Below are 144,179 nucleotides of genomic sequence, written 5' to 3'. Positions count from 1 at the left end.
AATGAACATGCTAGGAACATAGAATTATATATAGTTATGTGAATGTTAAATGTAAATAGAACTTATGTTAATGCATAGGTAAAGGTTAATCTTGGTTTATGAGTGATGCTCATAATAGTTGAAAGTTGGCTAAGGGTAGTAGGAACATTTGGACTTGGTGTGTAAAATGAACCTAAAGTAAAAGGGAAAATAATTATGCATGAAAAGGCAGAATCTCATATTGAATGAATTATTAAGTAGGTTGCATATCATGAATGATAGGAGTTAATAAGTTGCACGTATGCTTGATTAATGATTAAGGTTATTAGGTGTTGTTCTGAAGAAGGGTATAATGTTATTGCTTATGTAGGTAGAGTAAGTAATGGCGTTGAGATACCCTAGGGAGGTAGTTGTAATGATTTATTATATTCCGCTTGTGCAATTGACTAATAGTTTAATTGAAATATTTTATTTTCATAATGCTTAAATGTTGATGTATGCTCATTGCATTGCTTAAGTGATGTTATGTGTTGTATTGATAGATAAACAAAAAAAAATTAGTATGTAGTTAGCTATATTTCTCTAGAGTATTTTGACGGACATTACACTAACTAGTAAGTAGATAGAAATACATATTTAAAATGGTAGAGATTAACTTTACCTTAAGAATTAAGTATATTATTTATACATCAGTTAAAATTAATCAAATTAGTTTGATTAAGTTTAATCAAATGCTAGATGGGAGTATCACCTTGAATTATTTTAATGGTTGGTTCAACGCATTAAAGAAATCTTAGTGTAATAAGACATGTTAGTTACATTTTAAACTTCCTTAGACTAAGAAGATCAGCTAGGATGGCATTAAGCTTGTAATTCCAACCCTTTTGGTAAATCAAAGTTAAGTGGATTAATTGAAGGTGGTTTAGTTGTCCTTGATAAGGTGGTTTAGTTGGATTAATTCCAAACCTTTTGGTAAATCAAAGTTAAGTGGATTAATTGAAGGTGGTTTAGTTTGAGAAGTTTGAGACGCCCAAAAAGTCAATAGAACAAACAAATTAAGTTATACCATATGTTCGCTTTGAAGAAATGGAGACTTCAAAACTACCAAAGCTTGATTATCTCAAATTGTCTAAACTATCAATTGCAGAAGCAAGATGACAATGACAAATGTAGTTCTAAAGTGTCACAAAATGGTTGAGAGAGTGCATTGGAGAAAGAGAAGAAGAAAACGAGTGGTGCAGAAGGGGTTAAGCTAGACGTCGGACCATGTGATGCTCATCTCACCAGCATCATCATCGTCAACTCCTAAGGCTTTCAATACACCCGGAGAAGCATCCACCGCATTGTTGGGGCAAGGGGGTTGGTAGTCGTGATCCCCATCACACCCTGCGAAAGAGTCACACTCATCCACCACCATCGCCTGCACACTTCGTCCATTCTCTGGATTACTGATTTCTATGTGCTTGTGGCACCGGCTACCACCGGCATACCAGCCGGTGGAAAGAGCGACCACCAGGTCACTGTCTTTGTGGTACTCTCCATCGCACTCAGAAGGTCCTCCTCCATCTTCATTGTTGTCAAACCCATTCAAAGTGAGAGTGGCTTTAGTATTCTCTGTCACACGGGGGGAGCATTTGTACTGCGGGTATTTTTCCCCTGACTTGCAGCACTCCGAACCGTGTTCCTGGTTACACTTTGTGGGAGTTGCCCTTCAAGTATCCGGTGGGAATACATGATGCAAGGATTCTTTCAATATCAGGCCTACCGCATTCCGTTATAGTCATGCTCAGTAGCAATACAAACGCTATTATTAGCATCATCTTCATCTTCATCTTCTCTGCAAAAGCCCACAGAAAAATATCAGCTGACAAATACAATGCATTTATTAGATTGAAGAGGAGAGGAGAATACTGAGTAAAAGCCTTCTGTTATACTCAAATCAACAAATTAGACCCATGTATATATTAATCTACACCATATTATTACCACTAGCGAATTCAGCTACAGATGTCGAAGCGTAATGTATTATGTGAGAAACAGATTTAGTGGTAAGTCTACTTATAGCCAAGACACCACATCTTAACAGGTAATCTACATCGTGTGCACCGCGTGATTTAATTTGTTTATTGTTATTATTGGTTTTATATTGCTGTCGGCATTGGACATTTATTGCTAGGAGCATTTTGACATTTATTGCTAGGAGTATCCGATAAATATTAATTCTTTTGGAGTACTTTTGGTTATATTAGTATGACTGCAGTGATTCCAAATAATATGAAATGATTTGAAATCCTGCCGAAACGACCAAATAGAGATCATACATGAGAAAAATAATGGACGCTCGCCTCAAGTTCGTTTTTAGTTTTCACGTCTTTTATTAGAAAGAATATGTACATAGGTTAGTAAATCTTTTAGAGTACCTAGATATGTTAGGATGACTGCAGGGATTCCAAATAATATGAAATGATTAAGCGAAAGCGACCATTATAAATCATAGGCGAGAAAGTGAGCTGTTCTTTGAATAGTTCTTAACTTGGCTCAGTCGCTTAGTGTTCCTCCAATATTTTTTTATTGGTTAAGATGTCATTAAAAAAATTATAAAATAGTATCTATAGAAATGGCTTGGATGTAGAGTTCATTGAACTCTAAAATGTAGATTATGGATTTGTGCCTTCGTCAAAATGCACTATCAAAAATTTACTGACACTAATGAATTTAAAATAATATCTTATCTACATCCTCAATTTTATGATGACTAGAACATAAATCATATATCTTATTAGCATCCTCAATTTTATGATGACTAGAACATAAATCATATGCAATAAAATAAAGAGGACTATTAAGCTCATCTAATAAATCATAAATTATTTGAATGGGAAACATTTCTTTATGACATATTTTCTTAGAATCTTGTAAACAAAAATTATTCTTAAAGTAACACCTTTTTGTGTAGCATTACTATGAATCAGTGGAAGCGCTCTAGGTGTCATTAATAATCTTAACTTTATCATTTATTGAGTTGTCTTATTTATTCCACCTTTTTTATCTATACATTCCTATAGGATCTAATGGAAATATCTACATGGGACTATAAAATGAGGGTTCAACATTATCTAAAATTTTGTAATAAGATTAAATTTTACCTTATGTTTACACGTGAAGTTACCTAGTTATATTTGTTAAACAAACCACTTACATGCAATGTATCTACATATATATCAAGCATATCAAATCATATAAAGATGGTGATGGTCATCTAGATAATGAAATACTATTGTGTTTGAACAAAATTGCACAGCACAACATAATATAGGCTAGTTATTTAGCCCATAAAGTTACCATCAGAAATACTTATTTATGTACAATAACACTATCAAACATAGGCACAAGGTCTTGTACAATGAATAATGGACTCTAATATTTCTTAGGATGTCCTAAGAACATCATAGAGGATATCACACTTTTAGAATATTTTTACGATATCTATAGAGAAATTATTAACACCAATAATTGTTAATGGGGAGTTAAAGACAACAAAGGTTGGATTATAATTAAGTGGAGTTTATCATGGAATGACAAAATATAAGAATACATCAATTCTATAGGTCAATGTTTCCATAAGATAACAGTCATGCTAGGTTATTATCATAATAAGACTAGATGTTCAATTAACTTCTTGTGTATTAAATAACTGTGCCATTATAGAGAACAATAATAGAACAAAAATAATCTCTTGAAAATTCATGAAAGCCATAAAAAAAACTAGGATAGTCATGGATATGAAGGCTACTACAAATATTATAAGATGGTCATATGAGTAGATACAATGGATTCAATATATTTGTTATCTTGAACAACATATGTGTGAATCAATAAATAACATTTATAAACATCTACTACCCTAACCAAGGATAGTCCATGCCACAGACATATAGAAGAGATAGTCCCAAAATGCATCTAGTATCATTAAGATAACATTGACATTAAATCAATATATTGTCATAAATAACAAATCCAATTGTCCTTCTATGATTTTATTGAATGCAAAGTTACAAATTAACTTAAGAATTTTTTCTTCAATTATAAGGTCCTCATCTTAACTTAATGAAGGATGTCAAGACATAGTTATATTCATGATCGTTATAGCTCATTTTATTATTGATTGATATAAAACCACCCTAATGAATATTACAACAATGGAATTAAGTTGGATTAATCACAAATATTATTATACTACTATGGTTAGTCCTATCCTTCTATGTAATTCCTTGGGTCACATGGTATCATTGATATATTTGAGGAAATCATAATAAAGTTTTGTAGACATATAAATAAAGAAAATCACATGAATGATGAAAATTGTGTGGTACTATAAAGGCAATTCAGGGACTCCATTCAACAAGTCTTAATTCCTTAGGTTGTTGTAAGCTACACTATATATTATCCCAAGTCTATTGTATAGTCATAATCATAATAAAGAGTTGTCATATAATCATACCAATCGTGATTGTCCATAATCTTAGAAAAATTATTATTGTATGTTGTGTTATATGGATCTTCTCAAATTAAAATCATCATTGTAACCAACAATATTCAAGAAATAGGATTTGAAATGAGGGAGCGCGCAGGAGGAGGAAGCGGGTGAACCTGGGTTTTGGAAGACGGAGACTCTCGTAAGGGGGTTGAAGATGGCGATGTCGATGATGGGGGAGAGGCCTTTTCCCCCCTGGCCTTTGCTTGGTGCTCTATTCTACATGTTGGGTCGTGGGATTTGCAGGGGGTTGTTGAAGTCGGGATGGAGGAGATCCCGATTAAAGATTTGGTCTGTTTTTACCCGGTGTTGGGGATCGATGATGGATGTGTTTGTGTGGAGCTGTTTGTGGTTCTCTCTATTGAGATTTCTTTGGTTCTCTTCCTGGCTCGCGGGATTTCGTGTTCTATACGTCCTGTGACGAGGGATTTATAGGGAGAAGCAGATACGGGGGAGAATGTCAATCGAGGTGTTGATGTTGCATGGTGCCTCTATGCGGTGGCGAGATTTGTTTTCAGTGGTGGCCTCTTGCTCGAGGAGACCTTTGATATCCAGGTTGTGGAGATTTTGAGGATTTTTTTCCCGATTTGTTGGTTATGGCAGACTCTTCCCTCCGTGAGAGGGGTTTGTTTGGCTTTTTTGTTCTTTGAGGGGCATTGTGATGGCCTTGTTCCTTGTTTTTGCCTTTGCTTTGATGGATGTCACAGCGTGGATCTCTGGTGACCCTGTTCTTTCATGGAAGACTGTTTTCTTGGGCCTTTTGCCTATGGATCTTTGTTAGCTAATATGGGGGTTTGGCCATTGTTTTCTTTGTGGTACATGTGCGCCTCTGGTTCCATTCTTGTCATGTGGGGTCCTGGTGATTATGGCTCTCTTTCCCTCTTTTTTACCTCCTTGCTTTTTCTATTGAGTTGAAAAGCGTTTCTATGGAGGGAAGGATTGGTTGGATGTTCGTTGCTAGCTAGAGTTTTCTAAGGGTGCTTGTTGCCCTATTTTTTGAGGCTGATTATTGCTCTTTTATCATCACCAAATTAACAGGTCCTCACCACTTTTATCCTATGGAGGTGGATAATATGGTTGTGTCTATTTGTTTGGTGCATGGATTCAGTGGGTCTCTGTTTCTTTGGAAGGTTCTGGTAGCCTTTTTAAAACCCAGTTTTCTAGTCTTTGAGCATGGCTTAGATCTTTTGTTGTTGGCTCTTGTGGGTTTGAATGGTGCTTGGAAAGTTCAACTGATGATTTGCTTCCCTTCAAACCTTATTGAGGTGGGTCCTTTTCCTATGGAGGTGGAAAAGTGATTTGTTGGTTTGGAGCTGATTTTTCAGCTATTTTTTATGTACTAGTTTCAACTTGTGGGTTTTGGGAGCCCTTTCAAAACCCAAAATGTTGCTAGTTTTGGGAGCTAGTTCAAAGCCCAATTCGGGTTGTGGGAGCCTAGTAAAACCCACTCTGAAGGTTGAGAGAGCCTGGAAAAACCTTATGTTTGTTGTTGAAGGTTGTGGAAGCCTTGTAAAACCCACTTTCAAAATTGAGGGAGCTTGGAAAAATCCTATGTTTTTAGTTTTTTTTCTGGACTAAATGGTTGCTAGCAGTTTTCAAGGGACCAGTCTAGCCATTATTTGTTTTGGGTTAGGTATTGGTTGTGTGGTCTTTTGTGGCCAGGAGCTTCTGTTATCAGGTTGTGGGAGCCTTGTAAAACCCATTAATCAAGTCATAGGTGAAAAAAAACCCATGGTATTTGTTGAAGGTTAAGGGAGCCTTGATAAAACCCTTATGCTAGTGAAAGGCTTTGGCCTTCTACCTTTCGAGCTAGGTTTCATTGATATCGCTTTGTTGCTAGGTTGGTTTTAGGCTACTAATTATCTTTGATGTATCTTTTGTAGCTATTTGTTTTGGGTTTCAGATCCTGGTAAAATCTTAGGGTTTTAGGTCCCTTCAAAACCTGTTGTAAGGGGTTTCAGGTTCCCTCAAAACCTGTTTATCCTAATCAAAAACAATATTCAAGAAATATATATTTATTATGAAATCATTAAAATCAAGCTAGCTTATTAATGGGAAATTCTCATCATCAATATCAATGTTAATGATGACACTAGGTACCTTGCTATGATTAATCTCTAATATTGACTTCTAAATATATTCATAATCAATTATTACCTCAATGAACAGACCATAAATGAGAGAAGTATTATCATGATGAATTTCATGCACCTAATCCTCCATAGGACAATAACAAGGTCTCAAGATTTTATTCATAAAGATTTCCATATAAAGATGGGAGAGTATATTAAAATACAAAATCTTGTTAAACATATAAATTAAGTATCATTAAAAGAAAAGGAGATAGTCATAGCAACACATATAAATTAGTTGATGAATTTTTTTTATTGATGATAGATACAATAATCTCTATTTCAATTTTTAATAGCTTCCTAAAAGGATAGATACAATTTAATACCAACCCAATCTTTTTCCTCCTTTGCTAATGACTTTTCTTTCCTAGTTGAGCATTTATTAAATGTTGTCCTTTCTAATCAAATTTCCTCATAAAATTTTGCATTAAATGGAAGTTTACTAATTCAAATCAACACAAAAAAAAGTAAATAGCTCTTTACCAAGTAATCAACCTACCCTTCCTTGAATCCAACATCTTCTGAATTTGAAACCATGTCCCTATCATCAGATTAGATGTAATGAGTAGTGAAATGGTAATAATAAACAATCATTCTTTATTCTTCACATAACTTGTGTAATCTATTTGGCACATTTTATTATCATGATTATGAATATATAGATATAGATATAGATACATATATACACACATACACACATACACACACACACACACACACACACACACACACACACACACACACACACACACACACACACACACACACACACATATATATATATATATATAAGTTACACATTGTTTAAACATGGAACTATTGAACATACCTTAGGACTGAGACGAGGGGCAGTGAATCAATCCGAACATAAACTTTTAGCCTCCAAAATGAAATAATCGTATCTTTAACTTTATCATCAACAATGAAGCATAAAACCACAAAACACAATGCACAAGTGAACACCAGATCTATGTGGAAAACCCTAAATAGGGAAAAACCACAGTAAGAGTCAACTCACAATATATATGAAAACATTACAAATCTATTTTAGGCATCCACTACCAAGAAAGGGTATCCCATCAAAACAACCCAGCCAAAATAACCCACGATAAAATAACCCAGTCACAATAACCCAATGAAAAACATCCCAGGGTAATAATATCCCATCTTCACAATATCCCTATGTTAAATTACCCCGGATCCAAAACAACCCATGGTGGAAAGGAGAGTCAAAACATGATAATCGTTTATATTTAGTAAGTACATTCTATTAATCAATGTCAATGAAGTATTTAATCAGTGAGTGCATGCTATTTTTTATTGAAATATTAGTGATGATGCTTTTTCAATTTTTAATAAGCCAAAAACACAAGAAATTACTTGTTTTAAATGGTTACACAATTTTTCTTCATCAATGAAGCACAAGTAAAATTATCTAGCTTTGTATGGATTATTTTACAAACAAATGTTTAAGTCGGTGCCATACTATGACAAAAGAGAATCTGATGATGCGATAAGTAGTACAAAACATAATCCTGCTCCAAAACCTGAGATGATCACTATCCAATGCAAATTGAATGAAATGAAAGACATGACATGCTCAACTCAAGATTCTACAAGAAATATCATTGTTGCTTCATGTTCTAATATTTCATTACCTACAGTTGGAGCATTACCACCAACTAGTGCATTGCCCAGATTGATTCAAAGAAAAATATTAAGGTCTGAAGCATTGCCACTAGATCCTCAAACATCAATAGATCTTACCTTTCTAGTTGAATATATAATTGCTAATAGAGGGGAAAAGTTTAATTTTCATGATAGTAATGATGAGAATCATTTTTTAATATTCACCACCACATAGAATTTTCCATTATTGAAAGAATCTAAAAATTGGTTCAGTGATGGTACATTCAAAACGGTGCCAAGTGTTTTTTAACAGTTGTACATGATCCATGGCTTGAAAACTGATGCAATATTTCCACTCATTTATATTCTTGTGACTAACAAAACAAGAACTGCTTATATACAAGTACTTACAAAATTAAAATAGCTTCAACATGATCTAAATCTGAATAGTACACTTATTGATTTTCAATTAGGTTTCATGGGAGCTATGTCTGAAATTTTTCTAAATATCGATATTCGGGGATGTTTTTTCCATTTCTCTCAATGCTTGTGGAGGAAAGTTCAAGAAGAATATCTACAAACACATTATAGATTCGTTGAATTCTTTACATTTGAGATCAAGAAACTTGAACATTGCATTAGCTTTCTTACTTCTGATAGACATAATTGATGCGTTTGAAACACTTCTACAATCTCCTTATTATATAGGACATGAGAAGAATTTGCAATGCATGCTTGATTATTTTGAAGATACCTGGATTAGCAGACTAACCAGAAGAGGCAACATATGATCACACAAGTTTTCAATCATGATGTGGAATTGTTATTCGACTATTCTAGATGATCTTCCCATAAACAATAATTCTATTGATGGATGGCACTAAGGATTTAGTGAATTGCTTCAAGCATCTCATAGCTCAGTCTATAAATTCATCAAAGCAGTGGAAAAAGAACAAGGTCTCCAAGAGAATAAAATAGAAAAATATATGGCCGAATGTACTAGGCAGCCGAGCAAGAAAAAAAATTGTGATCTCAAAGAAAGACTAAAAAGACTAACTAATGATTATGACAAAGTTGTAACACTTTAGGTAATTTATGAGGTATCGCTCATAATTTGGCATTGTATTTAAAAATTTGAATAATAAATTTTTTTCAGCAACGTACATGTAATTTATAAATTTTGTTTTCCTTCCTCTAAAATATTACTGGGATGTCTTGTCAATGGGTTATTTTTACTGGGCATTATTTTCACCTTGGGTTGTAATAACATGGGGTTGTTTTTACATGGGTTATTTAAAATGGGTTATTGTGTTGCGAAATATTTGGAGTAGATTATTTTGTCACGCGATCCCAAGGAAGCACACTACCACATAAAAGACTTCCAAGCTGAGATGCACTATCCCACCTGTAAAAATACAAATGACTTGCAAGCTAAAGCTCACTGCTTCATGGAAAGATACATAAACATAAAATCTCTAAATTAGAAAAACAAAGTCTTTCTCCAACTATGAATCTATTGTTGAACCCCTGTTACAAGCAACAATCTCCAACAATAATCACCGCCACATTCATTGTCTTTGCATCACAACACTCTGCAAATGATATGATCATGAAGGCACTTCTACATGAAAACACTTTGCATATTACTTCATCATCTTTGTTACTTCAAAACACCTTTGAAGAAACACTATCACATTGATTTGATCTTCTATATATACCATCTTCATCATTAAAAACATCAACTAGGTCAGTGAGAACAAGGGACAAGCATAGTTCCTATCAAGTCAGCCACCAAACACAATTGTGGTGAATGCAATCTAATCCATGAGATAGAGAGGACCAAAATACATCATATTACACTTTTCTAAGATGGTGAACTCACAAAGCTGGTTCCCACTTTTTGGTACATCCTGATTTTTGCTGAAATCATACATTTTTTGGAAAATATAATTATTTAAGCTTTAAGAGGTCCCATTTGAAGTAATTAATTGAAGAGAGTTAGATCAAAGGCTCTTAGATCAAATTTTTTTGGATAGAACCTCTCTACTTCTAAATCATACTTGCAATGGAGTCTCCTTTGCATATATCAAATGCTGATAAAAAACCAATTTTACATTAGCTTTTGAGGGGTCAAACGAATTCATTTAGAAGTTTTGTTTTTTTGAGGATTTAGTCCTTATTATAAGCTTTCCAAATAGTATAATTTTTAATATATTTAAGTTTATTAATATATTTTTATTTTATTTATTATGAATGTAGGTTTTTCACCGAACATGAACTTCTTTGTTCAATGCATTGGGAAAAATAGCAAACTAATTCAAAATAATTTTGAAAAATATCTATGCCCTAGGTATTGATGTCTTCTTTCTAACAAAAAAATTAAAACTTAATTTTGATAAATATAGAGCAAGTTATGTGTTCAAACATACACCTATATCTAAATTATAATTAGTCGGACTTCAAAACTTAATAAAATAAAAAATATTCAACATATCACTATCAAACCAACTGCATGCCCTGGGTATTGATGTTACAAACCAAAATTTAAAAGAGATAAGTTTTTATCATTTATAGAAAAAAATTTATACGTTTCGGAATCCACATCACTCTTAAAAAATGTTGTTTCCTGTAAAAAACTACTTTTGAGGGAGATGGAAAAATCAATAAAATTTTATTCAAAAATATTTGAAAAAAATATATTTAGAATCTACAAAAAGGATGTTACAAATCACTAGTTTACATCATCTTCAAATTCTTAACGATTTAAAAGTTATAGGTGTCAGAAAGTGAAGGTTTTTTGCAAAATGTTCATCTAAGTGTCAAAGTTGGTCAAAAAGTGGGAACTAGTATTGTGAGTTCACCCAAAGAAACTCCAAACCATATACATGATAGTGCATAAAATCTAAGGTTGGTAACAAGGTAATGTGTAGATAAGCAATGTAGCACACGACTAGTCAGCCCAAAACACATCATCCAAATAAAATAACTCAATATGGATCCCCACACGTGATAGTTCAAACCCAAAAACAAATAAACACACTCTTCAATGTTGTCACATATCATTAATACTTAAGCACAAGCTAGAATACAAACTTTTGTTAGCCAAATAACCACAATTATCTAGAAACACAACATCAAACACAATGCAAAACCAAATTAAACATCCAACATCATGCAAAGAACATAAGGATATTCATATAACATCTAACAACACTTCCAAAGACTTATTTCTCGCTATCATATTGATGCATGCTAGCACAATACAAATAGATACAAAACACTTCATCGCCATACTAACAGGAAACATAATCCTAAACATAACATCAATAAACCTTCTTGCTGAACTTTCAACACTTGAAACTATAACTGAGATAACATACAAATTTTAGAAGTTCATGTACTTCAAGTTGTAGAACCTAAAACATCACTGCAAAGCATTTCTTGAACTAGTCAAACTATCTCTAACTAATAGCCAAATTGTTAGCAAACAACCATCACAAGCCATTTTAACTGCAACACTAGGAACCCGAAAAGATAGTAGTGTAATTTCCACATAACTCAAACATTAAGTCCAAATCTACTAGACCAAATTCATAGCTACGGATAAATGCAAAGCATTCTTCTAGCTAGACATTAAATACTCTTTCTTACATATTACATCTCATCATATTGCAATCATTCAATAAACATTCTTTACTAAACCAAGATCATTAGAACCATTAAAAAACATCTTGCATCAATCAATATCATCATCATCAAGCATCATACCATCAACCATATCATCACATCAACATATCATACTGATCATAGTCAATAGACACTAGGATGATGGACATTCACAATATAGAATCATTGCAACCACATTTTAACAAACCTCGACTATTAGGTCAACAATCTCTCCATCATTGATAACACACAATCCATATGAATTAATTATTTTGATGTTCTATCAATCAAGAATATTTTATTACACATCATCATCATCAACATACCTAAGTGTAGACATCAAAGACCAAGAAAGTGGACATCCACAACACATAGCAACTCCAATCATTCCTTACTAATCTTAAACATACTATACCACCACACTCATACATGATACCATAGTACACTAGAAATAGACATCAACCCCAAAGAGGGTGGACGTCCATAACAAGTAACATCTCTACACTACTGCACATATAATATTTGAATCCCCTATAGCCTTTTGCACATGAATCACTTTGTCAACACCTGAACCATGAATTGATAAATATCACATGGACTTCAATAACATCATCAACACAAGCTAGTAACATGTACTTCCATCAACACATCATTAATTATAAAAATTCCAATACTATTCATCATAGTAGTATCGACTACACCATGTGACATTAATGACAAAACTACACTGAGGGCTAACACCAATGGACATCACAATAACTATACTTACAACAATATCCAATATCTTCCTTAATAAATAGTCAGCAATCTCTCCAAAATCTAATAATAATAATACTAGGCATAACATTAATGGTGACACCAATTCATCAATCACAAAAAAATTCCTTCTGCAACATACTCCATTATCAATTATATACAACATATCATACATAGGGTTGACATCAATGACAACAATTTCCAACAAGGAAATTATTCTAAAGAAACTACAATTGTATTTACATGGTCGAATCATGCTTTTTAACTTCCCTTTTAATAATTTATAGCCACCCTTCTAAGATTGTAAGAGGATCTCATCCATTCAATCTGGAGGTTTCACAACCTTCGATGCCCTTCCTAAATGTCAATAATATGTTTTTTAGTCATTTGCAAGTGCTAGGTCCTAAGTTCTTGTGACTAGTGTGAGTGTAATATGAATATGGTAAATAGATCATAACATTTTAAGTAATTAAAAGTTCATTTTAGTGATAGCTAAATTCTTGTATTACATATGAATTTTTACAAGTTTGACGACTGATTATTAACTAGACTTGATTTTAATAGTTATCATATATTTTTTATTATTATTTATGTATTTTTCTTATGGTCCAAATGTTATTATGCCATGTGTAATTAAAAATATTAGTCTGTGTAATAATTAAAAATATTGGTTTGTGTTCAATATAATTTGAGAAATGTATGAAACTTTCCCTTATTACTCTAAATGCATGACACACTTAAAATAATTATCTATCCATTGTTATGTGTATGTAAACATGTGTTTCTATCTTATGTTAAATGGCTTTAAGTTATTTATTGCATGTACTAGAGAAATTCATGTTTTCACTTAGTTGTTATTTAAATTGAAATGTCTGGCAAGATTCTAAATTAAATTAAAAACATCATTTCTCCAAGTTCAGTACCTACATTATGGCAAATGCATCAATGCTTGAAAAGCTTTTTTCATGTATTAATATTGATATTAATAAATTGAGAGCTTCTATAGCTAACACAATTACATGTCCATATTATCTATCCTAGAGTGAATTAGAGATCATAACAGTCATGACACACATGCCTATTCACCTAGCATCATAGATGTTATTCTTGCCCAAATGCAGCAAGAAGTTTTTGGTGATGTTTCCCTTTCCTAAGTTCAGAGCATGGTGCTAAAAAACCCATAAAATCCTAATATTTTCCATATTATGCTAGGTTAAACCTAAGGTGAGGGCATAACAAGTTACTAAATGTGTGGACGATGTTATGGCCTATTTGATCTACCCTCATTTTCTCGATGCTAATGGTTGTTATCCATATAACAACCAAATTCCCTTATATTTTGCACAACAGTTGTATGTGTTAGGACCCGAAGGCAACTAAGAGAGGGGGGGGGGGGGGGGGGGTGAATCAATTGTCTATTAATTTCAACCCAACTGTAACTTAACCAAACTTAATGCATAATACTGGTAAACCAAACTTAATGTTGGTAGACAGTTTAACAGTTAATAACAGTACCAGTAAATTTTAATGCATGAAACAGAAGACAAATAACATCCACAACACATAACACAAACATTTGTACGTGGAAACCCTGTAAGGGGAAAAACCATGGTGGGAAACCTTACCCACAATCAAATGATACTACTGCAGATAGTATGTATGTACAAATGGGGTGTGTACATGCAGAAAGGCCAATTGCCTAGAGCTCACTGCTCAATCAAAAAAATGGGAGTCACACTGACTACAATTGGATGGTTAAATCCAATGATAATGTACTGCTCAAAATAGCATCTTCATATGCTAGATTCAGTACCAGTTAAGCTCTGATTGTCTTCTTCATACCTTCCTTGAATCTTCAAATGATCTCTGTGTGTATAGCTCTTCTTATATTCACATATACCTTATTACAATCCTTTTCACACCTTCTACTTAATCTCACAAATGAGATCTTACATATATACCAAAACCTAAGACCAAATGTGTAGGTCGGCTCACTAAGAATATTACAATTAAATCAATTACAAATGAATCAATATGTGATGCATCATCGCGGCTTAATGCATTTACAATAATAAGTTCCTATTGATAAAACATCTCCATAACGTGTCGTGCTGATCTGGAATAGATAACGCTTGTCGGTCCATAACCTAGACCTATTTGTCTGTAACAGCAAATATGCAAACTCGATTAGAACAATAGCCAAATCACCAAAACCAAGTGTCCAAACAATGTCTTTGACATAACCAAGTAATCTCCAGATGATAACAGATCATCCTCAGTGTCGGTGAACAATATAACATATCGGTGAACCAGATACCGTTGACTGTGCATAAGTCACTGATCATGCTGGTGAACATAACCAAAGATCTTCAGTGCTGATAAGTGTTGACAAGTGTTGACATAAATGACAAAAACAATGCAACATATCCATAATACCAACAATCTCCCCCTTTGGCATTGATAGCAACACAAGATGGAAAAACCATCTAAGTGCCAAAGCAGAAATGCCAAAAACCAAAAACCAACAATCTCCCAAAGAGATCATTAACCAGAAATCAAAATACAAATATAGAGAGTAACAATCTCTCCCCCAATGAATAATCTCTCCCCAAAAGATAATGTTTTTTTCCATAGATATCTCTCCCCCTTTGACATCAAATGCCAAAGCAATACAAAACAAAATACAACCAGTTCATAGAACTTATTACAAATACCAATTGTTATCTAATTTATCCAATCTACTCCCCCTGAGAAGTAGCTCTCCTTCATCAAAGCCATAAAAATATTTCTCTATTATTTTTGTCGGTCTGATGCCATGCTCCAACTGTCTAAGTTTCTACCAGTGAGGGTATAACTCCAAGTTGCTCTCTTAGATATTCAAAAGTTTCCTTAGGCAAAAGCTTAGTAAAGATATATGCAATATGTTCTTTAGTATTCACATAAACCAATTTCACTTCTTTTGCTTCAACATTCTCTTTTAGAAAATTGAATTTGATAGAAACATGTTTAGTTTTAGAGTGAAATATCGGATTCTTTGATATATCAATTGCTGCCATATTATCACAATAAATGATTATAGGTTCTTTGCATTTTACCTTTATGTCCTTCAAAATTTTCTTAATCCATAATACTTGTGTACAATTAGTTGTTGCTGCAACATATTTTGATTTTGTTGTTGATAGTGATGTACAACTTTGTTTCTTGCTCAACCCTGAAATTAGTCCGCTACCAAGAAAAAATGCTCCGCCGGTGGTGCTTTTTTTGTCATCTACATCTCCTACCCAATTTGCATCTGTGTATGCACATAAATCAAAATTTTCATCTTTAGGATACCATAAACCAAGATTTGTTGTGCCTTATAGGTACCGGAAAATCCTTTTCACTGTCGATTCATGATTTTCCTTAGGATTACTCTGAAATCTTGAAACAATACATACTGCATTCATAATATCAGGTCTTGTTTGTGTCAAATACAATAAACCTCCAATCATAGATTTATATCTTGTCGGATTAACAGGTGTTGATTCATCCTTCAATGATAGTTTATCAGTTGTAGTCAGAGGAGTACTTACCAGTTTAGAGTTTTCCATACCAAATTTCTTAAGTAATTCCTTCAAGTACTTTGATTGATTTATGAATATGTATTTATCAGTCTGCGAAATCTGCAATCCTAAAAAGAATTTTATCTCCCCAATCATAGACATTTCAAATTCTTCCTGCATCTTATTAGAAAAGTCTTTACACAATCCTTCTTCTCCTCCAAAAATGATATCATCAACAAAAACTTCAATAACCAAGATGTCATTATTAGTCACTTTGTAATATAAGTTGATGTCAGCATTACCTTTAGTGTAACCAAGCTTTAAAAGACATATGTCCAATCTAGCATACCAAGCTCTAGGAACTTGCTTCAATCCATATAAAGCTTTCCTTAACCTGCAAACCATATCTTTGTCATCTTTCAAAGAAAATCCATCAGGTTGTTCAATGTAAACTTCCTCTTCAAGATCACCATTCAGAAATGCACATTTAACATCCATTTGATATATTTTATAGTTCTTGTGTGTTGCAAAAGCTAAGAATAATCTGACTACCTCAATTCTAGCTACCGGTGCAAAGGTTTCATTGTAATCAATTCTTTCTTTCTGTGAATATCCCTTACACACTAATCTTTCTTTGTTTCTAATTACCTTACCATCTTCATTAAGTTTATTTCTGAATACCCATTTAGTTCCAATTACATTCTTGTTTTTAGGCCAGGGAACCAATGTCCATGTGTTATTCTTTTCAGTTTGTTCCAATTCATCTTCCATAGCCTTAATCCAATGTTTATCTTCACATGCCTCATTAATAGTTGCTAGTTCAATTTGAGCAATTAGACATACCTCTTTATTTGCCATTCTTCCTCTAGTCATAACACCTTGATACTTATTCCCAATTATCTGATTTTCAGAGTGATTAAATCTTACATACCTGGGTGTACTCACTTCTTGTTGTTCTTGTTCAATCACTGTGGAATTCTCAGATGATGTCAGTGTGACTGGATCAACATTTTGTACCGGTGTACTCATTGTAGGTTCATTTGTGATTATCTCAACTGCCAGTTCAAAGTCCATAGACCTTGAATTACCTCTAAACTATTCATCAATCTTCACATTTGCACTCTCAATGATTTTCTGCAATCTCTTGTTAAAACATCTATATGCCTTGCTCTTAGATGAATAACCAAGAAATATTCCTTCATCACTTCTAGGATCAAATTCGTCAATATAATCACGTCTCCTAATATAACATTTGCTTCCAAACATTCTGAAATATTTAAGAGTAGGAGTATTACCAAACCATAGTTCATGAGGGGTCTTACTGGTTTCAGAGTGATTCAATCTTATACCTGGGTGTTCTCACTTGTTGTTGTTCTTCAGTCACTGTGGAATTCTCAGATGATGTCGGTGTGACTGGATCAATATTCTATACCAGTGTACTCATTGTAGGTTCATTTGTGATTATCTCAACTGTCGGTTCAGAGTCCATAGACCTTGAATTACCTCTAAACTGTTCATCAATCTTCACATTAGCACTCTCAATGATTTTCTGCAATCTCTTGTTAAAACATCTATATGTCTTGCTCTTAGATGAATAACCAAGAAATATTCCTTCATCACTTCTAGGATCAAATTTGTCAATATAATCATCTCTCCTAATATAACATTTGCTTCCAAATATTCTAAAATATTTAAAAGTAGGAGTATTACCAAACCATAGTTCATGAGGGGTCTTACCGGTTTCACCTTTGATGTGAACTCTGTTGAATGTATAAACAGTTGTATTGACTGCTTCTCTCCAATACACATGAGGTAGGTTTTCTTCTGATATCATGCTTCTAGCTGCATCCAAAATAGTTATGTTCTTCCTTTCCACAACTCCATTTTACTGGGGTGTCTGAGGTGCTGATAATTATCTTCTGATTCCATTTACTTCATAGAATTTATTAAATTCCTTAGATGTGAATTCACCTCCTTGATCTAATCTCAAACATTTGATTTTCTTACCAGTTTCATTCTCTACCATGACCTTGAATAGTTTGAATTTCCCAAAAGCTTCTAATTTCTCCCTGAGAAAAGTAACCCAACACATTCTAGAATAATCATCAATGATTAGCATAAAATATCTATCTCCTTGTAAACTTCTAGTTTTTGCTGGACCACATAAATCAGTATGAATTAAGTCAAGAATATTATTGGATTTTTCTGGAATACTCTTAAAAGTTGCTCTAACTTGCTTTCCAAATTGACATTCCTTACATACCGGATTGTGAGGTTTAACAATCTCAGGTAAATCCCTTACTGCTTTAGTTGTACTGATTTTCACAATGCAATCAAAATTTACACGACAAAGTCTTTTATGCAATAACCAACTTTCATCAATATATGCAATCAAGCATGTCTTCTTATTGTTATTCAAATGAAATATATTACCTCTAGTCTGATTACCGGTTGCAATTTTCAAACCAGTTCTATTCATGATTTTGCATTTACCATTCTTGAATTGTAACTGAAATCCCTTTTCAACTAATTGACCAACACTCAAAAGATTATGCTTCAAACCTTCAACATAATAAACGTTGTCAGTATTGTGCTTACCATCAAAAGATATAGTGCCTTTTCCTCTGATCAAACAAGCTTTATCATCCCCAAATCTTACTAGACCTCCATTGTATTCCTAAAAAGTTAAGAATTTGCTTTTTTCACCAGTTATATGATGTGAACATCCAGAATCAATGATCCATTCATCCTTTTCTTTAATTTTAGCTGCCAGGGCCTGCTCTACCGGTTGAATAGAAGGTGTCGGTTGATCTTCTGTTATTACAACAAAAGCCCATCCATTGTCTGTCGGTTCCTCATCAGAATCATCAGTAACTCCTTCATTATCATAGTAACATGATTTGTCTCTATTCCTCTTAAATCTGTATCTCTAATATTCAGGGTTAGGCTTATATGTTATTTTAGCTTCTTCTTTCAATCTTGTGTGTCTATCAGGACACCTAGATGTCATATGACCAATTTTATTGCAGTTAAAATATTTAAATGGTGCTTTACATTCATACTTACTTCCAACTGGACCTTTAGGCATTTTCCTTGCAAATAGTGCTTCAATCTCTTCAAGTTCTTCATTCTCTCTTCTGATTTCTTCAAGTTCTCTAGCATAGAGTGCTTTCCAATCAGATTTTTCAGATGATGATGATGATGATGTAGATGATGAAGCTTTGAAAGCCAGATCTGTCTTAATTGTAGCAATAGGGCCAAATTCCTCAAGTTCAAAAGCTAAAAGTTTTCCAACCAAAGTATCTCTAGATACTAATGTATTAGGCATTGTTCTCAATTCATTAATAGCAGATACTTTCATTTTGTATGTCGGTGGTAATGCTCTTAAAACTTTAGAAACAATTTCATCTTCACTTAAGGATCCTCCACAATATTGTATACCCAAAACAATTTCATTAACTCTTTCCATAAAAGAAAAAATCCTTTCATCTTCTTCCATTTTTAGATTTTCATACCTGGCCCTGAAGCATTCCAGTTTTGCAATTTTGACAGTGGTATCACCTTCATTCAATGTCTCCAATTTATCCCAAATAGCTTTAGTAGTAGATCGGTCTGATAATGCCATGATTTGCTGATCTGACAATGCGCTCAAAAGTGCTTCTCTTGCTTTGCAATCATTCTCCTGATCTTTAGCCAAGGTTGGTGGATTAGGATGACTCTGTGTAGGACCAACATAGCCATTCTTTGTAACATCCCATATGTCTCTTCCAATGCAATTCAGATGTGTCTCCATTCTGATCTTCCATATACCATAGTTAGTTCCATCAAGCTTTGGACTATCCTTCCTAAAATAGTTAGTTGCCATAGAATCTCCTCAAGCTGTTAAACTTCTGCAAAAAGAGGACTTAGCTCTGATACCAATTGTTAGGACCCAGAGGCAACTGAGAGGGGGGGTGAATCAGTTATCTATTAATTTCAATCCAAATGTAACTTAACCAAACTTAATGCATAATACCGGTAAACCAAACTTAATGTCGATAGACAATTTAACAGTTAATAACAGTATCGGTAAATTTTAATGCATGAAACAGAAAGACAAATAACATCCACAACACATAACACAGATACTTGTACGTGGAAACCTTGTAAGGGGAAAAACCACGGTGGGAAACCTTACCCACAATTAGATGATACTACTGCAGATAGTATGTGTGTACAAATGGGGTCTGCACATGTAGAAAGACCAACTGCCTAGAGCTCACTGCTCAATCACAAAATGGGAGTCACACTGACTACAATTGGATGGTTAAATCCAATGATAATGTACTGCTCAAAATAGCATCTTCATATGCTAGATTTAGTACCAGTTAAGCTCTGATTGTCTTCTTCATACCTTCCTTGAATCTTCAAATGATGTTTGCGTGTATAGCTCTGCTTATATTCGCATATACCTTATTACAATCCTTTTCATACCATCTACTTAATCTCACAAATGAGATCTTACATATATACCAAAACCTAAGACCAAATGTGTAGGTCGGCTCACTAAGAATATTACAATTAAATCAATTACAAATGAATCAATATGCGATGCATCATGTCGGCTCAATGCATTTACAATAATAACCAATTGATAAAATATCTCCATAACGTGTCGTGCTGATCTGGAATAGATAATGCTTGTCAGTCCATAACCTAGACCTATTTGCTAGTAACAGCAAATATGCAAACTCGATTACACTGATAACCAAATCATCAAAATCAAGTGTCCAAACAATGTCTTTGACATAACCAAGTAATCTCCAGATGAGAACAGATCATCCTCAGTGTCGGTGAACAATATAACCTGTCAGTGAACCAGATACTGGTGACTGTGCATAAGTCACTGATCAAACCGGTGAACATAACCAAAGATCTTTAGTGCCGATAAGTTTTCACAACTGTTGACAAGTGTTGACATCAATGACAAAACCAATACAACACATCCATAATACCAACAATATGTTGAGGTTCATTTGAACCTCAAATTCAACTACTATGATCTATTAGGATATTTTGGTCAAAGGCATAGTAGAGTTACCGACAAGGAGCCTTATCTTCAAGCAGATTGAGTGGATCCATCCTATAGGGCCTTAATTGGTGAGAGGTTGCATACTATCTTTCCAACCTTGGGCCTCACTGCATGCTAGGTTGTCACTACTTCCCAAACAGAAGCAATTGGCAATGTCATTGATATTACTGTTGTAGCCACTAGGATATCTTCTGATTGTGTGGATCGATATTTGATGAGACATCCACGATATTGATCATTTACAACACCCAAATATATTGATGATCCGTACATGTTATGGTATATGTCCCTACACTAATAGACATGGAGTATCATACAATAGATGTGCTACGGATAATCACAACTTGTTTTTTTGAGAACCTATTGGAGGAAAATTCTTTCATTTCAATAGAGCTTCAAATCTCTTTACACCTATCTATATTGAATTTGAACCCTATTGCAAAACCTATAGTTCCAACCACAAAAGTCTAGATCTACAATAAAATTCAACACAACATCAATAGAGATCTACCATGCATTTAAATAACAATTAAATAACAAAGGTTATACTATTCACATACAAAGTAGGCTTGTCTCCATTTCTCTCTTATCCTCCATGATCTTGCATTTCATGTTGTTTGTCTCATATTTGTGTTGCACTTGCACAAGAGCTCAAGGAAGAATGGATGTTGTCGTTATGATGTAAAGCTATGATGCAAAGATGATGTGATGATGTATACTAGAATTATTTTGATATAATGTAAGTATGCTATATGAAAAATGAGAGGAGGAAGGGCCTCTTTTATAGATAACATCCTAAAAAAAGAGGGTTAGGATTAAGAGGTTAAATGATGAATGGCTAGAATTAAGGAGTACATATTGACGAAGATGTGTTGTCGTGTGGATAAGAAGAAAAAGGCTAAATGAATTAATTAAATAAATAAAAGTATTTATTTAATTAATAGTGGAAGGACCACATATCCAAGGGGTTGAGCTTAACTGGTTAAAACACTGGGTTCTCACTGTGGAGACCCAAGTTCAATTCCCAATAGGGACATTTGAAGTGGAATTCTAAGTTGTGACTCTTGGCCTTCCATAGGATGGGGAAGGTCTTGGGGTCAATCTAATCAAACATAATAATAATAATAATTCAAAGATATGTAATGGGGATGGGGCCCCCTATTGTGTCTCCACTGGTTCATAGCTCCAGTCAAAAGCTATTCAGGCTTCGGCCAATTACCGATCAAAAAAAAAATAGAGGAAGGACCACATAAATTAAATAAATAAAATATTTATTTAAACTGAGAAATAGAAAATGGGATTAAATAAATATTAAGTATTTATTTAAAATAGATGAATTAATTTAATAAATAAATAAAATTATTTAATTAATAGTAGAAAACGCTAATGAATTAATTAAATATTTATTAATTAATAGAAGACATCGAGATAAAATGATCAAATAAACAATAAATATTTATTTAATCATAAAGACAATTTTAAGTGAATTGAGATTTTCATCGATACTCAGGATCCCAGCATTCTCATCACCTTGGCCCAGAACTATTGCAGGGTATGATCCACCCACAAATCATTTGGTTGCTGCACAGATAGATACACAAGATACTGATCCTTCACCGAGTGTTGAGAATCATATATCTTATGGCCTGGATTCAGTTGACTTGGATAGGATATAGATATCAAGTTGCGGTATGGATACGATGTTACATTAAGATTCAACGTCGATGCCAACTCAGCTACATAGTCCCCTACACTTATAATTATTGTTGCGTTTCATTGGGGAGATGGATATGGATTAGGTCGAGACATATTTGGATGATTCGGTGGACACAATCATTGCAGAGGATCCTATGCCACCTGATATGCAGGTATGTATGTTTGTACATGTGATTTAAAAAATTGAATTATTTAATATATAATTTTTAACTAAATGATATATATTTTGTAGAGTGAGATACCTCATGTTACTCCTAGCCTGAGGATAGATCGTGTATGCAGGCATAATTTAGTTAGTGTATGCCCACATCTGTAGTTACTTTTGCTTCTGGTAATACTTATCGTTTCTTCAATATTGTGTAGATTAATAGATGGGTTTATTTGTTGATTTGAATAGAACAGAAGGCCTGGCCTTAGCATTATCTTCTACTCTTCAATAAAATATATTTGTTTTATTTGTCAACTGACATTTTTCGATGGGCTTTTGTTGGGAAGATGAAGATGAAGATGATTTTAATAATAGTATTTGTATTACTCCTGAGCAGGAGCATAGCAAAATGTGGTAGGCGTGATGGTGAAAGAATGCTTGCATCATGTAAACCTAGCGAATATTTGAAGGGCAACTGCCACGAATGTAATCACCAACATAACTCAAAGTGCTGCAAGTCCGGGGGGAAATACCCGCAGTACAAATCCTCACCCAGCGTGACAGAGAATAATAAAGCCACTCTCACCTTGAATATAAGTTTCATGATTTTTCAAGGAAATTATTGCATGTTGCACATGCATGATAACTCTAATAGAAAATGATCTTGAGATTTCTTTTTTGGATGAAAAGATAAAAGAGAATTTATAACATATTAATTTTTAAATAATTATATTAATCAATGAATATAGAAAATAAATTTTTAAATCTAAAGTAGTTTCATAAAATATTAATCTTATTTAGTATAGAAATCTTTGACTTAAATAATATTTACACTTGCAATAGATTTTGAGATGTAGAATTTAAGTGTGATTTTGATGAATAACCTCAAGAAAAATTTTGGATTTAGACAAATCAAAAGACCTACAATCAAGGACATTCTAGTTGCTCCATTTGTCCAAAAAAAATCAACAACTATATTTAGCTCACTAATAATATGAAAAAATGAAAGAATAAAATTTTAGAATAGAACACATAATCTATTCAAATAGACAAACTAACTTTCATGAAGATCCATTGGTACTAAATATATAAGGGCTGATAGGAGGGAGACCATCTACCAATCTATATCATCTTCTAGTAGTATGTAACATACCATCCTTCTAAATATGAGTAGGGATGAAAATCCATAGAAAATATGAAATATGAGCCAGAATGGGACACATCTTTTAGGTATCATTTTTCTTAAATAGTTCCACTAACAAAAATATTTTTTATTTTACTAATCTCGAATTGTTGATTCCTCTCCAAATGGATCTTCTAAAGAATACAAATAAGATTAAGATCTTAAGAAAGAACCATAGGCAAAATTGATATAGGAGGAGAATCGATGCTTGATTGAAACTCAAATAAAGAAGAAATGTGAATAATAGTACTATTTTGCACATTCCATCATAATATCTACATTTCTAAGGAAAAATGATATTGAAATAGAGCTTCTGTAAAAAAATTGTATATGATGTCACATAACACACATTTTAAGGGATTAAGAAATTTCTTCTTTATGACATTATTTCAAGTGAAGCATTTGTTATGATTTAATAACAGAATAGAAAGATTACATTCAGATTAACTAAATGTATTCTTAATTTTTTCCATTTGAAAAAATTTCTTTGTACACCTTTCTTCTCTTCAAGATACTAATAGACAAGAGTCATGACATAAGTAACTTAAGAGCCATTACCCAAATAAATTAAATTAATTTCTTATAAAAAACTAAGGCCTATTTGCAATTATAAAAGCAGAGGATGCTTAGCTACTAATAAGCCTCCTCCAAGCCAAATATTAGGATCACTTTAATGATATATAAGATCCTCCCAAATGAGTAGGAATCCTAAAATCTTTAACTATAGCCACCCCACTATTTAGAAAATTGTATTTAAGGTTGGAGATGGAGGAGAGTTGATAAATGTGGAGGGTAAAGATTTTGTGAATCTTAAAATATAGATTTATTTATCATATTGATAATCCAAAAAAACATTGTTAAAATTTGATGCTCCCTTCTTTATAGTGTTCTAGATCATAAAGTTTTTCCCAATCAAATTCATAATTGAAATATCCTCATTATCAAATCATCTTAAATCATCTTAAATACTTTGAATTAAGAATAGAGCCTTTCCCAATCAAATTCATAATTGAAATATCCTCATTATCAAATCATCTTAAGTAATCTTAAGTAAGTACTTTGAATTATGAATTATCATCCATAAGTGCTCTCAGCGCTTATATCACCTCCTACATAAATTAGAAATTAGAGCCTAAAGATTAATGCGGCTATTCATTTCTAGCATATCTTTTAGTGTCCATGTTACTTTTACAAGGGCAATCTACCCTCATATTTCATTTAAGCGATAATGGTCTTCTACTTCTGCGTGGTAATCCCTATGTAATGGGAGATTGGTCCTTTTGTTTTTTTATGCGTGTATGGTCTGCTACTTCTATGTGAAGGGTGCATTAGGGAACACTATCTCTACATTTGTGGAAGTATCCCCTAAACTGAAAGATAATGTCTGGAGTCTGCTGAAGAAGTTTTATCTTCCAGTAGGTGTAAAATCCTTGTGATTGGCAACAGTTCACAAGAGGTTTCTTCTCAGGTATATGACATCAGTATGAATACAAGGAACTCTGCAATCAAAGTGAGAAGGCCAGTTGAAGGAAACATACACAGTCCTATTGAGGTCTGTAAAGTGTAAGCAAGGAAAAGGATAGATAAAGTCACAGAGATTGCAGAGGGTTTCATAAGAGACTTGTAGATAGTGGAAGGAATAAGCAATCAAGGGGCTTATTTGCCAGGGCTGCTTTATTGACAAAAGTAGTGAGTTATTTTTCCTTCTCAAATCTGTTCATAGTACTCTTTGGTGCAGCAATGATGGGAATGATCCAATCTACATTTGTAGAAATTCATTGGCTTAGGCAAATTTGCAAGGGTATTTTGGATGGTGCTCTTGTCAGGTGATGTGCTTCATTTGGTTTCTTTACTTTCTGTAGAGGTTTTTGTGTGCATTCTTTAGATGTGCAGAGAACTGCAATGGACAACAATCCTTTTGGAAATCACTCTATATGGTGGAGAGTTGTTGTGGAAGCTCAACATCTAGTGGTGATGGCATAACATTAGAAGCTTTAAGTTTTGCTATAGGAGAAATGCAAGATTATCATGGTCAAGGAGATGAAATCCCAGCAAACATTGGTATTCCTACTGTTCCTCTTGCAATTACAGGTGGCCAGGATTCTCTAAAGGGAGGATGATGAAAGGAATATAAATCAGTGCATCAAAATGGACAGAGGGTAGAGATCAAGATCTTTTGGAGGTTGAGGTTGAAGACTTGATGAGTATTCCTACTATCATGATACTCACATGAGTACAGAACACATAAATATAAACCCAGCTATGACAGTCCCTTTAAAGTAATATGGATATGATATGACAATCATGAAGGGGAAAGTACGATTCCCAGGCCAGGTAAAGCACACATCATAAATGTGAAACGTCAGTGACAATATGTGTTTACAGTGCATAAAGGGATGACAGTTTGCAAAGCATATGAAAATTGTGATGCTGTTGAACGAATGTTATAAGGAAGTGATTGATTATTTTGAACTTTTGAAAGAGCAAAGGATGTTTGAGGTAGAGAATAGTAGCAAGAAGAGCGTCACAAGTATCATGCAAATCCTATGGTAAGAGAGGTGCATAGAAGTAAAAAACTATTGTGTAAAAGACAATCCTTACAAAAGAGTACATGCAAGAGATGACAGTGATGTGTGAGACCTACAAACCTAAGGTTGATTAAGATAATATATTATACAATATCAAGGTGTACAAGGTCTGTTAACAGAAGTGTCATGAAATAAGGAGAGATTAATGTTTAAGTTTCTATTTAAACTACACCATCATATCGTTATATAGAGGGCCTTGCTTTGAAGATTGAAATGCTAATGAAGACAATTTGAAGAAAATCATGAAATGAAAGAGAGTTAGTTATTGGCAGAAGATGATTATGATTGAGCAGTATTTCCAAAGAATGCAGCAACACTATGACAATCTTGTACAAAACGAGATGCCAGTGCAATCAAGGTACAAAAAGACATCACATGGGACCTATGAGAAACAAATGACAATATTTTTGAAGCTAAAGATTCACAAATACTATTAGGATAGTCATATGAAAGTAACAAACACCACTCTCCCAGAAGCCATAGAATTAGCAAAAGGACGTACAGTTTGAAGATTGTGAGAATAGCATTAGGAGGGTAACCTTGCTCATGTAATACTCACCATAAAGAAGGTTTAAATGAGAAATCTAGGATGATTTTTGACAATGGATAAAAGGGAAAATAAGTGCACAATTTTGTAGTGAAAGAAGATGGTCCTAGGAGACTTCACAAAGAATATGTGAGGACAGCGAGGTTCTATCTGGTGTAATGGATATTCAAGGCAATACCTTCAGCTAATACAAGGCTATGTGTCATAATACCTATGCTACAAGCCAGTTTAGTCTTGTTAATGCATAGAGTCTATACCAGTGGTTCAAGAAAAGGAGACCATCATACCACCCCACTATTTAGAAAGTTGCACTCCAAGGTTGGAGATGAAGGAGCGTTGATACGAGCGGAGGGTGAAGATCTTGTGAGTCCTTCCAAAAATAGAAATTATTAAAATCTCTAAGGAAGGTTTTTGGAGTGGATAAAACCATTATCTATAAAGATAGATTTTAAGAGAATAAATCTCTTGAAAAAATATGGTCATCTAAACTTCTAATCTTAATGGGAAGTTCATCCAAAAATATTTTCCACTCATCTCTTTTGAGCATATCCAAAGTTAATGGAATCCTCAAATAATCAAAAAGGATATTCTTTAATTTAAAATAATAATGTTTTCAATTATTATTTTTATTAGATTAGGTGTGATAAGGGTCCCACATAGTCCATTACACTAGCACAACATCACAAAATAAATAAATAAATAGTGAAAAAAAACCACACTAAAGCTAAGAACCAAACATAGATAAGACTAAGTCGAATTCAAATTGTGGAGGGTAATTAGAGCATTCCACTTAGCTACCACAAGGTTTAATCTTTCACACTACTTGTCCAAACCCAAACTCACATTGCTTCTTTTCTTCTCATGATCTTCTTTAGTTCCTTCTTAACTTTATGACACTTCTCTTTGAACCTTATCTTCTTCCTATCAAGGTCCTCCTATATCTATAAGCCATAGAAGCAATAGAAAAATCCATAATATCTTTAGTAATATAAGAAATATAGTAAAAGTTTATATATTTTCCCTCCACATTGTCCTATTTTTCCTTTTGAGAGTCTTCTATACCCTCCTCATCATTGTACCCTATACTCTTGATTCTTTGTGGGGATTCCAAGGGTGTGTAAGAGTAGAAATTATCGGATTTGAGTTTATTTCAAGTGCCTCCTCCTTTGTGGGTTGATAATTGGTCTTGAATATATCTTCAATGGATAGTTCTAAATAGATTTGGTAAATAGGGTTTGAATGTTCATCTTCACTATCTTCTACAAGATATAGAATGACTTGTAGAGTGATTGTTCCTAGGTCCTTATCCTCTTTTTCTTTACTCCACTTTTTATCCTAGCTGGTAGAAGCTATAATTCTCAATGACATATTTTTGCTTTCATTCAAAATTTCCCTTTATACCTCATTGCATTCATCCTCCATGTCCTTCCTCTTTTGGGATTTTCTTTTTTTCTTCCCCCTTTTGTTATTATTTTGGGGTTTCAATTTTATTTTTATCCTTTATTCATTATCTTCTAGAGGAGAGTTTGAGGCCATATGTTTCTTTAAATTGATACCATCTTCTTTTGAGATAATTTTGAGCTTCTCAACAATGCTCTTATCTTTCCTCTCCTCAAAAGGGGGATACTTATTGTGGGTAACCAAGTGGGGTTCATAACCTCTTTTCTTCTAGGGGGATTAGATTTGGAGGATATATCTAGACCAATATAAATTATTAGGTGTTTGTTGGTAGTAGAGGGAGGGCTCTATAAGCCAATAGTGTCTCTTGACACCTTAATAGAAATGTTAGTATGTCCAAGAGTATGAAAGGAGTTCTAAGAAGACTGAATTGATATAGATAGTATATCAAATCTTGATGTAGAGGAAGGATATCCCCATTAACAATAGAGACTTCCAGAGAGGACAACAATGTATAGAAGGGAAAGCTAATTTTCTTATCAAACCTTAAATGCACTACCAAGAGAAAATGATAATTATAGATGACCACGAAACTTACCTCATCACATGGCTTGTGGATATCATCTCTCTTATAGCCATTCTAGAAATGAATCAAATTATCCCCCTTCTTGAGAAAACTCTCTATGAATTCCTTTTCTCTATTAGGAATATTGCATCAAATGATGCATCTAGAAATATGTGAAGGGGATCCTCTATCCCCTTTTCTTGTTATCTTGATGGTAGAAGGGTTGAGAAGATCAATGAGAGTGAGTAATCTCTGAAATATTTGAAAGGATATTTCTATCTATATTGTCCCAAGTTATCCTTTCACTCATTGTCTTTTTGTTGATGATACAATGATCTTTGGTAGAGTAACTTTTGAGGAAGCAACAAGACAAATTTCTTCTAGCCCCTTTCTTTTAACTTAAATCTTCTACCCCTATTAAGAGTATGTGGAGAGCATAAGGAAGTATTTTTGAGCTTTTATATCAAAATAACACTACATGGAGGTATGGGTTAAACTTTTCCACCTCATTCATTTGGTAGTCATCTCATATAAATGAATAATAAACCCCTAACTATATTGCCATTCATCAAAGCTTTCAATTTTTCAAAGAGGTATGTGTTAGTTCAGTGACCTATGGGATTTCAATTCATTCTAGAGGATTGTTTTAGGTATTATTCATGACAAATTCTCGCTTGTTGTCGAATATAAAACTACTTTTGATACTACCAATATCATTATCCCCTCAAGTCAAAATTTAATAAACTCTCAATTCGCTCCTTGTTATTTTTTTAATGATTGACATTGATTCTCTTCTAAGAACTTCTTGTTCCTTGAGACAAAGATTTACCTATAATTATTGCTAAGCATTTCTCTTAGATGGAAATGCACATGTAGTCACTAATTTTTAGGCTAAAATTTATACTCACATATGGATATCTAAGGCTAATGTTAATTTTAAATGTTTGATTGGAAATTTTACTTTAAGAAACTCTAATATATGATAATATCAAATTTCTTCAAATCTAAATATTTCAATGCCCTTTTATCTTTAGCTAGAATATATAAAACATGCATTTTAGAATTATAAGTTTTTTATTAGGGCAAAAATGGGTTTTGAAGGGACCCCAAAACCCTTTAACAAGATATAAAGTTTCGACTTAACAAGGCATTAAGCCGAAACACAAAAAATAGAAAAAAAAGGCCCACATAAACAAATATAACAATACATACTTGGGGCAAAACAAAAAAGGACAAACAGAGAACTAAACAAACAGAACCAATACAAAAACTAGCAGAGAACCAGCACAAGACCAGCAAAAAGACAACATTAATCTAGCAGTTTCATGGACTGCTCCATCTCTTTTTCGATAGCCCTCATGGTACTGGTGATTTTCTTCAGCCTTTGAAAATCAGGAGGAAACACACCCTTTCTCTTTAGTATACTTCTGGTCCAGAAGTAGCATCATGCTCAATAGTATCAACCTCCACACCCTCCTTCAGTTCAAACTGGTCCTCGAGACTATTTATCATGTTTTTGAAGCTATCAACAGTGGCACTTAACACCCCACATTACTTAGAATTATAAGTTGCACATTACTGTTAGAATGTGATTCTCCCTATCTTCTAAACTATTTGAAAAACTACTTTGATAAATATTGATACTCATAAAATTGTTCTCACATAATTTTTATATCAAATTATAATTATTCATATTTAGAAAAAAAAATTAAAAAGTTTTTTTTTCTAAATTAATTTCTCAAATTCAATTACTTTATGTTTGAGAAATATGGGTGTGGCTAAACTGGCTCCAAACCGGGGTTATAAAACTTGTGTTGTTGACTTTTTGAAAAAATTTCAAAAAATCAAAGTCGCGGCTAATTCTACTAATCACAATCAATGATATGTAATTTTTGACAAATTCCATGTTATTGAATTTTCATGCCATTTTGGAGCTAGTTTACCCGCAGCCAAGAAACATACCTTGTTTGTCATAATACCAAAATACACTTGCTACTAACAAAACTTGTCTCCTCGCTCAAACCAAATTAAAGAGCTCTTCCATTTAGAAATCACCCAAAAAGGTATTTTACAAAGAAAGGGACAAGACAATATAAATCACACAAGAAGTAGAATTGTCCCATTAAACAAATAGTGAACTTTGACATGAATTGTTTTTTTTACTTTGTAATAGATAAATGTTGACTTCTTTATTGAAACCTTTTTCTACACACATAAATGTGGAACACCTTTGATTAAATTTTGATAGGGCTACTACTTTAGAAGCTTCCAGTTTAGATTTTGAATGTATTATATTATATTATATTATTATTATTTTATTATATAGGTAAAATTAAACTGGTAAGGAAGTAACCCAAAAATCCTTATAAATAATGTATCTTTGTGGAGGGAATTTGAATGACTCCTTTACTTTATATTATAGGATTATAGAAATAAATAATAAATTAATAGTTTTATAATTATGTTTAAATATTTTTGTTATTAAATTAATTAAATTTTCGAGGGTTTTATCTTAATTTTAAGATTGATTTTATTATTTAATATAAAGATATAAGTTTAGATTTAATGTCAATTGGAGAGTACTCATTCTATCAAATTCATCTTAAGTAGAATTAGAACTTCATCTTAAATAATATGAAGATCTTATATTCAACACTTGAATTTTTAAGTGGATTTGATGTAATGCGAGCTATGTAGACTCTTCATTCTAGACCTGATATTTGATGGTCTAAACGACCATTTTGAAATTTTTGTTATATATTACAACCTTAAAACTTACTAGAACCTATAGATTGGCATGCTATATTTTTATAAAATTGTATATACAACCTTTAAAATTATTAGTAAATGGTAAAAATTTATTATAAGTAAATATAATATAACATTCTAATTTATATTATTAATATATATCATTTAATAATATTGATTATTAAATGTAAATTCATTTAGAATATTTTCAAAAATTGAAGTTTCTAATTTTTAGAATAGTTTTAAATATGAATTTAGAAGATTAGTTAATTTTATTTTTAAAATACTTCTAACAAGAATGTTTAAATATTTTCTAATACAATTTTAATTACTTATAAGAGGTATTGTTGATTACCAAAATTGAACTTCAGGAAAATAGCTTTATAGGAAGTTCAGTGAATGGGGAACTAATTGCACTTCACTAGACAACATTCGGGATTTCAAAAGTTGGCTCTTCATGTTAAAGGAAAAGGGGAGAGAAAAAAATTAAGAAATTAACTAAACTATGGTGATATGTCAGAACTTCGATGTTTAAAACTCAGAGAGAACATAATGTCTTTAAAATCACAACCAAAGGCTCATTAACAGTACATCTATCGCAAAGAACAATTTATTTTTTAGAGTCTCGCTCATTTAACATAATAAAATTTTAATACACAACTACCATAGAAACTAAAGGAGTACCAAACATGATTAAACTTGCAGGAATTATATTAAAAAACACAAAAGCCAGAATTTAGATTATAGAGTCTTAAAATTTACCCCCAATTGACACAGAACATAATTTCTCTACCAAATGAAATAGAACAAACACAAAGGCAAAAAGTTGGCACAATCTAAGTGTCTAATTTGCATAAAATTTTAAAATAATAGTGCTAACACCAAGAATAAACTACTAAAAATCATTCTTTTGAGAGTGAACCCCCAACAATTGGCAACCCTTTCACCTTAAAAATCCTTCACTCATAAATTGGGATGCCTGGGGAAATATAAAAAATCTTTTAAAAAAATCTACATGGCCATCACAATTCAAGGACATTACAACCCTTTTGCCTCATGGACATGTTAGGATAACCGGTGGACAACTGAGAGAGGGGGGGGTGAATCTGTTGTTAACAGATTATGTGAATTAAAGCACTTAAAACCTTTTATCGAAATATAAAAAAATAGATACGGGAATAACTGATAAAGCATTAAAGCATAATTGAAAACCAGAGAATCAATACCATGCAACCATAACACATAACACCATGATTTGTACGTGGAAAACCTAGTAAAGGGAAAAACCACGGTGGGAAACCCTACCCACAATCAGATGATACTTGTGTAGAAAGTATATGATTACACTAGGGGCATGCACATGCAGGAAGGCACACTGGCTAGAGCGCACTGCTCATCACAATGGAGTCTCACTAACTACAAAAGAGGTAAACCACCTCAAAATATTTGGACAACAATCCAGAAAGAAGAACTACCTATGATAGCATCAAACATGCCAGATTACAGTTTCAGTTAAGCTCAATACCAGAGGTCTAAAACCTCTTACATAAACCCAACTCGATCACCTATGATCGACCAAATCCTTTGCATAAATGATTATTACATTATTCGCTCCTTGCCTATGATATACAAAGAGATCTTACAAATATTTATACAAGCCCTGGACCTAAACAATTAGGTGGGTCACCCAAATGATAATTCAATAGATCAATTACATAATCCAGAAATAAAATCATAAAACATGTCGGCCTAAGGCCAAACAAACATCATCCAATCAATAAAACACCCCGAAAGCGCATTAGAAGGATCCACCAACATGTTTCATGAAACCGGTCCATAACCTAGATAGCACCGAACCTAAATTAGATCCACATGCCAAAGCAATGACACCAATCAGTCGAGGCACAAACACAATCACCTTCATCATCTTGAATCCCTTCTAGAAGTTGCACCAACACCACTTATGCATTACAACAAAGATCTTCAATAAATCTCTGCTAGTGAAACCCTTACCAGACCTACAAAGAAGGCTTACTAGAACATAAGATAACATTTGATCATCAAGTCAATACCAACTGAAACATACTTCAGAAGCATATGAACCATTCATACAAACTTATTCCATCATTCAGATCATATCGATGACAATCAACTGATAATCTTCCCAATCCAATCCTTCTACCGGAAGTCGGTAAATAACCATAACAGCTAGTGTTGACATCAATGACAAAACATCAATGCAACACATAATCAATTCCTTAATATTGCCAACAATCTCCCCCTTTGGCATTGATGACAACACTAGATGTGAAAAACATCCAAGTGCCAAGAAAAGCCAAACAAGTCTCCCCCTATGGAAGACAGTCAACAATCACCCATAAAATGATATAGCAATGAAGCTCTGAACCAAATCTGAATCAAAAGACCAAATACCACCAAACTCACTGCCACACTCCCCCTTAGGAGTGCAATCAATCCAAAAAATAAATAGCAATGGTTTTTCACATATATTCCTCACCCTTTGATAGTAATGCCAAAGATATGACATAGATATCAAAAAGAATATGAAAACTCTAAATCTCAAGGCTGACTACTCCTCCTGAGTAGTAGCATTATTTCATCAATCTGGAGCAAAAGATAGCTTTAATAATGCATACCGGACTGATGGACATCTGCATCATTTAAGTCTCTACCAGAGGGGTAGAAACCTCTAATCTCTCTCTCAAATACTCAAACAATTCTCAGGACAAAGGTTTAGTGAAGATGTCTACTATCTGTTCTGTAGTGTTCACATAAACCAATCTGACTTATTTTGCTTCCAACTTTTCCTTAAAAAAGTTATACTTGATTGATATGTGCTTAGTCTTGGAGTGAAATAACAGATTCTTTGATATGTCAATAGTTGCAGAATTATCACAATGAATAACAACCGGATCATTAACACTCACTTGTATATTCTTCAACATTTTCTTCATCCATAGAACTTGAGTGCAATTAATTGTGGTTGAAACATATTCAGCTTCAGCAGTAGATAAAGAAATACATGGTTGCTTCTTGCTGATCCATGAAACCAAATTCTTCCCAAGAAAGAATGCTCCACCAGATGTGCTCTTCTGGTCATCAACATCACCTACCCAATCTGCATTTGTATATGCATATAAATTAAAATAATCATCTTTAGGGTACCATAAACCATATTCAGTTGTTCCTTGCAGATACTAGAATATCCTTTTTATTGCACTTTCATGATTTTCTCTTGGATTACTTTGAAATCTTGATACAATATTGATTGCATTCATTATATCCGATCTAGTCTGAGTTAAATATAGAAAACCACCAATCATGGATTTATATCTTGTAGGATTTACTGGAGGGGATACATCTTTAATTGATAATTTTTTACTTGTAACCATAGGAGTACTAACCGGTTTGGAATTTTCCATACCAAATTTCTTCAATAATTCCCTTAGATACTTAGTTTGATAGATAAAGATGCCTTTGTCAGTCTGAGTAATCTACAAACCTATAAAAAATCTTATTGGTCCAATCATAGACATTTCAAATTCGCTCTTCATATTATCATAGAATTCCATGTACAATTTTTCTTCACCTCCAAAAATGATATCATCAACAAATACTTCAATAATCAAAATATCATCATTAGTGATCTTATAATATAGCTTACTGTCAGCATTACCTTTTATAAAATCAATCTTCAAAAGATACTTATCCAACCTTGCATACCAAGCTCTAGGAGCCTGTTTTAATCCATATAGGGCTTTGCTTAATTTGCAAACCATGTTTTTATCATCTGTTAGTAAAAATCCATTAGGTTGCTCAATAAAGACTTCCTCTTCAAGTTATCCATTCAGAAATGCACACTTAACATCCATTTGATAGACCTCGTAGTTCTTATAGGCCGCATAAGCAAGAAATAGTATAACAGCTTCAATTCTAGCTACCGATGCAAAAGTTTCACCATAATCAATTCCTTTCTTCTGAGAATATCCTTTGCAGACCAATCTAGACTTGTTTCTTATAACTTTTCCATCCTCATTCAATTTGTTTCTAAAAACTCGTTTAGTTCCAATGACATTCTTATTTTCAAGTCGGGGAACCAAAGTCCAAGTAATGGACTTTTCTATTTGATCTAATTCATCTTCCATAGCTTTCATCCGACATTCATCTTTACAAGCTTCAATTACTGATGCCAGTTCAATATGAGAAATGAAACATGCCTCTTGATTTGCCAATCTTTTTCTTGTCATAACTCCCTTGTTTTTGTCTCCAATGATCAGATTTTCAAAATTATTTAGCCTTACATACCTTGGTGTTTTTTGATTTTTTAGGTTCTCTGTATTGTTCTTTAGTTACAGTTGAGGTTTCTGATGATGTCAGGGTAACTGGTTCAGTATTCTGTTTCGGTATAGGCATTACTAGATCAGTTATGATCATTTCCACTACCAGTTCTCTGTCATAAGATTTAGCTTGCTCTTTATGCTGATCATCCACTTTCACATTAGTGCTCTCCACAATTCTCTGCAATCTTTTGTTATAACATCTATATGCTTTGCTCTTAGTTGAATAACGAAGAAATACTCCTTCATCACATCTAGGGTCAAACTTTCCAATGGAATCATCTCTTTTGATATAACACTTACTTCCAAAGATTCTAAAATACTTAAGAGTAGGGGTGTAAAGCGGAAAAATCAAACCCTAGTCGTTCTCCCCTCCCCAACTCCAAGGAGAGAGAAGGGGGAGTCACTAGGGTTGATGGTTTTCACTTAGGGGAGACTTTACATTCAAAAGAGGGGTTGAAACCCACAAGATCCAATCCCACGCAATGCAAGATTGGATTCTAAATGAGTTTCAAGGGTTAAGACATCAAGGATACCCTCTTTTGTAAAGAATGTAGATAGAAAGATTGAACTAGGAATGCATGTAAAGTAGGAAAGATTCGCTTATAAACAGAGATAGGAATATGGGATGAAGCTGCGGACCTGGAATTAGCAGTAAAATGTCGAGACGGTGCTGTTCTGCAAATTTGAGCGAAAGTTGAGACGATGGCGCCCGGCATGCACACGGTCCTCCAAAAAATCCGCGAAACGAAGGGGGATCTGTTCGTCTCTGCACAAGGATTCCAGATCTTCAATTACAGCCGCATACCTGCAACCTACACACAGAAAAGAGAGGACGATTGGGGGGTTCGGGATGAGGGGTTTGCCTTTAGGTCAAACCCCGATTTTGGAATTAACCAAGAAATGAGAATGTTGTAAATGTAAATGTTTGTAATGTAAACAAGTACTGATACCTTGTTGTAAGAATGTTTGTATTCTTACATGCGAAGGTGTAATGTATGTAGTATGTTGTATGTTGTATGTGATCTCCTCTTCAATGGTTGAATCCTTGTCTTGAATGCAACACTTAGCCTTGAATGGAGACTTAGAATGCTCAATTGCTTGAAGGAATGCTTGAATGCTTGAATGTTTGAATGTTTGCCTAGCGCTTTCGCCTCTTGTACACATATGTCCCTCTTTTTTCTACCTCCCTTTCTAGGAGAGAAAAAGTAGTTTATATACTTGTCAATTAGGGCTGATAGACTGATTTTTCCGACCTTGGGCCGACCAGGAAACAATATTTTCCAATTTGTAAACTTAAAGACCCGATGCCCACAAGAGACTGGGCCCAAAATAGGGCCAGGGACCAGGGCGCTGAGCGCCATGGTCCCACCTCCCGGGACAGCAGGGTGCAAGGAGGATCAGGCCAGGGTGTTGAAAAATGCAGTTTTTGATGTCATGAACAAGTTTCGGGGTCTCCATTCAGGTTCCGTGTTGCATCGCCATCGTGAAGACCCAAATGCAGTCGAAATTGCAAGTGTCGCAATTTTAGGACGCTACATTTAGCCCCCACTTTAGCAGGAGTATAAGTGTACGCTCATACTTCCGGTAAAGTACAAGGAAACAACATTGAAAAACTTTCACCACATCAAGGAGGCAAGATACACCAAGCCCCCAGTGGACTAAGGATCTTACAACTTCGATTGACAAAGTAAAAGGGAAGATCACGAGGGAGAACCATGACTGTCAGTAGTAAGGTTCCCTCACTATGAGTCATGCAAGAAAGATATCAAAAATTTTCAAGGCAAAGCTAAATTTGTCAAGAAATTTTCAAGTATCTTGAAAAGATATGGACGGGATGTATGCCCCCCTACGTTAAAGCGATCGCACACGCCTCATCGGGGGTGATTGCTTTAAGGTAGTGATACATATAAGAAATGAGAAAGGAGCACGTTATAACAAGGATTTAACCCCCAAGTGTGAGATAAGCCCAAGGATAATAGACACAAAACACAAAGCACAAGGTGACTTCTCTTTCCTCGGGGTCAGTATGTTGTATGATAATTCATGTATATCATATGTATGTATGCATAATTGTTCTTCATTCCCCAATCAAGGAAGGTCACCTAGATGAAGGGAACACATGTGTCTTTTGAGTCAACATGAGAGAGACCAAAAGAGATCTCAATGTTTTGCATCGTCCTCAAGTAGACAACACTAAGGACAACAAATAGAAGAATGAGAATAACACATAGAAGAAGTAACAAAAGAGAGGAGGAGAGAGTATGCTATGCTAATGAACTAATCTAGCACGTCATCTACCCCCCGATCTTGCTGATCAATATTTCGGGAAGGCAGGAAACACGCTAGAGGAGGAACATCCAACACAGTAGATGGAGCTATCACAAGATCCAAACAAGGGCTATGTTCATACCCCAAGCCACGGTGTTCTTGTCTAGGAGCTAGGATAAGTGCTTTAGAAAATTCGTAGATAGATGGTTATCAACATCAACATATTCATATTCACTATCAGAATGAACAGGAGTAACATTTTCATCATGAATAACATTTTCATCTATATCATCATCAAGATTTATAAAAATAGGATCTTTAACTCGCACAGGATCAAGGCCATCATGCATCTTATGTTTAGGAGATTTCGGCTCAATCGTCAGCTGAGGAGAAAATGGAATAATATTGGCTGAAGGTGTTTTTGGGGATTGCAAAGTTTGAGCTCTAAGACGACGCTTTCGTCGGCGTTCACGTGTAGAATGATTTCGTCTAGTCTTAGTAGGGAGTTGAGAAGATTGAGGAAGAGGAATGTTCTCATCCTTATCACTTGGGTGTTTAGGTTGTGGTCTCTTAGGTTGAACAATAGGAGAAGAGGAAGATCTCTTCTCTCCATAAGAGGAAGGAGGAGGAACTGCTCCATATAAGGGAGGAATATTTGGTTTAGGAAGGAGACCAAGCCCCTCATGATGAGGAGGTATAGGTCTACTTTTAGGAAGTTTATTAGTCATATGCATAGTCACATCCATAGGGATGGGTTGGGAATCTTCTTGAGGAAAGACATTAGTTTTATCTTTCAAAGGAAGAACTTCCTTCTCAAGAACGATAGGAATGTCAAGTTTGGGTGTTCTAGGTTCACTTAGAGATAGGATCATATCTTTCTTCCACTTTTGATAAGATTTGAAAAGATGATCACTTCGCGGAGGAAGAGATTGGAATTGTTTAGGCCAAAAATAATCAATAGGAACGCTAGAAGTTCTTTCAGCTGGTTTAAAGAGACTATGATTGACAGTAACAACTTCACCATTATGGGGAAATTTCAAACACTTGTGAATAGGAGAAGCAATAGCTTTCATGGAAGACAGCCAAGGATAGCCTAGCTTCACACGAAATTGTTCGGACGATGGAATAATAGCAAAGTCCACATCAAGGGATTTGTTATGGACCTCAATAGGCAATGTAATAGAACCAATTGTAGGAGAATAAAATGCATCAAATAGTTTCACAACCACATTTGTTTCATCATAGCTCACTTGATTCAATTGCAAAGTAAAAAGAAATTCTTCAGTAATGATATTAACCATACAAGAAGAATCAATAAGCACTCCATGGCAAGGTGTATTCTTGACTTTTGCAACTATATATAAAGGACCATCAGGTGCCCTGATAGTTTCACTAGAATCAAAGGTGATGGAAGGTTCTTTAGGGATTTTCTGCTGCTCTACAAAGTTAATCACATTCGGAGTCATGGACACAAGATCATCAGGTGAGACAGAGGAATCATTAGTATCAATCGCATTAGAGGTATGAGAAGGCAATGGATCAGTAAAAATCTGAAGATTTTGGTTAGGAGGAGCTACAGATGTGTTACCTTTATCATTCACACCAGAAACAAAAATAGTATTATTATCAATCAAATCTTGAATTTTACCCTTTAAAGCAAAACATTTTTCAGTATCATGCCCAGGTTGACGATGAAATTGACAAAAAGATTTGTTATCAAAATAGGGTGAATTAATCTTTGCAGGATCTATTTTCCTTATAGGAGGAAGAGTAAGCACATTTTGTTTCAATAACTTATTCATAATACTATGCAATGATTCATTCAAAGGAGTAAACTTTCTTTCTTTCTTGAAAAACTTAGAAATAGGAGGCACACCTGATGCGGCATTCACATTGTTGTTGATGATGTTTTCATTGAATTTAATGGACTCTCTATTCGGTTTAAACTTCCCAAATGGTTGTTGACTACTATCACCCTTATCACTCGGAGCCATAGGATTTGCTTGTTCCATTTGACTCACAGTCAGTTGATAATTGTGAAGAGTTGCGCACAACTGTTGGAAAGAAGTAAACTCAGAAAACAGAAGTTTTTCTCTAATATCTTTTTGTAAATTAGAAATAAAGATTCTTTGAATATCATTGTCAGGTACTGGAAAAGAAATTTGAGCATACAAATGCTTATATCTACCAATGAAATCAGTCACTTTTTCTTTAACACCTTGTTTACAATGCATTAAATCAATCAAAGTAACTTTAGGACTTATATTGTTTTGAAATTGTTGAATAAAAGCATTTGCAAGTTGTTCGAAAGAAGAAATAGAATAAGAAGGCAACGAGCAATACCATTGTAGGGCTTTATCTCTTAATGTTCTAGTAAACAGTTTTGCAAGCAACCTTTGGTCATAAGCAAAATCAGTACATATTGTTTGAAAGGTCTTAACATGTGTTAGAGGATCACCCTTACCATTATAAAGCTCCAAATGTGGAATTTCAACATGTTTAGGGGGGATAGCTCGAACAATGTCAAGAGAAAGTGGGCTCGCAACATCAAATGTGGGCACACTAAACTTAGATTGATTCATAGAGGCAATTTGTTGCTGTAAAGAAGAGACATTTTGTGCAAGATTGTTAATGGTCGCTTCAGTCGAAGAGTTCATATTAGACGTGTTAGATTGTGATGGAGGTGTTATGTTATTGAAAGAAGGTAGAGAGTAAGGTGGTGGGACACTATGATAGTTAGTCATAGGAGATGATTGGAAAGGAGGAACACTACAAGGAGGAATGGAAGGGTTAAATGAATTGCCCCCTTGCGTCATGTTTATTTGCGGAGATATAATAGGAACACTTATTGAAGGAATGAATGAAGAAGTTGGATTGAATGAAGGAAGAGGGTTGATTGAAGAAGAGGGATTGCCCCCATGACTGGTGATCATAGGAGGAATGTCTTGTATTGAGGTAGTCATTATGTTTGATGTAAAAGTAGGTATACTAGCAATAGGAGTTGTCAAAGGAATAGAATGATTAACTTGAGTAGGAGGTTGTGTATAACCTAAGGTTTCGGCACAACTTTTCATAGGCATCACATTCGAATCCACAATGTGTGCAATACCACGCAAAATATCAATTCCATTCTTATCACTTTGAACCATACGCTTTAGACCCTCAATTGATGAAAGAGCTTCACTATCAGGGTATTCTTGAGACATCCATTGTCGAAAATCATCAAATTGGTTATCCAATTTTGAAAGTTGTTCTACAGAAACCTCATGGAGAGCTTCTTCATCATTAAGAGGATTAGAGGAATTACCCATGTCCTCATTAAATAGGCCATTCAAATTAGGTTCCATCTCCTCAGTAATTAAACCTTGGAAGGACTTAATTCTAAGGCTTCGTCTAACAGGAATAGTGTAAGTAGTGCTTATTGTTGTAAAACTCATGCACTAAAGAAAGAGAGAAGATTTTGAATTTTAGAGGTAGCAAATTTCAATAAAATCAGCCAATCTCCTAGATTTAAGTTGTTAAATGCAATCAGGACAATCTCCCGAAATTTCAGAAAAAATGTCCGGGACCGTGGCGAACGGAGTGCACACGGTCCTCGCAACTTTTTTCAAAATTTTCAGGGATGGAAGTTATGATGATTTTAAAGCTAATCTGAAAAAATTGAGTGATTTTACGATCTGTAGATAGGCCAAATTAAAGTTGCAATCTCAAAATTGAACCCTACCAAGATTGTTGAAAAATGCAAAATTTGAATTTTGAAAAAAAGAGAGGGAAACTGAAATTTTGAATTTTATGATTTTAGAGGGAATGCTGAAAGCAATGCAAGTTTCGAAATTTAAAAGTTGACTCGATTTCATGCAAAATTCGATTTTGAAAGTGGAAATCAAGGTTGTTGCAATTAAACACTTAATTTCAAAAGTCACAAATTGTAAAAATTTGAATAAAGCACTGAAATTTCGAATGAATGCTAACACACTTTTTAGATTTAGGACTGTGTAGCGTCGTAAATTGTACGCAGTTGCTAGGGTGGTACAATTTCACACCTAGTTTAGCACCCGCCTTGGCGCATTTTGCATTTTGCATTGCATTTCCCCTTTAGCACTTAATTAATTAAATTAATTAGGTCTAGGGTTCTATTTTATCATCTTCCACATCATAAAGTTGGGCCCTTTCATTAAAGTGTGCCCTTTTCATTTTATTCCTCCAATACATCATTTAATCAAAAACCCTAATTAGGTCCTATTTTGAACTTGGGGGCTTGATTTCGGGGGTCAAAACATCTCGAAATCACCTGTAACTTCGGGATTCTCTCTAAAATCATCATATCCGACAGTCCTGAAAATTTGGTGAAAAGTTGTCGGGACCATGGCGCTCGGAGTGCAACATGGTCCCGGACATTTTTCCCAAAATTTTAGGAGCGTGATCCAATCATAAAATAAAGCTTAACCCCAAGAAATTGGCGGGAGATTCAATCTCTAAGTCCACCTAAAGTTGAAATTAAGACCTAGGGTTTCATATATAAGAGCTCTCTTTCTTCATTTGAAAGGATCCGATTTTTGTTTTCAGCAACTTCATATGCAGCGAAAGAGCAGATCTTTGAAGACTTCAACATCTTACAACATCCCTCTATCAAGCATTTATCAATTCCATTCATCCATTTAGGGCTTGGAAGACATTGAAGAACAATAGGAGATTACCGACTGAAGATTGGCTTGTACTCCTCCCTTGAGGGTTGGGTATGATTTCATGTTGTTTTCATGTCTTTGCATAAGCTTCAAATATCCTTTATTCATGCTTTAGATCACTTTGCATCTTGATTTAGAGCATTTACATTATCATTTACAAGCAATTAGGGTTTACTTTCTAGGTTGCTCTAGTTTGCTTTCTTGCATTTTAGGACCTTGCACACACACTAGGTCTGCACACACAATACATTTTACAATACAACTTGGCTATTCGTGGAGGTGGAAAGCACCGAAGCGGGGGTTTGACTAAGGCAAAACCCTATATAGCCGCCCACCACACCTTTTCAGATATAAGTGCAGGTTTCGGGACTCGGACGACGCCGCAAGTTGCAGATCCAGAAGAAGCAGGCTGAGACAGAACTCCATACCAAATTTCAGAGCAAAAGACCAGGACAGGGGCGTGGGGCGCCCTGGTCCTGCCAGGACAGGGGCGCTGGGCGCCCTGGTCCTCCTGACAGACAGCATTTTCAGCATTTTTGACAGCTTTTTCCAAAGTGCAAAATAGCAGTTTTCGGAGCAATTTCAGGGGCAGAATCAGGACAGTGGCGCCCGTGCCCCCGTCCCGAACATTTTCAATCAGATTTTAACTCCGGGTATGCATTTGCATTCTTGTCTTGTCCTTGTGTTTACAGCTTTCCATTGTTTAAGTTCAATTCTGCAATCTTGTTATTAGTTCATACTTGCACTTTGGGGTTAGGGATTGAACTTGCATCATTTCATCTTTCAATTGCAACAAAGGAATAGAAATCCTAATAGGTAGCCCGTGGCTCTCTCTTCCACAAGAAGAAGTAGCCAATTGTGTGATACCTCTAGGCTCTTTCGTATTCCACAAGTGTGTGGTTGAAAGTGAGATTAGGGCATGTTTGCTTAGTGTCACTTTTTCTCCTACACAGACTGTAAGAAACACAATTTTGATATGAATTTTAATTTCAATAGTTTTTGAATGATTAGAAGCCTCAATCCAAGCAATCGCTAGACCAACTTTGACTTTAATTTTGAAAGTGTTAGAATTGATAAAATCAGCCAAAATTCTGGATTTTAGCAGAAAAATACAGTAAGATCTAGCTCCCGAAATTTCGGAAAAAATGTCGAGGACGATGGCGCTCGGGGTGCACACGGTCCTCGCAACTTTTTTCCAAATTTTCAGGGATGAAAGATATTGTGATTTTATTGCGGAATCCAAAGTTACAGCCGATTTGGAGGTGTTTTGATCAGTGAAATTATCAGTCAAAGGTTGAATCAAGAAGGTCTTAAAAATTAGGGTTTTGACATTTAACCACTTAATTTTCAGAATTAAGGCACAAATATGAATTGACAATTTGCAATAGAAGGGTAGATCTGAAACAAGCATTAACAATTAAACATTTCACAAGTTTAATTACTTAAAAATTTTTTTTAGGGTTTTTATGCAATTAGCCTCTAAAATTTGCAAAAGATCAAACATGGAAATGTAATTAAGGAAACAAAATTTTCAGATCTAACCATGAATAATCAGAATGAGAATGTTCACGTCGGGTTCACCAAAATGTAAAGCGGAAAAATCAAACCCTAGTCGTTCTCCCCTCCCCAACTCCAAGGAGAGAGAAGGGGGAGTCACTAGGGTTGATAGTTTTCACTTAGGGGAGACTTTACATTCAAAAGAGGGGTTGAAACCCACAAGATCCAATCCCACGCAATGCAAGATTGGATTCTAAATGAGTTTCAAGGGTTAAGACATCAAGGATACCCTCTTTTGTAAAGAATGTAGATAGAAAGATTGAACTAGGAATGCATGTAAAGTAGGAAAGATTCGCTTATAAACAGAGATAGGGATATGGGATGAAGCTGTGGACCTGGAATTAGCAGTAAAATGTCGAGACGGTGTTGTTCTGCAAATTTGAGCGAAAGTTGACGGGACGATGGCACCCGGCGTGCACACGGTCCTCCAAAAAATCCGCGAAACAAAGGGGGATCTGTTAGTCTCTGCACAAGGATTCCAGATCTTCAATTACAGCAGCGTACCTGCAACCTACACACAGAAAAGAGAGGACGATTGGGGGGTTAGGGATGAGGGGTTTGCCTTTAGGTCAAACCCCAGTTTTGGAATTAACCAAGAAATGAGAATGCTGTAAATGTAAATGTTTGTAATGTAAACAAGTACTGATACCTTGTTGTAAGAATGTTTGTATTCTTACATGCGAAGGTGTAATGTATGTAGTATGTTGTATGTTGTATGTGATCTCCTCTTCAATGGTTGAATCTTTGTCTTGAATGCAACACTTAGCCTTGAATGGAGACTTAGAATGCTCAATTGCTTGAAGGAATGCTTGAATGCTTGAATGTTTGAATGTTTGCCTAGCGCTTTCGCCTCTTGTACACATATGTCCCTCTTTTTTCTACCTCCCTTTCTAGGAGAGAAAAAGTAGTTTATATACTTGTCAATTAGGGCTGATAGATTGATTTTTCCGACCTTGGGCCGACCAGGAAACAATATTTTCCAATTTGTAAACTTAAAGACCCGATGCCCACAAGAGACTGGGCCCAAAATAGGGCCAGGGACCAGGGCGCTGGGCGCCATGGTCCCACCTCCCGAGACAGCAGGGTGCAAGGAGGATCAGGCCAGGGTGCTGAAAAATGCAGTTTTTGATGTCATGAACAAGTTTCGGGGTCTCCATTCAGGTTCCGTGTTGCATCGCCATCGTGAAGACCCAAATGCAATCGAAATTGCAAGTGTCGCAATTTTAGGACGCTACAAGGGGAATGACTAAACCATAATTCATAAGGTGTCTTACCAGTATCTCCTTTGATATGAACTTTGTTGAATGTATAAACCATTGTACTTACTACTTCTCTCCAGTAGATATGAGGCAAATTAGTTTCCATCATCATGGTTTTGGCTACATCCAAAATGGTTTTGTTCTTTCTTTCCGCAATGCCATTCTGTTGAGGTGTTCAGGGTGCAGATAACTGTCTCCTAATGCCATTTTTCTCACAATAGCTATTGAATTCACTGGATGTGAATTCACCACCTTGATCTGATCTTAGACACTTGATTTTCATCCTTGTCTCTGTCTCAACCATAGCTTTAAAGATATTGAAATTCTCAAAGGCTTCATATTTCTCCCTTAGAAAAGCAACCCACATCATTCTAGAATAGTCATCAAGGCTTTAATTTCTATGCAATATTCAATAAAGCGCAATATTTAGAATGTTTGATAACTTTAAGGTTCCTGCCTTCCATTGTTTATATTATATGTTTGAATGGTGACATTAATGATTAAGAATCATGCCCTTTAATCATGTTAAATGCAATGTTTTGATAACTTGTATTTAACTTAAGGGTTACCTCGAAAGGTTATTGTATTATATTTGAGTTAAAGTTTAGTGAAACACTATTTATTTATTTATTTTGATATAAAGTGTTTTGATTTTTATGTCTAAGGGAGAATTTAATGAATGCAACCTGTTATTATATACTTGATCCGGTATTTTGTAATTAAGTATTAGTTAGTAACATTTACTGGATATGTGTAATATTATTAGTTTTTATTTAAAAAGGTTTAATTAGTGTCGAGGAATTTGATTTCGGTAATAGTAATATATTTATTCTCTTAGGAATTGAGTTCTAGGATATAATTATAATCTTTTAACTGAAATCTTATAGATATGTATAAATTGGAAAATGATTAATATTATTTAAATTGTTTCGTATTATTGTTATCTAAACCATATCCTTAAGTCATTAATATTAATGTGTTATTGAAATTATGTCTTTATTATTGTTAATGGAATTCAAACCCTTGATTTATAAAGTTAATATGTATTTCCTAAATACATTAGCACCAACAATTATTCATTGTTTTGGCAAGGGACATCAACTTATAGTTTTAGTATGTGTTATGTTATTAATGGTAAAATATTTCAAAGATTAGCTATATTGTTCTAGTCTCTATGCCATATTTTATAAGCATTAGAAGGTCTTTGAGCCAATTTGCATTTGCTTTAAGTAATGCAGGGCATCTTTAAAATAACGGTTGCTAAAGTGATTTGTATTTTAGTAATACAACATAATTAGTAATAAATAATTATAACAGATGGAACATAAATGCATCCTTTATATGTTTATGGTTAAGTTAAATCTTAATATGCACTTTATTGTATGGAAAAGGAATGTTCGTGCTATGATAAGTCAAGCTATCTCAAAGGGTTAATTAGATACCTTAACCTATATCAGCTAATGGAGTATTGATATATGTTTTGTAGATATTGTAGTTAAATTGGCTAATGAGAAATTTCAATGATTCTTGTTTCCCTTACTCTCACAAATGACAAATCTACTTAGGGGAACTTTATGTTATCTATAAAAATTATTGATGCTTTTGGAGGGCCTAGGTGGTAATATAATCTTAATATCTTCTATTCCATAGACTCTAGTTAGCTCTAATTGAAAGACTTAGGGATTACAGAAGATAAAGATTTGATAAGTAGAAGGAAATTTGTCTAAAACAAAAGATATTCTACATTCTAACTTTCACAAAGACTTTTGGTTAAACATCATTATCTTATAATAGTCCATATTCTGGTCTTGAGATTTCTACCAAGAGATTCCTCTTTGTCCATCACATGCATATAATTAATGTCAACTCATGACATTGTTTAAATGTACATATGTTAGTACAAAAGTGATCAAAGTGTGTATTTTAGTTTTAGTAAGTTCTCAGATATTATGTCGAGGATTATACTCTAAGAGAATCTTTGATGTTTTGAAAGTGGCTCCTACTAATAGTGAAATACCTAGTGTTCAAGATTTATAATTTTTTTTATCATTTAGTGACACTTAAAGGTTACCTTGAGTTTATTTACAATTGGTTTCTTTAGTTGAGCAAGCTAACATATAAATATGTAAAGATTGTGCTTTTGCTTGCTTTTAAGAAATGGTACCAATCCATTATTATTCACCTCATATATTAATGGATGCTTATTTGTCATGATGCCTTTTGTGACTCAACAATTTCTTGATTCAAGAAAAGATTAGTAATTATAATATTGTTTCTTCTTGATTATCTTATGGATGGTATCAAGCATGAAAGTTCTTGCAAGATAAGTAATATTAGCATAATACCCCCTTTATCTTTATGTATATAGATATAGAAGAGAGAGGGAATGCCTATGATTTTATCCTTGTTTCACCTTAGTGGGTGGCAACCGACGAGAGAACTGTTTGGGGTATGAAGCCCTAGAAAGGGTTGTGTACCCGCTTTTATAAATTTATATGATTTTTTTTTTAAGTCGAACTACAAAGTCTCTGCACTTTCACGTAGGCAAGGTCATTTGCGATGAGCCCCAAGACTGTAGGTCTGGCCCTTAGGTTTGGCTCTTCTGGGTTGTTTGGTCTTGGCACTCCTTCGTAATGTTATGTGTTTACCCTTGTGAATTCAATGGTAGACTACTATATGACTGATCTGATTAAGGTAATACTATGATTTATCTTGTCGGACATGAATCTAACATTTGATAGATTTGATATTGTGCATCTAGTGGTGTAGGCTTGTATGTAGGAACGTGCGACAGGACAAGCCAAGTACTATATAAGGAAGAGAAAACTTAGGAATGAAGCGACATGTTTGTTAATTGAGTAATGTTTAAATTAGAAGCATTATTATCCATAGTTTTAGTTGAAGGTTATAGTGAGTATGATCATAATCTTTTTTAATAATTATGTAGTATGTTGTTGTTTTAAAAAAAAATAATTGTTGCTACTTTTTAGTGATGTTCACTTGAATAAGAAGTGGACATTACATGAAGAAATAAACATGACATTACTATTCCATTTAGGCTATAATTTTTTTCTTCTGATCAATCTATTTAAATCTTCATATCCTTTCTTAGATGACATCCAATTAAAAGCCATAAAGATTTTATTGACTACTTAAATTTTGCATAAAAACTTATCTTGAATTGATAAAAATTTCATAATTTGAGCCCTAACAAACTAAATAATCGATTTTTGAAAAATCTAGGTGCCAAAAAATATACTAAATGGCCATAAAGAAAGCGGACCCAGAAATCCGTACGCACTACTCGGAGCACCATATGCCCCTCCAAATACAAGCCAAGTACTATATAAGGAAGAGAAAACTTAGGAATGAAGCGACATGTTTGTTAATTGAGTAATGTTTAAATTAGAAGCATTATTATCCATAGTTTTAGTTGAAGGTTATAGTGAGTATGATCATAATCTTTTTTAATAATTATGTAGTATGTTGTTGTTTTAAAAAAAAAAAATTGTTGCTACTTTTTAGTGATGTTCACTTGAATAAGAAGTGGACATTACATGAAGAAATAAACATGACATTACTATTCCATTTAGACTATAATTTTTTTCTTCTGATCAATCTATTTAAATCTTCATATCCTTTCTTAGATGACATCCAATTAAAAGCCATAAAGATTTTATTGACTACTTAAATTTTGCATAAAAACTTATCTCGAATTGATAAAAATTTCATAATTAGCCCTAACAAACTAAACAATCGATTTTTGAAAAATCTGTGTGCCAAAAAATATACTAAACGGCCATAAAGAAAGCGGACCCAGAAACCCGTACGCACTACTCGGAGCAGCATATGCCCCTCCAAATACGTCAGATAACCTGTGAACGATTAGACCCAACTTTTCCTTCTGCAAAATAGATTTAAATGTTTCTTTATGTGACACAGATAGCTGAGAGTATGGCCTTTTACACCAGGTGTCTTAGATTTAACGACATAAATAGAAGAAATCATTTAGAAAATATTAAATTGAAATCTCCGACAAAAATTCCGAATTAATATCATAATTTTTCCTTTGCCAGGAAACCGCAAGAACAAACAAACATAAATGACTTCTTTCACAACTAAATTTCTGTCCGTAATTTTGTTTTATATTCAGCCTATCAGAGAAACTGCACTTCAGAGGGCCCCATAATTCAGATCAGAGCGCAGAGCGTGTATTCAAAGAATTAATTTCTTACCCAGGTGAATTTCTATACTTACGAATTCCAGTTATTGATGCCTGCATATCTGTCTGCAAAAGTTGGGAGAATCCTTGACAGACTTTTACAGATTATAATTGTGAGAATGCCTCCTGGAGGAGCATTCGTTAGACAGAGGCACAATACTTCTGGATATTCGTCCAGCGGTGGAGAGGAATTAGATGAGGAGGATTCAGCTGGGTCTCCAATGGCTTGGGCACCCTCTTCTTCTTCTTCTTCCTCGAGGATTAATGGGTGGTGCCACCACATTGAAAATCTTCTGTGGGTGGCTTCTGCTGCCTTCATTTTTTACTATGGAGACCTCCATTCCAATTTCTTTTCTCTATTGCTTCGAGACAGCCGAATCAGGCGGTTAGTATTATTCATTTTTGTTCATGTTTTAATATGCCTTGCAGTTTTTGGGTCATCTTTTACTTTGATTTCTTTGCCAGACCGATGCTGCACACTGATCATTCTTTTTCTTGTCATGCTCTTCAATATATGAGTCTTGTTTTGATGTACATTGCTTTTGGGTCTTGCCATTGGATTTACAAATGATTGAAAAATGGGCTAGGCATCAGAACCATTAACCAGTTCAGTGCTTTGCCATAATGGGAATGCATTTTAGAGGAAATTTGTGAGACAAATGGGTTTGATCTTGGTTTATTTTGTTATCACTGTAGGCCGTTTTTTTGTCCTTTTTTCTTGGTAAATCTTGCATGAGGCTATGGACTGTGGGATACGCTTTTTGGAGTATATATAGCAATCAGTTCAATACAACCTCATCAAATGTTTACAGGAGTTATTCCCTTGGATGGTTTGAGACTGGGTCGTACTCTTGCTGGTATACCAGTGATATTATACAGAACCCTCTTAAAACATTTTACCCTTTTTATTAACATTCCATTTGGGAGGGCGTTTTTTGAGCTTTGATTACGAAGAATGGTTTGAGTTGGTATGCGTGCATAGCCATGCTACCAGAAACAAGAAATGGGAAATGAAACAGAAATAGGTTTAAACTGAGAAATTGGGGCATCAGGTTAAGGGTAAGGAACGCATTAGATCTTTTTAAACGTTTGCAAGAATCATTTAATAATGATTGTCACCTCAGAAAATGATAACAATTCAATGAGTGTCGCATACACTAATATCATACCCAGAAACATAGTTCATGGGTAAGTAAATTACAAGCATTATTTGCTTAGGAGCAAAACCTTAATTGTTCCATACGTTCAGTTTCAGTATTATTAGATGACATATTTCTTTTTTCATATAAAATATACAGCAGAAAATTTAAGAAACAAGATGAGATTGATTGACCAGAACAACAGTTCAACGGACAGAATTATCATGGAGAAATGTTGAAATGATTATTGGATAATGTCAGAATCAGATTTTATTTTTTCTAAATGCATTTTTTGGTTCTCATTTGACTGGTCCAACTGTTGCAGGCGAGAAATAGGCCGAGAAACAGCAGTTTCTGGTAAAAATACTTGCCAATTTGTTTCTGGTAATGCAGATTATCGATGCAAATGGAGAAGCAGTTTGGATTATTACAACTAGCTAGATAGATCCTGGTGACCTGAGATGTTCTGCTTAGATTCTGGATGCTCTATGCCACAAGAGACCTTGCAATTTGATTGCCTCTACCCCAGAAGCTGCAGGCAGATACCGGCACAAACCTCATTGGCAACATTTTTTGACCTTGACTAGGAGGAAAATGGATTTTTGTCGAGGTTTTGAGCATTTTCTCTTTGGCTGTGATATCTTTTGTTATCTATCTCAATGCTCTTCCTGGATATCATCTTCCTGTACCCAGTTTTTGCACGCTTTGTTGTTGCTCTTGACTCTTTTGCACGTATGGCCTATCGGGCATGGGTGAACCCTCTCTCCAGGTATGCAGAACTGAGACTAATGTGCTTTTAGCCGTCACAGGGCTTTGTCATTCCTCCTGGATGGAGTGTAATTCCCGGGTCACAAGAATTGTCTGACTTCCAACGAATGATCCAAATCTGCTGCTGGATAGTTTCTCCACAGCTGAGCTTCCAACTTGGGCATCCTAGTAAAGCATGGTTTTGCATTTGGCCTTGAGCTTCACCAGCTCAAAAAGAAAAGGCAAAACAAAAGCATTTCGTGTTCTAGTCTATGTTACTGGATCTGCCAGGACGTGCTGCTGTACTTGGCCCAAATGGGTCTGGGACTGGTTCTATACCCTGGTATGTCCCAGGCATGCCCAAGCCATGTTATGGGCAACCTGTCTACATCTGAGATGTATGTAGGTGTGCTTGTGGCACTCGTGCCTCTCCCTGGCCATACCCACCCATAAAAAGGAATTAAATCTTGACCAAAAAATGCATTAAAAAAATTCAGTCACAACATTTTGATCAATTTTTGCTCCTTGCTAGATTTCTGATATCGCCATATGCTTGGCTAATAGCTAAAGATGCATTCATCAATCCAGTGTGTATTGATAAAAATGATAAAAAAACCATGTGTGGTTAATAGCTTTGCCAAGTGAAGGAGAGGGTTTACATGGCCTTTCTTGTAAGTTGAAGATAGAAGAGCGACAAAATGATCTTTATTTGTTCTGCCCCAACCCTAGAACCTGTTTGATAAAGGTATTATTGGCCAAACTGCAACTGTACTTCCATAATTCTCTAATCCTGAGATAGGAAGAGCAGTATTATTTGTAAACAAGGGAGAGATGAGGCCATGTCTTCCACAAAAGTATGATGACATTATTGTGTTCTGTATTAAAGGACATGAAATACAAATGGTCATCAATACAAATACATATTATTTTAGATAAACCTGTGGAATCTATTGTGTTTGAACTTTAGTATTTCAGATAAATTTCACAATGCAAATGCTCATCAATAATATGCGTGCAATTTTTTAAGGGTTTATAAAATTTATGTATTGTTAATTTGTTATATATAATTTCGTGATTATGATTACTTTCTTATATTTTAAATATAATATATACATATATATAAATGTTACAAGAGATGGACACATCTTGGACTTGGCAAACTGATTTTTAACTTGGACTCGGACTTACCACCCAACTATGGCCAAGACTTGGCAAATTAAAAAAACCATGAAATATAGAGATTTCTAAGGAGTTCAAACTTGTTTTATGCACCCTTTAATAAATAAAATTTGAAGACAATTAACTATCAAATAGAAGCTACTTTGATCACATACACAACTATACATTGATAATATGACTATAAAGCAGATTTTAGTTGAAGGAAGCAAATTTTTTAGATATACAAATATTGTGTGTTGACAGTGTACAATACTCATGGATTATGATATCCATTGCATAAAATGATTTTTTAAAGATATTCAAATAATGTGTGTACTCATGGATTATGATATCCATTGCATAAAAAGCCAAAATCACAATATGGAGTCACGAGCTATGGTAGAAAGGAGCTTTTATCCCTAATACCAACATTATTAGCTATATGTGGAGCCATGCACTTGTAACTTAGACAAGTCTGCAAATGTTGCTACAGCCTTAGGACAGGGTTTGACTTAGGATAGGGTTTGACTTAGCGATCTAGAAGTATACATGTAATTTAGTTGGGAAAAGTCAAAAAAAAAAAATGTTGCTCTTCCATCCAACATGTCCCAAAGAAAGGTTTTTTATTTCTTTGTTTTTTAAAATTAGAACAGTGATTTGGAAGTAGCACCCTTAATGTGGTTAAGGGGTAGTGCTCCTAGTGGGGGCATGTGGGCAACACCTTTGAAGGGTCAAGGAGCAGCCCAAATTAAAACCCTTGAAACCACACAAACTGTCATGGCGCATGCCATTTTTCAAAATTGTATCACTTTTAACCTAAGTTACCGGGTTCGGCTATATAGGCCCCCGTATTGTCCAAATACGGATCTGGTTCGTGGTTCGTATACGGTTCCAGTTTGGTTCGGTGACTCTGTTTGGCGAAATTTATCTAATGTTTTGGCCTCCTGGTGCTGACATGCCACAGCCCTAGGTTATCGGGTTTGCTGAATTTTGGCTATGATATTCAAAATTCGGCGGACTTAAAAGAAGACCTAAAAAATTTGAATGAATTTCACCCAAAAATTCGTACGGAGTAGTGTTTAGGGTTTTTTATTAAAATATATTTTAAAATAACAGTCTCTGAGTCCAACATGGTGCGTGAGGTTGCAAGTTCAGACATTTCGGGAGAGCTCGGGGTTGCATGAAATTTTGAGATCCCGTTTTGGCCTTTTAATGAAATTCGATGAGATTATTTTCCCGACTTTCTACGCCTGGGGCATTCCTCAATCTGGAGCCTGTGCCTTTTGTTCGACGCCTGAGCCTTAAGCATGGGAAGGCAGCTCTTCTAAAACTTAATATATTTGAGGGATAGACGCCGCTATTTTTTTATCTTTCAGGAATCATGATTTATAAGATATTTATTATTTATTGCATGAAACTTAATATAATATAATATAATATATTATATTATATTATATTATATTATATTATGATATATATATTTATATATATATATATATATATGTATATATATATATACTAACAAACCCAAATGAACCCAAACCCCTTTTCAAAATTTTGCCATACCGACGTACTGGTTCTTCGAACCCGAACCGGTGCCCGAACCCGAACTGGCAACTTAGCTTTTAACCATCCTCCAAAGGTCCTCCGAACCCTTTCAAACACTTGACTTTCATGCTTTTACATTTAAGCATTTTCAAATTCTTATGTTTTTTTTCCCTTCATTTTCATAAGCCTGGCCCAGTCTACTTGTTGGGACTTGTTGGGTCTGGCAAGTTTGTCTAGGCTCGCCAAGTACCTGGGTCACAAGTTCTTGGGACCCATTTTGCTTCACCCACCTTGGGACTTGCTGAGTATTGGTGATTTCGGGCGAGTATTGTAACATTGATACATATTTTATTTTGTGATTATGATTATTTTTACATATTTTCAAGATTGTATATATTCCATCGCTGAAAGCAGCTGTACTGAATTTGGGGAAAAGAAAATTGGCAAGCTACCAAACCCAAACTGGTAGCATAGGGGTCTAGTTTGATGGAAAAGCACTTGACACTTCCATTCTGTACTTTGGGCATGTAATTTGGTGCACTTGCTTCACCTATTTTAGTTTCAATTGGGGATCAGTATTTGCTAACAATTACTGACATCTGCCCATTATTTGGAATCTTGGCTAATTGTGATTCAGTTCACATCCTGTGTAGGTTAAAATTTATCTATCTAAATAATGTTGTGTTTAATGAAACTATTTATCAGTAAAGGAAAAGATATTAATCTCTTGCCTAAACATATCTCACTGACTGTACAGCAGCTGATTGAAGTTTAGTGGATATGAAAATGAAACCAATTAGTCCCAAGGATCTGTAACAGTCAGAAGCCAAATGCCACGCTGCAGGTGTAGTGCTAGCCCAATTTAAGATGTTTGATTCTTTAGCTGGTCATTTCTGAGTAACAAAGTGCCTATCCTTCTGGACACAAATTACAAAGGTGATGGCACTGTAATTTCTGGGTTAAATAAGTTTATTGTTTTCAAAATGAAGTATAGAATTGACAATAGAATTTAATGCATGTGGGGCTACAGTTGCAAAATTTTCAAGCATTAAAAAGTGACTTAAAGAGCCATTTTTTTATTATTATAAATCCAGTTGGTCCAGATAAACTGTTGCAGTTTAAGGAAAATAAATCATAGTACCAGGTAGCTTGTTTATGCTCACAGCTAAATAATATTAATGTAGTCTGTATATTTTGCAGCTCAAAATGAAGTTTACTTTTCCTTTCCTTTTGGCTACATTGAAATTTTAGGCTCTGAGATCAAACCTTAGAACCAAAACTCTTCCTTTTTGTGCACTTGTCCGTTTCCTTCTCATAGGATGTAATTACTTAAAATCCTAAAATCACCAAAGCTCCTAAAACTAATAAAAATCCTAAAACCACTAGAATCCTTAAAAATCTTAAAACTAAAACAAATCCAAAAAATCTTAAAACTAAAACAAATCCAAAAAATCTTAAATCTTCTAAAAATCTTTTAAAACCTACATACCATAAAAATCATAAAACCTTAAAATTCCCAAAAACTCTTGAAATCCAAAAACCTCAAAAACACTAAAATCCCACAAGTCCTGAAACCTGTAAAAAACCCAATAAATTCTAAATACGCTTTTAATGAAAAATCTTGAAAACCCCAAGAAAAGTAAAAAAACAATAAAAATCCTAAAAAATCTTAGAACTTCCCAAAACTATAAAACATCTGTTTTTGAACATTGAGAGGAATCTCTGCTAGAAATAATTATCTGAAACTGGCCCTCCTAGACTTATATATAACTGTAACTGTAAGTGTTGAGAAGTCAAAAGTTACATTGAAATCTTTGCCATGGAAGGGGACCACAGTAACGTAGACAGACCATCATTGCTGATTGCAAGAGATGCTTTCCGTTTGCTAGGGTACCTAGTTTTGTTTTTATGCATTTTGGCTGATGTTTAATATCATTTGTTTGAATTTTTGAAATAATGTGCTTTCAGTAAAAACTGGAGTTCACAAGAAGAGTTTAGTGTTTACAGTTCACCTTTTGGAATCTCTAGTTTGTTTTCTGTTTAATTATCAAAGGATTTTTCATATTATATTATTATGCAATGACATTATAGTTTTGATAGTTTTCTTTGTTACTCTTGTACATATCTTTTTCTTTTCTGCCTTCTTTTTCCTGGCATTAGCATAAAAAACTTTTCATTTTTCTTTTTATTATTTTCAATTATTTTTATTTCTTCTATTAGTCCTGTTATGCTATGATTTGCACAATATCCAAAATCTCCACTTTGGTAATGGCATTGATGATATATGGGAATTATACTATCAGCATTAAGGAATGGATGTAGAACGGTGATACACATCTTAACTGACTATTCTACGTATAAGAAAAATTTAGTAAACTTTTCCATTGTAAATAAAATGACAAGTAAAGGGGTACACAGATGCCTATATTCATTGGAGCAAAACAGGTTTCTTGGCTTACTGTTAATGGAATTAAAATTAACTAATTTGGTTTATTTAAAATTAAAGCTTTAATAATGGAGCACATCCATTGTAGATATACTAGAGTTCACCGTCTGAGAGGGTAGTACAAATCCTTAAAGCTTAAATCCCGACAATAGATTAAACATCCAGAGACAACAAATCATCTATCCTACTGTTACAATGTCACAGACCCTTTTCCAATAAGGTCCCATGATGTTAAGTAAGCCCATTTCCCATTTTCCACTGGTTTAGAGAAATGATTTTATAATCTTTAGGTTAGTTATGTTTTTTATGTCTTCATAAATTGACTTCTTAAAGCTAAGTTACTTGTTTCGTTACGGACGCAGGTATGAGTACCAGTACTCGGTATGGTGGTACGACATCATTTTTTTCCCCTTGGGGTTGGGTATGAGATGTGTGTGTGTGTGTATATTTATACAAACATATGTATTTATAAAATTAAAATTATATAATATAAAACCATGATACTTATAATTTATTAATTGCAAATAAAAAAATATTTAAATACCTCATAATTTCGAAAATGAAAATACTCATTAATTTATAATTTAGTGCTTTCTCAAATGTCAGTATGCAATGATAATTACAATCAATAATTAATAATCTTCATATTGTTCATCATCAAAAGCATCAAAGTCAACATTTGGTTCAATTTCACTTGAACCACAATGAGTTGCAATGCCACTTACACTAGCCATGTATTGTACAGGTTGCCTCATCTAAAGATATTTTTTGGCAAGTCATGCAACAATAATGTCTAAGTCAACACAATCAACAGTTAGAATCCCAATTCCTCATTGCGTGCTCATTGTAATCAAGTTTCTTATGCAACATTAAAACAATTAACCAACATTAAAACAAATGAGAAGTAGAGACCATTCAACATCTTGAATCAACATACGAAATTCACCATAACTTCAATGAAAAACAATATGCCCCTTACAACAAGATCTTGGCAACAATCTTTACTTTCTCTCCTAGTCTACTTCTACTCTAATTTCTAATTCCTAATTGCCTTAGCAACTATTCTTCTACTCTTCTAACACTCTTCTATCAACCTTTACAAATGAGAGCACTGAGTCTTATATAGAGGTCTCCATTACAATGAACGGCCCAGATTGATTCAAGATCAATGGCCAAGATTGAAAGATAGAAACCCTAATTAGGGTTTGTTACAATCACCATTACATTGGCCAATGAGAGATGAAGATAGGTAAGATAAATAATATTTGATGCAGAGCCACGTGTCACTTAAGTTATTCCCACCTTGAATGAATGCTGACTTGGAACCCTTTTGATTGGACAAATGGGAAGCCACCTCAGCTTGCATTGTAGACTTAATCAATTTGCCTTGAACACTCTTCATGATGTTTGGAATTCCTTGTGATCATGTCTTGGATTTCTCTTTCCTTCATTTGTTCACCATAATGGTGAAGTTTTCTCACGTTTGAGCCAGTCCTCATCTTTGCTTGTGGAAATCCTTGTCTTGAAATCCTCGTCCAATCCTTGAAATGTTGATCTTCCTCATTTGCACTTGTGATGGTGTCCTTGTAATATGATTTTAGAGTCCTTTCTTCAAATCGTACCTTTATCTTCTTGAATTTGAACATGGCATTGTTTGAGTTTCTTCATTCTTGTATTCCACTTGCTTGTCCCCTTGGAGCTGATCCTTCATCGTTTGTTGCCTTGAAGTGTTGAGCCCTTGATATCCCTGCAAGCTGCATCCTCTTTCACCTCAAGCCTTGATCACCATGCTTCCCTTTCTTGTAGCAGACCTGCAAAACAAACAAATATTGAATCAAACACCTATGGGATAAACCTTGTTTCAACCTTGGTGGGAAATCGATCCTTGTAGGGACTAATTTAGTCCTTAAAATTTATCAGTCTTCATGATCATTTTCTCATGATGGAAATTCGAAGGTCATGGGGACTCCTCATTCCTCATGAATTATACTCTTCCTTTGTAATTCTGCCGTCAAGTGGAAATCTGACCCTCATTGGGACTCATTGTTCTTGAAAATTTTGTTTGATTTGATCGCCATTTGATGGAGTGGAAATTTGAACCCCATCAGGACACTTCAATGTTCCTTACTTTGTCTTCATTCTTGATGGGTAAATTGAATAATTAATTTTCCAGAATGAACTTAGGTTTTGATTTCAAATGATTTTCAGACTTATGAGCTTTCTAAATCAGAAATTTGAACTATGAAACATATTTCTGGAAAATACAAACAATTTGATTAAAATCTGGAAAATTCTCCTCAAGGAAACCTGATTTTCAGACTTAGGAAAGGTCTGATTTTAGCTTGTAAGTCTGAAAATGCCCTCTCAACTCAGAAGATGATGGAAATTGCAATCAAATGTGATGTCTCAGTTCCGATTTCTGAATGTAAATGTCTGAGAACACCTCTGCAAATTGTGTTTCAATGGCTGGAAATGATCACATTCATGGCACAACCCTCATAGCTGAAGTGATCTGCCCTCAATTAGCTAGAAATCATCATGTTTTAAGCACAGGCAATGGCTGGGAACAACGTTTTACCCTTGGGAGGTGGCTGGAAATAACACGTTTCAGATCTGGTAATGGCTTCCTGTTGTGACCATTTCACACATCGCCCCCTCAAAATGGGGACCCCCTCTCTTTTTTTTTGGGTCTTGCTTTCTCTTTGCTTAGCTTTTCTCTACTTGTTAGGTGTTTTGAGTGAGTTAGTGGCAGCCTAGGTTTGGTAAGTTAGGGTTTTCTTCATAGGGCTTGCCTAGGGTTCCTTTTAGGGCCAAGTTTGGCCTAAGCTTGGGGAAGTCATTTTTCTCTGCCTCGAACCCTAATGTAAGTTTAGCCGGATCTTGCCTTAGAAAGTTGGAGAATGTGTGATGAACCCTTGTTGGTTCAACTCTTCAATTGGCTATAATTTGTAGTTCTTCTTTGTAGTTTTTAATTATTAAGATGGTCTTTCAGAAATAGACAGAAGTTGTAGAAGAGGGTTTCTTTAATTTGCAACACATATTGAATAATACATGAATTTAATCAACTGAAACAATGAATTGGAGAATTTAGAAGCATACCCGTAGGTCCTTAGCCAATTTATTGAAAAGAAAGAATAAATCAACAACTTACAAAGTTCTGATTTTTATTCTGGAACAATTCAGATCTGCTCTTATTTAAATACTAAGACACCCAAACAGTGAATAATGGTGCCAATAAATGAGCAAGCTGTGTGTTTGGGAAAAGAAGCCTCCAAACCACAAAAGAATCAACAACAAAACAGTAAATAGGAAAACCCTACAACAAATCTGCCTTGTAAGAAGCCAAATCTGCCCCAATTCAATTCAATTTGACTTCTGAATGAAGCCAACCAATCTGCAACAATTCGATTGATCTTTCACAATCTCAAAGCTATTGAATTCTGAAGAATGCATGCTCTGCAAAACAGGTCCAAACCCTAGCCGCCATAGCCAAGTGCTCAGAAGAAAATGTCAAACGCCCAATATCAAGAATGAGGTTTAATTTCCATCTTGGCTGCCTAAATACCCAAAAGGTGCGATTTTTGGCAATTAGGGATTAAAAAATAATAACTTGCTTTTAGGGTTCCCAACTTAACCCTAAAAGCAATGCCTAGCTTAGGTGATAATAAATTTAAGTGATGGACTTTATGATTTTATATTAATATTTCATTAAAATATTAATTGCCTGTGGAACCACGTAAAAATTCATCTCTCTCATTATTGCTCTGAAACTGAATCTGTCAGAAGCTAGGGCCACAGTTCGCCATGCCAATGAAAATAGGACCATGTCTATTTTTAGTACATTTTCCCTAAAAAATAGGAAATCCTCATAAAGTGTCAGAAACTGATGAAACGAAGACTAGAACTGAACTCAACACTGAATTAGAACAAATAGACAGACCACTCCTCAAGATACTGCATTACTGACCCCTTTATCCATACTCTGTTAGCCTATAAGGGTCCAAAAATAGGCTAACTCCTCAATCCCAAGTCCCTGACTAGGATGGGGACATTACAAAGTGTTTATTTTGCAAGGAAGTCTTGAGGAGTTTGAGTCATGATGAGTCAAGGTTGTGAGTTGTTAGGCTAGAGTCTTGTCTTCTGTAGAGTCTGAGTTGTTATGATGAAGCAAGTGATCGAAGTGTAGGCACGAAAGATGAATGCTAGCACGGGCAAGATTGGAAGGATGTAATCATAAGGAATTGGCTTGAAAATTTGAGAAAAGGTATGTGAGCTCAAAGAAGAATTTCGCTCCTGACCCTTCCAAAGGGTCCAGAGCGAATTTCCTAGTATCTCCCTTCCTGGTCCTAATTTGCATAGAAAACCTTGTCCTTGTGACGTTATGGAGAAAGAATTGATGTCTGCAACAATGAGAAGTGATGAAAGGTCAAGAAATTGAGCATAATTGCAAATTTCGCTCCTGACCCTTCCAAAGGGTCTAGAGCGAAATTTTTCCAAGCTCCTGACCCTTCTAGAGGGTCTAGAGCGAAATTTCCCAAAGGACCTAATTCTTCACCAAAGTCATTGAATGGTTGGGCAAATTTGCAAGATTATGGAAGGAAAAGGATCAAAGATCAAGTTTAAGACAAAGCCAAGTGAAAAGAAGTATGAATTGAGCCTAGAAGAGCAATTTCGCTCCTGACCCTTCCAAAGGGTCTAGAGCGAATTTGTTCATAAGGCATTCTACCTTGCTCAAACCTATGAACTAATCCTTTTCCCATGAATTATTTGAAAACAAAGCACTTGTTGTGATAGGGAAAGGTTGGAAGTGAAGTCAATTTGAGCCTAAAACATCAATTTCGCTCCTGACCCTTCCAAAGGGTCCAGAGCGAAATCCTTAACTAGACTCTCTATTTTGCCTATTTTACTAAAAAGACCTTGTTTTGAGCTTAATAGATGGCGAATTGACTTGAATATGATAAGAGGAGATTTGATAAGTCAAGTTTGAGGTCAGTTGAGAGGAAAAGAAGTGTGAATTGAGCCTAAAGACAAATTTCACTCCCGACCCTTCCAAAGGGTCCAGAGAGAAATTTCTTAAACACCTATTTTCTCCTTGTTTGATGTCAAAATCTTAGTTCCTAAGGCATGGTTGAGAGAGGATGGATATATTCTTGCCTTAAGAAATTGATGGAAGTAAAGGCAATGATGGATTTGAAGGTAAAAGATAAAATTCGCTCCTGACCCTTCTAAAGGGTCCAGAGTGAAATTTAATAAAATCCTCCATTTGTTTCAAATTTGAACTAATTTTGTGCCTTAGAGCCTTAGCTAGGATGTCATCATGCCTTAGAAGCAATTGAGGGGTAAGAAGGTGGAAGATTTAGGCCTAAAATGCAAATTTCGCTCCTGACCCTTCCAAAGGGTCCAGAGCGAAATTCCCAAAACCTCTATTTTGCTCATGTTTGAGATCAAGATCTTGATTCCTAAATCATTGTTGGGAGAGAATTGTTAAGTCTTGCCTTGAGAAGTGATTTGGAGCCAATAAAATGATAGAATTGAGGCTAAATCACAAATTTCGCTCCTGACCCTTTCAAAGGGTCCAGAGCAAAATCCTAAGATAGCCTGATTTCCCACCAAATGCATTGAGTGGACATCACTTTGAAGACATATAGGCTAGTTTGAGATGGAGAAAGGACCCAAAAGCCAAGCCTAGAAGCAAAGTTGAAGGAAATGGTGAAGCTTTGAGTGCAAAAAACTATTTCGCTCTTGACCCTTCCAGAGGGTCCAGAGTGAAATTCCCAATAGGGCCCGTCCTTCCAAGGATACACAAGCGAGTTTGCTCATAGTTGCCTTTGAACATCAAGATTTGTGCAAGGAGATCTCCAAGATGTCTTCCTAGCAAGCCTCAAGGGTAGATCAACATGGATGAAGGTGATGTAAAGTGTTTTAATGCTTGTCCAAGCCTAATACCCCTAGTTCGCTCTTGTCCCTTTCAAAGGTACAAGAGCGAATTTCTTCAAAACACTTTATTCCTCACCCAAATCGCTCATCAAACCTTATTTTGAGCAACTAGGGAAAATTCGCCTAATTCAAGCACTTATTAAATTCAAAATTTACCCTTTGGTGCCAAAGCATATTTTTAAATTTTTTTACAAAGTCGGCCAGCTCAAATAATAAATTTTTCATATATATAACAAAGTCGGCCTTTTGAAAGAAAGGTGAAAGCGCCTATAAAGGAAAGTAAATCTCAAAACCATTAATCATTCAATCACATTCTTCCCTAGCAAATTTAAAGAGCAGACTTGGAGAAGCGAATTCCAGCAGATAGAGGGCAAATTTCAGGTTCGAGAAGGTGAAAGACATATCATATAAAGGTAGGTCAAGGCAGATTTAACCTTCTTAATCTCAGACCTGATCCTCTCAAGGACAATTTAGAAGATCAGCAATCCTTCGAAGGTAAATTTGAGGTGCAGACCTGAAGCTTTTAGCAGAACAAACTTCTTTGAACAACATTTAAGGAGGAGGTAAATTCAATATCAAGGCATTATCTATCCCTCTTTTCAGGTTTATTCCTTTCAAAGCTCAAAAAATCAAGATTGAGGTATGTTCAATGTCGAAATTTGAATGAGGATCTGATTCAGTTCAATAAAGATTATTTTGTAAAGTTAGGTCTTCATGATTTAGCTTGATTCATATGTGATATCAATTTGAAAATTCATAATTTTAAAGGGTTTTTCAAATTGAAATTCAATTGTTCTTTCTAAGGTCTTGAATCGCCTATCTTTGTGACTATACCTAAAACCTAACTTAAACCCTTTTTTATAGGTAACAAATGGCGGCTCCCAAGGCAAGTGGATCTTCTACCCGACAAGCCCTCATTAAAGAAGATCAAAAGAATGACGACTTGGAGACGAGGATTGTATCCAAATGGAACAATATTGGAGACACCAACTTAGGAAACTTCAATGTGAAGAAGTTTCGAGAAGCACCCTACATCGGCAAGCCATCACCCATAGCCAAGAAGATAATTGAGAGTGGGATCATCAAGGCTGCAGGCTTCCCACTCGCAGTCAGATGTCATGAGCTAATGATTGAATGTGCCAGACACTATGATTTGCATTCAAGGACAATTGTAGCCAAAGATGGGACTATCCTCGCCTATCTCTTAGCAGGAGCTATAAGTGAAGCTTTTCATCTTCCAAAATAGAGGGATAGCCTAGAAGGAGCCAAGTCTATCTACGAAGATGATCCTGATACCTGTCTAAATTTCATCAATAAGAATTGGTTACTCAAGAGTAGGCCTCGCCTAAATAAGATACCCAATACACCTCACATAATTGATTTCCAAGAAGAATTCAAAGACTTGATAACCATGCTTAATTGAATTGTAGGTGCCTCCCAAGCCTTCTTTTTCGACAGGTGGATGTTCTTCTTTATACAAGTGATCGTTCAAGGGAAAGGAATGTTCAACTGGGCCAGGATTATCAGTAACAACCTAGATGTGCAGTTGAGGAGGCTAGTCCCTACTAAGTCATTCCACATGAGTTCATATGTTATATATTCTTTAGCCATATGCTTTGAGTATGCAAGACTACCACATAGAGGAGTTGTTGGGAGAGGGCCCGAAGAGATAAGAGTATGTGATTCTTATGCTCAATTGCATCATCCGCCTAAGAATTACTACAAACTAGTCAACGATACTTTCACAATGCATATCACCAGGACACTACAAGGAGGAATTCACCAAAGATTGTCTCCAGAAGCACAAGAGCTCATGAAGAAACATGGTGCATGGTCCATTCAATTTCCTAAATTCACCTACATCAGGATACATGGATGTCCTTCACCTCCTTATATGTTGCCGAGGTATCCTCTGGATAGAATAGTACTACTTGAAGTGACTAGACAGTTGGCAGCTTGTGCTAAGGCATCAAGACATAAACATGGGAATGGTATCCCTATACCTATTTCACTTGGAAATTCGATTGAAGTGTGTCCTAATTCTCAAGCAGTTGAAGATGCAGAAAAGGAACTATCTCTCTACTCATTCACATCTTTTGCCTCGAGAGAAAATTTTGATCCTAATGGTCATATGGAAGAAACAGTTGGGAAGAAGTACAAGCTTGTATTTCAAGTAGAAGACTTCTGGATGAATGTTCAGGATGATGTAGATGTAAAAAGGAAGATGCACTCTCGATTGCCCTTAGATCTTATCAAGAAGTGCAAAGTTAATAGAGTAGCAGATCAAGCACAAGGTAGTGGCAGATATCTTCAATCTTCCTATGAGAAAGAAGACAAAGAAATGAAGATTGATTGGGATGAGCAAGAGGTCGCAGACTTGAGAGCATTGATGGATCCAGTCTTGAGTTGTACTCGCAGATGGGTGGATGTCCAGCATCAAAAGTTGAAGGAACAAAACATAGCTATGACATTCAGCTTAGAAACAAGAACGGAAGGAGGAGAGGGGGGTGCAAGTGAGAACACTTCTCATTCTAAGGGGTCGAAGAGAAAGGAGGGACCTGAAAAGAGAGAATCATCCAAGAAGAAACAAAGAGTAAATCCTGATCATCCCTCGAGTGCTTCTTCTAGACATGAAAAGGAGATAAGTCAAGGAGAGGATCAAAGAGAGAAGGTGTATGAGATAGATGAGTCTATGGAATCCACAGTACAGAATGACAAACAAGACAAAGGAAGGACACCTCAGCACTCATCAAGTCAGTCTCTTCCTCTCCAAGTTGATGTTAATGAGCAACAAAGAGAAAGAAATGATGATGAAGCGACATCTCCTTTTAGAGGCGAGAAGCCATTGCCTGAGGAAGTGCAAGTAAGAGAAGGAAAGTCTTCCATTCCAGATTGGCTTAGAGAAAGACTTACGAGGGTAGTTATGGTTGAAGATGAGGAACAAGTATTTGATTTGGAAAGCCTTCTGGGCAATTCTCAAGAGGAGATTGAAAGGAAGAAAGCTACGAAGATGTCTAAGGTAATCAAAGATGATACAGGATCCAGAAAGATACAGATAGCTACACCAACAGTAGATAAGTACAATGATGAGATCATGGCAGAAGAACATGATTTAGAGACATTTGATCTTGGCCCACTTACCTCCGAGGAAGCCATGGAAGATGTGACTGATTTAGTGAGGGTAGTTAATGATAAACTAAAAAAAGAAATAGAAAAGAATAAAAGGTTGGAAAAGGAGATTAATGCTTCGAGGAATTATTTTCACCACCTTAATTAGCCATTAAGGCGACAAGATCCAGTAGTCTCACCGTTGCAGGCACTCCCTCTTGAGTTAATAAATTAGGTAGAAACGATGAAGAACTTAGCCCGACTCATGGATACATGGATTGATAGATCCTACATGGTAGCCTAGGAATTTGTCGGAAGAATGATGAAAACAGTCCACAGGGCCATCCAAGTCCTTGAGATCATTCATAATCTAGTGGTAACTGTCGATGCATTCACTCACACTAGAGACATTATCATCCCAGTATTGCAAGTGGTAAGAAGGACATCAAGACAGGTTTTAGCACAAGAAAGGATAATTGATGGAGGAACTCATAATCTCCTACAATGGTCAACTTTGCTCCAAATGAAGGAAGTTCTATTCAAGGACATAAGTAGTAGGTGCAGCTGAGTTGAGGACATGTTGTGACCATTTCACACATCGCCCCATTGCAAATGGGGACCCCTGCTTTTTTGCTTTCTAGGGTTTGTTTTTAGGTTTTTTAGGGTTTTGTCAGTTAGCCTTTGCATTTTGAGTGTCGCCAAGGGGATCACCTGGATAGCAGGTTCTGCTTGAGTTAGGTCAAGTTGGTGAGTGATGAAGTCTGAAAGTCCTGATCTTGAAATTTGGCTAAGTCTGAAAGTCCTGATCCTGAAATTTGGCTAAGTCTGAAAGTCTTGACCCTGAAGTTTGGCTAAGTCTGGAAACTGAAAAACCTCCAAAAACTAGATTTTGCAATATAACTCCTGGAGGTCTGAAACCACTCTCAAACATCCTGAAAGTATATATGGAATATAACTTAAAGTTCTCTTATACTTAAATGTTATATTCCATAAAATTATCCTGACAGAGAGTTCAAAAAGTCAAATTTTGCTCCTGACCCTCAGAGAGGGCCCACAGTGAGATTTTGATTTCCTTCATTTTGCAATGGAAAAGGACTAAGTTTTGAGCATGAAAGGGAAATAAATGACTTCCTCCACCCACCTGAAGAAGTTTTGGCTAGAAATGATGAAGGACCTTGTTGAAAACGGAAAAATCGCTCCGGACCCTCAGAGAGGGCCCACAACGAGAAATCTTATAAGGGTCATTGCTAGCCTTATTTGGTCGATTTGAGAGGTCAAGAGCATGATGAAGGATAGAATGAGCATAATGAAATATCCAGACTTGATCAAAGATGATAAATTGAAGGAGTTTTGCCCAGGAAAGGAAAAATCGCTCCTGACCCTCAGAGAGGGCCCACAACGATTTTCTTTGTGTGCACATTTTTGGACCTTTCTTGGACATGAATTTTTATTCATAGCAAAGAACAAGATGACATCTCCCTTGGCAAAGTGATTTTTAGATGAAAAGTGAAACATTTTGGTCCAGGTAGCAAAAATCGCTCCTGACCCCCAGAGAGGGTCCACAGCGAGATTTTCAAATATGCATTATTCTTACAAGATCAAAGTGATTTTATGATTGGAAGGGATGAAGGAAAGCATGTTCTATCCGTTGAATATAATTTGGAGGATCAACACAAGAAGAAATCAACTCAAAATGAAAAAATTGCTCCTGACCCTCACTGAAGGCCCACAGCGAAAAATCGCTCCGGACCCTCAGAGAGGGCCCACAGCAAGAAACCTAATATGGGGACTTTTCATCCAAGTTTGAGGAAAGCTAAGGTTAGACATGGGTTTGAAACGATGTTTGAAAATCCTTGAAGTGAAAAGAAGTCGTTGAGAATCAAAATTTTGAAGGCAATTACAAAAATCGCTCCGGACCCTCAGAGAGGGCCCATAGCGATTTTCCAGTTTTCTCTCCTTGGTTTGAAGAATTGAGATAAAAACTTGCTTGGATAGGAGGAGAACGTGATGTGTTATGCTTTGGAGGTGATTTGAAGATTAAAAGATAAAGGAATTTGCCTAGAACCAAAAAATCGCTCCGAACCCTCACTGAAGGCCCACAGCGAGATTTTCAAAAAATGCATGTTTTCTTCAAAATGGTGCTAAGGCAAGGTTAGGATAAGGGGAAGAAACCTCCAAAAGCGTGATGAATATTATTTTGCCTTTGAAACTTGATGATTTTGGTCAGAAAATGAAAAGTCGCTCTGGACCCTCAGTGAAGGCCCACAGCGAAAAATCGCTCCGGACCCTCAGAGAGGGCCCATAGCGATATTGTTGAAAATCCTCATTTTACCTTGCAACACCAAAGCGAATTTGGTTGGAGTGGATTAAGGAAGGACATTGCCAAATGATGAACAAAGTTTTAATGAAAAATGATGGAGAATCAAGCTCAAAATCAAAAAAATTGCTCCTGACCCTCAGAGAGGGCCCATAGCGAGAAACTTCAAAAACACACCTTTTCTCCAAAATTGGATAGGGCTAAGTTTGCAATTCCGTGAAAGGACCTAGTTGAAACATCTTGAAGAAGTTTTGGAGGTTGAAAAGTGCTAAACTTGAGCAAAAAATGAAAAAATCGCTCCTGACCCTCAGTGAAGGTCCAGAGCGAAATTTGCATTTTCACCTATTTTTCCTCATAAAAAATGTCAAATTTGAAGTGCAATACGTTAACGGGATATCAATTTACCCTTCAGGAGATTTTCAAGTTGAAATGTGGAATATTCAAGGCTAAAATTCAAAAGTCGCTCCTGACCCTCAGAGAGGGTCCAGGGCGAAATCCTCATGAAATCTCATTAAGCCTTGTTTTAAAAAATTAATATTCTCCAAATTGCATTAGGCCGCTAAAATTGCTAATTTGAAGGCATGTGGAAAATTAAGATTAAATTGACATTAAATTTTGGCATTTAATAAATTAATTTTAAGCCTTAAAAAATCGAACTTCTATCTTGGAGGCATTTAAAATTAATTTTTATTAAATTAAAATTAAATATAGAGCGCACAAGGCCTTATTTTCACTTATTTTGCCAAGTCGGCCCCCCTTTTTTGGAAATTTATTTATTTTTAACCTCTTTTTTGCCAAGTTGGCCTAGAGGGAGTAGGGGGGTGAGCGCTCTATATATTGGAGGTGTTTTTCCACAATTCAAATCATTCATCCTTTCCTAAGTGCGAAATTGGAGAGCTAATTGGAGGTGCGAAATCTGGTTTGCTTGGAGCGAATTTATTTCAAGTGTTGGAGACTAGAGGGAACTGGAGTCTATTCCTTTTGAAGCTAGAGGAGGTGCAATTCATCCAAGGGAGAATTTTGATTTAAATTTTGCCTAGCAAAATCCATTTTTTTGCATCATTTCTTAGAGTTTAATACTCAAGAGGAGGTATGGCAAAATCATCTTGACACTCTTGTTCAAGGTTTGATTTTTGGACATTTGTTTTGGAAAATCTAAGTATTGCATGGTTAATTAGGAAATGATAACTCAAAATTTATCATGAAGTTTCCTAATTAAAATCTTAAATCTTCCTTTTGAATCCTAGTTTCTACACTTCAAGATATAATTCTTGAGAACTAATTTTGAAATGTTGTGTAGGTATCAAGATGGCGACTCCAAAGCCCGGAGGATCTACAAGTCGGAAGGCTCTCATCAAAGAAGATCAAGCAAGGATAAGGGCAACCTCCTCCAGTCTAGCATTGACAAAGACGACCTTCTTCGGACTAACATCATCAGGAATGACTTCTTCCAATCCAGCATTCTAAGGCGAGGTACATCAATCATCCTGCACATCAAAGACAAAAGGGAGTTAGAGCAAGGGTTCGTTGAAGAAGCAGATAGTTTCAGAAGAGTTAATTAAAGCTAGCTTCTCAGCAACATCAAGTTGAATATCTACCAAATTACAAGTGTCTGACGAGTTGGCATCCTAGTCATCACTTCTCTAGTCGGATTGGTCCACCTCAGCGTGTCCAGATTCAATGTACCTAACTCATGGGAGGTGGCACAAACTTCGATGTACCTACCCCAACTATCCATTGGTCGACTTTTCCAGAGAAGACATGTGTCCTAAAGATGTAATTTTATCATTGGTCAAGCATTAAATGTTATGTAATGGTTGTAACAAACCCTAATTAGGGTTTTCATTGTTGAATCTTGGCCATTGATCTCAAATGGATCTGAGCCATCGAATTGTATTATGGGCACTATATAAGCCCCGACTCTTCATTTTGTAAAGGCAGATAGTTAGAGAGAAGTTAGTGAATAGAGAGTAGTTAGAAGGTGATTAGCCAGTTGATAGAATAGCAATTAGAGTAGAGTAGAGGGAGAAGGCAAAGATTGTTGCCAAGATGTTGTTGTAAAAGACTTGTGAAACTTCATTGAAGAAATGGTGAAATTTATGGGTCGATTCGACAATTTGCATGGTCTCTATACTTCTCATATTTGATTTCATGCTATTAGATGAGTGGAAGAAATGTGCTTGATTGATGGCGAAATTCGTATATCCATACTACTAGCAGTTTATTGATTGCAGACTTGCCTTTTGTAGTCAACAGGAATCATTCAGCTTAAGCTTAACTTCAATTGTCGCTTCTTCATTGATATGCATCAGCCTGATGGTGTTTATGCCTGTAGTGATGATCTGAACATCATAAAGCTTTCCTTCGAAGATCGCACTAACCTTGTGGAGATGGTCCTGGGATGTCAAAACAAGACTTAGTTAGAATTTCATCAAAGATCATTCATTGCTCCTACATTCTTAGTATCAGAATTTGATCCTTTCCTCACCCTCATCTTTTTTCCTTTTTTTCAAATCAAAGTTAGTAAGACTTGTGATTCCAGCAAATCAGACGTTCAGTCATCAAGTGTAAGTCCCCTTGTGATTCCAGCAAATCACATCAGACCACAGAGAGCTTATCCACACGTAGAGATCCTACAACAAAGAACCTTGAAGTCACCCTGATTGATCCTTTTCGCGATATCTTCAGCATTCAGAGGCTTTACTCAAGAGAGGATAAGGTACCCTTAGGTATTTTATTCTGTGTTTGATAGTGTACAAAATACACGTCAACAGGACACTATCCATCCTATTCAGGATAAGGTGTTTGATGTACTGTGTACAATCCTTGATAGAAGGATAGAGATTGAAACAGATGTAGACATCTAAGAATTGGAGGACAGGATCAAGGTCATCTTTTGTAGAGAGGAAGACATAATCACAGAAGAGCAGCGAGATCAGATGTATACTACTATGTTCCTGATTGAGAAAACAAAAGAGTTGGAGCACGGATGGGAGATGACTCTTCTTGCTGCCTTTGATGAGGTCCTTCACTTGGAAGAGCGAATGAAGAACATGCCTGAAATTCCCATTGCAAAGATTGAGGGGATTATGTCCAGATTCATTGAATATGCCAAAAAGGAACAGGGAAAAGGGAACAAAATTCTAGATGAAAAGTTGTTATGAAATGATGTGGCGATTCAATTCCCATTGGACGATGATTTCTTGTTATTTGTGCCAATTTCTATTGGCTATGTTATGATAATGCTTATCCAAAATAGGGTTATTCTTGTAACAAACCCTAATTAGGGTTTAGGTGTCAAGATCTCGGCCTTTGATCTTCTTTAAATCTGGGCCATTCATTGTATTTGAGAATGTTATATAAGCTCTCACTCAATTCATTTGTAAGGGGAAGGTTAAGAGGAATAAGTTTATTAGCAGTAGAGAAGAGGAGTAGTTATTCATAGAGAATACAAATCTGGTGAAGAGAGAAAGTTGAACAATTGTTGTTATATTTTGCTATGAGATCAATGAAATATTTAAGTTATGGTGTTTTATTGCAATCTTTGTGGTTTTTTACATGGTTGTTCATCTTTTTGAATCACTCTTATTGAAGATAGTATTTAGATGCTAGAGTTAGATTGAGTGATAAATGTTGTGTTTGATCTTTGAGTGAAGCTCATAGCCCAAACCACTAGCCTCTTGCTGATTGTAAGTGTGCCTTGTGTGGTCAACTGGAGATATTGAAATTGTTTAGGGTTCAATCATTACTTGAAAACTGATATGTATCCTATTGATAGTATCTATGTTCATTAATGATTCAAAAATCTTTGAATTCCCTTAGAAGATCGCACCGATTCCAGTAGAGTTGTTGTTCTATGGCAATATTGAGGTTGGTAGAGTTTCACTAAGATCGCCCTCCATTTAGTCATTCTTAGGCTTAGTTTAGCATAGCCCTATCAAATCTCTCATCTTTTGCCTTTTTTGAAACATCGGTCAGTATTAGGAAAATCTAGTTCCTCATCGGTAAAGTAGTTGCAAGAACCAGCTTTCATAGAAAGTATGTAAGGCCCCTTGATGAAACAACAAACACAACGAACATTGGTGTTTATCCACAAGTAGAGAACCTACATATTAGAACCTTGGAGTTGCCTCGATTGATCCTTGGGCGAAATCTTCAGCATTCGGGGAAGCTTTGTTCAAGAGAGGATAAGGTACCTTTGGGTATTTTATTCTGTGTTTGATTGTGTATAAAAGACACATCAACACTTCCTTATCCAGCCATGGCACCTCCCAGAATCACACCTTTCAGCTCCAATGAAGATGCACTCAACACCTTAAACAAAATCACACCCTTCTCCAGCTATGGCGAATTTCAATCCTCCCTCTTCCAGTCTTAAAAGCGCTAGATCAGTCACTTAATGATATCTTATTGTTCGCTGGCCTGGGTCTTTATTCAATTTTTCTCCTTCAAACACATTAAACAGCCAAGTAGAAAATCATACCTCATTGGGACAATTAAATTTAATTGTATTTTCATCTTTGCTTGTCCACTAAATGCGAGGGTGTAAAATTGATCCACATCTGGATTGATTTGTCCCCAAAATTCTCAAGTAAATGTTGATTTTCAGTCACTTAGTGGAAAATCGATGGTCATCTGGACATCATTTCCATCATTAATTTGTTTTCCCTTTACACATGCTCTCCAAGTGGAAATTCGCCCTGCATCGGGACTGAAAAATCCTCACAAAAGTTTGTCAAATATCTTCTGGTGGAAAATCGATGTCCATCAGGACACTAAAATTGCACTTAAAACTTGGTCATTTACCCCTTGGTGGAAAACGTGGGTCATCGGGACACACACACTTAATACATTTGTGCTTTGGTGGAAAAACGACCTTCATCGGGACAGCTTTAGCAGAGATTCTTGACTCATCAAGATTTTCCCCAAAAACACTTGCAAATTTAGTCCATGAGGGGAAAAACACACCTCATCGGGGCTAAGACCATTTTCATCATAAAATAACTCTTTTTTGCCCGAAAATCAAGTGGAAATCATGCTTCATTGCTACAAAGTCCATTTTCTCCTTTATTGCTCAGTAGAAAAACGCCTCCCATCGGGACAACTCACTTTTATGCCTTAATTTCATGGGGGGAAAATGTCTTCCGTTGGGACTGTGACGATTTTCACATTGTAAAAGCCTAGACTTCCAAATTTTATCATTTTGTGTAGTGGAAATTCTATTTCCATCGGGACTTTTAACATTCTTGCACAAAATTAACATCAATTTGCAACATTCTCATCATTTTTCGTTCGAATTTTAAGGCAAATTGAAACTCAAAACTTAGAAAAATAAACCAACAAGCTAAGGCAACTTGACACTTAGGATCATTTCCTTGCAATTTTAACACCCTTTTACATTTTGACATGACACCCTCTCATGAGCAAGGGCAAATACTAGGAAGTTACTTCGAAACCAAGGCAATCTAAGCAAAACAACTACCTGTTGTGACGTATTCACACATCGCCCCATTGCAAATGGGGACCCCTACTTTTTGCTTTCTAGGGCTAGTTTAGTTTGCTTGGTTGCCTGGTTCTTGTCTATTGACCTTCTGCATTTGAAGGGTCGCCAAGGGGCTCATTAGGATAGCAGGCTTTGCTTGAGTCAAGTTGATCTACTCAAGAGGTTAGGTCAATTGAGTGATTAGGGGTAATTTAGATCATTCCTAGGGTGTTTTTAGTGTACTATCTGGTCGCACTTCAAGTTGCCAAATCGAACCTTGGTTGAATGCATAATGTCCTCCTAGGTCCCATCCCTTACATCAAGGGCAGAGCAAATTCGCCTTGAGAAGTCTGGAATGTCATCCCGATCTTCAAATGTCCTGAAATTTGGCTTAGTCTGGAATGTCATCCTGATCTTGAAATTTGACTGTCTGGAAAATTGAAGAATCCTCCAAAAACTAGATTTTGCATTATAACTCCTGGAGGTCTGAAACCACTCTCAAACATCCTGACAATATATATGGAATATAACTTATACTTGAATGTTATATTCCATATATGAATCTTGACGGAGAGGCTAAAATGTCAAATTTCGTTCCTGACCCTTCCAAAGGGTCCAGAGCAAAATTTCAGGAAGGACCTAAGATTTCACCTAAGTCAATGAGTGGTTGAGCGAATTTGCAAAGTTATGAAAGGAAATGCATCAAAGGGTTGAGTCTAAGGCAAAGTCAAGTCGAATCCAAGGTGAATTGAGTCTAGAATAGGAATTTTGCTCTTGACCCTTCCAAAGGGTCCAGAGCGAATTCCTCTATAGGACACTCTACATTGATCAAAACTATGAACTAATCCATGTCCCAGGTATTATTGAAGGCAATTCACTTGTTTGGATGAAGAAATGTGAAAATGAAGTCAGGATTTGAGCCAAAGGGTGAATTTCGCAACTGACCCTTCCAAAGGGTCCAGAGCGAAATTCTTGTATGACCCTATTTCTTCACAAAACCTTGAACTAAATGCCAACTTGAGGAGCAAATTCACTTGATCATGATGGAAGGAGGCTTGAGAATTTATGTCCAAGGAATGGAAAGGAGAAAGGAAGTGAGAAATTAGCTCAAAATATGAATTTCGCTCCTGACCCTTCCAAAGGGTCCAGAGCGAAATCCTCAATTTGACCCCCTATTTGGCCTAAGGCTTTGAAAAGTGAGGATTTTGAGCTAAGTAGATGGCAAATAGACTTGATGGTGGTAAGGAGAGGTGAGTGTGATCAAGTTTGAAGGTGGATTGGATCAAAGAAGTGTGGAATCAACCTAGAATGTGAATTTTGCTCTTGACCCTTCCAAAGGGTCCAGAGCGAAATTCTCCATAAACCTCATTTCCTTCCTTGTTTTGGCCAACATCTTAGTTCCTTGGACATATTTCGAAGTGGATTGACATGTTTTTGCTTTAGGAAGTGATTAGAAGTGGAGGAGTGAAGGATTTTGTCCTAAATCATGAATTTCGCTCCTGACCCTTCCAAAGGGTCCAGAGCGAAATTCTTGAAAACACCTATTTCCCCCTTAGATGAGGTCAAGACCTTGGTTCTTATGGCATTGATGGAAGTGAAGTGATGTGTCCTTGCCTTTTGAGGTGGATTGGATTTGAAAAAATGAAGAAATGAGCTCAAGACATGAATTTCACTCCTGACCCTTCCAAAGGGTCCAGAGCGAAATTCCCAAAATCTCCTTTTCTCTCAATTTTGTGTCAAGACAAGTGTGGATCAGGGTGAATTAAGATTGAAGATGTTCTTACGCATACCTTTGAATAGCTTGTGACCATCAAATATGAATGAATTGAGCTAAAACTTGAATTTTGCTCCTAACCCTTCCAAAGGGTCCAGAGTGAAATTGAATTTCTCCTTTCAGGCCTTCTTAGGGGTCAAACAAATGTTGCTTTCATGAGAGAGGGATCCAAAGTTGAAAGTCAAAGGAAAGCAAGGTATGAAAATGAATCTAGGTGAAGGAAAACAAGCAAATCTTGAATTTCGCTCCTGACCCTTCCAAAGGGTCCAGAGCGAAATTCTCAAAATCACCTAATTTGCTCATGATGGAAATCAAGATATGGATTCCTAGGCCTTGGTGGAGAGAAGACTAATATATTCTTGCCTTGGGAAGCAATTTGGAGCAAGGAAGTGGTGGATTGAGTCTTAATCATGAAAATCACTCCTGACCCTTCCAAAGGGTCCAGAGCGAAATCCTTTGAAACTTCTATTTTTCACCTTGTTTGAGCTAGGCAAAAGGCTAGTTGTGAGATCATGATGGGAGGAGGTTTGAAGATTAAGTCTAGGATTGTGAAATGTTGAAAGAGATGGTCTAATTGAGCAAAGTAGCAAATTTCGCTCCCTACCCTTCCAAAGGGTCCTGAGCGAATTTTATTATAGGGCCTGTCCCTGGAGAGGATCTTGAGCAAATTTCATTCTAATGCCTTCTTGTTGATGATTTAAGGTAAGAAATCTTATGTTAAGATAAATATATCATGGGTGCTTAATCATCTTTTGGTTTGTTTTGTAGGTGGAAGAAAATCAGGCTAGGACAAGGACAACCTATTTCCAGGCCATCATCATCAAGGACGTTCCAAATGCATAAAGGAGGAATCAAGGTGTTTTGAAGCATTGGAAGACTTCAAGTGTTCGAGGAGTTGCAAGCTAGCCTCAAGATCTCATTCTACCACACAAAGGAACCACTTAATGATAGAGAAGGAGGACCTTACAAGCTCTTCAAAGCAATATGAGCTGCTAGAGGAGAAAGAAAACTTGACCGTGAGGAGGCCTCATCAAGTACATGGAAGTCAAAGAGGTACATCATTCATCGCATCATCAAATTGAGACAAAAAAGAGATCAACCAAGATACAAACGTCAGACAAGGTGGCATCCCAGTCACTTTTCCTCCAGTCGGATTGGTCCACCTCAGCATGTCCAGATTCAATGTACCTGACTCATCAGGGATGGCACAAACTTCGAGGCACCTACCCTTGTTTCCTATTGGTTCTCAAATATTGAATGTAATTTTCTCATTGGCTAGGGAAGTTTGTTATAACAAACCCTAATTAGGGTTTCTGTCTTGTAATCCTAGCCATTGATTCTAAATCAATCAAAGCCATCAATCTGTAAAGGGCTCTCTATATAAAGCCTTGGCTCCTCATTTGTAAAGGTTAATAGTTAATAGTCAGAGAATAGGAATATAGTTAGAGAATAGTTAGGAGTTAGAAAAAAGAGAGATAGTCAATGATTAGTAGCTCAATAGTAGATAGCATTTTAGAGTAGAGTAGAAAGAGAAGGCAAAGATTGTTGCCGAGAGATTGTTGCAAAAGACATGTAAACTTCATTGAAGGAATGATGAATTCTATGTGTCGATTCTACAATTTGCATGGTCTTTATTCACTTCAAAATAAATTTCATGTTATTAGATGAATGGAAGAAATTTGTATGATCAATGGTGAAATTTGTATATCCATACTACTAGCGGTTTGTTGATTGCAAACTTGCCTTGTGTAGTCAACTGAAATCATTCAGCTTAAGGTTAACTTCAGTTATCGCTTCTTCATTGATATGCATCAACTTGATGGTGTCTATGCTTGTAGTGGTGATTTGAACATCATAAAGCTTTCCTTAGAAGATCGCACTAACCTTGTAGAGATGATCCTAGCATGTCAAAGCAAGACTTAGTTAAAGTTTCATCAAAGGGTCATCCATTGCTCCCACATTCTTAGTGTTAGAATTAGATCTTTCTCCAACCCTTATCCTTTTCCCTTTTTAAAAAATCAAGGATCAGTAAAGACCCACGTTCCAGTGATATCCAAAGCAAATTAGACGCTCAGGTCATCGAATGTAAGTCCCCTTGTGATTCCAGCAAAATCACATCATACCGCAAGAGCTTATCCACACGTAGAGAACCTACAATCAGAACCTTGGAGCTACTCCGATTGATCCTTCTGCGAGATCTTTAGCAGTCGGGAAACTTTGTCTAAGAGAGGATAAGGTACCTTGGTATTTTATTCTGTGTTCCCATGTGCATGAAAAACACATCAACACTACCCTAAAAAGCGAAAAAGTGGGGGTCTCCATTTGCAATGGGGCGATGTGTGAAAACGTCACAACAGGTCCGACTCCTGATTAATCGTGATCAGTCTCGATTTCTTGGCATTTTTTGCTTCTATGGTGTGTTGATGTTTTTTTTATGCACACGCGAACACAACATAAAATACTCAAGAGTATCTTATCCTCTCTTGAACAAAATCTCTCAAATGCTGAAGATTAACTTAAGAATCACTTGAGAAGACTCCAAGGTTCATGAATGTAGGGTCACTACGTGTGGATAAGCTTCGTTGGTTGATGTGATTATGCTGGAATCACAAAGGGGACTTACATTTGAATGCCTGAATGCTTGATTCGCTGGAACTTAGATCATCTGATGTTACAATATGGTGATGCTTTTGATCCTAAAGTAGCTGGAGTTTGAAAAAAATGGCAAAAGATGAGGGGTTGAGAGAGTCTATTCTATTCCTAAGAATGTAGGAAGATGAGTGAATGATTAGATGGAATCCTACTGAGCAAGGTCTCACCATCAACTTGAACAATTTGGCACAACAAACTCTTCTTAGCCAATGAGAGAATTACATTTAGAGAATGTGGACCAATAGATATTGAGGCTAGTTACTGTTGATGTGTATTTTGTACACGACCAAACACAAAATAAAATACCCAGAGGTATCTTATCCTCTCTTGAGTAAAGTTTCCGAATGCTGAAGATATCGCAAAAAAGGATCAATCGGTGAAACTTCAGGGTTCTGTTATGTAGGCTCTCTACTTGTGGATAAGCACCTGTGGTTGTTGTGTTTACTGTTTTTCAAGGGGCCTTACGTACTTTCAGGGAAAACTTGTTCGTGCGACTACTTTTCAAATGAGGAAACAGGATTCTCCTAATGCTAATTGATGTTTCAAAAAAAAACAAAAGATAAAGGTTTCAAGGAGGCAAGACTAAATTAATCCTAAGAATGACTCAGTGATGATTGGTCTTGATAGGACTCTACCAATTTCAGTATTGCCAAGAGGTTAACTCCACTGGAATTGGTGCGATCTTCTAAGGGGATTCAATGATTTTCAAATCACTAAGGGGATAGATACTATCAGTAAGATACATATCAATGCCTCTAACAATGATTGAACTCTTAAACAATTTCGATGTTTCCAGTTGACCACACAGGGCGTTCTTACAATCAGTAAGGAGCTGGTGGTTTGGAATAGGAGTCTTATCAAAGATCAAGCACAACATCCGTCCTTCAAACTTAAAACTTTAAATGCTATCTCTACTAGGAGTGATTCAAGAAGACAAACAACCATGAAAATAGCCACAAGGATTGCAAGAAAACACCATAACTTCAATATTTCATTGATCTCATAACCAAATAAAACAACAATTGTTCAACTTTCTCTCTTCACTACTTATTTCTATGCTGCTGACAATATTGAACTCTAAAAATTTAAACTCTCTCTCTTACTTTTTTCTCTTTCTAACTCTTGGAATGAGAAGTATTCTCACTCACACTTGCCTCTCCTTTTGTTCTTGTCTCCAGGGTGAATGCCATGTATACATTCTGCTCCTTCAACTTCCGATGTTGTACGTCTACCCGAGCCATCAATGCTCTTAGGTCCGAAACCTTTGGCTCATTCCAATCTATCTTCACTTCTTTATCTTCCTTCTCATAGGATGATTGGAGGTATCTACCATTGTCTTGGGCTTGATCGGCTACTCTGTAAACTTTACACTTCCTGATGAGATCCAAGGGTAACCTGGAATGCATCTTTCTTTTCACTTCTACATCATCCTGAATATTCATCCAGAAGTCTTCGACTTGAAACTCATGCTTGTACTTCTTCCCGATTGTCTCTTCTATATGACCATGAGGATCGAATTTCTCCCTTGAGGCAAATGATGTGAATGAATATATAGATAACTCCTTCTTTGCATCTTCCGCAGCTTGAGAATTAGGACACACTTCAATTGAATTTCCCAGTAGGATGGGCGTGGGAATTCCATTTCCATGCTTGTGTCTTGATGCTCTAGCATAAGCTGCCAACTGCCTAGTCACTTCAAGTAATATTATTCTGTCTGTAGGATATTGTTGTGACCATTTCACACATCGCCCCATTAAAATGGGGACCCCCTCTTTTTGCTCGGTTTTGCCTGTTTCTCTCTCTGCTTTTAGGGTTTTGGGTTAGTGAGTCAGTCGTCTGGACTGGGGTTAGGCCTTAGGGTTTCCGTTTAGATGATTTTAAGCCAGAGTCCAGTCCAATTTTGGAGAGTTTGTTGAGCTTCCTCTCGTAGGATGCAATTTTGAAATAAGGTGAATTGTCAGGGGTCAGGAGAGTCTGTCTAGGTTCAGTCGGAATTTTGAATGCAAGTCTAAATTTTGCCTAAGTGTTGATGATGGAATTGTGAATTTTGTCCGGGTGATTTTTTGGCCAAATTTTGGAAATTTGATAATTGATCCTAGGCATTGGAAATGGCCTAATTTTGCCTTGTGAAGTGACTGAAGTCTTAAAATCTTGGTATTTTGGCCTATGGAAGTGAAATCGCTCCTGTCCCTCAGCCAGGGACTAGGGCGAAAATGATATTTTATGCATCTTGGTTATTACTTTATTTCATTTGTCTTGTGCAGGGTCGCCAGGGGATGCGGTCGAACGTAAATTGAAAGCTTTGAGGATTTTGAGATTCGAAAATAGGCAAATTTTTTGGAGTTTGAGGCCAAATCGCTCCTGTCCTTCAGTCAAGGACTAGGGCGAAATGACTCACTTAGGCCATTTTGACCTCATTTTGATCAAATTGAAGCATCAAGGACGTAATGGAAGGTGAAATCAACATGATAGAGCGCCAGGATTGAGTCGTTTGCAATAAGAAGTTGAACTTTTGCCCTCAAGGACAAAAATCGCTCCTGTCCCTCACTGAAGGACTGGAGCTTGTTTCTCAAAATTCAACTGTCCTTGCAGGATCAAGACGATTTTTGGATTGGAAGATATAAAGGAGGGCATGTTCTGTCCATTGAATATAATTTGAAGAAATTTGCAAACAAGGAAATGTGCCAGGAACAAAAATCGCTCCTGTCCCTCACTGAAGGACCGGAGCTTGAAATCCAAAATTGCCTTGTCCTTGAAAGATTTGAATGATTTCGCGATTTGAGAAGAACAAAGGAAGTACATCTTATCAGTTGAATATAACTTGAAAGTACCATAATGAGGAAAATTGGCCCTAGAAGCAAAATCGCTCCTGTCCCTCTGCCAGGGACCAGGGCGAATTTTAGTGATAGCTCCCATCCCTCTCCTAGGGACTAGAGCGATTTTCCTTATAAAACAAGTTTTGGGCAAAGATCAAGTGAGTGTTAAGTTTGAGGCGAGCAAAAGAGGCGTAACGAACCCATTGAAGATAATTCGAAGATTGTAAAACGCCAAGTGAAGCCCATATTGTCCTAGGCGCTCCTGTCCCTCTCCAAGGGACCAGAGCGATTTCTTCCTTAGACAAATTTCTTGCCAAGTTGAAACGAATTCCATGTCAAAGGTGAACGAAGGGGAGCATAGCGGATCCGTTGAAGATAGTTTTAAACGTTGGCAAAGCACGAATGAGCTTACAAGTGAAAGTTCGCTCCTGTCCTTCAGTCAAGGACCAGGGCGAAATCAAGGCTATTTAATATTCTCCTCCAAGTTTAAACCACTCCAAGCCAAGGTACAAGGTGGCAATGATGTTTGGAACGCCTCGAAGAAGAACAAAGTTGCAAGGACCATGGAAATTGATGAAATTACCCAAGTTCGCTCCTGTCCCTCACTAAGGGACCAGAGCGAAATAGTCAAATGTGCTTAAATGTTGAATGTCACTCCCATTTCATACGTTCAAGAAGGAATAAAGGACATCATTTTACGCCTTGAAGACAATTTGATATCAATATGATGGAGGATTTGCACCCTAGACTAAAGTTCGCTCCTGTCCTTCAGTCAAGGACCAGGGCGATATTCATAAAATCAATCATTTTCTTCCAAAGATCACATCAAAGCAAAGTTACACAAGATCCGAAATGTCATTTGAAAGGTGATGAACAAAGAGTTAAGGTTAAAAGATGACAAATTTGAGCTAGAATTCAAAGTTCGCTCTTGTCCCTCACCAAGGGACCAGGGCGATATTCACTCAAATATCAAATTTGCTTTGTAAAGGACAAGTAAGTATGCGTGGAATGAAAGAATAAAGTTGTTACTTGCCTTGTGATATAAATTAATGATTAAGGAGGCAAAGACCAAGGAGTAAATGCAAGATCGCTCCTGTCCCTCAGTCAGGGACCAGGGCGATAATGATCTTAAGAGGCATTCATCTACAAAATTGAATAGATCAAGCTCGAGATTCCCAATGTAGATGCCAGTTTCAACGTGGAGGAAGTGATTTTGAACGTAAAAGGCGAGAAATTCAAGAGCAAAATGCTAGATCGCTCCTGTCCCTCTCCCAGGGACCAGAGCGATGTGGTTTGTACCCCTTACATCTCCCATGTTTTGGCGCTAACATCATTTTCAAATTATTTCAAATGCTAAATTTCGATAAAATGGGCATTTAATAAGTGCGCACAAGACATTTAATTAATTAATTTTGTCTTTTAAATCGAAACTATTAAATACGAAGGCATTAAATTAATTAATTATTATTTTTAAATAAATAAATTGGGGCGCTTGGGTTTTATTTTCCATATTTTAAAAAGGTCGGCCTTGATTTTTATTTAAAATTTGTTTTTATTTTGCCTTATTTCCAAAAGTCGGCCTAGAGGTTATTGAGGAGGTAAGCGCTTATATAAAGGGGGTGTGATATGGCATTTTAAAACATCATTCAATCATCCTTTGCATGCGATTTGGAGAAGATAATTACAAGGTGCGAAATTTCCATTCAAAGGGGAGTGCGAACTTGGTTTGTATTCAAGTGGAGCAAATTTGCCCTCAAGACATTGAAGATCCCACAAGTTGGCGAAGTTAACAAGGAAGGCGCCTTTGCTAGAGGAGGATCGCATTGATACTTCAAATTTTGATTTTTTTTGCCTAGGCGATTTCCTTATTTTGCATTTTTTTTGAGTTAGCTCTCAAGTGAGGTATGGCGAAGTCTTCCCTTGTCTTGAATTTTGAATATTGATCTTAAATTTTGAATTTTGAAATTTTGAAATTTCCAGTAGCTCAATCGTATTTAGGAAATGATAACTCAAGGACTTATCATGAAGTTTCCTAAATTCAATCTTTAATCTAAATTATGTTTATGCATTGCAAAATCTATTTCTTATTATGAAATGTTGTGTAGGGGTTACAATGGCGACCCCAAAGGCGGGAGCATCCACCAGTCGTCCAGCTCTCGTGAAGGAAGATCAGAAGAACGAAGAATTGGAGACCAAGATCATGTCGAAGTGGAGCAACATTGGAGATACCCACCTGGGAAATTTCAGTGTGAAGAAGTTTCGAGAGGTCCCTTACATTGGCAAGCCATCACCTGTCGCAAGGAGAATAATTGAAAGTAGCATTATCAAGGCGGCCGGCTTCCCTCCAGCAATCCAGTGCCACGAGTTGATGATCGAGTGTGCTCGCCATTATGATCCACAGTCCAGATCGATAGTGTCCAAGGAAGGAGACACTTTTGCTTATCTTTCAGAGGAAGCTATCAGTGAAGCTCTTCACTTGCCAGAACATAAAGATATGATTTATAAAAGCTTAGAAGGAGCCAGGTCCATGTACGAAGATGATCCAGACCCTTGCCTGAGCATCATCAATAAGAACTGGTTACTCAAGAGTCGTCCTCGCCTGAGCAAGATCCCGAACACACCACATAGGATTGACTTCCAGGAGGAGTACAGAGATTTGATAACATTACTCAACTGAGTTACAGGGGCTCCTCAAGCCTTCTATTTTGAGAAGTGGATGTTCTACTTCATCCAAGTGATAGTTCAGGGAAAAGGAACAATCCATTGGGCTAGAATGATTAGCCATTGCTTGGACGTACAGTTAAGGAGATTGAAGGCTACCAAGTCTTTCCACATGAGTTCATACATCATATATGCCTTGATCAGGAGCTTTGAGTATGCAGGACTACCTCATAGAGGAGTGATCGGAAGAGGGCCCGGGGAAGTCAGAGTTTGTGATTCCTATGTTCACTTGCATCATCTACCAGGAAGTAACTACAAGTTAGTCAATGATACATTCACGATGAACATCACCAGGATATTGCAAGGCGGGATTCACAATCGGCTATCTCAGGATGCACAAGAGCTTGTAAAGAGGTACGGTGCTTGGTTCATCCAATTTCAGAAGTTTACATATATTAGAGTTCATGGATGTCCTTCACCTCCCTATATGTTGCCGAGATGTCCGACAGACAGAATTGTGTTACTTGAGGTAACAAGACAGTTGGCCGCTTATGTGAAAGCATTCAGACACAGACATGGAAATGGAGTTCCTGTGCCTATCATATTGGGGAATTCAGTTGAGGTATGTCCTAATTCTCTAGCCATGGATGATGCAGAGAAAGAGTTAGCTTTATATTCATTTTCATTCTTTGCCTTGAGAGAGAGCTTTGATCCATATGGGTATATAGAGGAGACAGTCGGAAGAAAATATAAGCATGAGTTTCAGATAGAAGACTTTGTGATGAATCTCTTGGATGACCTTGAAGTGAAAAGAAAGATGCATTCTAGATTGCCTTTAGACTTTATCAGAAAATGCAAAATTTACAGAGTGGCCGACCAAGCTCAGGACAGTGGCAGACATCTCCAATCATCTTATGATCGAGAAAGCAAATCAGTAAGGCTAGATTGGAATGAACCCGAGGTTGTGGATCTAGATGCTTTGATGGCTCCAGTCTTGTCTTGTACTCGCAGATGGGTTGATGTGCAGCATCAGAAGTTGAGAGAGCAAGGCATATCTATGACTTTCACTTTGGAAGAGAGACCAGTTGAAGGAGGAGCAAGTGTAAGTGAGGGTAATCCTAATCCCAGAAATGCAAGCGAAAGCAACCTTCGAAGTGTAAGTGAGGGCAATCCCCCTCCAAGAGGCTCGAAGAGGAAAGAGAGACCTGAGAAAAGAGAATCCTCCAAGAAGAAGCAAGAGGCCAATCGAGATCGTTCATCCGGCACATCTTCTCGACCTGAGAAGAGGACACTTGAGATAGAGGAGTCTATGGAATCAATGGTACAGAACGATAAAGAAGGACAGGCACCTCGAAGGTCACCAAGTGGGTCTCTCCAAGCTAATGAGCTTCATGAAGATAAGGAAGATAATGAAGTAACATCTCCTCTCAGAGAAGAAGAAACATTGCCTAATGAGATACAGGTTAGAGAAACAAGATCTGCCATTCCAGATTGGTTAAAAGAGAGACTAACAAGGGTGATTGTGATCGAGGATGAAGACAATGTGATTGATTTAGAGAGCCTTGCTGGAAATTCTCAGGGAGTGACAGAAAAGAGGAAAGCCACTAAGATGTCCAAGATGATCAGAGATGAGACAGGATCCAGGAAATTACAGATAGCTACACCAGCAGTGGACAAGTATGAAGGTGAGATCCTCGCAGAGGAATATGATGTAGAGACATTTGAGCTTGGTCCACTCACAGTCGAGCAGATGTTGGATGATGCCACTGATTCATTTGAGGCACTTAAGGACAAGCTTAGAGAAGAAATGGAAAAGAATAGGAAGCTTGAGCGAGAGGTCAGTGCTTGGAGAGGCTACTTTAGCCATCTCAATCAGCCTTTGAGGCGTCAGGATCCAGCAGTATCTCCCGCGCAGGCACTTCCCCTCGAATCAGTTGGCGAGGCAGAGAGAGTCAGGAGTTTGGTTCAGCTTATGAGCTCATGGATTGACAAATCCCATACAGTTGCTATTGAATTTGCAACAAGGATGATGCAGACCATTCACCGAGCTATTCAGGTTCTTGAGGTCATCCACAACTTGATGATAACGGTAGCTGCCTTTGCTCATACTAAAGATGTTATCATTCCTGTCTTGCAAGTAATCAGACAAACATCAAGGAAGGTCCTGGTGCAAGAAAAGATAATGGATGGAGGACCTCATAGTTTACTTCAGTGGTCGACGTTACTCCAGATGAAGGAAGTTCTCTTCGAGGACATCAGTACTAGATGCAATCATGTTGAGGAGGTTATCCACCCGATCCAGGACAAAGTGTTTGAGGTACTACGTACTATTCTTGGCAGGAGGATCGAAGTTGAGACAGATGTGGATTTGCAAAAATTAGAAGATAGAGTCAAGGTCATCTTTTGCACAGATGAGAATGTTATTACAGATGAGCAACGGGACCAGATGTTTGCTACCATGCTCCTGATTGAGAAGATTAAGGAACTTGAACCTGAATGGGACGCTGCTCTTCTCAGGGCTTTCGATCAGGTCATCCACTTGGAGGAACGAATGAAGAATCTTCTCGAGATTCCAATTGCTGAGATCGAAGGAATCGTGTCTAGATTCATTGCATATGCTAAAAAGGAGCATTGGAAAGGGAATAAGATTCTAGATGAGAGGTTGTTATAGATGATGTGGCACCTTAATTGTCATTGGTCTATGTCTCCTAGATTTTCGTGCCAAATTTAATATTTGGCTATGCATTTAATATTGTTCAGTAAAAAGGGGGCTATTTGTAATAAACCCTAATTAGGGTTTAGGTGTCATAATCTTGGCCATTGATCTTATTTTGATCTGGACCGTTCATTGTAATTGAGGATGCTATATATACCCTCATTTCTTTTCATTTTGTAACTAGAAAAAACTAGAGATTAAGGAGAAATTAGAGAGTTAGAGAGATATTAGAGATTAGCAATTTGATTTGTAGCAAGATTGAGCTTTGAGGAAGGAATTTCAAACAATTGTTGTTCATGATGGCTTTGAGATCAATAGAATATTGAAGTTATGGTGTTTTATTGCAATTCTTATGGTTATCTTCATGGTTGTTCATTTTCTTGAATCATTCTCAATCAAAGTAGTATTTTAGTTTGAAGGATAAAGTGTTGGACTTGATCGTCGGTGAGATTCACTTCCCAAACCACTAGCTTCTTGCTGATTGTAGGAACGCCTTGCGTGGTCAACTGGATAAACTTGAATCACTTAAACCTTCAATCATTGTTGTATCTTGGATATGTGCCTTTGTGGTAGTGTCTATGATCCTTGATGAATTGAAAAATCACTTGTTACCTTAGAAGATCGCATCAATTTCAATTGAGTTGTTACTTTATGGCAATATTGAAGTTGGTAGAATCTTGCCAAGTCTCGTCCACATTGAGTCATACTTAGGGTTAGATTATACTAGATCTCTTGCAAGCCCTACTCTTTTGATCTTTTTTGAGAGCTTGTTAGTATTAGGAAACCCTGTTCCCGTAGTTCGGATTTGGCGTAAGACCCCTTGATGAAACAGCAATCACAACGGCCACTGGTGCTTATCCACACGTAGAGACCCTACTTAAAAGAACATTGAAGTCACCCTAACTGATCCTTCTTGCGATATCTTCAGCAGTTAGAGATTTTATTCAAGAGAGGATAAGGTACCCTTGGGTATTTTATTCTGTGTATGATTGTGTACAAAATACATGTCAACAGATATCTCGGCAACATGTAGGGAGGTGAAGGACATCCATGAACTCTGATGTATGTGAATTTTGGAAACTGAATGAACCATGCACCATGCTTCTTCACGAGCTCCTGTGCTTCCAGAGACAATTGATTGTGAATCCCTCCTTGCAATGTCCTGGTGATATACATCGTGAAGGTATCATTGATTAGCTTGTAATCATTCTTTGGTGGATGATGTAATTGAATATAAGAATCACAAACTCTTATTTCTCCGGGTCCTCTCCCAACAACTCCTCTGTGTGGTAGCCCTGCGTACTCAAAACTTCTGACTAAGGAATATATGACATATGAACTCATGTGAAAAGACTTGGTAGGGGCTAGCCTCCTCAACTGTATGTCCAAGTTATTACTAATGATCCTAGCCCAATTGAACTTTCCTTGTCCTTGCATAATCACTTGTATGAAGAAGAACATCCATTTGTCGAAGAAGAAGGCTTGAGAGGCACCAGTAACCCGATTGAGCATGGTTATCAAGTCCTTGAACTCTTCCTGGAAATCAATCTTGTGCAGTGTATTGGGAATCTTGTTCAGGCGAGGTCGACTTTTGAGCAACCAATTCTTGTTGATGAAGTTCAGACAGGAATCAGGATCATCCTCATACACAGACCTAGCTCCTTCTAGACTTTTGTAGATCATGTCTCTCTGCTCTGGGAGATGAAAGGCTTCACTTATAGCTTCCTTCGAAAGGTAGGCTAAGACAGTTCCATCTTCGGCTACGATTGTCCTCGAATGTGAATCATAGTGTTGGGCACATTCGATCATCAACTCGTGACACTTGACTACAGGAGGGAAACCTGCGGCCTTGATGATGCCACTCTCAATTATCCTCTTCTCAACAGGTGACAGCTTCCAGATGTAGGGTGCTTCCCGAAACTTCTTCACATTGAAGTTTCCTAGATTGGTGTCTCCGATATTGCTCCACTTGGACACGATCCTGGTCTTCAATTCATTGTTCTTCTGATCCTCCTTGATGAGAGCTTGTCGGGTAGTGGATCCACTGGCCTTGGGGGTCGTTATTTGATACCTACACAAAAGGCTTAAAGTTAGGTTTGAGCATAATACCTTAAGATATGGATTTAAGTCTTTCCAAGGAAATAAGAAGATTACAATTTGAAAATAGTATGATAAACCTTTAGAATTATGAATTTTCAAATTGATATTAATTGTGAATTAAATCAAATTGTGCAAGACCTAACCTTACAAAGGATTGCTATGGAAAATCAAATTAAATTTTAAATAAGCTTTCAAAAATCTGATCATACATACCTTTTCCTTGATTTTTAGCTATCAACCTTGAAAAAAAAATGGATAAAAGAAAATGGAGATCTGCTGGACAAAGGGTCCTTGATTTGAATTTCAGGTCCTTCCTTTGATGGCTTCAACCTTCAATCAGCCTTCAAGCCTCCTTCAAAATCTGGGAATTCACCTCCAATCAGCTCTTAATCAGAAATTCGCCTTTAACTATCCTTCAAGATCTGGAAATTTGCCTTCAATCTGCTCAATTTCGCACTCCTAAATCTGCTCCTCAAATTTGCATGAGAGAAAGTGAATGAATGACAAATGATTTCAAAACAAACCTTTCCTTTATAGGGCTCTCACCTCACTTTACCTCTAGGCTGACTTGGCAAATAGGTAAAAAAATAAAATAAAACCACTTATACAAGCTGGCCGACTTGATTAGAAGGCAAAATAAAATGCTTTTGAGCGCTAAAGTGGGATTTTTTTGATTTAGGATAATTTCAACGCCCAAAGGTTGATTTATTTATTTATTTTAAGGCTTAGAAAAATTAATTAATCAATTTATAAGTGCCTTAACTCATGCAAATTTGTCTTAGTCCCCCAAATGAAATTTAATTAGCAAATTTGGTGAAAAGATATAAGTAAGCTCAGTGGATGCTAAAGTTTGATCACAGTTGGATGAAGGCTCATTCCCCATAGGCACTAAAATACTTAAGATATGAGGAAGGCTTAAATTACTTCAAGGAGGCTTATTTGAACTTTTTCATCTAGGCTTATTCACTCCATCAGTCAAAATCCTCACCACCTAGGCTTGCCATCTCTTCATGTTCTTTGTCTAGCCCAAACAAGGCAAAGAATAGGCTTTCTCAAGGATTTCGCCCTGAACCCTTTGGAAGGGTCAGGAGCGATTTCCTTGATTTTGCCTTAATTGACTCATTTCTTACTCCAAAATCCTCTTAAAGGTGTGCATATGCTTGTTTTGGCCTAACAAAGTCCAGGGATCCATCCTTCTATCCTCTCATATGGGCAAATTAGGTGATAATGGGAATTTCGCTCTGGACCCTTTGGAAGGGTCAGGAGCAAAATTCCTTCTTTAGGCTTCATTTTACACTTTCTTTACCTCAATTCACCCTACAAGGCTTAAATAACCTCCCTCCAGTCTTTTCATGCCTTAGGAATCAAAATCTTGTCTTGACACAAAGGGGAAATAGTGATTTTGATGAATTTCGCTCTGGACCCTTTGGAAGGGTCAGGAGCGAAATTCACTCTTTGCTTGCCTATTCACACCTAATTTCACTTTCTTCACTTCATTTTATCTGGACTCCCTCATATTGAATCTATTTCCCAACTTGGCAACATTGGTTTGATCTTCACAAGGCGTAAAAGGTCAAATTCGCTCAAAAACCTAGCCAGGGATAGGACCTATCCAGAATTTCGCTCTGGACCCTTTGGAAGGGTCAGGAGCGAAATTCCAATTTTAGCTCAAAGTATGCATCAAAAATCTTTCCAAGGAATTCCAGATAGCTTCTTTCACTCCAGCCTAGGCCTGACTTTACTCAAATCTTGGAAAAAAATGTGGTTGGAAGAATTTCGCTGTGGACCCTTTGGAAGGGTCAGGAGCGAAATTCAATTTTTAGCTTGAAACTTGCATATTTGAAGGCAACAAACTATTCAAGGACAATCCTAGGAGCATCCCTCACTTGATCTAGGCCTGACTTGGCACAAACTCTTTGAAGATAGGATGTGTTTGAGGATTTTCGCTCTGGACTCTTTGGAAGGGTCAGGAGCGAAAATCTTGTTTTGAGCTCATTCCTTCATCATTTCATCTTGAATCCACCTCACAAGGCAACGAAACAATTCTCCTCTTTCATCCAACCCAAGCTTGACTTGATTTTGAAAGGAAAAATAGGTGATTGTAGAATTTTCGCCCTGGACCCTTTGGAAGGGTCAGGGGCGAAATTCCAATTTTGGCTCAATTCCTTCAAACTTGATAATTTTTTGGCAATTTGAAGCCATCCTTAAGGCCTTCTTTGATCTCAATCCTCACTAGACTTGGCATATATTTAAGGGAAAAGGTAGGTTTTGCACAATTTCGCCTTGGGCCCTTTGGAAGGGTCAGGAGCGATTTTCAAGTTTTCTAGCATGTTCCTCCATCATTTAACTTAAATTCACCTCCAAGACCAAGGACACATTGCCTCACTCCCATCTAGGCCATAAAAATCAAAATTTGAACTTGTCTTGCAAAGAAAGTAGGTGATCCTAGGATTTTTGCTCTAGACCATTTGGAAGGGTCAGGAGCGAAATCCTTGGTTTGAGCTTACTCCTCCATCATTCGACCTTAATCAACTTCAAAAGGGCGAGAACACCTCTCCTCACACTCATCCAAACTATAAAGATTCAAAATTGACTTGATTTTGTAAGGAAAACAAGGTGATTTTAAGATTTTCGCTCTGGACCCTTTGGAAGGGTCAGGAGCGAAAATCTCATTCTAGGCTTGATTCTCCATTTCTTGAACTTCAAACCACCCCAAGAGGCAAAGACATGCTATCCCACTTCCATCCACGCCATAAAAATCCAAGGACTAGACCTCCTCCAATGGAAAAATAGGTGTTTTTAGGAATTTCGCTCTGGACCCTTTGGAAGGGTCAGGAGCAAATTCCACTATTTGGCTCAAAATCTTTCATTTTTCAATGTTTTCAAACATTTCCAATGGCAAAAGATGTCCATCCTTCCTTTCAAGATGCCTTGCAAATCAAAATTTGGTCAAACTAGGGAGGAAATGAGCCTTAGGAGGATTTTCGCTCTGCACCCTTTGGAAGGGTCAGGAGCGAAAATCACAATTTGGGCTTGATTGTTCATTTTTCAAACTTCAATTTTCTCCTAGAGGCAAATATGGATCGTTTTCCACTTGAGGAACCAAGTTTTAAGCCCATTCAAGGTAGCAAATGAGGTTTATAGTGAATTTCGCTCTGGACCCTTTGGAAGGGTCAGGAGCGAAATTCATCTCTTAGGCAAAATCTTGATCATCCAAAGCATCCAACTCCCTCTCAAGACAAGAACATACCCATTCATCCTCCATCATGTCAACAGCTAGCCCAAACAAGGAAGAAATCAAGAGCTATAAGGATTTTCACTCTGGACCCTTTGGAAGGGTCAGGAGCGAAAATCATGCTTTGACCTTGATTCTTGATTTTTCAAACTCTAATCTTCCCTGGGAGGCAAATATAGACTACTTTCCTCTCATTTCCACATTGGTCCTGACTTTGGCTAAAGGAAAAATGAGTGCTTTCAAGAATTTTGCTCTGGACCCTTTGGAAGGGTCAGGAGCGAAATTCACATTCTTGGCTAAAAGCTTCACCTTATCCACCTTTTACTCACCTCCTAAGGTTAGAACATGTCAAATTGCCTTTACCATGCCCAAGGAAGCTATGATCCTAGCCTTGACAAGTGAGAAATTGATGTTTAAGGGAATTTTCGCTCTGGACCCTTTGGAAGGGTCAGGAGCAAATTTCCCTTTCTTGGCTAGTTTCTCACCTAGGTTTACTTCATTTTCCTCCAAACTTGATCGAATCAACTTCCTCCTTTCACAATCAAGACAATTCATCATCGAACTTGGTCTAGGCAAGGTCCAACTAGGTTTTCAAGGCCAAAGGAGGGCAAGAAAGGAAGATTTCGCTCTGGACCCTTTGGAAGGGTCAGGAGCGAAATCCCTATTTTAGGCTGATTTCACACTCAATTCCACTCCTTCTCAATCCAGACTTGATCAACTTCATCTCTCCCTAGTACCATCCTGTCTACTTGCCGTCCACTTGACTCAAAAAACTTCATTCTGTACGTCTAAGGCCAGAATTGGGGGTCAGGTGTGAATTTCGCTCTAGACCCTTTGGAAGGGTCAGGAGCGAAAATCTTCTTCCAGGCTGACTCCCAGGACAAGAAAACCACCAATCCAGACCTACCCTGACCTGAGACCTATCATCCTATCCATCTTCATTCCCCTGAAAGGAAAAGATCCACTAAGGCAAACCTAGGGCTCCAGGCAGACAACTAAGGACTTCCCAAAACCAGGTTGGACTCAGCTTGAAAGAAACACTAAGACGAGCCCTTAGAAAGAAACCCTAATCTACCTGGCCCAGGCGACCACTCACTCACTCCAAGCCCAACAAGCAGAGAGAGAAAACCTAACTAAGGGAAAGCAAAACCCTAAAAAAAAAGAGGGGGTCCCCATTCTAATGGGGTGATGTGTGAAATTGTACAACTGTTACATTGGAGTTTGTGCCTTCATATATGAGCTTGATTCATTGAGCTTGGATGTGTTGATGTGGACCCCTCGGATTGGTGGAAGGGATGACTGGGCTGCCACTTCAATCTTGCACTTGTAAACTTGATTTGATTCATCATTATGAAGGGATATCTCTTGATACTCAACATTATTTAGTTGCTCAATGTGATGATGATGATGAGAAGCAAACTTTGGTTAACTCTTCTGAAACTATCTGCTTCTTCAATCATGTTCGATGTAGGTCTTGTGATGACTTTGGTTGATCCTCCTTCGTTTTTTGACATACTTGATGAATGATGCAACTGGTCGAATGTAGCTCCTCATTGTATTGACTTCGATTCTTGGATTCCCGAAGGGAATTCATGTTGGTGTTGGAAATAAGCCACACCCGGACCGACGATGGACTCGTCCAAGAGGGGCTAGTAGCTTAGTGGTAGAGCACTCCAACAGCGTATGGAAGGTCCCAGGTTCGAGTCCTAGTTGGTCCATGTCTCAACATGGTATCAGAGCCAGGTCCAGGCTAGGAGCCCCAAGCACACGAGAGGTGTGGCTTAAGGGGGTTTGTTGGTGTTGGAAATAATTCACACCCGAACTGATGATGGACTGGTCCAAGAGGGGCCAGTAGCTCAGTGGTAGAGCACTCCAGTAGCGTATGGAAGGTCCTAGGTTCGAGTCCTAGCTGGTCCATGTCTCAACAATTCAAGATTGTAAAACATCCTTCCATCATGTATGTTATCCTTCCTTGATGGTCTAGTGCCTTGAGGTAGTTGGATGATTTCTCCTTTGCACTCCTGTGATCTCTCCTTGTCAATGCAATAGAATGAGAACCTTGAAGATATCCTGCTCTATTGCTTGCAGCTATTGAACATTTGAAGTCTTTCAACCTAGTAACATTTTGCGCCTTCTTCATGTAATTGAGGTGGTGAGAAGCTTTAAACACTTTGAGATCTTCTCCTTGATGTTCTTGTGTTTGCTGATGAAGCTTCTTGAAGAGGTTCTCCTTGTATCTTGCTTCATCTCCTGCAAAACAAATAAGCGAGTATCAAATACACTTGAAAGATAGATTTAATAAGAACATATAAAGAGAATTCGCCCTCACGAAGCGACACTTGAAGTTGGTTTAGCGCTCTTTGGAGAGGAGTTTTGAAGAGATTTAATAAGAACATATAAAGAGAATTCGCCCTCACGAAGCGACACTTGAAGTTGGTTTAGTGCTCTTTGGAGAGGAGTTTTGAAGTTTATTCCACCCTTTATGTTCATTAAGTTGCCCTCGTCTTGCCTTTGAATTTACTTTCATTCTTGAAATTCGCTTTTGCAGCTCAGAACATGAAGTTCGCTCCCCTCTTTCCATTCATGAAGTTCACTCTTGCATGTTGAGTTTGTGAAGTTCAATATGAAATTCGCTCATGCATGCTAATTCATGAAGTTGAGATTTGCTCATGTAGGTTTGAACATGAAGCTGAGATTCACTTATGTATGTTTGAAGATGAAGATTGCTCTAGATGGTGTGCACGTGAAGCTTGTTTCAATCAATTCATTCCAATCTTCTAAGTCATGAAGTTCACCCTTGTAGAAATTCGCTCCAAATCTTCAACTCCTGAAGTTCGCTCCAAACCTTGAACTCATGAAGTTCGCTCCAAACCTTGAACTCATGAAGTTGGCTTAAAATCTCTCAAACATGCAGTTCGCCCAAATTATGAATTCATGAAGTTCATCTTCATAGGGAATTCGCTCCATTTTATTAAATCATGAAATTTGCTCTCAACCTCTAACTCATGATTTTGTAAAGTTCGCTCCAAAAGGTGAAGTCATGAAGTAGGAAATTCGCTCCAATTGTTGAATTCATGTAGGAAATTCACTCCAAATGCTGAACTCATGAAGTATGAAATTTGCTCCAAAATGCAAAGTCATGAAGATCGCTCCAAACTTGCAACTCATGAAGTATGAAATTGGCTCCAAAACATGAAGTCATGAAGTAGGAAATTCGCTCCAATTTGTTAGTTCATGAAGTACTTTTGAAATCTGCTCTTACATGAAGTCTTATTTCAATCATTTTGCTTGCTAAGCTTGCTTGTCTCTTCCAAACATGAAGTTTGCTCCAATCTTCTAAGTCATGAAGTCGCTCCAAATCTCCAACTCGTGAAGTCGCTCCAAATCTCCAACTCGTGAAGTCGCTCCATTTCTCCAAGTTGTGAAGTCGCCCCAAATCTCCAACTCGTGAAGTGCTGAAGTGCGCTCATCTATGGTGATTTGTGAAGTGCTGAAGTGTGCTCATATCCTCCAATTTGTGACATACACTCTTCTGTTTCAGTTTGTGAAGTCTGCTCTCATTGGCCCGACTCATTCAAAATCTTCCCCTCTTAGGCATCAAATTAGCTTTAAGGAAAATGCATCTTGGGTGCATTCGCTCATCTCCTTTTAATCATGAATTTCGCTCCAAACTCACAATTCGTGAAGTCGCTCTTGATCATCAACTCATGAAGTCGCTTCAATTTTTAAATTAGCGAAGTTCACCTTTACATGAAATTCGCTCCAATTTGTTGATTCATGAAGTATGAACCTCGCTCCATTATCTTGATTCATGAAGTATGAAGCTCGCTCCATTTTCTTGACTTGTGCAGTTCGCTCTAAATTGTTGACTCATGAAGTGTGCTCTAAATCCTCAACACATGAAGTCACTCCTATCAGCCATCACATGAAGTTCGCTCCTATCCTTGAAGTGATGAAGTACGCTCCTTTAGCCTTGAGCATGAAGTGGATTTCAAACTTGAAGAAATTTGTTGTTAGTAAACATGATGCACTTGCTTGTTCTTCTTCATCATTCCATGAGCTTCCCTTTGCTTTTGTATCAAACTCCAACTCTGTTTAAGGTGGTGAATCTCCTGCAGTCAGCTCTGTAAGTGCATAGTAATGGTCTGATGATCGAATCTTGATATTGTCCCTTTGCCAAATGTGGATATTGATGTGTGAGTCCTCCTTGAATTTGATTTGCCTTGGAGTGTAGTCTTTGAACTTCCTAATGAAATCATCTCTTTATCAGCTTTCGGTCCCCTTATCAAAACCTGAAAGACACATAATGAATCAAGAATCCTGCAAATAAAACAATCTTACACACCCTTAATGCATCATTAATTGTGCTTTCAAATATCAGTTCAAATCTGGGAATAACAATCTACTGATAGAATTAGTCCTTGAAATCAGTTCTGATCTGAATTTTGATCCTCAAATTTGTAGCTCTGCCTCTCTGTCTGCTGCAATTCGCTGTCTTTAGATTGCAGAGCAGATCGTATCAATTGCTTTGATTAATGCCTTGGAATGAGGATGGATGTCCTCTTAATGCATCATTAATTGTGCTTTCAAATATCAATTCAAATCTGGGAATAACAATCTACTGATAGAATTAGTCCTTGAAATCAGTTCTGATCTGAATTTTGATCCTCAAATTTGTAGCTCTGCCTCTCTGTCTGCTGCAATTCGCTGTCTTTAGATTGCAGAGCAGATCGTATCAATTGCTTTGATTAATGCCTTGGAATGAGGATGGATGTCCTCTTATATAGACGGTGGATACTTTATCTTCATTAAAGTGACACGTCTTCATTCAGAGGCCAGCTCCTTATTTTTTGTTGCCACACCTTGCAAGGACTGATGAGGTGGATACTTTATCTTTTAAAATCCGTAAAAAAAAAACTTTTCTTTCATTCAAAATTTCTGGTGGGGCCCATGCAATATCAAAGACAAATTTTATTTATTTTTCATTCTCAGCCAGTGGTTAGTGGGTCTCAGCAAGCGTCCTTAAGACAAATCTATTTAATTCTCCATTTTGGAGTGTGTGGCGCCCATCATATAATGTGATACGGTGGAGAGAAATAAGAGGGGGGAGTGGTAGGAAATGTTAGGGGTAGCTGCTATGTGGAGAAAGGGGGAATGGGATGTTGGAGGAAAGGGGGACATAAGGGATATAAATGATGAAAGTAGGAGATACGTGCGGTTAGGAGGTATAAGGGGTAGTGGATGGAGTTAGGGGAGGTTGGAGAGTAAAATGTAATGGGATGTATAAGGGGTTAATGAAAGAGCAGAGGGGGTGTAGGCTATAATGGGATGGGGTTTAGGCTAAGGGAAGGAAGGTGGGATAGGATAGGATAGGGGTAGGTAAGGGAAAGGGTAGGCTAAGGGAAGTAGAAGGGTAAGGGGGTGTGAGATAGGGTAGAGGATGTAGGTGTGAGGTTATAGGTGAAGGGTAGGGAGGTATAGGTAAGTGTAGGTGAAGGGTAGGGGATGAGTATGCTAGGATGGGAAGGGGGTTAGGCAGGTGAGGGTATAGGTGAAGGTAGGGAGGTGAATGAGATGGAAGGGATAATGGAGGTAAAGGTAAAGGTAGTGGAAGGGGTAGGTTAAGGACATGGGATGGAAGTTAGGAAATATAAGGTGGGTTATGCAGGTGAAGTAGGTAGATGGAGTATAGAAAGGTAGGTGGGTAGATGATATGGTAAATGGAAGTGAAGCGTGGTAGGGGAGGTGGAAATAGAAGGAAATGGAATGGTGAAATGGTGATGGCAATGATGAGAAATGGAAATGGGAGTTATCGGGTTTGGGTACCCACTGACAGGACTGGGAGAAGTGGAAGGGATTATGCCTTGGCTGGGCAAAGGGAGTGTTGAACCTCACTTCATTCTTAAGGGGGGGACTTGATCAGCTCTTGAGCAACTACGAACAAAAGGTTAATAGCAAAGACTCGACAACAACTAACAACTAAACTAAGACGACTAACCTAGAAAGCGAGAAAGTGGGGGTCCCCATTCGCAATGGGGTGATGTGTGAATACCTCACAATAGTGTGCACAATCCTTGAGGGCTTATTTTGCTTGTTCAACACCCCTTTGAGGTGCAATTTTTTGGGAGGGAATAACTTTTGCATACAAAGGCCTTTTCCAGTGATGCTCATAGAAATTACGATCTTTTTGAGCTCTTTGCTATGGAGTAGTTGGATTTCAATTATAGTGCCTCCAATTGTAGATTTAAAGCATTTTTCGTTAGAGTACATTCTTTCTTGCATTTTTGATGTTCATTTCTTGCGAGATTTGTTTTTTGTTCATTTTTTTGTTGTTGGTTGGTTTTGCTTCAGCATTTGAGCATTCTTGCTAGCGTTAAACAACAAAACAAACATGGTCATGAATGACACTTTGTGCTTCGTTGCCATTGTAGAATGCCTCTTTAAAAAAATGGTCACATATGGTGCAAAGGGAGTTTTTGCAAGGTGCTAAGGGATTAGTCCGTTGTTTTGGAAGAAGGAGAATTTTTTAGCCCCATATTGTGCACACAACCCTTGAGAGCTTATTTTGCTTGCTCAAGACAACTTTGGAGTGCAAATTTGTTGGAGGGCATAACTTTTTCAGTGATGTTCTTAGAAATTACGTATTTTTTTGAGCTCTTTGCTATTGTCTAGTTGGATTTCAGTTTTAGTGCTTCCAATTGTAGATTTTCAATAGTTTTTGTTGGAGTGTATTCTTTCATTTTTGGTGTTCATTTATTGTAAGATGTGCTTTTTGTTCATTTTTTGCATATGGCTGGTTCTACTTTAATATCTAAGCATTTTTGCTAGCATGAAACGACAAACCAAACACAAAATGCATTTCTCTCTGCGTAAACTTTATTCTTATTCTCTTTTTGATCTCTTTCTTCTTTTGTTAATTTGTTGTTGAAGTCATTTATACAACATAGAGGGAAATCATGGTGTTAGAGGTGACTAAGCCTTCTAGTTCTCATGTATCTTTGTGGTTATATTAGATGGAAAATTAGGGTTTCACAAGTTATGCTTTGTAAACTAGGAAATGACCTAAATTTCACATGCATTACATTAAAAGGAGGATGAACTCAATAGATCCATGCATGAACTAGCAACTTGGACTGATTATGTTGACTGATAGTGAAACAAAAACTTTGTAATAGGTAGAGAAATGGATAAGGAATCTAATTGTGCACCTGTAGTCAAAATCTGAAGCTGAATTGATAGGACCAGGGTGCCCAATGCCTTGGTCTTTTCAGCCGTGGTTTGAAAGTCTTCATCCTAATGTAGTTTGTAAGACACCCGTCAAAATTGGACCTGTTCTGGGAGGACCATGGTGCCAAAGCGCCCTGGTCTAGGCACTTTCTGATGAAATCTTGCTGGATGATTTGTTTCTGGGTCCTAGTGTTGTTTTGGTCTTCTTGGCTTCATTGAGTACTTGTAGCTGCACACAAGAAGAAAGAAAGGGGGTTGTGGATAGGGGTTTGCCTTAGGTCAAACTTCAAGTTTGGAATTAACCCTAATTGAAATAGAATCGGAATTGAAAGTGTGTCTTTTGAGGGTAGAGGTAAGACTTGAAATTGAAATGCTTGAATGTAGAGGGTTATACCTTCAATAGGTGGTGCAATGTTCTTAGGATAAGTCCTCCACGTGTTGATGCAATAACATGATAAATCACATAAAATCCATCATGAAATCATAGATAAAACATAAACGGAAGATTCCATGATGTAGTTTGCTGCTCATTGAATTAGGTCTGCTCTTGAGGAAGAAGAATTGCTCTTGAATTGATGATAATGTTAGCATAAGATGTCATGATCTGAAAATGAATTGAGAGCGATGTTTTATATAGGGATTTCATAATTAAAATCACCTTTAGGCCGACTTAGATTTGATATATTTTTGCACGAAGCGGGATTTGGATAGAGTAGGACAGCCTTATTATCGTCTTGAATCTTGAAATTCGAGGAAAAAAGTGCGGGATCGAGTAGTAAGGATTCACCTTGGTGCCAACAACTTTTTTCCAAATTTCTAGGGATGTGAGATAACGGGGTTCTGATGTCGATTCTAGCTCGGTGGCTCAAACCATAATGTATAGATATGTGAAATGCATCTTGGAAGTTCAAATTGGGGTAGGATTAAGGATAAATTTAGGATAAAATAATAAAGGGCACACCTAGAATAAAGGGCTCAAATAAGAGTGTGATGATGTAATAAAATGGAATAAGACTCATAATATTGAATTAAATATTAATTTAAATCAATAAAGGTCCCATAATGCATAAAGGAAAGGTAAATACTAAAATAGGTGCTAGGAGAGTGTGAAATTGGACACACTAATAAAGGTTTACAATTATGACGTTACATTTAGCCCCCACTTTAGCAGAGTATGATCTTATGGTCATACGCTCGGTAAAGTAGAAATGAAAAGATAGAGCATCTAAGATCAAGACAAACTAGGGATAGGATACTATTGAGGGATGGCCAAGCCCTCAAGCATGGGATCCTATCAATCCATGCAAGTAACCTTCAAATATAAACAAAAGAAAACAACGATACTACTAAAACACAAAGGTCAAAGTCAACTAGTTGAAGAGACCTCGATAACCAAAATGTCTCAACCGTTATATCATTCTCGACATGTTATTGCAAGAGCACAAGTGGACTTATAGAAAGAACAAGGACGTACACCAATTCAAAGCACAATAAACCATGATCCAACACTAGCAAAGTGTGTTATGCTATGGGTTCATGGGAGAGAAAGAAAAAGGAACATGGAATCTCACGGGACAACAAATTGTGTTATGTTGTGTGATCCTTGTAGGAAGAGTTGGAATAGTCTAGCAAGTTGTGTTATGCTAGTTCCACTCATTTTGCTAAAATGTCGTCTGGTTTTAGGAGTTAGGCATCTCGTCTAAGACTTTAGGTCTGGTTTCGAGCATGCAACAACCTGTATAAGACATGCAATTGAAAAACAATGTGTCTCGTTTCGGGAATGCAACATGAGGATGCAACAACTCGTCTAAGACAAATGATGTGCAAAAATGAGGATGAAGCATGAAGATGCAACAATCCCATAAATGATAGATAAGATGATGATTAAGCATGAGGATGCAATAATTCCAAATTGATAATTGATAGCTGAAAATGCAACTAGGAGGCTGCATATATGCCCCCCCTTAAGATGTCAACATAGTTCTATGTTGATGTCTTAAGGTAGAAAGAAACAAGGATACCCTCCTTCAACACCAAGGAGATATCCGTTAAGCAACAATGCATGCATTCCAAGCTAGGAGGAAAGATGCTTGTATAGGCTTCGTTTCTTTAAGCAAGGCAGATATAATTGTAAAAGGGACCTCTTTCAACAAATGTAAAGGGATCCTTTTGAGGGATGTATGATTGACAAAGGACGAAGATATCTTTTCATAAAGACATCTACTTCTAAGAGGAGAGGAGATCCTTAATAAAGATGACATCTTAGAAAGGAGAAGGGGGTTAAGAATACACACCTCCAATGTTTAGGAAAACGTGGATTCTTAGTGAAGTATTGCACACTTTCACTGAGGAGAGATTATTCATAAGAGATGCATTGTTTCAAACAAAGAATAGGTCCTAAACAAGGAACACACGTGTACGTGCCTAAAGGATAATTCTATGCAAGAAATGACATAAAATGAAAGATGCAACTCAACAAAGGAAAAGACAATCTTTGGAAAAGGAGAGATAATCGAAATATTATCCTTGCCCCCCCAAGCATGGAGACAAGGACACCAAAGAGAGATCATTTATAAAAGACACACTCTTCTAAAATAAGGAAAAGATCCTCATCAGGGATATGCATGTCCACAATATAGAAGGGTTCATTATAAAAGATACCAGTCAATAAATGGAAAGTGGGTCCTTAAGAAAGAGAAGGATTGATTTGCTATTCTTGCCCCCCAAGCATGGAGACAAGAATAAAAATGCTATTATGTTGCTACCTAAGTATGATTGCACATGAAATTGTACCACCATGAATGACAATGAGCCCCCAATAGGTAAGCTACTAATGTCACATAGTGAGGAGCAACATAATAGGAACTTAATTTATGTAAAAGGAAAATGATGAGAGTTCAACTTATTGTCATCAAGTATTTGAATGATACCAGTTACAATAAGCTGCTGAATTTGCTACATACAACAAGATGAATAATGATACACATTTAACAACTAGCAACCGTCCTCAAGGCCCATAACGATGCAACTCAAGGAGAATATCATCCAAAAAACCCAACAAAGAATTGCTATACATATTACAACATCGTACAACAACATAGGTACAAGATACATAATATATAGCTTGAGAATATACATAGAATCATCAAATACATTTCAATGGATCCATGATGATACAATTTCCAGGGTCCCATGATGGGATAATTACATAGATCTGGAACAAGATTACAACCAGGAGATACAATGCAAACAAAGAATAATTGACTAGCATAAAAGTCATTGCAGGACACCAATCACATCACATTATATGACGAAGAGAAAACATACACAAAGGAGGAACTCAACTTTGTCCTAGCCTCTGGAACCAAATTACATTAAAGCAACATAACCGAGTATCCAACTATGATAGATAAAATCCATAAGCAAGTACAAGGTCTCATAATGTCAACATAAGAGAATCTAGACATAATAGAACACCAAGGAGACCATAATACCATCAACACATCAATTATTACAAATTAACCTTTTTTTTAATAACCATTATATCTCATTTTATTCCTGACATTCTACTATCAAACATTTAAGAAACCGTTATTCATACCTACAATTGCTATCATTATACTTGATCAACAATAAAATAAATGAAGATTAGCCAAGCTCATATGAAAACAAAATTATTATCCTGAACTTAACCACAAGATTGATTGATTATATGAAATAGCATATGGATAAATCTAAATTCATTTACTCTTCTCACAAATATAATCAATTTCCAAAAATATCTATATTTAACCACATACAAATATTTATTTGCAAATATAACTCTATACTCAAACTAACAACATTAATCTAAATATACCTAATTTTATCCGCTATAACTATCTTTAACAAAACTAGCTATATTTATCCAAAATATAACCTTTAAAAAATAAATAAATTATTCGCGTTTCTATTGTCTATTATGTTTTGTCCTCTAGGCCTCATAGCGGGGGCGTTACAACTTCTTTTATCACAAAAGCATCTTCATAAATAGGATTGATAGAAGGTAAAGGTTCATGAAGCGGATTTTCATGCATGATAATATCCTTGTGAGTTTTTGGAGATTTAGAGGTAAGGGTGAAGTCATCAAGAGTTTTATCCAACATCTCAAGGTCATCACTACTAAATGGCATACACATTATGTTGATTAATCTTTGGCAAAAGTATGGTTTAGAAGATGAGGGCTTAGGATAAAGGAAACCATCAAGAACTTCCTCAAGTTCTTCTCTACTATTACTTCTTCGAAAGGATAGTCATCATAAGCAAATGGATTATCAAAGGCACGATGGTATTGTAAAGCGTAATCTGACATTTTTGAAAAGATCTAATGTAATAAAGCATGTAAATACATAAAATGCATAAAACAAGATTTTTTGTATTTTTTTTTCTTTTAAACAAATCTATGAAATGAATGTATCTAAATCTGAAAATAAGATCTAAAACGCAAAATCAAAAATATGCAAGTGTAATAAGAGTCGGGTTCACCAAAATTTATTAGATGGAAAATTAGGGTTTCACAAGTTATGCTTTGTAAACTAGGAAATGACTTAACTTTCACATGTATTACATTAAGAGGATGAATTCAATAGATCCAACCTCAATTCTATTAAGAAAAGGGTTGAATGCTGATTGGGGTCCTATTTCCTTTTGTTTGAGTTGAAAATGTAATTGAATGCCAAACCTAGGACAAGAAGTTACATGCATGAACTAGCAACTTGGACTGATTATGCTAACTTATAGTGAAACAAAAACTTTGCAATAGGTATAGAAATGGATAGGGAATCTGACTGTGAACCTTGTTTCATGTCTTCCTCGCCAAGTACTTTTTATTCGCTATCTCCGATCTTAAATTTTACCTCGCAAGCATTTTATGTTGCACCATTGGCCTTTTTCTCCCCTTTGGAACCAAGCTTTTCATTCCAGAAGTTCCTTAGATGGCTGATCTCTCAATTCTCCTCATCCTTATGCCAACTCAAGTGTTTAGTCGGTGAACCTTGGTGACTTGGAACTATCTTGGAGGTTCCTGAATTCTCAAGAGTCCTGATCCTGCCATCCTTATGATGATCACCGATACCTATCGGCCGATCCGTCAAAATGGGAACTCCGACATCACTTCCAATGATGTTCAAGTGCTCGACCTTTCCGAACGAAGACCAATCAACGAAGGCTATTATGCTAGCATCAGGACATTGGAGGATCTGGGAACTTATGGAACTGCGCCTTGAAATCTTTAGCTTGCCAACCACTGTGTATTATGCTCTTCCTGAGACCTAATCCTCTGAAGATTTGCACGTATGTCTTTGTAATGGCTAATTAAATGGTGAAAGACATGCAAAGGTGGTGGCACAAGTTATAGCATTAAATGATGTCATTTCTTGCAGAAGGCATTTAATATGTTTCACTTGCTCATTATGACCTTCAAAGTTGGCCGAAGTAACGTATTAGCATATTTCAGTATGAACTATTCTTCTCAAAATGGTTCTGCCCCATAATGATTAGTTTCCTGTGATGCGTTTTTTAGGCACAATCAAACACAAAATAAAATACCAAAGGTATCTTATCCTCTATTGAGCAAAGGCCTCCCAAATACTAAACTATGTGATCAAGTGGAAGACTCCAAGGTTCCTAATGTTGGGTCACGACTTGTGGATAAGCACAGTTGGCCGTTGTGATTGCTGTTCCTCCAAGGGGCCTTACATACTTATTAAGGGATAGACAAGTGTCTAGACTTCAAGGAATGCTTTCGAATGATATGTAATAAAGCTTTTCTACTTGCTACTACTTCTACTAGTTTGGTGAAAAAAGTGCAAAAGGTGGGGGTTGAGGAATGCTACACTATGCCTAGGAATGCAAGGATGAAGGATAACTTATAGTGAAACTTGACTAGTCTTTGCTTCGACATGCAAGAACATCTATGCAAAGGCTAATGCAATCTTCTAAGGGAGTTAGATGATTTTCAAATCATTATCAAACATAGATACCATTAGTCAAATGCATATCAGTGATTGAATAACAATTGAACTAAAGCACTTTTAAGGTTTCTAGTTGACCACGCAAGGCGACTTTGCAATCAACAAATTGCTTGTGGTATGGATTAGGAGTTTCACCATAAATCATACACAACATTCCATCATTCAATTTAAATACTTGGACTAATTTTGAAACTTGATTTGAGAAGGTGAACTATCATGCGAATGCTTCAAGGATTGCATAGAAAACACCACAATTCAATGTCTTTATTAATCCAATATCAAAATAGCAACAATTCTTCAAGTCTCTCCTCTTATCTCTCCTATATCATCTATATTTACAAGTGAAATGGGGGTCATATAGCACTCCTAAATATGACGAATGGCCAAGATTGAATGAAGATCAAGGTGTTAAGTTTTAGTAATCAGATTAGATAAATTATAATTTACACAATTGCATAGTTATTATCCTGGGAAAACCTTCCTCTTGAAGTTAGAAAAACCCAGCAACAAAGTTTCTTATTTTATTTATAAATTCACAAGATGCCTTTACAATAATTTCACTTCAACTCTTGAAGCATAATCACTGATTGAAGAGACAAATCAATCCACAATTCACAATATGTAGAAGATATGTCTACTCTGCTGTAGATGTATATCGAATTGTTGAAGGATAAGCATGAATTGTTGGAGGAGATTGTCAGAATGCCGAAGTATATCAATGAATGAATACGATCTGCAGAAGTGTATATTCAAATGATAAGGAGGAGCGATATGGTCTCCCTTTATATCCGTTGATAGTGATCTACACCCAAGAGTCGACACCTCTTCCAAGTAACACGAGTTCACAAAATGCATCGAACACATTCACTAAGGGTGGTGGACTTTCAAGTCGGCTCTTTATCAACACGTCTTCATTAAGAACCGATTAATGCCAAAAGTCACTTATTAATCATTGGTTATATTATGATTAATCCGAACATTCACTAAGCATGGCAGGGTTTCATTTAGTTATATTATTAAATATAAAATCAGGAAGTGTGAATAAGTATTAGATCAAAGCACATATAAATCGATCTCCTAAAATGTCTAAGGCCGAAAGGCCAATTAGACATTTGGATTTTGCATAGTCGGTTTAGAGAAGAATCTGACCGACGCTGTAAACATCAACACTCCCTCTTAGCTAGGGAGGAGTTCTTCTTGATGTATGAGTCACGTAGTGACATCCACCATGGCTACTTCCAGAGGGTGGGTCCATCATGGCTACTCCCATGTATGGAAATGCAAATGAACACAAGTGCTCATCACGGAATCACTCAACGTGATGTCGTCATCACATCATGATGTTCACCATAGCTACTCCCAAAGGGTGAATAAACACAAAGTGTTAAGTCATGGAATTTCTCCCATGACATTTTACCATACCTACTTGCAGAGGGTGGAACAAGGGCTTACACCTCAGACTTCTCTCATAGAGAAGAATGCATTAACAAGGGCTTGCACCTCAAACTTCTCTCATAGAGAAGAATGCATTATAATACATATCAAGTAATTACTGATGCTGAGACTCTCTCTCAGCAAGGGCTTCATTCTCCACAACTCCAAGCTTGTCTCGAAAATGCACAAACTTCACTTTGGCAAGAGGGTTGGTGAGAATGTCAGCCGTCTGCTCCTTAGTACAAATGTATCTCAACTGAACAACATTCCTCTGTACCATATCTCTGATATAGTGGTACTGAATCTCAACATGCTTTGTTCTGTCATGGAACACTGGATTGATTGAAAGCTTCACACAACTTTGATTATCACAATGAATGGTAGTAGGCTCCATCGATTGTCCAAACAATCCTGCAAGGAGTTTTCAAAGCCACACTGGTTCACGACTTGCCACACATGCTGCAATGTATTCTGCCTCTGCGTTGCTCAGTTGCATTGAAGACTGCTTCTTGCTACACCAGGAAATCATAGCAGATCCCAAACTGAAGCAACAACCAAAGGTGCTCTTCCGATCAGTAACATCCCTTGCCCAATTAGAATCAGAATAGCCTTCAAGAATCAAGTTCACACTGGAAGAGTATTTCAAGCCATATCCAACTGTGCCATGCAACTATCTCAAGATATGCTTGGCTGCAACTATATGTATCTGCCTAGGTTCACTCATGAACTGGCTAAGTGCACTCATTGCATAGCAAATATCTGGTCTAGTGTTAACTAGATACATCAAGGACCCAATCAACTGCCTGTAGATAGTAGGGTCCACAAGATCTGAACTAGCTGTAGCTTCTCTCAATTTCTTCAAGTTAGTTTCCATCGGCGTGGACATAGATTTACAATCTATCATTCCAAATCTCTTCAAGATATCGATGGTGTATTTTCCTTGACTTAGGATAATCTCATTGGGCCTCTGCCAAACTTCTAGACCTAGAAATAAGTGCATGAGTCCTAAGTCCTTCATCTCGAATTCTGAAGTCAACTCCTTCTTGCATCTATCAATGAGATGATCTTCTCTGGTAACAAATAGGTCATCAACAGAAAGTTCCAAGATCAACATATCACCATTGAATACCTTGAAGTAAAGGTTTGGATCGACATCATTCTTGCAAAAACCCAAACCCACTAAGTATCTGTCAACTCTTTCATACCAAGCACGAGGTGCTTGTTTAAGACCATATAGGGCTTTCTTCAATTTGCACACATGAGACTCTTTCCCATGAATCACGAACCCCTCAGGTTGCTCGATGTAGATCTCTTCTTTAATCACACCATTGAGAAAAGCTATTCTCACATCCATCTGATGTAACTTCCATCCTTTAGTTGCTACAATGGCAATGATGGTTCTAATGGAAGTATAGCGAGCAAAAGGAGCAAATGTTTCTTCATAGTCTATTCCTTGTTGTTGAGAGAAGCCACAAGTCACAAATCTAGGCTTGTACTTTTCAATGCTACCATCAGCTGCATGCTTAATCTTGTACAACCACTTGGAAGATACAACAGACTTCCCTTAGGCACAATATCCCACACATCAGTTTTGAGAATGTATTGATACTCTTCATCCATTGCATCTTTCCAAACTTGTTGTTTTGAGGCTTCCTCAACGCTGGAAGTTTCAGACTCAAGAAGATTACTTTCTTTGAATGTGCCTCTAGGAGCAGCAAACTGTTATGCTTCCCGCATAGTGTTTCTTGCACAAAGAGGTCTCTTTTGAGTCACAACAATATCTCTAGGCCCATCAGTAGGATCCAAAGGTTCAATTGGATCATCATTCACATCAGGTTCTGTAGACTTCCTCTGAATCTCAGGAGCATGATCAACATCTGTGTCTTGAGGAGTCTCATGATTTTCATCATCTATCTCCATGCATGAACCCTTTGATTTCCTGAATGCAACATCTTCCTCAAATGTGACATCCCTGCTTACTTCTATTTGCTTCTGACTAGGAATGTAAATACGGTAGGCTTTGGAGGTTTCACTGTAGCCCACAAATATCCCTCTCTTGCCAGAAGGTTCCAACTTGGTCCTCTTGTCCTTGGGAATATGAACATACACAGGACAACCAAAGATTCTTAGGTGACTGATATCAGGCTTGATCCTTGAAAAGGCTTCTTCAGGAGTCATATCTTGCAATATTCGGTGAGGACATCTATTCTGAACATACACTGCTGTTCTAGAGGCTTCTGCCCATAGAAAAGTCTGAAGGTCTTGATCATGAATCATAGCTTTTGCAGCTTCAACAATAGATCTATTCTTTCTCTCTGCAATCCCATTTTGTTGAGGGTTGTAAGGGACACAAAGCTCACTTTTGATCCCTGCCTCTATACAGAAATCATGAAAGCTACCCGAGGTGTACTCACCTCCATTATCAGACCTTAAAATTTTAATTCTCTTTCCAGATAAATTTTCTACTTGAGCTTTAAACTCTTTAAACTTACCTTGGACTTCATCAGACTCTTTAGACCATAGATGACACACTCGCCGAAAACTCGGCGAGTGTTAAAAAATCGCCGAGTTTTTGAGCCTGGCAAGTAGTTGTGACTTCTACTCGCCGAGTTTTTGGCGAGTTTTTCCCAAAAACTCAGCAAGTTTTTGTTAAAAACTTGCTCGTCTGTTTCCTCTTAGCCGAAAACGGCAAAAACAGAATCCATTTTTTGTTTTTTGATTGGGTTTTGGGCTGAGAAGGGGGAAGTTGACTTGGAAGGACTTGCAAGGTGATTTTTGAGTGATTCCAAGTAGATTTGAAGGGGATTTGAAGGGAAAATCAGATTCCTACGTAATTTTAAATTTTTTTTTTTCTATGCTTTTTTAAAACAATTTGTTTATTTTTTGTTGCATTTAGATTGATTAGAAATGATTCCTAGGTAGTCTAAATCATTTCTAAGTTATTTGCACAAGATTTAACACTAGATTTGACAAGTTTTGTTGAATTTTCACAATTTTTTTGAAGAATCTAGTTTTCAAAAAAAAATTCAAACCTCTTTAAAAAAAAAAAAAAACTTCGAATGATGTCTAAATTTATTTAAACTAATGTAGATAGTTTGCTAAATTGTTTAACTAAAATGTTAATTTTTTTTTTCACTTTGTATGTGTAGGTTAAGTAAGCATTAATCATGGCAAGGGAGCCATGGCCACTAGATCCACGCCCATCTGGATATATAGGCACCCGTCCTAGAGGTTCTAGAGATGGGGCATGGAGGTATGCCTATGAGGGACCCAATCTTGGGTCAGTTATATGCATAAAGTGTGAGAAAATACTTCGTGGAGGCATCAACCGCCTCAAATACCACCTTGCAAGAATAGATAGGCATGATGCTAGAGCATGCCCTGGGACCAATGAAGAAATAAAAAGACAAATGAATGCCCTACTTGTAGCTGGGGAAGAGAAGAAATTGCAAAGGGAGAGGGCAAAGCTAGCCATGAGATCAGCCATAGCTGAATCTCAAGGTGTTTCTGTTGACCTTGAAGAGGAACAAGAAGCTCTTGAGGGCATAGTGGGCTCTCGGCGTGGCCCACGTATCTGCAAACCCACCATCACCTCGCCCATTGCTTCTGCTTCCTCTAGTAGAGTACCTGGCACTGTTCCACTTCCATCACCACAATCAGGGTCCATAGGTGATTATTTTGTGCCTAGGAACACACCTGGAGCACAACCATCATTAGAGGCCACTCGATGGAATAAAGAGGTACATGACAAAACTGACATTGCAGTAGCTGATTTTTTGTACTTCAACAACATTGCATTCAATGTGGCGGAGAATGCTTATTGACTGAATTTGGTGACTGCTATGACAGTTTCAGGAAAGGGGTACAAGGCCCCTTCTCGCAGGGATTTGAGTGGGAGGTTAGTAAATTACTACATAGTCCACTTGATTTCATTTTTAATTATTTTTTAGATTTCTTGTTTATTAAATCAAAATTGTGTACTAAGACCTAATTTCACTTTGCACTTAACAGGTTGCTCACAAATGCAGTTGCTAGGGCAAGAGAAGTGATGGAGGATCAAAAAATTGAATGGGCAAATTATGGCTGCACCATTCTTTCTGATGGGTGGACAGATGGCAAAAACCGCACCATCATCAATTTTTTGCTTGCTTGCAAGGAGAATGTAGTGTTCTTGAAATCTGTTGATGCCTCTAGCAAGATGAAAAATGCAGAAACATTGGCTGGAATGTTGGAGCATGTTGTCATGGAGGTGGGGGTAGAGAATTTGGTGCAAATCATCACAGATAATGTAGCAACATATGTGTCAGCAGGTAGAATCCTTTTAAATTATCACCTTTAGGCATTAGCAATATTTTCATTTGTTGTGGCTTTGTTTTACTTGGTTGCATATTTCTTAAGAATAAATTCTTCTTTTGCAGGAAGAATCCTCCAAGAGAGGCACCCCACTCTTTTTTGGACATCTTGTGCAGCACATGTCCTTGACCTTCTTTTGGAGGACATAGGAAAACTTGAGTGGGTGACTCCAGTTGTGGAAGATGCAAGGAGGATCACCAAATATATTTACAATCACCCTTGGGTTCTAAATTTGATGAGATAGCACACCCAAGGGAAAGATTTGGTGAGAGCTGGTGTCACAAGGTTTGCAACGATTTTCTTGACATTGCAAAGCCTTCCTGCTGCATTGACTTCTTTGAAACAAATGTTTGTGAGTGGAGAATGGCTTAACTCACCTTATTCAAAGAAGCCTGAAGGAGAGGCTGTCGCATGCATAGTCTTCGACAACCAATTTGCACAAAGGGCTTCAGAGATTGTGAAGGTTGCTACTTCAAAACTTTAATTTTTAAATTTTAGTTATTCTTGATTCAAGTCTCTCATTACTAATTTGTAACTTCATTATTTAAATTTTAATCTTTTTGTAATTTGTATTTTTCAATTGTACGTGTCAGAGCCCTTGGTTCGAGTTCTTCGCTTGGTGGATGGGGATAAAACCCCAATGGGATATCTTTATGAGGCCATGGATAGGGCCAAGGAGTCTGTCAAAAATTACTACAAGGGGGATAGGCTCAAATTTGATCCCATTTGAGAAATTGTTGATAGGAGGTGGAACAATCAGCTCCACCAACCCATTCATGCAGCAAGGTACTTCCTCAACCCTCATTTTAGGTTCGGGGGTTCTTACTCAGATTCGAATGGAGAAGTCATGGAGGGCCTCAATACATGCATTGAGAGGATGGTACCTGATGTTGAGGAGAGAGACCTCATTGTGAGTGAGCTCCAAAATTATGAGGGAGGAATGGGTAACCTATTCTCTTCAGAGCTAGCTAGGAGAGGAAGAACCACTCAAACCCCAGGTATAACATTTGCCATTTGGATTTTGGGATCTAAAGACAAATGATTGATAAATTATGTTTTTTCTTTTCTCTTTGCTTTCTAACTTTTCCATTTTATTTACTTTGCAGATGCTTGGTGGCAAAATTGACGTGGAAACACCCCACATCTCAAAAAATTCGCCCTCAGAGTCTTATGTCAGCCTTGCAGTTCATCCAATTGTGAGCACAATTGGAGCTTGTTTGAAGCAATCCACACGAAGAAGAAGAGCAAGTTAGCACAGAAATGGCTCAATGACCTTGTCTACGTGCAATATAATTTTCGATTGCGCATAAGGAAGGTAGAGGAACTAGAAGGTGGTCCAATTGACTTGGATGATATAGATCCTTACAGTGATTGGATATCACAGGAGCAGCCTCCATTGTTTTCTGACATTGACATCACTGATTTGGAGAGGCAGGCTATGGAGGAGGGGGGTGGATTTGGTTTCAGGCTGGATGACATTGAGGAGGATGAGGATTAGGATTCATTGCCAGTGCCAGAAGTAGGTGGAGACATAGCTTCATCCAGGATGGAGGATGAGTCTCAATCAGCCATACCGAGCGAGGAGGCACAGTCACGCCCACAACAGACTTATACGACTAGACAGTCTAGACCCTCTAGTTCTACCTCTCCCCAAATTTTTGCTAGAGTTGCGAAGAGGAAGTTGTAATTGTAATTTGTAATGATGTATTTACTTTTGTTTTTACAAAAACTATTTAGTAATTTACTATTTTCCTTCCAGGCTTCTAGCCATCAGCATTCCTCATGAGGATGCGATTTTGTAGACACTTTGCATTTAAATATATCTAGAATCAGCTTGTTTCTTTTGTGTTATCATTTATTGACTCATTGGATGCATCTTCTCATTAAATTTTGCAAAAAAAATGCATTTTTTACTAAGTTTAAGTGTGTTTTTAAGTTGCCGAGTTTTGGCGAGTGTTTCCCGAGTTTTCCCCGAGTTTTTTTCCTAGGGGCTTGGCAAGTCGAACTGAGTCGCGAGTAGTTCAACTATGCTTTAGACCTTAAGAAATAAATCCAAGTCTTCCTAGAGTAGTCATCTATGAAAGTTACATAATACAAACATCCACTTAGGGATGGAATTGACATTGGACCACATAAATTTGAATGTACAAGATCTAGAATTTCTTTAGACCTACATTCACTGCTATGAAAAGGACTCTTAATATTTTTACCCATAACACAACCTTTACAAGTACCATCATGTACATGATTAAGTTTAGGAATACCTTTTACCATCTTCTCCAGTGATGGAAGAGCCCTAAAATGAAGATGTCCAAGTCTTCTGTGCCAAAGTTCGCTGGAACTGGAAGAATCATGAAGAAGGGCTTGGACTGGAAGAGTGGAGAGCTTATACAAACTCTCATGACGATTTCCAATCACACGAGCAGTCTTGATGCTGGAGTTCTTTGGCCATGCTAGGACTCTTCCTTCAAAAAATGCAATTTGATAGCCCTTATCCTCCAAGGTTGAAATAGACACAAGGTTTCTCTTGATCCCCAACACGAACAAAACATCACTTAGGTGTAGTGAGACTCTAGATTCAAGGTTTAGAGATGTAGCACCAAATCCTCTTACTAAATAGCGTGCATCATCTCCAATGATAGCTTGAAGATTTGACTCCTTCTCCACCAAATGTGAAAGGTGCTCTCGATAGCCGGTGATATGTCTAGAGGCTCCACTATCAATCAACCAGGTATCACTGGCCGTAGGAACATTGCTTGATAATGCTGATATGAAAAGAAAACCATTGGAGTTATCTTCAGTCTCCTTCTTAGATGAGACTTGATTGATGTTTGCCCCTTGATGCTTTGGTCTTGTCAAACAATCCTTTGCATAGTGACCAAACTTGTCACATCTAAAGCATTGGATGCAAGAGAGATCTTTCTTCTTCTTCTTCTTAGAATCAGGTGCGAAATCTAATTTCTGATCTCTATTCCTTTTGAAGTTGCGTTTCTTGGTAGATTGAGTGGCAAGAACATGAGTTTCTTCATTTTGAGAACTTTTGATAATTCCCCTAGCCACCAATCTTGATTCTTCTTGAGTGCAATCTGCACAAAGTCGATCAAACTTAGGTAATTTGGATCTTCCACTTATGCTTTGGATAAATGGCTCCCATGAATGAGGAAGGCCATTCAAGGCTAGCATGACAAGGTCTTTATCAATCACTTGATCTCCAATTGCGCTTAGTTGATCTCTTAATTCTGAAATTTTCATGAAGAATGATATAACTGATTCTCTTTCTTCCATTTTTATTTGGTGGAGTTGTTGCCTCAAGGCAAGAGCCCTACTTGTGTTGTTAATCTCATTTAAACCCTCCAAGGACTTGAACATATATCTCGCAGTTGCCATCTTGGAGATAAGCACCAAATGATCCCTCACGGAGTCGATTGATATCTTCTTTGCTTTGATGGCATTTTTCTTAAATTGAAGCTTCTCCTCATGATCTTCAAGTTCGGATAAATCCTTTTCCTCCACAAATTGAAGAAGATCATTTTCTTTAAGTGCAATGAGCACTCTAAACTTCCATGAGGTGAACTTAGATGCCCCTTCAAGCCTATCCTCGACTTTAAGACCGTTCACCATTTTCGAGGCCTAGTAGAAACTTCTTGAAGTAGAGAGAGAGGAGAGATACTTAGAAGCTGTAGAAAATATGATCACAATCTTTCTTTCAACCTGACTCTGATACCATGTTAATTTTTAGTAATCAGATTAGATAAATTATAATTCACACAATTGCACAGTTATTATCTTGGGAAAACCTTCCTCTTGAAGGTAGAAAAACCCAGCAACAAAGTTTCTTATTTTATTTGTAAATTCACAAGATGCCTTTACAATAATTTCACTTCAACTCTTGAAGCAAAATCACCGATTGAAGAGACAAACCAATTTGCAATTCACAATATGTAAAAGATATGTCTGCTCTGCTGTAGATGTATATCGAATTGCTGAAGGATAAGCATGAACTGTTGGAGGAGAATCGGTTAGTATTAGGAAAATCCAGTTCCTCATTGGTAAAGTAGTTGCAAGAACCAGCTTTCATAGAAAGTATGTAAGGCCCCTTGATGAAACAACAACACAACGAACACTAGTGCTTATCCACAAGTAGAGAACCTACATATTAGAATCTTGGAGTTGCTTCGATTGATCCTTAGGCGAAATCTTCAGCATTCGGGGAAGCTTTGTTCAAGAGAGGATAAGGTACCTTTGGGTATTTTATTCTGTGTTTGATCGTGTATAAAAGACACATCAACAGTAAAGGGCCTAATCAACTACTTATGAGGGCAACTACAAGCATCTTCCATATTGCACTTTGTACATTTGATATTAGATAAGATCTTTGAAAGGATGCCTATAAAACTAGAAATTACATATATGTCGATCCATAACCCATTATATTAATTTAGCATAAGAAGCTAAATTAACATATTACAATGTATAGCAACATTTCTATTTATCGGAAGGGCATACTTGTCGAAGAAGAACTATTGATGGTCGACAAAAACCACAAGGAATAGGTGCTTGATAAGAGGGAAATTCGAAATGGTGGCTCCACAAAATGTCCCACTCGCCTTGTAGTGTCGAAGGTAACCAGGTAGTGACCTCGAACGGATTTGTCAAAGGAGATAGCAGAGGCTGAATATTTGGAGAGACTCGAGCTCTTTCCCTGTGCAGATCACCAAAACCCCCCAAAATTCTGTTTGACATACATGTTTACCTTCGATCATGTGAAAATTGCAAAAAAACTCCTCCACAAAACAATTTGGCCTTCATTCTTCCATTGACCGTGGGATAGCTAAGATTTCCCCTTCCTCTGGCATGTTGGATAATACACCTCCAATTATATTGCGCTGGAGTTCTTGGTCGCCATCTGAAGTACGCTCTCCTTAAACAATCGTGGCACCAACTGGGGCTTCAACCAAATTGGGGAGGACGTTGAGGTTAGGGACTGCACTATGTGAAGAAGCACCTGGGATTTGGTGGCTAGTGAGGTGGGTGGTCTCAATATTCTTGAGGAGCAGTAACAGTGCATCAACTTTTCTCCATGGTCTGTCAATCAAATCCGGATCCAAAACCTTGTGATACTTCTCAATTGCAAATTGAAGATAGTGCCGACTTCTTTTCTCCAGTGTTTCTTTGATGTTGTCATACAATGATACATACGCATGGCCGTTCAACAACAATTGTCTTGCAAACAAACCCCCCACTTCTGCATGTCCATTCCAAAGATCATAGCTTTGGACAACCCTAAGCAACTTGTTTCCTGGTATGTAGATTTCTCAAAACACTCTCTGAGAAATTTCCTCTAGCAAATCCAGTGATTGCAATAAATCTAGGGCATTTGATAGGAAGATAGAAACCAACTGTGAGGGGAAGATGATTCTGTTTGATTGAGGAAATAGGACTTCTTCCCCAATTCCTCTTAATGTTTCTTCGTACCTACACATTTGCCACCATGAAGATCTGGTCGAGGTCATCATCCGAGATGTGGCTTGAAAATGGCTTTTCCCAGCTAGCAACCTATTGATGTGTATTTTGTACACAACCAAACACAGAATAAAATACCTAAAGGTACCTTATCCTCTCTTGAATAAAGTCTCCGAATGTTGAAGATGTCGCGAAAAGGATCAATCGGGATGACTTCAAGGTTCTTTGTTGTAGGATCTCTACGTGTGGATAAGCTCTCCGTGGTATGATGTGATTTGCTGGGATCACAAGAGGACTTACACTTGACGACCTAAATGTCTGATTTGCTGGAATCACGAGTCCTATTTACTAACTGGAAGACAAACAAATGGCAAAAGATGCAAGGTTTGGGAAGTCTACTCTACTACCTAGAATGCGAGAAGATGGATGAATAACTAGGTGGAGTCCTACTGGGCTGGGTCTCACCATCAGGCTTGAACAATTCGACACCAGCTCAATGCGATCTTCTAAGGGGTGCTTCCAATATGTTCAAATCGTACACCATCAGACACTGATCACCATTCAAGGTAATGCATGAACAATAGACATGTAACGACTTAAGATTAAGCTCATTTTGTTCCAGTTGACCACGCAAGGCACACTTACCATCAGCAAGAGGCTAGTGGTTTGGATTAGACGGATTCCACATAGGTGTATTCAACAATTTCCTTCATTCGATCTAATCATCTACCATCTAGAATTGAAGATTCAACAAGAAACCATGCATATTGCAAGAAACGACACACTTCACCATTACTTCAATGAAAATGGAGTTTATTTACAATCAATGACAACAATTTCTTGCCTTGTCCTCCTATTCTACTCTAATTGCTATTCTATCAATTGACTACTCACCTTCTAACTATTGACTAACTATTTTCTATTCCTTCTTCTATTAGCCTTTACAAATGAAGAGTCGGGGCTTATATAGTGCCCTTAATACAATTCAATGGCTAAGATCAATCTGAGATCAATGGCCAAGATTCTACAAGGAAAACCCTAATTAGGGTTTGTTACAACAAACTCAATTTTGACCAATGAAATAATTGTATTAATTGGACACATGTCTTCTTTGGAAAATTCGACCAATGGATAGTTGGGGTAGGTACATCGAAGTTTGTGCCACCTCCCATGAGTTAGGTACATTGAATCTGGACATGCTGAGGTGGACCAACCCGACTGGAGGAGTGATGACTGGGATGCCACCTTATTCTAACACTTGGAACTTGGTAGATATCCAATTTGGTGATGCTGAGAAGCTAGCTTTAATTAACTCTTTTGAAACTATCTGCTTCTTCAACGAACCCTTGCTCTGACTTATTTTGTCTTTGATGTGCAGGATAATGATGTACCTCGTCTTGGAATGCTGGATTGGAAGAGGTCGCCCTTATCCTTGCTCGATCTTCTTGGAGGAGACCGTCCTTGATCTGGCTTGATTTTCTTTGATGAGTGTCTGCCAAGTAATAGATCTTCCGACTCCGGGCCGCCATTTGATGTCTACACAAAAATTCCAAAATTCGTCTTTAAGCATTATATCTTAAAATGTAGAAATTAAGACTCTCCAAAGGGAAAATTCAAGATATTGATTAGGAAATTTCATGATAAATCTAGAATTCTTCATTTCCTAATTAATTAATCAACAAAATCAAACTCTCAAGTCTTAGACTTATTTTCAAAAATTGCTATGAAATTAAAACAAGCCTTGACGGAGAATATCAAAATGATTTCCATACCTTCTCTTGAGTACTTAACTCTAAGACCTTCGAAAATGATGAAAGAAGACTAGATTTTGCTAGACAAGGTTTAGATTGTAGTCTTCCCTTGGATGAATTACGCCTCCATTAGTCTTCAAAAGAGCTCTACCTTCCACTAGCTTCTTCAAAATCAGGAAATTCGCCTTCAGATACCTTCCAAAATCTGGAAATTATCCTTCAATCCAGCAAGAAATTTGCCTCTCCAATTTGCTCCTCAATTTCGCACTTAGAAGGATGAATGAATGATTTGAAACTTAAAGCAATACTCCCCCATTATATAGAGCGCTCACCCTAATCAACCATGAGGGCGACCTAGCAAATAAGCCTTAGAATAAAATAAAAACCACTAAGAAGAAGGCCGACTTGACAAATAAAGGCAAATAACAAATATTGAGCACCCAACTTAATTTTTTCATTTTCAAAATTAATTTCAATGCCTCCAAGGGGAATTTTTTATTTATTTCAAGGCCTAAAAATTAATTTATTAAATTGTCAATGCCTTAATAAATGCGAATTTAATTTATCCTTTCCAAAGGCTTCGAAGTTAGCAATTTTGGGGGATTTGAGGAACATCAATGATTGATCAAGGCCTCAATGAAGATTGACAATAATTTCGCCCCGGACCCTTAGCAAGGGTCAGGAGCAATTTTCCAAATTAGGCCTTAAATATCCTATTTTTGCAAATCCAAAATATCACCAAGGCACTCCAAATGGCATCTTTTACTGGAATTTGGGTTTGATTTCACTTGAATTTTGGAAGAAAAGTGCATTTAGGATTTTTTCGCCCTGGACTCTTAGCAAGGGTCAGGAGCGATTTTTCAAATTTGTGCTTACTCCTTCATCAACTTTTCTTGAATCCACCCTTCAAGGCTAGGCAAAGGTCTTCTTCTTCCACTCCATCCAAGCTTGGTTCGTTCCTGCAAGGCAAAATAGGGGATTTTCAAATTTTCGCCCTGGACCCTCAGCAAGGGCCAGGAGTGATTTTTCTTCCCTTGCTTAGAATCATCAAGTTTTGGAAGCAAATCCTTATTCATCATGTTTTTTGAAGGCCATTTTCACCCTAGTGCATCCTTGCCTTAGCCAAAACTCAAAGGAAATAGGTTGATTTTGCAATTTTTGCCCTGGGCCCTTAGTAAGGGTCAGGAGCGAATTTTGCAATCTAGACTCAAAATGTTTCATTTTTCATCTTGAAAACTCTTTGACATTCCAAAACTAAGCAAAAACATCCCCCATAAAATTTTCGCCCTGGACCCTCAGCAAGGGTCAAGAGCGATTTTACCTTTGTTGCCCAAAATTCATCATCTTTAATGCTTTCCAACCTTTCAAAGGCAATAAGAATGTCCAAGCTTCCCTCCAAGGTACCCTGCACATCACAATTTAGCCAAATTTAGTGAAAAATAAGCTCCAATAAGATTTTCGCTCTGGACCCTCAGCAAGGGCCAGGAGCGAAATTCACAATCTAGGCTAGATTGCTCAATCCCTTAGTTTCAAACCACTTCACAGGGCGAGGTAAGATCATTTTCAAGGCCAGAAACAAGGTTTCAAGCTCAAACAAGGTGGCAAATGAAGTTTATAATGAATTTCGCTCTGGACCCTCAGCAAGGGTCAAGAGCGAAATTCCTAATCTTGGCCAAAATCCATCTTTTTTTCAAGGTTTTCAAACATTTCCAACTTTCCCTTCAAAATGCCTTGCAAGTCAAAATTTGGTCAAATAAGGCAAGAAATGAGTCCTAGATTGATTTTTGCCCTGGACCCTCTGGAAGGGTCAGGGGCGAGATTCGCTTTGGACCTCCTGAGAGGGTCCGGAGCGAAATTCGCTTTGGACCCTCAGGAAGGGTCAGGAGTGAAATTTGACTTTTTGAACTCTCCGTCAGGATAATTTTATGGAATATAACATTTAAGTATAAGAAAGACTTATACTTTAAGTTATATTCCATATATACTTTCAGGATGTTTGAGAGTGGTTTCAGACCACTAGGAGTTATATTGCAAAATCTAGTTTTTGGAGGATTCTTCAATTTTCCAGACTTAGTCAAATTTCAGGATCAGGACATTCCAGATTTAGCCAAATTTCAGGATCAGGACATCACTCAAGCAGGACCTGCTATCCAGGTGATCCCCTTGGCGACACTTGAAAGCTAAAGGCTAACAGACAAAACCCTAAAAGACCTAAAAAACAAACCCTAGAAAGCAAAAAGAAGGGGTCCCCATTTGCAATGGGGCGATGTGTGAAATGGTCACAACACAACCCCGAGGTTGATCCTGTAGTTTTTGCGGCAGATACTCCATTTCTTAGAAGCGATGGTCTCTATAGAATCCTTCACAACGCTCTTTGTGAAATACCAGGCTGAACTAGAATTGTGAATTGAAGCAAGAAAGTTTGGATATAAAAAGAGGAATGTACATGCTAAGGACACACGCTACCTGTTTGGTAACAATGATTAGGACCTACCTCCGATTGTAAAGTTATGATGCAAACACAAGTCTCCATAGGGCATAATCTAACAGAGGATAATAAGCCATGAATGTATATTGAAGTTCGTGCAAACCCGTATGCTTCTGCCTATATTTAAATGATTTAAATGCTTTGTTTTGTATAACGGACTCAATCCATAGTTTTTAAGTATCCGATGATTTGTCTAATCTAGGCCATCTCTAAAAAGGCAATATTTCCATTATGTGCAATCGAAATTGAATTTACTTTACTTGCCTCATCAAATATCTAATTTATTTGCTGTTTTTATCGTATAACATGTCAACATTTATGTGAGAGTCCTGTTTTCCTACCTTCGACATGTTTTATTGATGAGAGAATTGTGTGTCGAGAGTTCTTTTGCTTTGAGTTAATTCTGGCTCATTTGCCAGATTATTTGCCAATGTCTTCCTTAAGGATTTGGTTGAGATAAGGAAATAGTTTGATATCAGTATTCCCTTTAATTAACTCGACCTCATGATGATCACAACCCATGTTTGCTAGCCCATCCACCAATTTGTTGCCCTCTCTGAATGTGTGTGAAATGATATATGGTTCAAAGGAGTTCCGAATGTTCCAAATTTGCTGGAGAACATAACTAATATGCCAATTCGAGGATCTCCTTGATTTGCATGCATTAATGATTAAGGAGGAGTCACCTTCAATGTGTATTCTCTGTATCCTCATTTTCTTTGCTAGTGAAACCCCGAGTAGGAGAGATTGGGCTTCTGCTAGATTGTTTGTTCCATGCGGTAGTGAAGAGGATTTGAAGGCTAGTAGCTCCTCTGAATGATTCCTAGTGCTAATTCCTGCTCCCGAATCTCCCGGATTACCCTCGAGGCTCTATCAAAGTTAAGCTTTACAAAATCAGTTTGAGGGGGTTGCCAAACTGAGAGCTGATTACCCTTGACTGGTAGGCATAAACCCTTCCATTTTTTCATTAATTCCCCATCCCATGAAGTGAATAATGCATCACTTTTTTGGTGTTTCTGAACATATGTGTTTACTAGTTCAGTGACCGATTTATCCATTTCATGAAAAACTCTCTATTGCTGAGATATACTGTCTAAAAATCCTCTTGTTGCGTTCCCACCATATTGACCATAAGACTATAGCCGGTATAACTGTCCATATGCATGAGAAGGAGGATGATTTGTGGATAATGGGCCAGGTTTGAAAAAGTTCCCAAATTGTAGATGGTAGGGGCATAGAAAGTTATAATTTTTTACATAACAAAAGACCAACACTGATTTGCAAAGGGGCATTGGATAAATAAGTGGTCCACAATTTCAATATCCTGGTCGCACATAACACATTTAAATTCTTGTGCTATTTGAAGTTTGGCAAGCTTATCACTAGTGAGGATTCTTTTCTTTAGTGCCAACCAAGAGAAGCACCCTGCCTTTGGCATGACTGCATTATTCCAACAAAAGAAGAAGACTCTGTGGTAATGCTGTTGATTTGTCAAATGTTTGAGTGCTAAATATCCATTTTGAACTATGTAGTTTCCATTCACAGATGGGGCCCATATGATTTCATCTTTCTTATTTGTCCTTCCTCTAGCTCAGAACTTACATTTACAACAGGTAATCCCAATCTTCACTGAGAAATGGGGACACAAGTTAATTACCTATGTAAGTCAAGCTACTCTTTACTCAGGGAAAATCATTTGGAAGGACATAAATGAAGTTGAAATTGAAAAGGAGCCCAAAAAGCTTCAATTTGTATAATAACAGATATAGGGGCTTTAAGGACTGAAATGTAGTAGTTGGGAATGGCTGTTAAGACAGATTTAACAAGTAGGATCCGACCTTCAAAAGATAGCCATCTAGCCTTCCAAGAGGATATGTTCTTGATTCTTTCAATCACATTGGTCCAGTAAGAAATCCTATTAGTTCCCATGAAGAGAGGTATACCCAGATATGTACTCGGTAAGTCATCTGTCTTGAAGCCAATGATTTTAATGCTTTTTCTCTTCAAGAGAGCCTTGGTATTGAGAATATATAAGGTGGATTTTTGTGTGTTTATCTTCTGCCCCGATACCGATGTGTTAACTCTAGAACTTTCTTCATTTGGCTAGCTTCTTGGACTGAAGATTTGGCATATAACAATGTATCATCAGCAAAGAGAGAGTGTGTTACACAAATGGGTGTGTTTGGTAGATGTATCCCCTGCCAAAGACCCTTGTTATGATTGGATTTGATCAACCTGGTGAAGGATTCTGCCATAATGATAAATAGGAACAAAAATAGGGGATCTCCTTGTCTCACTCCTTGAGTAGCTGCAAAGAAGCCTGCTGGAGTTCCATTTATGAATACTGAAAAGTGAGCTCCTGAGATACATGCTTTTATCCATTTGCACCAGCTATCCGAGAACCCAAACTTATCTAAAACCTTTAGTTGGAAACTCCAATTTACTTTATCATAAGCTTTCATCATATCAATTTTAGCAATGAAAGTTGGTATATTTGAGGTGTTCACTGAATGTAGGACCTCATGTGTGATTAATGCCCCTTCAACTGTTTCCTTTCCGGGTACAAAACCACCTTGTTCTGAAGAAAATGGCCTTGGTGATGATCTTGTAAATAGTATTGCACAAGGAGATAGGCCTGAATTCAGCAAATGTTTTGGGTTCCTTCACTTTTGGTAGAATGGCAATGTTGGTGGTATTGAAGTTTTTGAGTACTGCTTTGCTTTTCCTCGACTCTTCAATTGCTGCTAGTAGGTCTGAGCCTAAAACATCCCAACATTTCTGGAAGAATAGGGCAGTGAAGCCATCTGGTCTTGGGGCTTTATCTGCAGCTAATGAGAAAACTACTTTTTTAACTTCTTCGATTGTAAAAGGCTTCATTAGATCTGCATTATCTTGATGTGTGATCAATTGTGGAATGCCATTCAAAATTTTTGTTACATCTTTATTAGGGACTGAGCAAGTTGTATTGGCTGGAGCTAAGAGATTTTTGAAGAAAGTAACCCCTTTCATTCTGGATGTCTGCTGCATTCGTTAATGTACATCCTATATTAATATCATTAATAGTGAATATTGTTGAGGCTGCTCACCTAGACTTAGCAGATGCATGAAAAAGCTTTGTATTCTTGTCTCCTTTTAGCCATAACTCCCTGGATTTATTCCTCCAATATATTTCCTCTCTCTTGCATAATTCTTCCCAAGTTTCTTGAAGCTGTTTCTGTTTCTCATATGTGGTTGAGTCAAGTCCATGTGCGATTATTTGCTTTTGAATATCTGATAATTTCATATGTGGTTTCTTGCACAATAATTTCTTGCTTGTTGTGCACTCGGGATGCCCATGATTGTAATTCAGATTGGAAATAGTGGATGAGGAGCCCATGGCAACGGTAAGAAGTCGGTCGATGGCCACTATCTATAGTCAGGCGGGCCGGATCTATACTCCATATAGACCCCAACGAGCGGGTGTGCATTCATGGGGGGCTTGCTCTTGTTCCTTATTTATTTGAATGCTACAATATTTCAATCCTCTTTAGATATGTAATTAGCAAGCTACAGGATTAAATATCCATCTTGGTTTATGGATAAGAATATGTTTGACATGAACTATTAAAATACTTTATGAGTTATGAAATATGTTATCTTTAACCTGAGCATTAATTTGTTTTTTGGATGGGAACTAGTCAATATGAAATTAATTTAAAGCAGTAGTTCTTGGTAAAGTTTCCGAGCTTTTATTGACTAATTTTCTTGTCAGACGCACGTGAATTTCAAACTAGGGAGTGGTGGGTTTCTATTGGTGTTAGTTATAATTTGTCTTTTTCAAGTCATATTTAAGGTGTTTTTTTGCCTTTTTTTGGTGCAGAACAGCATTGAATCTTGGGTTGTTGTGTGTAGCATGTGACACCATTATTTTTATATATCTAGCATTTTGGGTGAGAGACATGGTCAAAGTTGATAACAGATGGGAAATATCGTCTCCTGCTGCTATCCTTACAGCGACTGTAATCGGACTCCTAGCATTTTTCCTGTGAGTTTATTTTACATCCCAATTTTTTTGTGCAGTGTTTCTTTAATATAGAGTAATTTTGCTTCAATACTTACGATTTAGGTTTAAAATATTGTGTGCAACTTGAAGTCTGCATGAAATGAAATTTGGTTGGCTGCTATGCTCTGCAGGCTTTGCTTGGCTTTATGGCCAATCTGGAGACTCTTAACGTTGCCACTTTTGGTAACATCCCTGTCCAATACTTGAGCTTGATTAAAGCAAAAAGAGCTTTTTTGGTGCACTTTATTATTATGTAACATGTCCTTTTGGTTGAGCTTCTGGTTTGCACTGTAACTACATGCTATATATTTTTCTTTTCTTTGTGGCAGTTCACACTATTCATGGCTTTTGTGGTTATATCTCCATATATTCCACCATATGTAAAAATGAAACCAGCCTCAGACATACTTCGCTTGGATTAAAGGGATTAATTGCTTGGAATATACAATGAAAAGTAGCCCAAGATTACTTCCTCCAACTACTGCAAGGAAGAATGAGGTGAAAGTGTGTCTAAGGCTTGAGGCATGACTTGGGATAATTTGTCACTTTATCTTGCAGATAATATTTACAGAAGTATAAATTTGTGACCTTAACTTGTAGTGGCAGTGGTTCACTTTTCATTCTCAGCCACAAGTGTGAATGAAAAGTGAAGCTCCTCCACAGTATGCAGCATACTCGACAAACCTTTTCAACAAAGGGTGATTACATGATGGATTTGTTTGCCTTTTACAGTAGTAGTCATTGTCTTCACATGTGTGTTAGACCTAATTTTGTGGTTTCTCATCAATCCAGAACATTTACAAGTCACAGAAGTTGCCATAATTCCTAATTACTATACTTTTATGCCCTTCATATCTATCTAGGTATTTCTCTGAATGGCATGATTGACATGGTATCATGCTCTGACATATGGCTGAATTTTCTTGTCAATATGTTGAAATGGTTTCCCTCCTTTTATTGTTTTCTAGATGTTTTTGGCTTTTCACTTTTATGCTTCATGACTTCTTCGAGTACTTTTCTTATCCTTCCTTCAGTAACTTCATTACTAAGAGGGAGCATTTCATAGCGAGCTGCAAATACATGTTCTTTGTCTTGAATTGCACTTTGCAGAAATTTGTCAAACCTTGCTCTTGGATATGAATTGCTTCTGCCAGAAAGCTGGAGGATTTAATAATTGATTTATAGGTTGCATGAACTAAAACTGTTGTTTGCTCGTCTATGGTTCCTCGCTTCTGGAGTAGATGTTCAGTTATGAAGTATCAATTTAGAACTGTCAAAACCTCGGGTCCTTGTGGGACTAGATATCGAGGCAGTTAAAAGATTGCAATAAATAAAAAGGAGTAACTTAAGAAATTTATGTTTTATATTGCAAAGATGATACTTCAGCTTGGGAAAGTACATACGAGAAATGACTAGTGGACCAAACAAATAAGAAAATGATTATTATGACACAAAAGCAAGTTGTTTTGTGACGACATGCAAGGACCTAATAAATTTTTTATTTTGTCGACACATTCCTTTCTGAAGTCTGAATTGAATCTCAGTTGTAGGACTTCGTGTTGCATTTTAAATAATTTTCAGGTAATTTATTGTGATTTGGAACATGGTTGAAATGATAATATGATTATAGCTCTTTTTGATTAAACAAGAGGTAAATGAGAGATTGAAAAATAAAATTCGAGACAACTTCAGCAATAACTGACATAGAGACTAGAGTGGTAATACTTTTAAAGATAGAGAACATATTCACAAGTGCGAGGGGAGAGCCCTTGATTGATGGGGTTATAACTTCATTAAAAAATTCTTAAGAGAATGAATTGCAACAAATTGGAAACAAATGGAAGCATGCAAATAATGTTGGGGCCAAATCCAATGATATCTTTGAAAAAATGAACACCAAATCATGTCTATTGTATGATATGATAAGTGTGTAGATGTACAATGAGAGCCTTGCATATGTAGACAAGGTATAGAAGGTAGTAGGGTAGGATTGAACAATTGACCACCTTTCTAAAAGTACAACACATGTTTGCTCATTTGACAAGTGTTTGAGCATGTATAAGGTGTGCATAAAATAGGTGTCTCAAAAGGTGAATAGGTGTTTCAACCACATGAAGTGAGATAAAAAGATAGAAGTCTTTAAGTGAAGATTTAACTAGTATGAATGGGTCAATCTAGAAAGGGTGATATGCTGACTAGATACGTAATAACTTTCTTTATGCTGAAACCCTTCTTAAGTGCAACTTATGGAGAAATATATGCAATGCTGATGAGTTCCAACTATTAGGCTATATTAGGTACTCATGTAAATTTTTTTTATAAATGGAGTAAAGGAGAAAACCCTATGCGACTAAACTCATCTCCAAAGGAGAAATGATATAACGCAAATGTACAAGTGAAGAAGATAGAAGATAGAAGATAGAAGATAGAAGATAGGACTCCTCAAGATGACCTCTCAATAAATACTTCTAGCACAAAGTATAATAAGTGTTCCCTCCATGGTAGAGAATAGAGAGGTGGTCAATGTTACACCCCCAAAAGAGAAGGAAAGAACTCAATGTGAAGACATGCTCCTTTCCAATATTGAATCGAGAAGGGAAAACATGCAGTCTTCCCTCAAAATCCCTAGACTGTTGGTAGATGCTTGACATTGCTGTTGTTGAATAAAATTTTTCCCCTTGGGAAGAAACAACACTACAAATGTGTGCAAGATGACTTCCTATTCCGAATATGTAGGAAGTAAGATGAATGTCTTTGCATTCTACACATGATTCAAAGACCTAGATCTAAATATCTAACTTGTTGAACCACTTTTAAGTGCATGTCAAGGTGACTTTTTCCCTTCCTACTGGTAACTTAAAACTAGATAAAATAGTGATAGGTAAAATCTTTTGGCTCAACCCTAACTCAAAAAATCCACTAGTTGTGATGCTAGTAATACCAAAGGCCTTTGTGAGGGATCATTGGGTTATAAAATGCATTTAAAATACACATCCAAAGATATGTTGGTTTAAAGTTTTACAAACGTTTGGATTAAAACCTAGATACCATTGAATTGTCATGAAGCGATAAACGGTTTTGGTGCTGAAAATATTCAGCTTATGGGAAAAGTTTCCAAAGATGCAAAAGATGATGATTCCACTGAAAAGCTATTCTAACTCATGAAAGCTCTTATCAAATTTATGTCAAAATGCATGTATTCTTCTAGAACATTAAGGATTTATATTCATGGATAAAACAAAAAGCCTTTAACTCTTGGCATATTAAGTTTAGATGTTTGCATTTTGGAAGAGGCTAATTGCTAAGCTCTTGGCAATGCAAAGGAACACATCGATAAACAATGTTTTTGTCATAGGCAATTGCATAACAAGTATATTGCAATGATGATCAGGGTGTTGTTAAATGTTATAGGATTCAAGTAGATTATGTTTGATATTCTTTCAGAGATATTTAGGATATTATAGCTCTCTTGTATTTTTACAATTCAATTTTGACTTTAAATATTGGAACTATGTAACCATTAAAATTCGATTGTGAGGATTTCTCCACTAGGAAGCTTTCATCTCTTGAAAAATATGCCATTGGTGGGTATCCTTGGTGATGAGAGGATATCTAAAGGGTATGTCATTTACAATAGAAAAAGAAAGAAAGATTGATCTCTCATTATATAGAAGTTTTGATAGCATTATAGTTGGTGTCAACTTGGTTAGTATTGATTTAATGAATTGATATATGCTTCTAAAGCACTTAATACACCTATAAACTCCTTGCAAATTTATATATAAACTCAAAACATGTTGGGGGTGACTTTTGGACTTTTATGCCAAATTGCCTCCCATTACTCTCTCGCTCACCTTGGCATTCAAATTATAGAAAGCCATCATCTACATAATTTGTGAAAAACCTAAATCATTATTGTTCTGAGGTATTCACACATCGGCCCATTGCAAATGGGGACCCCCACTTTTTGGCTTTCTAGGTTAGTCGTTTTAGCTTAGTTGTTAGTTGTTGTCGAGTCTTTGCTATTATCCTTTTGTTTGTAGTTGCTCAAGAGTTGATAAAGTCTCCCTCTTAAGAATGAAGTGAGGTTCAACACTCCCTTTGCCCAGCCAAGGCATAATCACTTCCACTTCTCCTAGCATTGTCAGTGGGTGCCCAAACCCGATCACTCTCATTTGTATTTCTCATCATTGTCATCACCATTTCACTATTCCATTTCCTTCCATTTCCACCTCCCCGACCACTCTTCACCTCCATTTACCATATCCTCTACCCACCTACCTTTCTATACTCCATCTACCCTTCCTTCCAACCATCCCCATATCCTAACCCACTTCACTTGCATGACCTACCTTATATTTCCTAACTTCCATCTCACATCCTTAACCTACCCCTACCACTACCTTTACCTTTACCTTTACCTTTACCTCCATCACCCCTTCCATCTCATTCACCTCCCTACCTTCACCTATACCCTCACCTACTTCCCATCCTAGCATATTCACTCACTACCCTACACCTACATTTACACTTACCTATACCTCCTACCCTTCATCTGCACTCACACCCACCTTCCATTTCCTACCTTTTCCCTTAACTACCACCTTACCCCCTTACCCTTTTTATTACCCCTTATACCTCCCGTTGCATTTTACTCCCCATATATCTTAACTCCTTTCACCAACCCCTTTTACCCCCCATATCCTAAACCTCAACCTCCTCACCCCACCCCACGCATTTCCTACCTTCATCATCCATACCTCTTATGTCTCCCTTTCCCCAAACATACTCTCCTTCCCTTCCTCACGTGGCATTTCCCCTACCATTCTTCCTCCTCACCCCACATATTTCCTACCTTCATCATCCATACCCCTTATGTCTCCCTTTCCCCAAACACACTCTCCTTCCCTTCCTCACGTGGCATTTCCCCTACCACTCTTCCTCCTCACCCCACATATTTCCCACCTTCATCATCCATACCCCTTATGTCTCCCTTTCCCCAAACATACTCTCCTTCCCTTCCTCACGTGGTATTTCCCCTACCACTCTTCCCTTCCCCCACAACACTCCACATTTATTTATCTATCCTTGCCACATCACATTTTGGGCCCCACTTTAAACTCAAAAAATAGAGAATTAAATAAGTTTTTAAAAGACTCTTTGCTGGGACCCACTAACTTTTGGATTGGGAATTTAGAATGTTTTTTTTTTTTTTTTTCATTGCATGGCCCCACCAAAATTTTGAAATGAAAAGCTTCTTCTAAGGAATTTAAAAAAAAAGAAAAGGAGAGCATCCACCTCACTCTACCCCTTCATCCCTTCCACCTTATCCCCTCCGTGGCACTTCTTTACCACATCACCCCATCTTCTTTGCCACAATATCCTCTTTTCTATTACACCTTTAAACTCCCTTTTCACACCCGTGGCATATTTAGGCTCCATTAAAACTTTAGGATGGAGAATATAAAGCGCATTTCACTGTAAATTTAATCCAAATCTCGAGGTTCACAATGGAAGATTCACTTCAAAGGTGGTGAAATCATTTTTTTTTTGAGGAAATTCACTGAGGATCGCCCAGCTAGTGCATACACAACAACTGTGATATTGATCAAATTCTGATCGTTTTGAGGCAGCAATCTTGATCTTTTACTTCAATGAATTCACCTTGGCATTATAATCATTAGAGATCATCCTAAAGGCAGTCTGATTCACTCGCCGATATATGATCAAGGAGATTTTGTTTTGAACTCAGGCTCGAAGGACCACGATATTGAGTTTTGATACTTCAACAGTGATTGAAAGGGCAGTGAAGTTGACACTCTTCAGCAAGTTTGACCTCCAAGGAGGCAATATAAAGTTCAGATCTGAGACTTGAATCGTTTCAGTGGTTATCCAATTTCAATCAAGGTGGCTTCATTGGAAATGATTTTGTGCCTTTGAAAGTGACATACCAGGCCAGCTAGTTGACAAAGCTTTGAAGGTTTTCAATTTGTTTGCAAAGGTCCCCTAATCTGGCCTATCTTGTTTGCAAAGCTGCCTAAGTTAGCTGATCAAATGGGGAGATGCAAAGACATTCAAATTAGCTGATCAAATGGGGAGATGCAAAGACATTCAAATTAGCTGATCAAAGTGTCAAATTGCAAAGGAGGGCATTAAAGTTGCTCATATCAACAACTACAAAGCAACATCAAATGACTGCTCAAGTCAGAGAATGCAAAGAGACTCCATAGACCGCCTAGCATACCTGAAATGCAAACAAAGTTTAAAAATATGCCTAATGTAATAAAAAATCTGACTAAGTGTTTGAAGGGCAAATAAGAAATTTACTTCATGTTCGGGCCTATGAGAGCGCACTTCACAAATTGGAGTAGAAGAGCGCACCTCACAAATTTGAGCGAAATTTTCATTTGGACCCCGTACCTTGCTAAGGACATGAAGCAAATTTCTCCAAACCATGTACCTTGCTCCCAATTTGGAGCGAAATTCCTCCTAAGGCCTCCTTTGAAGGTTAATTTGGCATTGGAGTGACCAAAAGACTTGAGGTTTGAGTGAGTGAAGTAAAGGCAAATGAAAAGGTTGAATAAGAGTCTATATGAAACCATGTACCTTGCTCCACAATTGGAGCGAATTTCTCCAAACTATGTACCTTTCTCTTGATTTGAAGCAAAATTTGGAGTGTACCTTGCTCCAAGATAGGAGCGAAATTTCTTAAGGTAGTGTACCTTGCCCCACATTTGGAGCGAATTTTTACATGATTATGTCCCTTGTAGCCTATTCGGAGTGAGCTCATCACTGGACCCTATATACACTCAAAATTGGCTATGAACAATTAAATAAATATTTATTATTTATTTAATGTTTATTCTTCTATTAAATAATATATTTGAAAAGATTAATTTATTTAATCCATTTTGATGCTTATTCTTCTATTAATTAATTAAATTGAAACATTTTATTAGTTAATTCATTCCCCCTTTCTTCTAAACCAATTCAATTAAATATCTAATATTTAATCATCCCCTATCCAATTCTTCTATAGTCTCATCAATTAAATAATTTCTTAATTATTTAATCTCCAAATCCAACTCATCTCATCTCCACATCACTTCCTCTTTTGCCAACTCATCAATTATGTGGCTAAAGATATTAACATTTTTAAATATTAATTGATCACTTATCTTCAACTTCCAATTCATAAATAAAGAATGTGTATGTATACACATTTCTCAACCAATCTTGTATTTTCTCCAACCTTCATACATCTTTGGAGGGAGTTGAGTCCACTTGTCCTCATATCCCTAAATCTTCTCCAACCATCCTACATTCCCTCAAGTCTTCAACTCCAGTCAAGGTGAGCCTTCTGACACTTGGCTTCTCCTTCCACCTTTTCCTCCATCCTGCATGTGTAGGAGGAACATTTTCCACTTTTATCTCTCACATTCCAACCAATCTTTTCATAGCCATCCAATCTACATGACTCAATCTCAACCGTTGATCTCTGCCACATGGGATTTTTGCTCATGAAAATCTATAAAAAAGGCATTTCCTAAGCATTTTTAGAGCTAATAGTCATCTAATCGGTATCTTGCACCCGTGAGTTTTTAGCTTAATCATTTTCATATAGCTTTTGCATAATCATTTAACTTATCATATCAACATCTAGTTATCAGTCTGTTCATCATTGTCATCTTGGAAGCAACCACAACGCATGTCTGAGAGCAAAACATATGCAACCAAGTTCAAATGGTGATAGGGCACAATGAGACAATAGGATAGAGGTACAAGCTTTCAAGTTTTGTACTTCTTTATTTGTTTCATTGGTTAAGTTTGGAGTTTTCCTGTAGCTTTTATCTTTATTATTGTTGAAAACTAACAAGTTGCAGGTATATTTTGAAGTAAAAATTCCAAGTTGACACATTTTGGCACCCACCGTGGGGCTCACGCCTCGCACTTTCTATTATCCTATCATTTCACAATTTAGTAGTTTCATGCATTCATGTAGTTTAGCAACGCATTTTAAAGTTTTTTCACGAATTTGCCGCTTTTGGCAACACATTTGTTTGATTTGGCAGTGCATTTGTTTAGTTTAATAGTGCATTTACTGCTTTGGTCACACATTTAAATAGTTTTCATGCATATGCACTGCAGGATCACACATACACTATGCAGAGTCACGCATTCATTGAATTAGGCAGCGCATTTACAGTTTTTGGTCGCGCATATGTTCTTTTAGCGCATTCACTCAGATAGTCTGCAAAATTTTAATCACAGTTCGTTAACTAACACTTTTTGCAGATTCGACTGTCGAAGACTAAATTTTTTCAAATCCGCTAACTTGTGCTTTTGCAGAGTATTTCTCATGCATTTCTCACATTTAGTTTAACTAGGGGTTTTGTAATTCACCATCCTTGCTTCACATAGCTTAACTAGGTGGTCAATTTACAACATGCAACTTGCATTTGTGTCTTTCTTAAATTAGTTGCACTTTGATCAATTTTTAGTGGTTTAAAATTAACCTTTGTTTACTGTGTTTACACAAAGTGGTAGGTTATTATGCTCTCACCTCAACCAAGTGATCAGAAAACCAAACCCACTTTCTAGAATGTGTAACGTTTAGAGGGCCTACCTCCCGAGTAGCCCTTAAGGCTCAATTAGAGAGAACGACCCAAGTGGAAACAGGCTAACGCCAAGCTCTTTCGATCCACTATAAATAAATCGTGTTTGTAACAAAAGTTACAGGCAACGAGTGTTGATTAGTCCATACCGACGTTATGACTCCCCATAAACCCTATAGAGCACAACCTCTATAGGCTAGGAGGCCTTCCTTAACGGAGCGTAACACGCTGCATGTATGGCTACTCGACCAGATGCCTTGACTTAAAACTCTTTTGTGTAGAAGCCCAAATCCTTCTAGTTGTTGGTGCAAGAGGTCAGACCTCTGAAGCGGCTCACATACATACGGTTCTTAGTAGAGATACAAAGTTTGCCATGAGGAGTTTTAATGGGAACTGGTGCTTGGCTGCCCCAGAGAAGTGAGTGTCGAGGGTGGAGCTAGTGGGGTCAAGCATCTAAGTATCCGCTTTGAATAGCGTAGCCTCGGGGAAACCCAGGTGAGATTCAACAACTATTGTCCTGGCCTACTAAAGGAATTGTACTTGCCTGTGCATTTTTCTTTCAAAACATTGTGTCTGCTGTGCTTGCATTACGTTCTCAATAAAAAATAAAAAACAATCATCCTGCTGAAAAAACTCAAAACTTGCTGGAAAAGAAATAGTCACGCATTCACAGTGCAAAGTCGCGCTTTCACAAACTCTGACAACACATTTACAATTTTAGATCACATATATACACTATCTAACAGTGCATTCATCACAAAGTAGCGCTTTTGCAACATTTGGTTGTGCAGTTACTCAACTGAAAATTTTGAAAATATTTCTGGATACCCATTTTCGAGAAGATCTCATTTCAACTATCACATGCTTCATAATTGGTCAAACAAACAGGGTTCTTGAACATTTTGAGCATAAAGCTAGATCACACCTAAGGTTATCACAAGTATTTGTTGAGACATGGACCAGCTAGGACTCGAACCTAGGACCTTCCATATGCTGCTGGAGTGCTCTACCACTGAGCTACTAGCCCTTCTTGGACCAATCCATCGTCGGTCTGGGTGTGTCTTATTTCCAACACCAACACCCCCCTTAAGCCACACCTCTCGTGTGCTTGGGGCTCCTAGCCTAGACCTAGCTCTGATACCATGTTGAGACATGGACCAGCTAAGACTTGAACCTAGGACCTTCCATACGCTGCTGGAGTGCTCTACCACTGAGCTACTGGCTCTTCTTGGACCAGTCCATCATCGGTCTTGGTGTGGTTCATTTCCAACACCAACAGTATTCACCTTTAACAAGTCTTAGATACAATATCTCAAGTGCACAAAACACGTTTTCTTGATAGATTTGATCTTTCAAACATAGATTCTCAATAGGATACATCATTCTTCATCACGAAACTTTAAGATTAGATTAACCTTATTCATTGACTTGGATATATCATTCCACCTTAAACTTGGTATTATCAAAATTTCACAAAACTTGCACTCACATTGGGATCAAAAACTTGTCAACCATTACACGCTTGTATGACTATTTCGTGTCGTCTCAAGAAGAGGAAACTTAGTTATAAAGGACTCTTGAAAAGGAGAAAGTATCTATACACAAACCCCAAAATTCTGTTGAAGCATCGCATATTTCGACACCATTTTCGTAACTATCTACGTGGTTGTGGAACTGAGTTTGACAAATAAATCTTGCAAGCACGTGCTTTTCAACAAAGAGACGCTTTATCTCAACGTACCAATATAGGTGGTAGAATCAACTTAGCTTATTTGCTTGAACAATTGATCACCTATTGAGTTATATCTAGAAGATCAAACTTGAGAAGTTTCAAATCGATCATATGCAAGTTTGGACTAGAGCTCAACACGAACAATTGAGAAAACAACAAAAACAAATGGAAGAAGAAAATCCAATGTTCCATGAATTTGGACACACAGATGTTGATGAAGAAGCAATCAATAATACCATTATAGACCTTCAATAAGAGTCCAGATTTGACAAATTAATGGAAAGAATCTTGGAAAAAGAAAAGCAAAAATATTTCCTAATGTTGGCAAATTTAGGAGCGAAATTGCCACAAGGTTTTAATATGGAAAGTTTGAAGCAAAATACTTAAACAAGTCATAATCAAAACACTGATGACCACAATGATGATGACTTGAATCGGGTAAACCACGAAGAAACAAGAAGAGATAGAGAAGAAACAAGAGGAGATAGAACAAGAAGAGACCAAGATGGTACAAGAAGGGTTCGTGGTGACAGAAGAACTCATGAGGATACAAGGAGAACCCATGTTGATAATCCCCTATTAACTTTCACTCAACAAATGCAAACTTTGCAACAACAAATACAAGATATGCAGAAGGGAACAAGTTCCAAGAAATATTCATTGGAGGACATCTGTCCATACCCTTTTGACATGAATTTGAACATGGTGCCATTCCCACTACATTGTGAAATCCCAAAATATGATAAATATGATGGGAAATCTGATCCCAAAGATCATATCAGAGAATTTTGCACTATGAGTATGGAATTTGCATACAATGAAATCTATCTGATGTGTTTATTTCCTAGAAGTTTAAGTGGGCAATCAATGTAATGGTTCTCCAAATTGCCATTTGGGATTAAATCTTTTGAAGAACTTGTGAATAGATTCATCTCACAATACTCCTACAACATAAAAAATTGAGATAACAATGCTAGACCTATGCAACATTAAGAAAAAGAATGGGGAACCTTTCATGGTCTTGCTACAGTGATGGAGACGATTGTTTAATAGGTACCCTAGAGATGTGCTAGATCAGGAGAAAATGAACATCTTCATTGACAATATTACCAGTGAAATGAGTTATAGACTCAAAATGCAATGTCCTCCTAGTTTTGTAAAGATGATTGAAAATGGTTTTAAAATAGAGGACGTTATGGTCAAGAAAGGAGAATTAAAACTCTACAATTCCTCTAACTACAACAACAACTATGGTAACAATAACAATGAAAATAATAGCAACAACGATAAACCAAAATTTTGGACAAAGAATAGAAATGTTGCCAATGAGGGAGTATCTCATAGCAACGATGCTAAACTACAACAACCCTTTTTCAATCTATCAAGTCAAACACTAGTAAACAATCAAGAGAATACTAAATCAAAGTCCTTTTATTCCGACCCTCGCAAAAAGTTTACAAACATTGGGGAACCATTGGAATCGGCTTTAAAAACTCCGCTTGCAAACAAGTTGATCACATTACCAGAAGTGAGAGATTTCAAGCCTAAGGTCAAACCAAGTTGGTGGAATGAAAATCATTTTTGTGATTTTCATAGAAATAGAGGACACCAAACTAACGATTGTCAAAGACTGAAACATATCATTCAGGACTTGATTGATAATGAGGTTATCACAGTGGATGGTCATAAAACGAATGAATCACACAGCATTCAAAAATCTACTCCCTAACTATGAAAAGGGTGGAACCTCAAATACACAAGATGACAAGGGAAAAGCAATGGTAAACTATACCTACACATATGACAATGTAGTGAATGTCATCATTGTTAAAGACAAAACACCTGCAGAACCAGTGAATGCCATTACTCAAAGTAAAGCAAAGGTAACATTTCCAGGCGTGACAAATGGAACAACATCCACTTCACGTCAATATAACTTAGTGGATCAATTACAAAAAATACCAGCACAAATATCAATCTTAGAGATTCTCAAAATCTCACCAATGCATAAGGAAATATTGGAAAAGGCTCTAGTGGAAACAACAATTTCAAAGGACTTGGATGTTGATCAATTCCAAAACATGGTGGGACATCTCATAGCCCCTCATTGCTTATCATTCATAGAACATGATGATGTATCATTACAACATCCCCATAACGCTCCCCTACACATTCAAGTCACTATTCATACAACCCGCGTCAAACGTGTTGTTATAGATGAAGGAGCTGGCTTAAAAATTTGTGCATTGAGTTTGATAAAATATTTAGGATATTCAAAAAATGTAGTGGATCCTAAAAAGAAAATAAAAATCAAGGCCTATGATGAAGAACACACTTCTAGCAGAACAATGGTTTTACCACTCAAAATAGGACCAGTTGAGAAAGATACAGTTTGTCAAGTTCTGGACTTGAATTTATCTTACAACATTCTTTTGGGTAGACCATAGATTCATGATATGCAAGCAATTCCCTCGACATATCACCAATGTGTCAAATTTCCTCACAATAGACAAGAAATAACCATATCAACAGGTTCTAGTCAGTATTGCAACAATTTGAAACCAACTCAAGATGCAAGGGTTCCTCATAACAAAGAAGCATTATCTATTGCCAAAGCATCTCAAGAGACATTATATACATCCACTTTGGAAAGTTTTGAGAAAAAAGCTAAAATTAAATGATGTGGGAATGAGAAAGTATTCTTTGCAAACTTTGCCACTTTCTCCAAAGTCATATGGAAAACCAACAAATGCAAAAATGCAAATCCAACAAAAACCTATTAAAATATTTGATGGAAAATTTGTCAGAGCTGGAACATTATATGAAGAAACTGAAGAAAAGGACATCCTTGATTGGCTATACAAAGATGAAGAAGAAATCAAAGTAGCAACTTTAGATATCACTATCCCCACAAAGTTGTGTAGACACCTAAAATTAATTAAATCAATATTTAATTAATTTAAGCCTATCAACGTAATTAATTAATTTAATTGTGTTATCCTTATTCCTCTCAGAATCAATTAAATATAATTTAATTAATCCTGTCACTATTGTCCAATAATTAATTTATCAAATAAATTAATTATTACCCTATTCTTCTAAAGTCCCCTCCAATAATTATTTCCTCTAAACCCACTCAGTTAATTAATTCTAATTAATTAACCTAGTCATGTGATTCCTACAAATCACTTTTCCTAATCCCACTCAACCTAATTAATCCTTCTAGAATCTCTCATAATCATGATTATCATTATCCCTCAATTTTTAATTCCCTCTCATGTCACATCAACATTGAGCCTCTCAAAGAAATTCAAATTTTGAATCCCTCAATGCATCCTTATTTTGGAATTTTTAATTCCTCATGTTTGAAATTCAAATTTCTCCCCCCCTTTTCCCAAGGAATTTTATATTCCTATTTATTTTCCCAAGGCACCCTTGATCCATGCCTTCTATCTAAAATCAATCTCAACCCTTCATGATCAAATCAATCTTGGCCCTCCATTGGCCTTCTTCAATCTATAAATTGGAGCCTATTCTCCTCACAAATCATCCACTTCTCATACATTATCATGTTGCCCATTTCTCTTCTATCTTCTTCCTATCATACCCTCATAATGCCCAATTATCCTCTCATCTAATCCAATTCATCTCATTCATCCTCATCATCCAAATCCAATCCAAACATAATTTCGTTGAGCATTTGGAGAGCAATCCACATCCACATCAAGCAAGGAGCACATCAAGTGGAGCATCAAGGGCGCATCTTCATCATCCACTTCATCAAGCTCAATCTGAGGGAGAGGTGAAAGACAAGGTATAAAGTTGGTTGTTTGCATTCGTATTGTGTCATTGTTTGGTTTATTTGCATTCTAACCTCCTTTTGTCCCTTCATTCTTCTTCCATCTTTTTCCCCTCTTCAAGTAGTATGGCAATGGATTCAGAATCATGCAGAGAATGGGATACCAAGGAAAAGGCCCTATTGGCAAGCGTCAAGAAGGCATCATAAAACTAATCACACCTCACTCTCAACATGTTAAAGATAAATCTGGACTTGGGTATGACCACCATACTCAACCCATACAAAATCGAGATCATCATCAAAATCCCCAATGGAGAAGAAAAGTAGCACGCAAAGAGGAATCATGGCAAGAAGTGATGCATCAAGTAGCTGAAAAGACAAACAAAAAACATCAAGAAGAGGAATATGAGAAACAAGAAGAACTTGCCATTCAAAGAGAAGAAAATTCTTATAAGCAAGTTCAAAAAGTGCAAGCAAGTACAAAACCTGATTAAGCCAGTGTAGAACTAGAAACAAAACATGTATCGGCAGTTAGAAAACTCTTCTCACCATTCAATATTCCTGTTAGATACAATGGTGTATTCCTAGAAAGTGATTTGGAAACCGACTCACATGAATATGAATGGGGTCAATATCACCTATTTGATTTATCAAGTGGATAAATTGAAGACAAGGACGCTACTCCAAAAGATAACACATCTTCCAAGAAATAGAAAGAAGAACTTGACAAAAGACAAGAAGAAATCCGAATACAAAGAAGAGTAGCATATGCAAGAAAATAGGAGGAAGAAAATAAGAGAAAACAAGAAGTTACAATCCAAAAGACATAAATGGTCACTACTCAATAGTCAGAAGAACAAAAGGATATAAGATTTCCATCAATCTCTAGTCATGAAGAACCAAAACTTGGTAGAACCATAGAAGAATTGATAGCAAGCCAAGTAGGAGAAACCGTCAGTCTAGAGGAAGAAAAATATGAAAGAAGAAAAGAAATGACAAGGAATTCAACACGAGCTACCAATAATATATATGAACAAATATGTAGATTACAAGCTAGTAGTGAAATTGATTCACATGAGTGGGAGTTTGATACAAATTTTGAGACATATTCTGAATAATTGTAATACAAAAGATGTGTATGTCGATATGATCCATTCATTTGAGTGACAAACGTCAGCAAATAGACCACTTGAGGGTGAATCACAAATTACTCATTCTAACTTTGTTAGAGATAATTGGAGAGCGATCAAGAGAGTATATGTTGAAGAGAGTGAAATCCTTAACTCGACTAATATACCCCAAAACTTTGACAATTATGTGATGACCATTGAGACCTTTGAGATTGATCAAGTAGACAATTTACCCTTAGTCCATCCAGAACTCATTGAATGGGATGATACTGAACTCATTGAAATTGATAGCTTTCCAAACGACCATGCCATATCTGTATACCTTAATGCTATTGAACCCGTAATACCAAGGAGAGCTTCTACCCGTGAATCAAATAATGCTTCTTGTAGTCAAGAGGGTGCCAAATCTTCCAGTCGCAAAAGTGAAGTAATAAAACAAAGAAGAAGGTTTAATGCTGAAAACCATTTTATGACAACATTAGATTAGTCAAAAGATAAAATAAAGGATGTAGCTGACCGTGAAAACCTCCTTGAGGCACCAGAAGATGGAAGATTTGACACTCTACCAAAATATTTTCAAGAGAGATCAGCTATTCTGATAGACCCCACAGTAGTTAATATTGGCACTCCATGAAGTCCTAAGATTCTTCATCCTGCAACATCTTTATCAGGACAAGAAAGAGAAGACTTTACCAAGTTTTTCAAGAAGATGCAAATCAACTTTGCTTGGTCATATGCTAATATGCCAGGACTTGATCTAGATCTCATTATGCATCATATCAATGTCACTCTAGGAGCCAAACCAATTAAACAAAAACTTAGAAATATGCACCCTCATATTGCTCTTCTTGTCAAAGCAAAATTGAAGAAGTTATTAGATGTAGGGTTCATAAGATCAGTCGCATATCTAGAATGGGTGTCAACTATTGTGCCTGTATCAAAACCAGATAAAAGTACTAGAGTGTGCATGGATTTCAGGGACCTGAACAAGGCATGCACAAAGGATGACTTTCCATTATCAAGCATTGATATCATTGTAGATCTATCAACAAGACATGAAATGTTCTCTTTAATGGATGGTTTCTCAGGGTATAAGCAAATCAAGATATCTCCCGAAGATCAAGATAAAACAAATTTCACGTGCCCTTGGGGTACTTTCTGTTGGAACGTTATGCCATTTGGGCTCAAGAATGTAGGAACTACTTACCAACGAGCTATGACAACCATTTTTCATGATATGATGCATACTTTCATGGAGGATTATGTGGATGATATACTGGCAAAATCACATACAAGAGAAGAGAACTTGGAAATCTTAGACAAGATCTTTGATAGACTAGAACAATGCAAATTGAGGCTGAATCCAAAGAAGTGTGCTTTCGGGGTTACATCAGGTAAGCTCCTAGGTTATATCATATCAACTCATGGAATATAAGTGCATCCAAAGAAAGTAAAATCTATCATGGAGATCGAATTCCCAAAGAATATTAGCCAATTGCCTTCTCTACAAGGGAGATTGCAATCAATCAGGAGGTTCATAGCTCAGTTAGCTGACAAATGTAACCCTTTTACTCACTTATTACATAAGAATGTTCCTTTTAGATGGGATAACAAATGTGAGGAAGCTTTTACACAAATCAAACAATATCTGGTAAATCCACTAGTGCTAGCATCACCAATCAAAGGAAAACCATTGTTGCAATACATCTCGACAACAAATGTATCATTAGGGGCTCTTTTGGCACAACATGGCACCGAAGGAAAGGAAAGACCAATATATTATATCAGCAAAAACTTGGTCGGTTATGAGTTGAACTACATAGTAGTAGAAAAGACATGTCTAGCAGTGGTATTTACAACTCAAAAATTGCGACATTATATGCTTACCCACTCTATAAAGCTAATCACAAAGATTGATCCATTGAAGTATTTACTTAGCAAGGCAACATTAATTGGTCAATTGGCTAAGTGGGTCATGGTATTAAGTGAGTTTGACATTGAATATGTTGATCAAAAAGCCATAAAATGACAAGTAATTGCAGATCAACTAGCTGAAGGGCCTCTCCGCGATGATGCACCTTTACACATTGAGTTTCCTGATGCAAATGTTCTTACTATCAGTACTAAGCTTTGGGAGTTGCATTTTGATGGCTCCTACACACAACATAGATCAGGTGTAGGGCTCTTGTTCATAATGCCTCAGGATCACACCATTCCAAAATCATATAGACTGCGCTTTCTATGTACAAACAATACTGTAGAGTATGAGGCACTAGTCATTGGGATTAAGATGGCTATTGAATGGAACGCCAATGAGTTACATGTCTATGGCGATTCACAACTAATAATCAATCAGATCAATGATGAATATCAAACCAAGGATGACAAATTGATGCCCTATAAGAAGCTGGTTGAAGATTTCAAAGAACATGTTACGGAAATCACATTTACTCAAATCCTAAGGAATGAGAATAAATCAGCAGATGCCATGGCAACGATGGCATCTCTTTTACAAACCCAAGAAAATTAAGAGAGTTACAAGTTCCTGGTGGAAGAAATCTTTTGTCCTACTATTGATTCCCAGAATACCCAAATCATCTGCAACATATCTGGAACCGATGCCTCCCTATACGACCAAACCAATCTGTACTTAAAAGATAATATCCTTCCCCCAAACTTATCCGAAAATCAGAAGAGAAATTTTATCCGTCAATCAGCCCATTATACCATTATTGTTGATATCCTCTATAGGCGAGGTCTAGATAACACTCTCCTAAGGTGTCTCAAACATGAAGAATTTGAAAAAGTTCTAAACGAAGTCCATGAAGGTATTTGTGGCACACACTAGTCAAGTGGTCTTACACTGGCCAAGAAAATCATTCGATTGGGGTACTATTGGCCCACTATGGAAAGAGATTCCTTCACATATGCTAAAAAGTGTAAACAATGTCAGATTCATGGGAATCTCATTCATGCACTGATGCAAGAACTGCATCCTCTGGTAGGATCATGTCCATTCTCTCAATGACGACTAGGTCTAGTGGGAAAGATAAATCCTTCATCTTCAAATGGACAAAAAATTATTTTGACTACAACTGAGTACTTTAATAAATGGATTGAAGCAGTGCCCTTGACAACAGTGATAGGAAAACAAATCTCATCATTTATCCTGAACTACAAAATTTGTCGCTATGGTGTTCCTATGACCATTATCACTGATAATGGACGACCTTTCAAAAATCAAGATATGAAATAAATATGTGAGGGATTCCAGATCCAACATAGGTTCTCAACACCATATTATCCACAAGGAAATGGTCAAGCCGAGGCATCAAATAAAATAATCCTCAAGATTATGAAGAAGACAGTCAATGAGCTTGGTAGTGACTGACACATTTAGTTGAACCTTGCTCTATGGGCATACCGCACTAGAATTCGTACACCAACAGGGGCAACTCCGTATTGCCTTATGTATGGATCAAAAGAAATCTTACCAGTTGAAGTAGAGATACTTGCTCTACGTGTGTCATTGAAGGGACTTATCCTAGAAGAAGAACAAAGAGTCTCTAGGCTACAATAATTAGAACTGATACAAGAACGTCACCAAAATGCTTCAGATCACTTGAAGGCATATCAGCAGATAATGATGAGAAACTACAATCACAAGGTCAAGCCCAAAGTATTTCATATAGGAGATCTGGTTCTGAAAGAAAATCCACACAACCAACATGATAGAGAGAAAGA

General features: G+C 36.9%; 2 protein-coding genes and 1 pseudogene across 3 annotated transcripts; 2 read left to right on the top strand and 1 right to left on the bottom strand.

Moving 5' to 3' along the window:
• Positions 1-1,231: 1,231 nt before the first annotated feature.
• On the bottom strand, positions 1,232-1,763 carry LOC131065069 (kiwellin-1-like; annotated as a pseudogene).
• Positions 1,764-50,185: 48,422 nt separating this feature from the next.
• Positions 50,186-126,110, top strand: LOC131065075 (uncharacterized). Of its 2 annotated transcripts, XM_057999479.2 has the most exons (5): positions 50,186-50,571; positions 50,659-50,939; positions 124,977-125,141; positions 125,291-125,342; positions 125,489-126,110. In XM_057999479.2, the coding sequence occupies exons 2-5, from the start codon at positions 50,674-50,676 to the stop codon at positions 125,579-125,581; spliced, it is 576 nt and encodes a 191-aa protein (XP_057855462.1). In that variant the 5' UTR covers positions 50,186-50,571; positions 50,659-50,673; the 3' UTR covers positions 125,582-126,110. The 2 variants fall into 2 exon arrangements, with proteins under 2 accessions (XP_057855462.1, XP_057855461.1); XM_057999478.2 differs by having other exon boundaries at positions 50,186-50,939.
• Positions 110,229-111,489, top strand: LOC131065074 (uncharacterized). The gene is made up of 2 exons (XM_059216546.1): positions 110,229-110,960; positions 111,074-111,489. Exon 1 carries the CDS (start codon positions 110,230-110,232, stop codon positions 110,884-110,886), a length of 657 nt encoding a protein of 218 aa, XP_059072529.1. The 5' UTR covers position 110,229; the 3' UTR covers positions 110,887-110,960; positions 111,074-111,489.
• Positions 126,111-144,179: the final 18,069 nt, after the last annotated feature.

Source organism: Cryptomeria japonica, chromosome 1 (assembly GCF_030272615.1).
Source record: "Cryptomeria japonica chromosome 1, Sugi_1.0, whole genome shotgun sequence".
In the NCBI taxonomy this organism is placed as follows: domain Eukaryota; kingdom Viridiplantae; phylum Streptophyta; class Pinopsida; order Cupressales; family Cupressaceae; genus Cryptomeria; species Cryptomeria japonica.
The sequence above is the reverse complement of the archived record's forward strand: the minus strand, read 5'-3'. Positions and strand labels throughout refer to the sequence as shown.

Coding starts and splice junctions, on each gene's coding strand:
- LOC131065075 (XM_057999478.2), top strand. CDS start 50,605: ATGCCTGCATATCTGTCTGCAAAAGTTGGGAGAATCCTTGACAGACTT. Junction 50,940..124,976: donor CGAGACAGCCGAATCAGGCG/GTTAGTATTATT, acceptor TTTTTGGTGCAG/AACAGCATTGAATCTTGGGT. Junction 125,343..125,488: donor TCTTAACGTTGCCACTTTTG/GTAACATCCCTG, acceptor TCTTTGTGGCAG/TTCACACTATTCATGGCTTT.
- LOC131065074 (XM_059216546.1), top strand. CDS start 110,230: ATGGCAAGGGAGCCATGGCCACTAGATCCACGCCCATCTGGATATATA.